A 115,976-nucleotide genomic window follows, 5' to 3' on the forward strand; every position below is an offset into this window, starting at 1 on the left:
ATCTAATCATTTCTAGTAGATATTAGTAACTAGTAATTTTATATTTTATTAATATAATATAAATAAATATATATAAATTTATATATATATATAAATAGAAATGGAATAAATAATACCCGATACATATATAGTAATTTATAACTAAAACTCCCCAGGTTGGATTTTTTTAATCTTAACTAGTAATTATCAGATCTTTTAATAAAATTTAATTAAAATTTTATATAATATAAGACCTCGCCAGGTGGTAAACCTGGCGACCTGGGGACCTATACACCCGAATTCTACTACATAGACCCTGGTGCTCCTTGTTAGCTGCCTAGGGCATCTATGAAAGCCCAGTACTCCGTACCTTTTACCCATACTACGCTACCACAGTGGTCAGTCACATAGTGCTGCCCTGAATTCACCTCGGAACCTGTCCGTCTGTCTCCAAGGTCACCAGCCACATCTCATATCTATGTTCAATGCTACCTCGATACCATTGCCGGCTTCTCTCTCCACCCAATACACAGCATAAAGTATAACACAAGCGCCTCTCCAACCATTGACCCACAAGCAAGTGTCCAGACAGTCTGACAGCATACTACAAACTCACTTACGATGGTGTGATAACGTACTTGTTGTCTGTCCCATGGACCTCAATGCACATATCCTATCCCAACAGAATATACGTACATCCAAGTGGATCCCCATTCTTCAGCAACCTACCTATTCCGTCCATTATCATCTACAATTATGATCATCACCGACCACTCTAGACTAACGCACAGACACATCTCCCCATGAATAACATAGCTAAATCACCCGATAACAGACGTCGATCTCACCAGTCCAGAGTCTGGACAGCATTTGACCTCTCCACTCTAGCCAACTAGCCAGGTTTCAGGTTTCAGAATCAAACCAGCAATGTTGATGATGATGAGCTAGCCTAACCCCGGGCCGTGCTATAGCTCCTAGTAGGTTTCTTCGGAGAATTACCCCATCTCTATTCTTCCCCGATAGACGTATACATTAGTACCTGCCAATGATCAATAGATATTGGGCTTGAAGCTATCCACAATAACCCAAAGGGGTATTAGCACACCCCGGTAATAGCCATCTCAACTGCCGAAGACAACTATATTTAGTAGTTGTTGCTAGCTAGCTAGCTAGCTACGTACAGCACAGACACAGCAAGCTCTCACTAACTGACTAGTAAGTAGTAAGTAACTAGATAGTAACAGTACCTGCCCAACAGCCCCATACTCTACCTCCGAAGTACCTAACTAACGACAGGAACAGCATCCCATCCGTATCACTATCAACATGATCCACAACAGTTACTATACTAGCACCCGGGCTAGCACCCGCTGATCCGGCCGGAAGCAAAAGTACCACCACCACTATCTTACTCACTACGTATACGTACATAGTACCCACCCTCTACCACCCACTACATATACAGACACTCACTTGCTGTCACTGTGGCATACACTACATACCCACTAAGTATAGATACCAGTCTCCACTATGTACCCTACTACCCAGACTTCGAGTCGAGGCCAGAGCCGGTGGAGTACCCGCAGTGGGGGCCATGATCCACAGGGTACAGTGACAGAGGAACCACGTAGCGTAGTGGGTTGGATTTAAACGGTGCGATACCTAGTAACTAACTAGCTAACTAAATGGGTAATAATTACCAGCCTCCTGGCTTAGTACATATGTTGTGGAAACAAGGTCTTTTGTTTGTGTTGTGGTGGGAGTTTCATGTGCAGTGCTATTTTCAAGATTCAGAAGAGTAGTGGTAGTATGCATCTGGGGCAAGGATTAGTGCAGAGTCTACTAGTAGGTCGAGCCAATAGGGTATATTGACTGGCATGACTCACTCACTCATTCACTCGCAATGTATGTTCATGTACGGTGTACCGGGGTATAAGAAATGCACGATGAGAAATAAACTTTGCGCGGGTGGATGTTAGAGGCTGGCTGGCTGGCTGCTAAGGGGAGGGGGAACAGGGATAGAGCCGCAGTGCCGAGGGAGGGTATAGTAAGTGGATAGTATAAGGAGAGGATAGTACGGAGTAACTTCTGTGGCTAACTGGCTACTGGCTAGGCACTAGGCAGACAAATGAGGCTGTCTATGCACATGCAGAGTAACGGGAGTTAAGAGTTGGTTGGCTACGTTGCAGAAGAGTGAGACTTGCAGAAAGACCACTTGGCAATAGTCAAATAAATTCCAGATTAAAATACAGCATCACTTATTGGACGCGTAAGCACGAATCATTGCAAAGACAAAGGAAATAGTGGGTGTAACTCGTTCGAGCCCCCGATGAAAAAGACCAAATGAGGGGAAGGGGATGATCCGGGTGGATCATCGGTCGGAGGACGGACTGCATGCAGGTGAGCTGCAGCCATCGGATGGTGGGTGTGCCCGTTGACCACTTGGAGTAGGAGTGAGTCAGAGCTGCAGTGTGCAGATTGAAGCCTGGTTGCTCAACAGTGAAGGAAATTCCTCCTTTGCTTTCGTTTCTTTTTTTTTTTTTGGTGGGTGATTTTTGTGTTTTCGCCTGTTTTTGTTCCTTTCGTTCGTTTCCTCTTCTTCACCCCAAACAGGATAGGATAGAATCAGACAGCAGGTCGGTAACAGAACAGTAAGCAAGGAATCCAGTTCCTCCAACAAGGATGTAGCCAATCTCTAGGCGGGGTATAAATATCCCCGAGGACCCATAGATAAGCTGGCTACTATCGGACATGGGTCTGGCTCGTGCCAGTGTCGCAGGCTGGTCTAGCCTTTGCTGCGACGGGGCCGGGTCGGTGATAATAATGGTGACTTGTCTGCACCGCAGAAATATCCACAATTGCGCATGCGTGAAACCTTAATGAATGCATCAGAAGCTCTGCTCATGTCCCTCAGCGGTAGTAGTCGCTCGGCCGGTAGATGCGCGAGGACCGGTTGACACGCGCAATGCGGTCAGCGGCGTCGGCCTCATACAGAGACCCACGGCTGGGAGAGCTCCGCGGAGAGGTGTAGACAATGACCCGGTGACGCCTCAGAGAGCGTGGCTCTCGCTCAATGATTGCAGTGCAGGCCACATCCTCCTGAGTGGCAGTCCGGCGGACAGGGGCTGGTTCATGGCTGATTATCGGCCGCTCGCGAGCGGTGACTTCCTCCTTGGTGTTCACACGCAGACCATTTTCGATTGCTAGGAGCAGCTGGCGAACAGCGACGCACTTCAGGGGCACCCTGACCAGGGTGGATCGGTTGCGCTCAAGGTCAACAACGGAGTAGATCTTTCCGTTCTTGCTGCGGAGGTATTCGGTCACGTCGCGGGCATACTGGGCACCACGCTTGCAGAGCGAGCGCTTCTCTTCGTACGCGGTCATCGGGTCTGCGCATCGAGTGCAGTGGTCGGCGTGGCCTTCGTAGGCAGAGATCACGTAGCTCTCATCGTCCTCGGGGTCGCGCACGAGCACGACGGGCTCGGAGGGCTGCTCGATGGGAGCAGGCATGGTTGCTGAACGACGGAGGGGCGTTCGAGTACAATAACGAGGTCTTTCAATTCGAAGAGTCTCCTGAATGGAGTAGTAGAAGGGGGGCCAGAAACGGAGAGACTTGGAGGGCGACAGCGTGACTGGCGGATGGATCACGAGGACTATAGCAGGGTAGTTTGAACTCGTTTAAGCTCGATGAAGTTGTGGATAGTAGAGATGTAGAAGTCTCTTCAAGTGGTGGATTATATATATGGATGGTTGAGAGAAGTGTGTAGTGAATAAGTGAATGAGAGGAGGTTAATTGGGGGGGTGGAGAGGGAAGTTATATAGTTGAGGAGGATGGAAGGCATCCATGATTGGCATACAGTGAATGTTAGCAGAGAGACAGTGGTCCCGGGAGCAGCCATGACGAATGGGTCACAGGCGGAGAGACTAAAAAAGTTTAGCAACATGGAAATATATTCTGAATTTCTTTTTTCGGAATTTAGCAAACAGTAAGAAACTGTGGTGGAGGGAATGGCAGCCTGCGGGTGACTGCTAAGGCTCAACGGGAGCCTGCCTCAGGACGACTTGGGACTAGTACGGGAGTACTAGTGTGTAGTGGTACTTAGTAGTAAGTAGTGGCACTAGACATGGGGAGTGTGGCTGGTGCAAAGCAGGCAGTGCTGATCCTCTTAACTTGTAGTTTGTTGTTGGTCCGGCGGCTGTTGCAACCCGTTCGCTCCTCACCCGCTTTCATGATTGGCCCTAACTTGGTCCCAAGCAACCCCCTCCTGTCAGACTAACCAGTCCCTGTGACTCCATTCGGGGACAGGATGGTCATGGCGAGTGGACACACTAGACACAATACAGTTAGCAATGACCAACTCAACCAGTCCAGGAGGGGAGTACTATACCTGTTTTAGGGTCGGGGAAGGGTCGAGTCATCGGGTTAAAGTTCGACGATGAAGTGCTCTTCAAGATGTGGCCAGCCCCAACTGTGGCTTGACTCCTCGTGTCTAGAAACTAAGCCGCACGCCAGTAGAAGCCACCTTTCCCTCCTCTCTGCTCTCTCAACACGAACTCCCCTAGTTCATGACACCATAATCCGCCCGTCTTTCAGGGACCGTCAGCATCCCCATCTCACCTCCGCCCATTGTTGGTCAGTATCCATCGTTGCGGTAGTCCGTTTCACGCGTTAACTCTCCCATGTCCATGCCAATGCTCATTAGCCATGCAGCCGCTCTCTCCTTTGACCCGCATTATCTGAGACGAGAGATGGTTCGGTTCCATTCTGTTGGTACCCTACAATATTGGCTTTCTCTCGATCGCTTCTATTCTATTTTTGCCTCGATCGCGACCGGCTAAGAATAGGTGTTTCGAACCTGTTTCCCCAGCGATCCAATACGAGCAGCCCCATGATCGCCAACTTCGTGATAAGGAGATGTCTGAGCCCCAGACTACCCCTTACGCTAGCAGCCATGAAATCATTGAGACCATGTGTCTCGATACCCTGCTGCGCCTCAGCCACAGGATGACTGGCCGAGAGCGTTCCTTTCTGCCACTCCGGCGCTACAGCCACAGTTCAACCCACGAGGTATCTGCGTGAGATCATGCATCCTGCAAGTGCTGATGGTTCTATGCCTTCCATCACTGATCGACCGTCCGATCGGTTCTATCTTTTCGTTTCGCTTGACGCGCGCGAGAGAAAATCGTCACCTCGTGTCCTATCGCGGTGACGCCAGTTTTTCGGAGGCTCGTTCTCGTTTCGGCTCTCCGTTCTTGCTGTACTACTGTCCACCAAGTCCCTCGCTTTCTGAGGCTACAGCAACCGTACCAGTCCCTTGGGACTGCCTTGTGAACGTCCGACCGATAATGGCGCAACGGGCATGACGAGCATGCGCATGGTGTCCACCCTGCGGCTTTTTTGCATCCCAGACCACGGTCCCTCAGCCTACTACGCTCCAGCGCGTCTATTCACTGGGTATGATTGTCAGTTGGGAAGGCCCGGGATAGCCAATGCTTACGGCGGATATATACAACGAGTGTTGGTGAAGCCCGGGATAGCTTGTCTCATGATGGGCGTAACCACCATGCTCAATATGGAAGTCTGCCTTACGATTGCCACTCATTAGGCGCCAACCTTTCCCATACCTTCTATTGACAACAGCGCAAAGAGGCTCAAACACACCATCTGATAGTAATCGTAGCACGAATTGTAGCTGTTGTCGCCCTCTTATACCGTGTACAGAATGTTTCCTTCACCGAACTAGCCCGGCTAGCTCAATCGGTAGAGCGTGAGACTCTTAATCTCAAGGCTGCGGGTTCGAGCCCCGCGTTGGGCTTCTCTTTTTGCATTTTGAAGATTCGCATGTGGTGGGCGATGCCACTGGAAAATTTTTGGTTCGGAAGCTTCGGTGGCTCCACTTGATCCACTTACCCAATCATCGTAGCTTCTCAGCCTTACACTGCAAACGGGAGTCGACTCGGAAATAGGTTATTGGGTATCCTTGCACTTTGACATGTGTGCGACTATATTACGTTTTTTCCATCATCGGTATTGATATCAAGTGGCTGGAATTGACGCTGTGTGGCGTAGCAGTCCCTTTCCTCCCCATAAGGCTGCATACCTAGTCCAGCGGCTGAATGCATACCCACATCACCCACAGCTAATCGACAAGCTTCTCAAGGATACACAGCCCCAACAATGACGACATCAGCCAGTGTCACAATGAATTGTCATAACAATGTCTCTGAAGGAATGACCATTTCTGGAGGTTGGACATACGTCACGCATTTCGGTGATCAAGCTGTATCCCGACTCAGTTACCTGCCAGCTCCGACTTACCAAATTGCGCAAGAGCTTGGGACCTATGCGTGTAACAAACCAGGACCAATGTCCCCGAATATCTAGAAGTCTCGACCATCCCGTGGTTATACAAGCTCACCCAGCGGCAAGGCTTGTAGTCTCAACGGGGACAATGCTACAGCCGTAATGACCATCCGCGAGTGTCCAAGCTTGGAAAGTCCAGAGATCGAGCTGCCGTGCAAGAGCAACACAGACACAGAATTCCTCACACTCGAGCACGCAGAGGCGAGTTACACCGATCGTATCAGAGGTGCACACATCCCAGCCCCAGACTCAGCATCAGTACCCGCTCCAACGTTGACCATCCCAGGGTGGAGGCTCAGACCTGTACCACGACCCAAGGCAGGCCACCGTCTATATCCTGGTCATTCAGACCGTCCCACCTAGCCAGCTACATTCATTGCTGGTCTGTGTCCCGGCTATGCCTTGTGAGTTGGTATCGAGGCATGCATCACAACTTATCCATAGCGCCATCCGAATTCCTTGTTACTATCCGGGTTAGGAGACGGCTGGTGAGAGACCAACATCTACATAGATCCTTGCAGTCAGCCTGATGTTACCCGTACTGCCGGGTGCAGCCTTTTACCGAGACGAGTATGTTGAACAAGTGTTTGCAATCGGTAGCCTGGATGAATGAGGCATATACGGGCTGCCAGCTCAGATATCCCGATCGTGTCCTTGAGCGCTCTTCAACAAAGCAGAGAATGATCCACCTTGGGACGCTGAGTTACATGCAAGTGGACTGCGTCGATACCCGTTTATCCACATCCCGTACCGCTTCCCGGCAGTTTCTCGAAGTCGTACTGCTCTATTGACTGGCATTTACCACGGCATCCCGGCGCCCAGAAAAACTGCCATTATAGCACAGGCATTTGATTAACTCACAACCGTCAGGGAGATATAACCAGGTGAATTGAGAGTACACATCCTCTGTCCAACCAACGTTACGATGAACGGACATATTATCCGCTCATACTCAGCATCCATACCAGTATAATGAATCAGAGACGAGCGAGAAGGGTAGCCTGTCGCCGGTGGATTCAGCTATCCAGCGAGAATTAAAGAGCCTCTTCTCGGAAAATCCGATGCCAAACGAGGGAAAGCGGGACGACCCATTGTGCACGGACGTGGCCCCTTTCCAGGGATGTTGCCGTGTTTCTCTGTTCGCGTGCCTCCATTCCAACTCGGATCATAATTGGCTTCATGATCGTTCAAAGTGGGGCCTGTTTAGCCCACTGAGTCGGCGAGTTGTAAGCTTAGATAACTGTGTCGTTGCAGAAAACATTACTGCTCAACAAAGATCGGTCATTGCTCAATGGCAGGACCCAAAATTATACAAAGTGCAAATACAAAAATGTTCGCAGTATAACAGCAGATGACTCTTCAATACCTCGAGTTACACACACACCAGAGGATAAAATCACACGTTCTGCTTACCTGCCCTGCCGCTCCTCCGCAGTGTGCTGTCCATCAGACTCATACTATATCTACTCCAATTTCCAACCCTCCACCTTCAGCATAACCCAGCAGTCGTCTAGTTAAACTACCATGAATCATGCCGACCGGAGTTATTTATACACGTGCAATTGACAGCAACTCCCCCGTTATCAGATAAAGCCAAACTCTGCAAATTGGCGAAACAACACACACTCCATCCCGCACTGTGGAGCCTGATCGGCACAGAAACATCCAAGCCCCGTGCCCGTTCGTATCTCTACCCAAAATCAGATGATCCCAATCAAACTAGAGCAAGCTAAGGGCCCCCCAGGAATCAGGATCACTTTTTGCAAACCCGAGGAGCTGAATAAGCGAGATGCGTCTGACAAGCAGGTCCGCGCGCATTCGACAAAATAATCAGCCTCGTCCCCTTACTTCCTCGAAGTTCTTCTCTCATCCTTTCCGCCCCGAGAATGCGCCTTGCCTCGGCCCTTTACCGTCCCCTACGCAGATCCAGTGCCAGTGCCAGTGCCAGTGCCATTCATTAAACCTACTACCACCATGTCTACCTCGGAAATCCAAGGCTACGCCATTCGCCGCAATAACTCCTGTCTCAGCGACGAAGTCGGATGCGGACGAACATGGGAAACCTGGCACGCTTGCTGCCCATCCGGGTCTAAATGTCCCGGAAAAGAGTACTCGATTCAAAACAATGTCTGCTGTCCGACTTGGACGGACTGCACTTCCGAGATCAAACCTGCCACCTGCGCCAATAGCTCCTGGAATATGTACGACTACGATGGATATTTCTGCTGCACTGAGGACGAGAGTGGCTTCAGACTCAAGGGGACAGACTGGGTGGGCTGCTTGAGCCCCGACTCGCCGGGCAATGCCAGTTACAGCGCCTTGCAGTTGATCGCAACAAGTGAGTTTATTTACCCTACAAGACAGATAGATAGATACCTTTAGATCCATTCCTAACATACGGAACCACTCCTCCTAGCCTCCTCATCCGTAACATCAGCCCCCACATCCACATCCGCCTCAACCACCACAGCATCAGCAGCAACAACCACAGCAGCAACATCCTCCGGATCAGGTTCAGGCACCAACACGGGCGCAATAGCCGGAGGCGTCGTTGGCGGTGTCGCCGGCGTCGCAGCAATAGCCGGCCTTCTTTTCTACTTCCTGCGACGGCGCAATAAGCAACGACCAGAGTCACAGACACAGATGCATCTCCAACCACAGGACCCTAGTCCTCAATACTCGGCATACGCCTACAGTCAGACCCAGCAACCATATTCCGCCCCAGCGAGCGAATTAGATGGCCAGTCTGCGCCTGTGGAATTACCGTCGAATAATGGTCCGAAAGCTGAGTTGGCGGGGTATCGGTGATGAATGAGCATTTCTAGGGATGGGAATTTTGCATATAGCGGACCTCGTAGAGGTACTGCTTAGTACTTTCTGTTAAATAATCTTTTTTATGTGTCGGGATAGGGTACCGCGGGTCGGCTACGAGGATGAAACTATGCAGATAATTTCATACATTGTTAATCTGCACATATTATGGACTATTGAAGATGAAATTCTTCTTGGTTATATGCATCTTCGAATTGAAGAGTTGGTCCGTCTCAGTTGGACCTTTTGTGAAGATGATATGTTTGAGTTAACATGTCTGTCTGTCTTTATTTCTGGACTGGACATTAAGGAGAAAATAACCACCAGATAAATCTTTATATTTCATCACTCTCTATATATCTATACCCTTCAATGTTAAATCGAGACTAAGTCAACAAGATACTACTAACCAACTGAGGAATATATAATATAATCCCATGTCACCCTTTCAACCTCCACAAGAACAAACATTTCATAATCTAGGAGAATGCTACTTTCGATCAACTAACCTCAGTCATCCATCCATATATATTCATTCATCAACACCCCCTAATAACATTATTTACTTAGTACATAAAAAAGACAGAGCAGAGTTATGAACATCCACACCTTCCCCCTCCCCTCCACGTCCCCATTCCATCCCATCCCACCCCATCCAACAACTTCTTCCCTCGGAAAAAAAAAGACATCCTAAGTAACAGGACACCAATCATAATTCCCATTAGAATTATTCCCCCACCAAGAGGGAAAATCATGCGCGACACCCGCAGCCCCAAACACCGCAAAAGACAAAATAAACACAATCGTCAAACTAGCGCCATCAAACGCACCCGTAATCAAATACGAGTAATCCTTAAAGATCCTCGGATGATAGTTCCTCAGATAGTACTGCACGAAGAGGCCTGAGAGGACCCAGCTGAAGAGTACGCATGTTTGCGATTGGTTGTAGGGGATGTAGCCTGCGTATTGGATGAATTGCGGCATGTTGACTTCCGAGACGTCGAAGTTGCGGATTTTGGGGACGAACTGTATACATTTTCAAATGGATGGGTTAGTTGGGGTGGCTGGTAAGATGGGGGTATTGGGGGAATGGACATACGTAGTAGAAGAGACGATGGGCGACGACAGCTGCGGCGCCGATGGCTAGACCGATGGGAACCATGGCGTAGGGAGTGCCGGAGCGGTAGAGGTAGGAGGCAAGAGCCCAGGAGGCGGCGTTGGTGTTGTAGGATTGCATGGTGGCGCCGCTCCAGGAGGAGTTGCCGTTGCCGTTGGAGAGGAGGGCTTTGTTGCCGGTCACGATGGAGATCATGATGGCGTAGTTGATGAAACCGCCCAGGATGGTGCCGTAGATTTGGGTGAGGAACATGACTCGTGGGGGGATTTTTACTATTGCAATGGGTTAGACTTTGTGCTAGGGATATGGGGGTTTGTGAGATGACTGCTTACGATATTCGCCCATCTTCAGGTCGTTGGATAGGTTCACTGCGTTGGAGATGACGTTGTGGGACCACGCTGCAAAGTACATGTTTCCGACGGGGCGCCCGGGGAGCATCAGTCCTGCTAACATCTTTGAGAGGTTGTTGGTCGCGATTCCGTTGCCGTAGCGAGAGTAGAGGATGGTACTCTGCCTTTGTTAGTGGGAGTGGGAGTGTTGGTTATGGGGTACTCACGAAAGGCGAGATGATGATGCCGACAATCAATGAGACAATGTAGGCCCAGGCGGGAAGGGTAATGTTCTCCTTGAGAACCACCACCAGTCCGAGAACAAAGCTGATGACAAGCACCGCAACGTACCACCACCACGGGGTTTCCGTGTAATGCTTGGCCATGTGCTCGTGGTGACGATCGTCATAGCGACCTTGTTTGGCGCTCTGGTAGGCCCGCTTGATATCGCCGCCCCAGAAGATGATACAGTGCATGATGAGGGCTCCGATCTAGAAGAGGTTAGCTGATTAGCTTGCACATATTCCTGGCGTACTTACAGCAGCGTTAGCCATGAACATAGCATATGCAAATGTTCCAGTTAGTCTGGGTATACCGTATGTAGCCAAGGCAGATTTGTCGAGCACGCCGTCAGGGAAGACGCTGGAGACTGGATACGAAGTACCATTCGCCATGAGAAGCTCCGTGGACATGAATGGAAGGGATCGGGCGTTCCAGCCGTTTCCGTAGTAAATGGCTACCATGATGATGAAGCAGAAGGCGATGCCAATGTCCTGGTGAAGCTGGAGCTTGAGAGGAAGAGAGGTTTGGAAGGAGGTGATCTGCGACAAGTCAGCCTTGAGAATTGTCGATAGACTAATGATCCGTACATATTGCCAGTCGAAGCTGAGAGAGAATAAACCCAGTCCTTCATTCGTAGTGGATCCACCGAAAACATTGGTGAGTACAGCGCCCTTTTTGCCGGTTGCTTTCTGGGAAGCTAGACACTAGAGCTATGTTAGTAACCCCCTACACACCAAAGGTGGAATGAACAACGTACCGGAATAGAAACGGAGTTAAGCCACGGGAATATGTATGCAGGAATAATCTCATACAACGACATGCCAGTAAAGGCATACCAGAAGTACCGGAGCGGCTTGGAGTTCTTGACTTGTTGCCAATGCAACCCTTGAAGGGTCTTGACAGTAGGAAGAGTACTCCAGTAGACCGCCTCAACATGCCAGACGGCAATAGGTCGCATAATGCCACAAAGACCATAACCGAACAGACCGATCGAAATGGTGCTGAAGATGACAGTGACGGCACTAAAGGGCATATTGTAGAAGAGGTTCTGCGCCGCAAACACCTGCGAGGATGCAGCGGCATTGGAAGCAGATGTGGCTGTGATAGCGCAAATAGCGTGCTCCTTCAGAGTCCACGGTCCAGGATTCACAAACTTTATCCACCTAATATGCCATGGAAGCTTTCCCTGACCACCCTTCTCCCTCCAACGAGCTTCAAACTTATCACCCCGGGGGAGGAACCTGGCCCAGGCATTGCCGACAAAGTAAGCGATCAGGACGATGAAAGTTCCTTGAATGGTGACGGCAGTAGGTTTAAACTGTGGACAGGTGTCAGCAGGGTGTCAACACATCTGCACGACAGGCTAAGGTGTCTTGTGCTACCATGTAGATTTGGTTCATGACCGCCTGGAAGCACGCCAGACCGGAGGCGAGAATGATACTCCGAAATGTCAATGCACTGTCGAAGTCATCCCTGAGTGGCAGCAGGTGAGCGGCAGCGTCTGCACCAGTGATGATAATGGCGTCTTCGCTCTCGCGATCCTCTTCGCCGCTCAGCTCATCACCGGTGATCTTGTGGTCTTCTTTGCCAGCGAGCACCGTGACAGCGGACTTCTCATCGACAGCATCTGGGTGGGGGATTGAGACGCCGTCACCCTCTCGGGCTGCACCGGTCGTGATTGCAGACATGTTGGCAGGGGGCTCACTTTTCCAGAGGCACGAGGAGGAGAGATCATTGCCACAAGGTGGTCCCTAGGGGTCTTTTTATAGTCTTACCCCGATAAGGGTGAATTGCCATTGGAGCCATACCACGAGTGAATTAATGATACCACAAACCACGGCGATTAGCCATCTTGCTGAAAAGGGACTGGGAGGCGGCCCTGCGACAGGGCTAGGGGAATCTGGTGAGAGGGTCGTTGGATGCACAACGCTCCGGCCTCTGCGCCGGTGGATTCGCTTCTTCTCGAACGCCTCCGAACCCTCCAATTGACGTTCGTTCCCCTCACCTAGCGAAGGACCGAGTTTAGATAACCGACCTGCTAGTCCACCCTCCTTCGGGTCACCATTGGTGCAGGAATGAACCGAAAGCATGTAATTCTACCGGGAAATCACCTGGCTCTCCGGGTTACATCCGAATGAACTGTAGCGCGTGTTGTAAAATCTTTGAAGGGCTGCTGGAGATGCCATCGCGTGTGCTGCTGACGCCATTCCGTAGCGGCAATTTCGCCCCAAGCAATATGTGGCACTTTTGATTTTCGAGGGGTGCAGGGGTATCCAGTACCTGGTACATCAATTACTCCCCTGATTTCCCTCACTCTAGTAGATTCATACATATATTGAGGGGGCCCGGTAGAACATTTGATAAGGCTTAGGGCGTGACAGGCGCATCCAGATACGCAGAGGGGATGATAGGCGGCCTCCCGTTCAGAGGAAGTTCGATGCTGGGCGCGATAAGAGAAAACAGAGAGCCAAGGGGGTCCGTTCAGGCGTCGGAACTCCTACGGAGCTCCTGCAGCACACCTCAGCTCGCCATCCATGCATTCAACGAAGTGGCACACCCCCGCGCTAGTGGCGACACCAGTGCGACCCAGGTCCCTGCTCTTCTCTCTCGCGGAGGATTGGTGCAATCCTTTGTCCTGTTCAATGAAATGGACGAAGGCACTCGAGCCAGGATTCATCGTGTGCTGGCCAATTTCAATCCCTGAAATAATCTGAAATTGGTCAGGTGTGCTGTATCAGACCACCAGTGACCCATTTGTCCATCAGGATAGGGTCTTGCGCCATTCAATAGTCCCCTCTCGAGGAGAATATCCATCCAGTGAGAAGCGATCCATTGAGCATCACACAGGGTTACTTCCGACCGAAACCTGGCCGTTCCGATGGAGACCCTAATTGCTGTGTCCCACGTGGTCGCTACTTCCTACAATGCTGCTTTTGTCAAAGATTTTCACTCCCCACCTTGGCTGTCCTCCTGCTGTCTGCCTGGCTGCTTCGGCTAATCCGACTTTGAGATAGAGCAAGCCAATCATGTTTCCCATACATAGAAATAGGCATAAGATGCCAAGCCAGATGGCACTGAGGGACGATCCTATCGATAGCCAATGCCTGCGGCAATCTGCCTGCCGATAAACACTTCCCCAACCGTTATCGCCAATACGAACAGAGTTCCAACCCGCACTTCTTGGCTGGATAAGAACCGATACCCTAAGCACCCCAGACAGCGGCGACTTATTTGCCAAGGTTTGTTATCGGTCCAATAAAAGTTATCACATGAAATAATAACATAACCTAAACCTATGCTTTCTCCCAGGCTCGGTATAGCTGCCGGAAATTGCATTCCCGTCCCAGCAATGCATGCGGCACGTCGCATTCAAGCATCTCCCCATCCTTGAGGAACACTACCCGATCGAACCGATCGATGTAAGCGAAGCGATGAACGACAGCAATAACGGTTTGATGGCGAAAATTCTGCTCGATGATTTCTTGCATAAGGGCTTCTGTCTCTCGGTCGACGCTACTAGTGGCCTCGTCGAGGATGAGAATGGGCCGCGGGACCACAAGCGCCCGGGCGAGCGCAAGCAATTGCCTTTCGCCCAGTGACCAGGTTGAGATGCTGGACATTTCCATATCTAGCCCCCCGTCGGTACTGATTCGATTCCAAAGACCCACCTTCTGGAGCCCAGAAGTGATGCGTTCATCCGTGGCCATTCCGAACGGATCCAGATTGAAGCGAACGGTGCCGGAGAGCAGAAACGGGTCTTGCGGGATAACGTTGATAGCAGAGTGAATAGCTTGTCTCTCGAGCTCCGATATGTCGCAGCCGCCGATCGATATTTTTCCGGATTGGATCTCGCTCATACGAAGAAGCGACATTATTATAGATGACTTCCCACTACCTGATGCTCCGCAGATGGCTACCTTTTCACCATGGCGAATGGTGAGCGACAGATTCTTCAGGACCGGCGGGCTGGCTTGGCTATGGGTATGGATTATTAGCTTTGTGTGGAGAGCAGGGAGACACCGGCGATTGGGCTGAAGGCAGATGTTGCGTGGCTAAAGAAATGGAAAGCTTACCTGTATCCTGCTGTTACATTCTCGAATGCGATTGTAAACTGAGAGTGACCCGATACTCCCAGAACTACGCTCCCCATGAGGTCATGGTTTGCCTCGCGAGGAGTGTCTTGCACAAATTGTTGAACTCGCGAAACTGCCCCGATGGTCGTTTCAAGACTAGTCCATGACCGGAGAGTGCTCGAGATGGTGCTGTTGAAGGTTAAGATCAAGCTAAGGGCAACACCGACCGCAGCACCGTTATATTGGTCGGCCAAAGAGGTTGTCATCGCAACAATAATCACTGCCAAAGCCGCAACAATCAGGCCCATAACAAGGGTCAGCCATTGCTGTATGCAGTACAGCATATAAAAAGGTCTTTGTGATTTATCGAGGAGCATGTGCATTTTCTCCTGGAACCAGGGATTCATGCCGTAAGCACGGAGAGTGGTGACCCCATGAACTGCTTCCGTGAAATGCGTATAAAGGGGCGCCTTGGCTTCCAGATCCAGTAGTCGCACCTGTCGAGAAGTGCGAAGGTAGTATCTCTGGAGGATGACGAGACTGACCAGAAGCGCTGGGACTGCAACTGCTAGATATTTGCTGACAATGCAAAGAATGACCAGTTTGACCACGCAGCTTGCCAGTCCTACGTTGGTTGGCGTTAGCTTCTGAAGCTCAGCCCTTCCCAAACCCGCTTTTCGATAGTTTGATAGAAGGCAAATGTGCAAAAGTGAGGGAAAGAGTATTACCCGTCAAGAACATAGATGCCACTAACGGTAGCATCATGTCAATCAATTCCATATCTTGACTGAATCTGTTTGTCAAAGCCCCTATTTCTGTGTCCTGGAAGAACCTGAACGGTGCACTATCACGGTTGATCAGCGGAAGCATGTAGAAATATGAGAAGAAACCTCAGGCGTACCTGAGCGTCGCAGAGAGAAGGTCTGTATGGAGATTCAACGCAGTATTGTTGATTAAATTTATAACTAAAAGCCTGTGAAGGTCATGGGCACAAGTTATTTACTCAGTAGTCGGCCGAATTCTAGTGAATAATAGAATTATACATACCACAATCCACCCACATTACCTACGAGTTGTATCACGAAGAGTACAGCATACACTCCTAAATACATACCCGCGTCTTTGTTGGGACTCCTTTCGTTGGCCTCCACCCACCACTGGATCCATAGAGCTAAGGAAGACCGGGAATCAGTTGGGGAGATAGAAAAATAGAACCATAGATAATTTTGGACGTACTTGTGAAGTCTCCACTGACTGCTTCCACAACAATGAAAGCCAGACAGGTCGCAAACGGAATGAAACCAGCACGCCTAAAATAGTATTTGTACACAGACCAAGTTCCTTCGCGTCGCAGAGGGCTCGGAGAGTCTGGAGCTGAAGGCTTCGCAGCGGTATTGCTCAGCTCATCACCATCTTGCGTCGCGGATGCCGTGTGGTCTGCAGTTCCGACGGTGCTCACTGGGGATTCGGTGCTTGCGGGCTTGCTGAGCTGCATCACATCGTCGAACGACCCAGTCTGCACAATTCTACATTCTTCAAGAACGACAATTTCGTCCGCATATTGAAATAAATGTTCTATCCAACAATCAACATATAACAATTTTTGCGTTCGAAAAGGCCAGCCCCGCAACATACCTGTATGAGTGGCCAGAAGGACTGTCATCCCAGGTCTGCGAAAGTATCCATTCGGACCAAAAAGACGCGTAGAAATAGTTCTGATGTTGTTCGAGTCAAGACCACTGAAGACATCATCTAGGATGACCAGCCTTCTCCTCGAGTAGATAGCACGGCACAATGCAACCCGCTGCTTTTGGCCGCCACTAAGTGAAAGGCCATCGGTTCCTGCAAGATAAAGATCACCACCCGGCATATCTGATAGGTCTTCTTTGAGGCCGCAAGCCCATATGGCAAACTCATACCATTTTGGATCAAACGGCGACCCGAATGTAATGTTCTGGCGCACTGTATCATTTATGATGAAGGGGACTTGGGAACAATACGCCATTTGATGATCTGCAACCCGCACATCCCCAGATTTGATCACTGTTTCACCCAATAGACTACAGAGCAAGGTGGACTTTCCGGAGCCTACTGGTCCAATAAGCAAGGTAACCCCCGATCCGACACTATGTCGTGAAGCTTATTTTCGCCAGCCTTTGCCCACCCAACATTAGCTCGCTCGAAAGAGACAGGCGTAGCACTGTACTCTGATTTTGGTTGAAATGATCGCAGCTCCACGTCCCAATCATTATCTGTGAGTGAGAGCACAGGGGATGATGCTGTATGCGTGACAAGCCCAGTGGGCTCTTTTTCGCAGTATTCTTCAATGCGAAGATAACACGACATGGCTTGACGCACAGAAGGCACAGCCTGGACAAAGGTGATGAGTGGACTGGTAACGAGGGAGATCAACGAAAGAGACGTAAAGGCCTGACTGGAAAGTAATGTCTTATCGTGCTTTGCCACCGCGATGATGGTGTAGGCAGCGAAGGTTGCGAAAGGAGCGAATTCAGTGGGCACGTTAACTGTGGAAGATCAGTTTCAGTAACATTAGTCGGAGACCCTCTTTCCGCACATATAACAATTTCCCAGATGAGCAGCTTCCGGAACCGCTCAGAGATTTTGAGCTCAATTTTTCGTAGCTCGGACGTGGTGCTCAATAGGACCCGAGAAAGTCCGAGCATCTTGATGGACTTGATGTCGCGTAGCATGCTGGACGTCGCTGTCACTCGGGTCTGGACGCGCTCAATCCATTCCTTTTGAGCCTGTCCTGATCGGGCACTGTCAGATCTCTTAAACTCGTAGTAAACACACAAAAACAACACATACTACGACGTAGAAAGATCATCATCGTAGTTTAATATAACTAAATATAATAAAAGCAAAATATAATTATATAAAAACAGATATAAATAAGTATCACAGCTGACTGGCCAGCTGCCTGTAAGTTACTATTCTATTTATTCTTCATCTAGACTCTGCTTCTAATGTATATATTCATTGTAAGATACATGGCCTTTCCTGTTAACTTAAACAGAATATATATAAATCTTTCTATCTAGTATTTTTTAATATTTATTTCCATAGCCCTGAGGCCTACATATTCCGGGCTTAAATTAAAATTAAATTTAAAATTAAATTTAATCTAACGTAACTCCCGGCCGCGCCGGCCACCCGCCTGCACTGGTCATCCACTTACAACATACCTATCTACTACACACCCAACGCAAGTAAGAATAAAGCTATTCAAATAATATTATTATTAGCAAGGTATATATATTATTACTTATTACAGAGGTTTAAACACTGATTTCTTCTGTAATTAATTATATAGTATTTACTGCAGCAGGAAGATGCCTGAGTAGGTAGTTAAGATACTATTTTTTTTTATCTAGATTTTCTTTAATTATTATAATTTAATTCTTACTTTCTGGATCAAGATATCTTTTTTAAAGATTATCTATTATTTTAATTACTTCTTCTTTTAAAGTTATTTTTTATATACAGTATGTAGATCCTGGTTTTTCTTTATTAAAATTACTGTATTATCTATTAATAACTTATAGCCTTTGATTAGAGTGGTTATACCTGACTGTTATACCTTAACCTAACCTTAACCGTAACCTGACAGTTAGGTTAAGATATAAGAATCTTTTTAATTGTACAGTTAAGGGTAGGTTATAATTAAGAGATTACTTTAATTAATTTTAACTACCGGTTAGAAAGATCAGGTATATTCAGAAGATTAATAATTATAAATTAATTAGTAATTTATACAGAGTCTTTACAAGAATAATATACTAGTAGTAATATATTTTTAATTATTATATTATTAAAATAAATATTAGATTAATTATTAATTAATAATAATCTAATTTTCTAATTAATAGCCAGCAGTCTAGTTACTCCCGTATTAAATTTTTACAGATAATATTAGAAATCTGAATATATTTAAATTAAATTACTAAAAAAAAATATATTAATTATTATTTAAATTATTTTTTATATTGTTCTGGTCGGTGGTTATAATAATAAAAAAATTATATAATTTAAGTATTTATTTATATCTAGATACATATAATATTATTAAATTAAGAAAAAATTAGATCTTTTCTTTTTAATAATATTTTATTTTTAGAATTATTATTAAGATTATTTATATTCTTATTTTTACTAATATAAAAGATTATTATTAATTTATTATCTTCTTGATTCTTGGCTGTAAATATAATAAAATTTAAAGAAAAATTATTAAGAATATTCTAATATTTCTTAGTAATAGTAAAATAATTAGTATATATCTAGAATATAAAAGTTTTAATAATTTTAGAATACAGGCAGCTCTGGTAATAGTAATAAATATTTTAAAAATTATTAAAAAAATATTTAATATTAATATTATTAATTATAATAATTAGAAAGTCTCTAGCCATACAGTAAAAAATAAAAAACTAATTATAATAAGATTTTTAATAGATAAAGATATTAGAATATCCAGTAATTTCTAGATAATTATTAATATATATATAATTTTTAATATAGTTAATTTATTATTCCAGTCTTTAATAATTTATATATCTTTAATATTAAGATAAATCTTGAGCTCTTTAAATATTGCTATAAAAAATAAAAATTTCTAATATTTTAAAATATTATAAAAGATTTTATCCAGACTTGAAAGTATATTAAAGACTAAAAATAATATATTAATAGTAAAATTCTATTAATAATAAAAATAAAAGATTTTTTTAAAGATAATTTAATATTTAAAATATTAATTAATATTATTATCTAGCCAGATACTCTTCCTGAATTTTTTAAATTTTAATATAAAATCTAGAATTATTATAATTATATAAATATAGTCTTCAGCCTGGTAGATTTAATAATAGTATTTATAAAATTTTTAATATATATTCTTTAAGCTCTAGAGGATTTTTTTTTAAAATATTTATTTCTATATCAGCTAATTAATAGACTAGTTAAGATAATTAAAAAGATTATTATAAATATTATAAATTTTATAAATTATAGACCTGCTGTTCTCTGATAGACAGAAAATAAAAAAAAAAATATAAAAGTTTAAATAGATATTTTAACTGCTTTTATTTTATTAAAGTAAAATAAAAATAATTAATATTATTATAATTCTAATACTAGATAAAGCTCTTAATAGTTAAATATAATTTAATTATATAATAAATTATAAGATAGATTAAATTTTATTAAATTTTATAGTTAAGAAAAAGATAGTATACTGAAATAAATTTTAATTATTAAATAAGCTGAAACTTCTCCTGGTATTAAGAATTTATATTTATAAAATATATAATTTTCTGAATTTATAATCAAGAATTAAAAGAATAGATAAGAGAAAATAAATAAATTATAAAAATTATCTACAAAAGTCTTTTATAAATAACTTTTAAAATATTTTATATAAGATTTTTATAGATAATTCTTAGAGAATCTTATAGAAGTCTTTTATAAAGGACTTTTATTATATATTTTTTTAATTATTTAGAAGATATCAGAAAAGATCTTTAATTTTTTATTATTAATTTTTTATATATATTTAACCGCTTTATTTACAGTCTTAATTTAGAGTTTTTAAAGAAAGATATTAATAAAAAACTAAATAATATAAGCTAGACAGGAAATATAATACTAACTTTAAATAATCTTTATAAGATTAGAATTTATTATAATATTATAAAAATAAATATTCTGGTTAAATTAAGTCTGGAGTTCTAATATAATAATATTAAATATAATAATATTAAATATAATAATATTAAATATAATATTATTATTATTAATATTATTAGTAGTCACCTTTAACAGCTAGTAAATAAGATAATATTTTTATAAAATCTTTAAGATAATCTCAGCCAGGTTCTTACCAGTATGAGATCTAGATATTAATTAGAAATTTAATAAAATCTTATAGTAGTTTATATTCTCTGTTAGAAAGTATTTAATTAAAATAAAAAATATTTTTTAATCTAGATTAATTTAATAATTAATTATAATTAATATATACCTGCTGTCTGGAAACTTTAATAATAATTAAATATATATCTTTTTTAACAGCTTTAAAAAATATTTTTTAATCTGTATCTAATAAAAAAAAATAGATATTTAAAAGAATACCAGAATAGTAAGATTAATTATTTATTTAAATTAAATATATTTAATAATATAAAATAGCAGGTAACAGATAATAAAAAAGTATAATACTTAATTAAAAAAATTTCTTTTATTATAGACAGTTAGAATCTAGAGATAATATAGTAGATATTAATAATAATAATCTACTAAAAAGTCCAGGAATTTTATATAAAGATAAGATTCTAGAATTAGTATTTATAAAAATATTATTAATATTTATATATTTATAATAATTCTTTATCCAGTATTTATTTAATAATATACTTAGAGATATACTAGAATATTTATTTTTTATAATTCTTATAAAAATAGTAGCTCATAAAACTAGTTCTAAAATTATTAATTATTAGATACTGTAGAATATATAAATATATAATATAAAAAATATAAAAAGTTTTATTAAAAAATAATATATTTTCTTAAAAGTAAGTTTATATTATTATTATTTTTTTTTAATTAAAATAAAAAAATAGTTTCTGGCCTTATATACAAGCCTGGTTAAAAGTAGTTATTTACTACTAGTTATAAAAAATAAGGATTTTTTCCGGGTAGACTGGATATAGAATAATTTTCTAATATCTTATAATATATTTAATATTAAGATTTAAAAAAGAAAAAATAATATAAACTGAAAAATTACTTTTTATCTAAATATTATTATAATTTATAAAGATCTGTAAGATAAAGAAAAAGAATTTAATAATATTTTTTAAAAATAGATTTAGTAATTATAACTAATTTATAATAGATTGTCTATTTATATAAATAATTATAAAAAATAAAAAATAAAGAAAATTTAATTAATATAGTATTATTTTACTCCTAAATATATATTAGTATAAATATAATAAATTATATTTATATATATTAAAGATATTTAATAATAATAAGTTTTTATTAGAAGCACTTTTTAATTTTATTTATAAAAGAGGTTTTATAGTATCTAATAATTATTATATAAAATATCTCTGATATAGTAAATAATTAGATTTTATTAAGTAATATAAATAAGAGTTCTATAAAGATATTTTATAATTATAATAATAATATTATTAGTAGAGTGGGTATACCTGACTGTTATACCTGATCATTAACCTGACTGTTAACCAGCGGTTAGATTAAAATATAAAAATCTCTTTAACTATCCAGTTAAGATTAGATTACAGTTAAGAAATTACTTTAGCAGTTATTAATCTTCCTTAACCACAGGTCAGAAAGGTCAGGTATAACAGATAAATTAATAATTATAAATTAATTTATAATTTTTATATATTTCTTACAATACTATTACACCAAGAATAAGATTATATAAAATACTGTATTTATGAGATATTATAAGTAATATATTATTTATTAATTATATTTAATATTATTGGCTAGTAAAAATAATAAAATAAATTTTATATTAGACTTTTACAGAAAGTCCCAGCTTCCAAGAAAAAAAATATTATTATATTTATACCAGCTTTAGAATATTAGTAATATAATTATAATTATTATTTATTTTATTCTTTATATTATCTAGAGCAGTAGTCATGATAGTAAAAATATTATATAATTTAAATATCTATCTATATCTGAATACGTGTGATATTAATTAACTTAAATAAAAATAGATTTTCTAATAATTTATTTTTTATATTATTATTAAGATTATCTATATTCTTATTATTATTAATATATAGTATTATTATTAGCTTATTATTATTATTTTTATTAATTATAAATATCAGATCTGAAGTATAATTATCCAGAATACTCTAATATTCTTAACTTATAATAAAATAATTAATATATATCTAAAGTATAAATATCTTAATAATCTCTGGAAATAGACAGTTCCGGTAATAATAATAGATATCTTAAAAATTATTAAATAAATACTTAATACTAATATTATTAGTTATAACTATTAAAAAGTCTTTAATTATATAGTAAAAAATAAAAAACTAATTATAACATAATTTTTAATAAAAAAAATATCAGAATATCTTATTATTCCTGAAAGAATTTAATATATTATATTTATATTATATAGCTTATTTTAAGATCTAGAATATTATTTCTTATATATTTTTAATATTAAGATAGATTTTAAGTTCCTCGAAAATCTTTATATAAAATAAAAATTTCTGGTATTTTAAAATATTATAAAAAGTCTTGTCCAGGCCTGAGAATATATTAAAAATAATAAATAATATATTAATAATAAAATTCTGCTGGCAGTAAAAATTAAAAATATATTTAAAAATAATTTAATAATATTAATACTAGTTAATATTATCTTTTAACCAGATACTTATCTTAAATTTTTTAAGCTTTGATATAGGATTAAGAATAATTATAATTATATAAAAATAATTTTCAGATCTGTAAATATAATTATAATATTTTTAAAATTTTTTATATATTTTTTATAAATCCTGAAGAATCTTCAGTTTCCAGAATATCTATTTCTATATTAATTAATTAATAGATTAGTCAAGATAATTAAATAAATTATTATAAATATTATAAATCTTATAAATTATAAGCCCTCTATTCTCTGACAGATATAAAATAAAAAAATAAAATAAATATAGAAGTTTAAGAAAATATTCTAACTATTTCTATTCTATTAAGATAAGATATAAATAATTAATATTATTATTCTTCCAGTATTAAATAAAGCACTTAATTTTCTAATATAATTTAAAAATATAATAAATTATTAGATAAATTAAGTTTCATCAGGTCTTACAGTCAAGAAGAAAAGAATATATTAATTAAATCTTTAATTATTAAATAATCTTAAATTTTCACCAGTATTAAAGACTAGTATTTATAAATTATATTATTTTTTAAATTTATAACCAAAGATTAGAATTTATAATATAATTTTAAATTAATTAATCAGATCTCCAGGTATTTTTTATAAAATTTTAATATATAATATAATACAGAGAATTTCTATATAAGATTTTTATAAAAAATATCTAAAATTTCTTATTTAATTATTTTAAGATATTCTAATATATACCTTTTTAATTATCTGTAAAATTCTAGAAATAGCTTTAAATTACTTATTACTATTCTTTTAAATATAATTAATATTTTTATTAACAGTCTTAATACAGAATTTCTAAAGTAAAATATTAATAAAAAGCTGAATAATATAAGCAAAATATAAAATATAATACTAATTCTAGATAATTTTTATAAGATTAGAATTTATTAGAAGCTTATTAAAGCAGGAATTATTATTAAATTAATTCCAGAGATTAGAGATAATAATATAGAATATAATATTATTATTAACTGTATTATCAGTAGTTATTTTTAATAATTAATAAATTAATTAATATTTTTATAAAACTTCTATAACTAGTACAGCTAGATTCTTACCAGTATAAATCTTTAATATTAATTAAAATTCTAGCAGAATTTTATGATAATCCAGATCTTCTATTAAAAAATATCTAATTAAAATAAAAAAATCTTTTTAATTAAAATTAATCTAGTAGTTAACTGTAATAGATATTCAGTCTGTATCTAAAAATTTTAATAATAATTATATATATATTTTTATTAATAATTTTAAGAAATACTCTTTAATACTCTTCTAATTAAATATATAAGACTTTCAGAAGAGTGCTGAAGCAGTAAGATTAATTATTTATTAAAATTAAATATATTTAATAATATAAAATAATAAACAGTAGATAATAATAAATTATAAAATTTAATTAAGAAAATCTTAATTATTATAAATTATAAATTTCTAAAATCTTGATTAAAAATCAGCTTTTAAAATAATTAATAATAAGAAAATATTTAATATAAATATATTTGTACTAACCCTTCAGCCAGTATCTATTTAATTATTTATTTAAAAATAATTAATCTTAGATTTTTACAGTTTTTATAAATATAATAATTTATAAAACTAGTCCCGGAGTAGTTAACTCCTGGATATTATAATATATATAAATATAAGATATAATAAATATAAAAAATTTTATTTAAAAATAATATATTTTTTTTAAAGCTGTTCCACACTACTGCCTTTTTTTTATTTTAAAATTAAAATAATAATTTTCTAGCCTGTAAGTAAGCCTAATTAAAAGATATATTCTATTATTAATTATAAAAAATAAAGATTTTTTTCTAAAGGACTGAATATAAGATAATTTTATAATACTTTTTAATATTCTTAAAATTAAAATTAAAAAAAGATATAGCATGGAATAAAGTATTAATTATAATAAATAAATAATTAATTATTAAAAAAGTCTAAAATACAGAAGAAAAAAATTTAATAAAATCTTTTATAAAAAATAAATTTAATTAATTTATTATACTAAATATATTTATACAGATAGTATAGAAGAAAAGCAGGAAAAAGAAAAATTCTATATAAATTATATAATATATACTAATAAATATTAATTTATTATATAATATTTTATAATAATATATTATAACTATAATTCAGTTAACTATATTAGATTATTAATTATATAATATATTATATATTAACTTGCTTTTTTCTCTTATTTTAATCTTATATATATTTTATTTATTAAATCTTATTTATTATTTTTTTATTTTAATTTTATATATGCTTTACTCAGTAAATCTTATTTATTATTTTCTTACTTTAATTTTATATATATCTTATTTAATAGATCTTATTTATTATTCTCTTACTTTAATCTTATATATATCTCTTTTAATAAATTTTATTCATTACTCTCTATTTTCTAGAGTTTAATTATATTTTTCTTTTATTTTTATATAAATCTTTTTTTCTCTTTCTTTCCTTCCTCCTTTTTAATCTATTATTAATTTTTTATTTATTATTTCTTATACTCTTCTCTTATTCTTTATTTTCTTATTTTATTTATTATTTTTTATTATTTATATCTTATATTTTTTCTTAAATATTTAATTTTTTATTTATTATTTTTTCTCTGTCAGGCTTATTTTTAATATTTTAAATTATATTTTTAAAATATTTTATATTCACAGAACAGCCGAAATAGAGAACATTTTCTAGAATAATAGAATATCTAATTTTGTAAGATATTTATAGAAAATCTTTAATTAATAAATAACAGATTTAGATTTAGATAATATATTTAAAAATAAATTAAAAAAGCTAAATCTTAGAAAAGAAAAATTTAGTTTATAGTATATTCTGTTTCTAACTAATCTTAAAAAATAAAAAATCTAATTAGTCTTTAAGCTAGTTAAATTATTTTAAATTAAATTTTAGAATAATTATCTGTCTTATATTAATAGTTATAAAGATAATAAAAAAAAAATTAGATTTAGTTAAATCTAAGAATTATTATAGCTTAAAAAAAAAGATTAGTATAAATATTTCTAATCTATCAGCTGTAATAAAAATAAATAAAATATTAAAGATTATCTAGTCTGCTTTCTTTATTAAATAAAAAATAAGAATTTATTATCTAATTAAGATATTTTTTATAGAAGAAATATTTCTGATTTAAATATAGATTATATAATTTAGGCCTTAAAAGAAGTATTAATTAAAATATATATATTTAATTAAATTAATAAATTAATGGAAGGCACAGCTATCTTTAAAATTTAAAAAAATAAGAAATAGTTTTAATTAATATTTTTTAGAAAAGATTAATATAAGAATCCTCTTAGCAGTTAATTCTAGTAAATATAAAAATAATACTTATAAAGATAAGTACTGGACTAGTAAATATTTTAAAAAAAAGATTATCTAAAAAAAAGCTGAGAAAGAAATAGATAAAATTATTTAATAAATATTTAATAAAAATCTTAATAAGTTAGCTGTATTTCTTAATAATAATAATATTATAAATTTATAAGATATAACAGAAAATAGCTCTAATTATAACCAGACTAATAAATAGATTAAAATTTTTTTTTAATTTAATAATATATTTATACCAGAGTAAATAATAATACTTAGCTACAAGTCTGTAATCTATAATTCTATTAAAATATACTAAAAAATAATATATATTAATATAACTCTTTATCTAGTAATTTATAAAAATAAAAAGACTAAGAAATTCTTTAAAAATAATAAAGTAGTTAATACTGAGCTAGAAAATAAAATAATATAATTAAAGAAAAATATTAATAATTTTATTTTTAATAATAATATCTACAAGATCTTCAAAGACTTTGAGATTCTAGTAATTATAATTTTTATTAAGAAAATTCTTCTAGAAGTAATACTAAAAAATATTAATTATTTATATAAATAATAGAAATAGCTAGATAATAAAGATTTCTAAATAAATTATAGTCTAAAGAAACTTATTTAAATTAATATTAATAATATAACTAATTCCTGGGTATTAAACATAGTCTATAAATATATTCTGAAATTCTAGTAGAAACTAGTTATTTAAAAGCTCTAGTATATCTAGAGTAGCTAAATAATAAAAAATATAATTTTTATAAATTTTATAGAATTCAGAAAAATAATTAAGATTATTAATTTTATTTTAATAGTAAATAAATCTTACAGAAAATCCTGGTATTAAATAAATACAGCTAATATTTAATAAATTATCTAAGAGAAAAAAAAAAACTATAAGATAAAAAGAAAATCTCTAATAAATTAATATTAATTATTATATTTTTATATTTAATAAAATAATAATTATTTAAGCTCCATAATTTATCCAATAAATTAGATATATATATTTATTATAGTAATAATTAATTATAAAAAAATAACTTTTTTTATATCTATAATTATCTTACTAAGAATTATCTAATATTTATTAAAATTAATAATTAATACTCTGTGGTCCTGATAATATATAATATTTTAAAAAAAAAATATAGATTTTTAATTATATCTGACTAGTTTAAATTAAAGTATTTATAAAAATTTAAATTAATTAATCTTATGCCAGCCAACTTTCCCTATAAGTTTAATAAATATTTTAATTTAATTATTTATAATAAGACTTACTACTTAAGAAATAGTATATTAGGTATCTCTTTAATTATAAGATAATTTAAGAATAATTTTAATTTATTAATTACTATTACTTTTTTTTTTAATACTTATAACTCAGATTTTAATAATTATTTTTATTTATTATTATATAATAAATCTATCCCTGCTTACCTGACTGCTGAATAAATAATATTTAATTAAATATATTTATTATTTTTTAACTTTTTTCAGAAATATATTTTTTTATAAATTATTAATAATATAATTAGTATAACCCGCATGCAGGCTTTTCTGAAAAAATTAATAATATATTATATAATAACTTCAGCTATTTTTATTAATAATAATTATATTATTAGACAGAATATTCCTCCAGTTATTAAAAAGATTTTTAAAGTCTTATTTTCTAAGAAAAAACTAGAGATCTATAAAACTTATTAAAAAAAAAATAAAAAAATATTAATTTTAGATTACACAGATCCCTTAATACCTAAATTTTAATAAATTATATAAAATCTATATAAACTAGTACTGGAAAATTTTTAATTAAGATTTATTATATTATAAACTCTAGTAACTGTGAAGAATATAATAAAAAATATTAATATTATAAAAAAAAAAAGTTTAATTTTAATTTTTTTAATAAAGCTTAAGGAGCAAGAAATAATAATTAAAAATAATAAAATATAATAATTTTATTAATAATTTATAAAATTATTTAAAAATAATTTTAAATAAAATATAATAAGACTAGCCGGCATATTTAAAAAATTATTTAAAATATAGTTTATAATTAAAATTTTATATAACTAGATTCTTATATAGAAGAAAAAGATATTAATCTGGATTTTTTTTCTTAGAAAAAAGATTTATATATATATAATATTGAAATCCGCGGGATTCAACTATATAATATTATATAATAATTTAGATAATAAGAAATATTATAAATTAGTAATCAGCTTTAATAAAAAACATGATTTTAATATAATACTTATAATATTATATATAATAAATTCTACTGGATTAAATCTACAGAAATATTATAAAAATATTTATTTTTTCTTAATAGCTCTTACTTAAACTATAGTTAAGTAAATAATCAGCTAGATGAATAAAATAAGATAAATACAGATAATATAAGTTTTTAATTATTAAGTATTTAATTTTTTTTAAATTATATTAAATAACTAAGTAATCCAGAAGACTTTTCTAGAAATAATAATAAATATATTATCTTTACTATTCTTTTTACTAGAATTAGAAAAGAATTTTATCAAGACTAATTATTAAATTATTAAAAATAAATAATTACTATATTTTAAAAATATTAATAAAAAGCAGGAAAATAATATTAATAATCTAGAAAAAATCTTAGATATAATTATAACTTTATTAAAGAATATAAAATATAATCTAGAAAAAAAATATTAGTATAAAAATAAAAAATTAAAATATTAATAAATTTTATATAAGAAAAATATCTCTACCAGAGTCTTATTAATTAAAGAAATTCTAACTAATATTCTGAATAAAATTACTAGAAATAAGATTATCAAAGATAAGACTCTCTAGAATAAAAAAACAGATAAAAAAACTGCAGGTAAAAATAAAAAAACTGTTAAAAAAAAATATAAAAAATAAATATTAAGCTTTCCTAATAGCAATATATATTTAATTAAAAATAAATAAACTAGTATTTTATTATAAAGCTAGCTGTATAAATCTTTTATAAAAAATCTTTATTTTCTGTATATTAATATATGTTATTCTATTAAGATATTATAAGATATTTTTAATCTAGAAAAAGTAGAATATGAATAAGATAGTTTTTATATAAATAAAGAATATATATTAAAAAAATATATATTATTTCAGTATCTTGAATAATATATTAGATATAGATATTATTTTATAGATTAATTATTTAAAATTAGTAATAAAAATAAGTAGTAAATAATTATTTTATTTATTTTTTTATTTTCAGTACAGAACAGAAATTTATTACTTATAATATTAATATTATAAATAGTAATATTATCCTTAGAAATCAGCTAGTAAATATAAATACTTTTATTTAAATTCTAAATCTAAATAATATTAATATAATCTCTACTAATAAGCTCGCCCTGGTTAGAATAAATTATAATATTATTAATTAAAATTTTATATATATAATTATATTATAAACTATCTATATAAATATTCCAGACTTTAATTATATTATTTTCTAAACTAGTAACTATCCACTTTCCTTTACAGTAAAATATAATATTAATAATATTATTTATATAACTGTCAAAGATTATAACTAGATTAAAATTAATAGATTTAATATTATACAGCTTAATATTATTATAGCTAGCAGCTGCTAAATACTATTTATCAGAAATAATATATAAGTAATTAACTTAAGAATCAGGATATTATATAATATATAAATAAATTTTTAATAAGACTTTCCAGAAACTCAGCCAAATTAATAATAATAACTTAAAAAATATAAGTAATATAATATTAACTAATTTTTTTAAATTATATTAAAAATTATATTTCATAGTCAGAGCTGCCGGCGGCCAGAATAATATAAATCTAATATTTTAATTTATAAAAAAAAAATATTATTTAATAAGATAGATATTCAGAGTAAATTTAATCTATAATATTTACTTTAAAAACTCTTAACACTTATTAAGAGTATATTTTAATTATTATAAATCAGAAAATTATATAAAACTTATAATAAGTTAAATAAATCATTTATATAATATAAAAGATATTATATAAAATATATATTATCAGAACAGGATTATATATATATATATAATATAAATATTTTATATAGTAAGCAGAATTTAGATTAGAAAAATTAATTTTAACTGATACCAAAAATTATCTTAGATTTATTAAATTAATAATATATAGAAACAGTCCTCCTGCCTTTATTATATAAATTTAATAAATTATAAATATTAATTTTAATATACTTATAAACAAAGATATAGAAAGACAAGTTAAATAGAGATTAACTTGAGTATACTTTAATTGTATTAATATTTAAATAAATATAATAGACAGGTCTTAGTGCCAAGACTAGTTAAAATAATTAATTATTCTAATTTTAGCTGTACTGCAGTCAGATATAAGGATTCTCTTAACCTGACCATTAACCTGACGGTCAGGTATAAGAATTGCTGATAACCTGACCTGACCTGGCCATTGCCCACTCTAATTATTAGTAGAGTCTGTAAAAATTTTTTATAAATCTTAGTAGAATACTATCTAAATCTTTTAAATTATATTTATAATTAACAAGAAATACAGATTTTTAAATAAATTAAATAAATAGAGTAGCACGGAATATTATAATTAAATAATATAGATAATTTATAGTATTTAAACTTATTATAAATACTTAAAAGCTTTTTTAAGTTTATAAAAAAAGTAATAAATCTATTTATTAATATATAGAGTAATTTTCAGAAAGATTTACTAGTCTGGAAAAGTAGTTTAAAAGATATTAATAATTTATTAATAATATATAATTAAAATAGAGCTGTAAATATATATATTTATTATTATTTTATATTATAAAAATAATTTTTTTTTATAAATTTAATTATTACCACCACCCGAGATAATATTAGATTAAATAGATAAGAATAAAATAAAATATATTATTTTTTTTTCTGATAATTTTTAAAATTAAGAAAATTAGTCTTATATTAGTTATTAGCAAAGATATAAATAATCAGAATAAATAATTATTAATCTAAGTATATTTTATCTGTATTAAGATCTAAAAGAGTATAATAGATAGATTTTAATACTAAAAATAGTTAAGATAATTAATTATTCTATTTTTAGTTGTTCCGCGGTTAGATATAAGAAAATCTTATATCTAACTGTTAACCTAACAGCAGGTATAAATTTTTCCATTAACCTACCCTACCCTGGCCGTTAACCACTCTACCTTTGATAACTTAATTTATAAATATTTTTGTAGGTGAAGATGGACCTCTAGTATATTTATTAAAGATTTTTATAAGTATAGATTTATGCTTTTGTGTTAGGGGTTGCCCCTTGGTTCCAAGAGTACATCGCCTGTTGGACAAGAAGGAATAGCTGCCATTCAGAATAAGATCTTAGAAATCCTGAGATTTTATATATTATATTTAATCAGTAGATAGTAATAAGACTAGTTAACTAAATTCTCTAATAAAGACTTATTTTATAATATTATCTTTTTTTTCTAGTAAGATAATAATATAGAGACTGGTATACTTATAGACTAAAATATTTTAAATTTAAATTTTTAATTAATCTATTCTACTGCAGTCTTATATTTTATTTTAATTTTTAATCTTTTTATTTATATTCCTGTCTTTAATACTTAATTTCTAGATTTTATATTATTTTTATTTTTTTTACTTTTAGATATTTGATATTTTCTGGATACCTGATATTTATAAATCTTCTTTTTTTATATTCTGATTTTAGTTGCTTATTTAATATAATTTTTTTTATTATTTTAAATAAGAATTTTCTCTCTAATACAGACTGTGACGGGCTAAGAAGCCAGAAGGACTACATAAGGTACAGTAGTTGGTAGAAAAGTTGAATTTATTAGAGAAAGAACTATCTAATCTATAAATAGATTAATTCTTCTTATAGATAACTCTTCTAAAAGTTTTTTTTTATAACTCTGATAAACTTTTTTATTATTTTAGAGATTTTTATTTTTTTTATAAGTATTTTTAGATTAAGATCTAGAATTAGATAAATTAGATTATAAATATTTTAATTTTAAATAACTGACAGAGCTTAATTTTTTTTAATTATTATTTTTTTTACTATGACACAGCTAGGCTGATATAAATTTTTCTAGATAAAATAAATAAATAAAATTATATTAATATTTATAAATCTTAATATTATAAAGCTCAGTTACTAGCTCCTATATAAATTTAATATATCTCTTCTATTTAACTAAAAATATTTTTTTATAACTATATTTTCCTTAAAATATATTTTTCTTATTTATAATTTTTTTAATAATATATTTCTTAGTATTATCTCCTGTAATAATAATATCTAATTATTAATTAATTATTTTCTAAATAGATAAAGGGTCTGTAATAATAGATTAAAATAAATTAATATAAAATATTAAATAAATTCCAGATAATATATTTAATTTATATATATATATTCTAATTTATTCTAATACTGTGAACTTTGTATTCTACTAATCTAATTTTTTATTAAATTAATTAATTATAATATTTTTTAGATTTAACCAGATTTTATTATTTTCTTTATAGCAGAAAATAGGATTTTATTATTAATTAATATATTATTTCTATATTTTTTATATTATTATTATTATTAAACTAGTAATATCTCAGATCTCTTAAAATTTATTAAGAATAACTTCAGCCTGCTCTTAGGAATTTCTAGTTTAATAATATTTTAAAAAATTTATTTTAATATTTAAATTTAAAAATTTTATATAAAAATTATATTATAAAAAAAAAAGATTTATTTTTATTAATACAGAGTCCTAGTTATTTAAAATTAATTATATTAGAAATAGTAATTCTTACTAGTTAATTTATTATTAATTTATAAAATATTATAAAAAAATCTTAATAATTATAATTTAGTATTTTATTACTTTATTTATTTTAGAATAATAAATAATAAAAAATATTATTTAATACTCAGGGCCTTATACAGAATTATTTATAATTTATTTATAAATTAAAAGTTACAGTCTGAAACCATTAATTAAAGTATTTTATAATAATTATAAAATACTTAAATAAATATATTTATAAAATCTTTTATGTTTATATTCAGAATAATTTTAATAATAATATTTTTAATTAACTAATCAGTGATAATTATAATATTTTTATAATTTTAAGACTTTGGAAAGTCTACCAGAAAGTTAATAATAATATTTTATTAAAATTAATTAAAAATTAGTAGTAATTTTAAAAGATTTTATTTATAATTTTTTTAAATATAATTAATTTTACAGCTGTTATAGTTATAGTAAAATTAATAAATATTTTTATTTATATTTAATTAATAATAATAATAAATAATTATTTTATAAGTCTAGTTTTGTCTAGAATATCCAGTAATTATATTATTATAAATTTCTTAAATAATCTGAGTTTATAAGAACTCTAAATTAAAAATTTAGATTTATTTTTAGAAAAATAAATATTAGTTTATATCTAACTAGCATTTTATAATAAAGATTTTTAATTTTAATTATTTAAAGAATTTAGATCTATTTTCAGTTATTATTTTATAATATTTTTTTAGATTTTTATTAATTTATTTTATTTATTTTTATAAGTTATTTAGTATTAGTTCCTCAAGCTCTAGACTAGCAGGAATTTTTTTATTAAAGATTTTATTAATAAATATTATATAAACAAGCTTTTCTTTAAATATAAAATAAAATAACTAAATTTTTTAATTTATAATATACTTATCTTTCTCCTTAGGCATGTTCTGGAATCTTTAAAATAAAATATTTAATTAAATATTTATTATTCTTGAACAATAATTAATCATGAAATTAAAATAATTTAAAAATTAGATTTAATATATTTATTACTCTGTGAGCCGCTGTTAGATTATAAAATATTTTAAATTTTAATAATTATTAAAAATTTTAAAATAAAAAAATATAATAAATTCTAGCTTCTATTCCTGCAGGACTTAAATAATTATTAATAATTTTTTATTATAAATCTAGTAATTATACTCTGCGGATAGATTTTTCTTTAAAAAATATATTATTAAATAAAAAATTTTTAAATTATTTTATTAAAATAATATTTTTTCTATATACTATCCAGAGAAGTTAATTTTTATTAATATTTTTTATTTAAAATCTTAATACACGAGGACAGAAATAATAATAAAAATCTTTTTAAAAATTTTAAATATTTTTTAGATTTTTAGTGTCCAGTTAAACTTAATATTTTTTTTAATAAATTATATTAAAAGTTTTAAGTAAATCCTCCAGTCCTTAAAAAATTATTAATAAAAATTAATAAATTCTAAGAAAATCTTAATATTATGAATAATCTTTAGTATTTTCTAATTTTATATAATTTAGATCTTAATAAAATCTATATGAATCTTTTTTTTTATTTTAATAATAAATTTTAAATATTTTATAATAATTATCTTAAATTTATATTTATTAATATCTACTTAGAGACTTATATTCTATAAGTATTCTAGTATTTACTATATCTGGATATAATATATAATTAAATTTTTATCTATAAAAATAAAAATATTATTAATATAAATAAAATAAAATTTATTAAGAAATTCTTGTAAGATCCAGTTAATATATTATTAAAATATATTTAAATAATTAATAAGTCTAAATAAGATTATTAATTATTTAAATAATCTAAAATAAATATAAAATATAGTTTTTTATTTATTTTTTTTTTTAATTTAAATATAATAAAAGACCTGGATAACATCTAGTTTAATATAATAATAAATTTTTAAAATATATTAAAAAATTTCTTGAATAAGTAGTAAGAGATACTAGTTTTTTATTATTATTTAATTAAATATCTAATAATTTATATAGAAATATAAATTATTACTAGATTTTAAGATAAACAGTACGGGTATAATTATTAGAAAATTACTAATTTTTATAAATTTTTTTTTTAGAAGATTAATTAGAATCTTTTATAATACTAAGAGTTTTAATTAGTTTATTTTGTGGAAGCCGATCAAATAGTCAAATTTGGTGCTATCTAACGAGAATTTCTAGTATGAGGAAAGAAAGAAAGAAGCTCAGAGAGAATATATAATTATATAAAGATAAGCAAGTTATATAAGACAGATAAATAAAATAAATAAAATAAAAGTCATATAATTTTAAGATATTATTTATTATTATATTATTTCTTTATTTAGATCTAGCTGTTCTCAGCTAGAGATAAATTATTTTCTTTATAATTTAATATAAATTTATTAGTTTTTACAGCTACTAACTATTACAGAAGGTACTTGGGAAATCTGAAATAAATAAAATATTTTATATAATAATTTTAAAAATAAAAAAGAGTATTCTTGAAATTTCTTACTAGATATTAGATATAATTAATTATATTAGATATTAATTATTTAATTTTATACTGAAGATAACTGTATTATAAATAACTAATTAAAATATTTTTAATTTTTTATTTTATTTAATTATTAACTTTAATGGGTACAGCAGTGTCTTAAATCTATTTTAATAATAAGTTAAATATATTATATAAGTAGAGCTTCTCGGGGTAGAAAACAGGGTATATATATATATTTTTAAGAAAATAAATCTTATAAATATTACTAATTTTATTAATAATAGATACAGGATTATACTAGTTTTCTAATAATTTTTATAAGGGCTGGCTCTATCTCCAGTTATAAGTATTAATAAAAATTTTATTATTAATATTAAAATTAACAGGATAATAAGACTAGTTAGTTTATTATATTTACTAGCTCTATATTTTCTAGATTTTATTTTATATAAAAATCCAGATCTGTTTTATATAGTAAGTAAATTTATAGGCTTGGTCTCAGATAATAACATAAAATAATAGATCTGTTAAATAATATTCAGGATTTATATTTTTTTTTAATTATAAATAAAAATAATCTGGTAGATTTATAAGACAGAATTATAATAATAAAGTTAATAAATAGCAGTAGTTCTGACCAGTTATTCTAGAAATAATTAATAAATAAAATAAATTACTAGACTATATATTAATTAATAATTTTTGTTTATCCATTAATCTGTGGATAATATATTATTAAAAACTTTAATTTAATTTGTAGAATTTAATATAATTTATTCTAAAAATTAATTATAAATTAATCTTCTTAATTAAAAATAATAATATTAAAAGATTTTATCCAGATATAAATTTAATTAATAAATAAATAAATTATATTTTATGCAGAGATCTACTTTGTATAAAAAATAAATATTATATATTTATTAAAATAATTTATTATTATAAAAATAATATTAAATCTATAATAATCTTTCAGAAAGAAGTAGAAATCTATAAATATATATTATTATAGCTGATCAGAGATTAAAAAAAATTAAAATAATCTAAATAATAAATCTTAATATATATATTTTTTTTTTATAAATTAAATAATTATTTATATAATATCAGATATCTCTGTTCCAAGTACTCTAGAAGTATTATTATTTAATTAATATTATTATTTTTATTTATCTAAAATAAGCTAATAATAACTATCAGTAAATTTTATTCAGTAATTAAACTTATAAATTATTTTTATCAAGAATTATTAATTTATTTTAATATAAAAATAACTTATTTTATAAAAAATAATTAGTTTCTTACTAGCAGGCTTACTTCTAGAGATCTTTTAAAAAGAAATAAATATAATTTACTTTTAAAATATAATTTATAATATAGAGATTTTATTTTATAGAAATTACTAGTACTAGATTAAAAATTATACTAGATTCTAGAAACTCAGACTTTAATAATACTTAATAATAGTAATTACTAGCTATCTCTAAGTTAGTTTTTTTCTATATAAAATAATTAATTAGTATATTATTCTTTTTTAATCAGTATTTAATAATAAAATAATATTAAAATAATATTTCTGCTCAGTAGGTCTGCCAGATATTAAATTTTTTAATAATTATAAAATATTTTAGAATTTAATAATTTATAAAAATTATAAATTTCTTTAATTACTGCAGACCCTCCAGTTCTATTTTTTATTTTATAAGAATATATATAATAACTAGTATTTTCTTATTATAAATATTATAATTATACTCAGGTAGAGATATAGTTTTTAAATAATAAATTATAAAATATTATATATTTTTAATCTATTAATAAAAGACTTTTATAATTATTTTATCAGCTATATTAATTTTAATATATATAAATTTAAATAGATTATAATAAATTAATATAGAAGTTAATATTAAAGCCTGCTTCAGGGCCTAGAAAATTATCTTATAAAATTAATTTTAAATAAATAAAGTATTTTTCTAGATAAGTTAATTTATAAGCTTAATAATCTAATTATAATTTCTTATAAAATATTAATAAAAATTATAAAATTTAAGAAATAATTAAATTTTTTTAATAATAATCAGATATTATTATTTTATAATTATAGTAATTTTTACAGGATTAATCTAAATATTAATAATAGTAATAATAAATCCTAGAAATCTAGTTTTTATTATATAAAACTTATATTTATAGATTACTGCTTGAAGTTTAATTATTTAAAAGTATTTAAAAATCTAATAAATATAAAACTTATACTCTATCTTATTTTTATTAAAAATTAATATATTATTTATATATATTATAATAAACTTATCCAGGAAGTCTATAAGAATTTTATTAATAAAATACTAGAAGACTGCTGGTCTATTTATAAATTTAAATAATAATATTTAATATTTAAAGATTTTATAATAGATTTAGAAAATAATTAAGTCTTCAGATTTAGAATTTATATAAATATAGTAAAAGTCTTAATAAATATTAAATTTTATAAATATTTTTATATTCTAGAAACAGTCTATTATCTTATTAATTAAAAAAATAAGATAAGGATTCTTGTAGATCAGAATATTAAATTTCTAATAATTAATATATAAATATAGTTTTTCTCTAGACTTCTTTATTATTAGAATAAAAAAGATAAATAGAATTATACTAGATATAATAAATTTTTTTTTCAGATTTTTAATAATATAATTATAGACAGCTTTAAGTTTTTCTAGAATTATTTTATAAAGAAGAATTATTTCTAATAAATTATTTTCTTTTAATTAAATATAATAATTATAGGGTCAGGAAACAGGCAAAATATTTAATTTTTTTTTAAAAAAGATATTTATTAAATTATAATAATATTTAAAAAGAATCTGCTTTATCTTTTTTTTTTAATTAATTTAAATATTTTATTATTAAAATTTATTTTTTTTATAATAGCCTTCTTGATTATACTCAGGAATATAATAAATATTTTTAATTTAAAATTTTAAAAATATTTATAGAAAATAGCAGTTCTGATAAAAGTTATTTTAATTTTTTTAAAAATATTTTTTTTTTAGAGGCTCCGGGGGGTCTTAAAAATTTAATATTAAAAATTTTAATTTACTAGATTCTAGTATATCTTAGCTAAGATTTTCTATAAAATACTTTAATAAATATAAGATATTTTAGACTTTACTTCAGGGGAGAATATTTATAATAAAATATTAATTATTTTTTAGAAATTACAGTCTTGTCAGGTAGTATCTTATTAATAATTTTAATTAATTAAATATTATAATAAAATATTCTAGAAGATTTATTATAATAGTCTAGTCTTGATTTTATTCTATAAAAAAAATAATTAGATTATATTAATTTATTTTATTAATAATCTAATAAAATCTCTTATTTTATAAATTATATTTATTCTAGAATAATATTATAGCAGTCTAATTCAAGTATCAGAAATAATATATTATAGAACTAGTATTTATTGACTGTAAGTATAAGTTAGATAATATAAATTAAAAATATTATAATTTTATTATTAAAATTTATAATAATATAATTAATCTCAAGAAAAATAATATTAATTTAGAATTAATAAATTATCTGAATAGTAAAGACAGTATTTATATAAATATAAATATTAATTTTAATATTAATAAAAGTATATATAGATACTACTAGTCTATTATTTAATATTAAAATTTTAATAATAAAGTTTTTATTCTCTTAGTCTAGCAGATCTTGTAAATTTAATAAATTAATATTAATATTTATTTTATTTAGAAAAAAGATTTCTTCTAGATATTATTTTTTATTAAATTATTATTTTTTATTATTTTTAATAGTTTGACTTAACCTGTTTTCTTTTTTAAATAATTCTAGACTAAATATTTTTATTTTTAATAGATAAAGTAATATTTTTTAATTATTATATAAGTATATTTCTCCGGCTCTATATTAGTAATATAATTAATATTATAAAAAATTTTAGCCGGGGCAGAGAAAGTTATAATTATAATAATAATAATAATTAATATAAATAACTGGTAACTCAGGGCACTTATCTTATTATAATATTTTATTATATTATTAATTAAGTCTGATAATCAGGTATATTCTTTAATATATTATTTAAATATTATATTATTATTATTAAAATAAAATATTATTAGCTTCTGTAGCTTAAACAGAAGATATTAATAAAAATTTTTTTTTTAATAAATTTTAGTAATATCTGTCTCTATAATAAAATAATAAAATATAAATATAAAATTATAAAATTTATTATTAATTATTATTTTAAATTTTTAATACTATCAGCGCGCGTTATAAGACTTATTTAAATTAATATAAATAATTTTTAAATATTTAAGCATGTCGGTCGTATCTGTATAAAAATTTAAAATATTAGAATAAAATTAAGAAACTAGATATTTTCTAATATTATTTTTATAATAATTAATTATATAAGCTTATCAGATAACAGCTGTGCTTAGATAATTTATATTAATTTTCAGTTTTTATTATATTATAAAAAGCTAGTTTTTAAAGCTAATAATCTTATTATTATTAAATAGAAATAAATCAGGAATCTTTATTAATTTTTTAAATTTAAAAATCTCAGCCGCTCAGCTGCTCTGGTTATTAAATTAAAAAAACTAGATAATATATAAATTATATTTATATATTACTTTATTATAATTATTATTAAGCTTATTCTATTAATAAATAATTTTATATATTTTTATTTCTACTTCTTTTATAATATAGAGAATTATATTAAAGATTTTATCAGGATTCTTTATATACAGTTTATAGAACTAATTATAAATAATATTTTTTCTGTTATCAGACTCTTCTTTTAACAGGATTATTAAATATTATTAAGAATTTATAATACTTAATACTGATTTAATATAGCTTTCTTTAACTATTATAAATATTCTTATTAATTATTCTAATTCAGATTTTAATTAGATTATTTTATTTTAGCTGTGTTTAGTATTATTAAATATATATAAGAAATAATACTAGCTGCTAAGCTAGATAGCTAGTAATATATAATATTAATTTAAAGAATAAAAAATAAAATAATGCTAGAAATTATATAGAAGCTGATTAAATAATTAAATTTAATATTATCTAATAAGAATTTCTAGTATAAGGAAAGAAAGAAAGAAGCTCAGGAAGAATATATAATTATATAAAGATAAGTAAACTATGTAAGGCAGGCAAATAAAATAAATAAAACAAAAGTCATGTAATCCTGAGATATCACTCACCATCACATATTTAATAAAGAAAGCTCTAAGAGATCTTTTTTTTTTTTAATATTTTTAATTATTTTTATAGCATGGTTTATTCCCAGGTAATAAAATAATAGAATATTCATTATTATTTTATTAAAAATATTTAAATATTTATAATAAAAATTTAATAACTTATTTTCTATTTTTACAGGATTTTTTAACTAGTTAAATTTATAAAAAACTTTATTAATATCTGCTAGACTTATTATAAACAGCTTTATTAAATCTTTTTTTTTAATTTTTTTAAGTATATTATATATTGACAGAAATTATAAATAATACTAAGAAGTAATTTTATTTTTATTTATATTATATTTCTATTCCTGTACTCTGAATATAAAATATAAAATTCTTAATTTAAAATATTATATTCTAATACTTTATCTACAGAAATTCTAATATAATATTATATTTATATATATATAATAAAATATAAAAATATATATATTTCTACAGACTTTTATTTATATTTAATAATATTTTTATTAATTTAATTACACAGACTTCCTCCTTTTTAAATTCTTTAATATTTCAGGATTTAATAAAGATATACTCTAGTTTATTTTTATTTATAAAATTCTAGTTAATTATTTTATAAGATATACAGCTAGTATTAATCAAGATATTTATAAAATAAATTCTATTAACTAATCTTAATATAAAGAAGATATAGTAGCCTTTAAATTTTTAAATTTTTTATAATTATAATTAATTAATATATATTCTTCCAGGTGATAATCCAGGGAAATTATATTTTTTTTAAAATTAGAAGCTATTAAATAACCAGACTTTTTAATATTTAATTAGCTTTACTGGCTGAATTATTTTTAAATAAAATTTAATAAACTTTGTTCTTTAAGTCTTAAAGATACTGTAATAATAAATAAAGATATTTAATAATATAATATTTTAAGAATTTATAATATAAGCAGAATCCTGTCTCACAGTATTTAATTAATATTTTTTTAATATTTATTAAACTTATTAAGCAGATCCTGTACTTACTATTATAAATTCTTAATTTATAATATTATTTATAATTACTTTTTTAAAAATACTATTTATCTAGATATTTAAATATTCTAATTATTTTTCTGAAAATTAATTTATCTTTATAAATTTATTAATTATTTATTTAATTTATTAGTAAAAGTCTTCAAAATCTAATTTCTATTTAATACTTATTATTTATTAATAAATATTATTATTTAGAGCTTAATATAGAAGATTCTTTTTATTTAAATTTTTTTAATTATATTTTCTAGCCTTAATTAACAGGCTGTTAATTTTTATTAAAAAATTATTAATTATTTAATTTTTTTACTTAAGAATAGACAGCTTACTAATAATTTTTTTTTATTAAATTAAATTTTTATAAATTAATTTAAAATAATTAATTAAAACTATAATTAAAAAAAATAAAGTTTTATAATTAATCTTTATTTATAAATTAATCTTTATTTTAACTTTTTTATTTAAAAATATAAATATATACCAGGTCTGTTCAGCTAATATATTAATAAATTATTAATTAATCTTGATTTTTATTTATATATTATTAAGCTAATTCAGGAATTTATTTTTATTTTTTTTATTAAAGCTTATAAATATTAATAACTTTAGTTTCTTTATATTAACTAGATCTTAGACTGATACTAATATTAATATTAATATTAATATAAATAAGAATATTATAATAAATACTTAAGAAAATAGAAATCAGATATTAATAAATTACTTAATTTATTTAAGACTAGTTTTAATCTTATTATCTATTATCATATTCTATTAGAAGATAATATATTATATTTTTATATTTTAGATTATTAGTTTTTTAATATATTTAGTTAACTAGTTAATAATATTAGTTTAAATAGTATTTTTATAATAATTAGAGATATTTATTAATTTATTATAATTATTATATATTACTAGTCTATTATCTGATAGATATTTTAAAAGAAAATAAATTTAAAACTGTAATAGGCTAAGAAGCTAAAAAGATTATATAAAATATAATAATTAATAAAGAAATTAAATTTATTAAAAAAAAAATTATTTAATCTACAGACAGATTAGTTTTTCTTATAGATAATTTTTCTAGAAATTTTTCTTTATAACTCTAATAAACTTCTTTATTATTCTAGAAATTTCTATTTTTCTTATAGATGTCTCCAGGTCAAGGTCTAGAACCAGATAGGTTAGAACATAGATATTCCAATTCCAGATGGCTGACAGGGCCTAGCCCTTTTCACAGACTTACCTGATTAGTTTATTAATTAGATAATTAATTTAAATTTTTATGAAAGAAAATTCTTTTTTTTTTCTTTTTTTCTTTTTATTTATAAATAAAGATAGTCTATATCCTCAGCTGGATATTAGACTGGTCTAGATCAAAGATAAATATATATAAAAATATAAACTTATTATTTCTTATATCTAATAAGAATAAAAAGATTTACTTTTTTTATTTTTAATTTTATATTATTATTTTTTTTATTTTAATCTTATCTTACTTCTTATTCTAGCTATATTACTTATAGAACTATTTTACTTAGTTCTAATAAATAAAAGATATATTTTTAATATTTCTCTCAGAGCTGTAATCTCACTTTATTTTAAATCTAATAATAAAAAATAGATTTTTATTATTTTTTTTTATTTTTTTTATTTTTTCTCCAGATTATATTCACTCTTCCCTGTGTTTTTCTTTTATATAGAATATATAAAAGTAATTTTTCTTTTTTTTTTCTTCTTTTTTTTTTATATCTCTTTCTTTCTCTCCTCCTCCCTCTCCTGCCTCTGGCTTAGTTCTGTTGGCTCCTGTTCTTACTCTGGTCCTGCTTTGCCTGCTCCTGTTTGTCTTTCAGGGTATTAATGGCTGGCTGGATGGCTTTTCTTTTTTTTTTATTATTTTAATTTAATAAGACCTTCTCTGACCCTGATGGGGATATACTGGATTTAATTATAATTTCTTCTGGAAGTTCTCCCATATATAAATAATAGTAGTATCTTAGAGGGCTTTAACTAGTTTTTAAGTACTTTATATATAGTTTATTTATTTAACTTAATAGTAAAGTCTTTAATCTTATTTTTTTAGTTACCAGACCTTCTCTAAAATAATTTTTATTAAATATTCTTTTTTCTTATTAATATAGATAGCTGGAGGCTGCTAATTATTTCTCTATTAAAATAATAATTAATTTATAATTACTAAATATAGTAAGTTTATATAAAATATATTATAAATTTTAATAAATATATTTAAGTAGATAGAATAGGTGCCTAGTATCTTAATAATTTAATATTTAATATTTTTTTAATCTAGTTTCTTACTTAATTAATTAATATTAATATTCTTTAGATTTAGTTAGATTATATCTTCAGCCTGGTATATTAAAGCGGGTAATTATAATTAATTTACTTATTATTTTATTTTCTGCTGAGTATATATTAATAATATTTTAATCTAGTTATTAATTTTTTTAATAATATAAATAATATATTTTTTTACTTATATTAAATTTCAGGGGGTCTTATTATATAAAATAAAATAATTTTTAATAAAATTAAAAAAGAATAGCTTATATCCATAATTTAAAAAAAATAGAGATATATTAATAAATATTAGAGTTTAAATATTAATAATTAATTTAATAAATAGAAGAAGCTGGCTTCAGTTACTTTAATTATATTAAATATAAATTTAAAAATAAATTTTTATAATATTATTTACTTATTCAGTGGCTCTGTTTATTTAAAAATAATATATTATAAATAATTATCTTTTAATATCTATTAATAAATATAATTATTTCTAGATTTTATTTATGAATTATATTTTATAATCTAAGATAATTATTTATAATAAATTATATTAATATATATAATTATCTAAAATTATTTAAATTAAATTTTTAATTATTATTTCTTTTATAGCTACTAATATTATTTTTTTTATAAGTTAATCTATGATAATTAGAATATTTATATAATTATTATTTTTTAATAATCTAATAATAAAGTTTATGCTAATATCTTATTATAAATATTTAGAAATTAAAAGAAATTTTAATAATTTATATTTTTTTTTATATTAAATTTTTATTTTTCTGCAGGTATCACAGTTCTGTATAAATATTTATATATTTTATATTATATTAAATTAGAAATATTTCTGATTTATTATCAGATATATTTATTTTTAATCTAGATATTCAGTTACCAGTAAATTATAAGTTTTTTATATTAGTTTTATCTGTAAAGATTTATAATTAAAAATTTATTTTTATTTTTTAAAGATTAGATTTTCTTATAAGTTAATTATATATTCTAAGATTAAAACTTTTAGTTTTAGACTAGATAGAAATCTCTGGATATTTTTTTAAATTATTTATTTAATTTTTTAATATTAATTATTCTATTTTTTAATCTTTTTTTATAATAATATTATATTAATAGATATAAGAATTATCTCTAAGAATCTAGTCTGAATAATTCTACAGTATTTCTCTAGCTAGAAAAATTAGAAAATTTATATAATAATTTATTTATTTTAATAATTAAATATATTTTAATTCTTTTAGAAGAGTATATCAGCTCAGTTATTTTCTATATTTTTTTAATAAATAAAAAAGAAGTTAAACTTATTAAGAAAAAGACTTTATTAGATATATTTTTTTAATAATTTTCTTAGAGTATAGAAATACTCCAGGTTTTTATAATTTATAATTATTTTAAATTTAAAAATAAAATATAATTTAATATTCTAAATTTTTATATATCTGATAACAGTTAACAGTTTTTTATTATAAATCTTATAATTATATTCTATAAATATTAATTATTTTAAAAAATAAATATATAAATATAATTTCTTTTTTTTATTATATTAGAATAAGTATTCTCTCAGATTATAATTTAAAAAATTAATTTTAAGAATAGTTTATCTGTCAGAATTAAAAGAAGTAAATACTAGTTTTATATAAAATATTTTTTTAAATATAAAAAGCTTTCCTGATATTCCTGAATCTATTAAAATTATATATTTTTTTTAATAAGATTATAAAGAGACTTAAGTAATCCTAAGAAATTTAATATAAATTAATAATAGAAATTAATAAATCTAATAAATTTATATATTTCTTTAACTATCATGGGTGGCTCTTATTCTTAAATTATATAAATTTTTTTTAAATTTATATTTATTTTCTGTCCAGCTTTAATAATAAATCTAAAATATTTTATTTTTTTCTGTTTAAATTTATATTTATTAATATCTAAATATAATTTAGTATTCTGCAGCTTAATTAAGACTTTTTAAATTTATTTTTAATATTATTATAAGATTTTAGTTAAGAAAATAAATATATTATCTAGATAAATAAAATAGAATTTATCTAAGTATTCTTATAAAATTTAATTAATATATTTTTAAAAAGTGCTGGAAGTATTTATAAGTTTAAATAAAATAATTAATTATTTATAAAATCTATATTAGATATAAAAAGCTGTCATTTATTCTTATTCTTTAATAATATATATTTTATAAAATATTATAAAAATATTAAGTTTAGTAAACTACTGTACTTTCTTAATCTAGTTTAATATTTTATAAATTAAAAATAATAAATATTAGTTCTTTTTTATAATAATATTTAATTTATAATAATTAATACAGAAACAGAGGTCTTTTTCTGATTTCTGAATAAAAAATATAAAAGTTATAATTAATAAATTACTTATCTAGATAAATTTCTTATTTAATAATTTTATAAATTCTTTTCTAAATATAATAAATTTTTTTTAAAATATATTATATAAGAGCTTTTATAGAGACTAAAATATTTTTTTATTTTTTTTTAATTTAATAAAGTAGTTAATACCAGATCTATAATATAAAGATAAGATTTTTATATTTTTTAATTTAAATAAATTTAAAAATTACTAATATTATTCTAGCAGCTTGTTCTTTAGATTTAATTTAGATTTAATATATAAAACTTTTTTTATATTCTTCAGAAATATAATAAATATCTTTATTCTTAATTTTAGTATTTTTTTTTCTTAATTTATACTTAGAAGACAGCAGCTAAAATCTAAATAAAAATATAATTAAATTAAGATATTTATATTATTTTAATCTGGATCTAGATTATCTAAAAATAAATTTAATTTTAATTTAATTTAATTCTTTTATCATAGCACTCTAGTTAAGAGAAATTTAAGATAATATTATATTTTAAATTATAATTAAATATATATATATATAATCCTAATTCAGTATATATTCTAATATTTAAATATATTTAAATAATATAATTAATAATTTTCCTCCCTCTAATTCCAGATACTGGAATTAAAATAATAAAAATTAGATTTAGCTTATTCTTCTTTATATATTTTAAATTAATAATATTATAGATAAGATATCCAGTATTAATTATAATATAAATATTAACTATTTAATTGATAATAGTCACCAAAAGTAGTAGTTTAAAATTTATATATTTTTTTTTAAAAATTTTTTATTAAAAATAATTCTTTTTACTTAAAGATCTCTATCTGTAATTTTATATAAAAACTATTTTTTTTTCTAATTTTTATCTTATTTATTATCTATAATCTCTTTTATTAAATATTTCTCATGCTCTGTAGCGGCTGCTTAAATTAAAGATTAAAATATAAATTTTTAATAATAATTTTAAATTAAATATTTATTCTTTTTATACTAGAGACAGAGACCTGTTTTTTTTTTATTATAATTTTTTAATTAAAATTTACTTAATAAAATAAAAGTTATACTGGTTCAGGCTCTTAAATTAAATTATATATTTTTATTTTTTATTATTTATTATTAAGATAGTATATTTTTAATTTATAATATTTCTTATATTATTTATTAAAGTTATATAGAAATTATAAGCCTGTATATATAGCTAATAATTCTAATATTTTTTTTAAATATTATTTATTTTATATTATAACTATATTATTAAAATTAATTATAATATTTTTTATAAAAGAGACTCTTCTCCAGATTAATAATAATTTATAATAATATATAACTAATTAAATTTTTTAATATTATAATTTTAAAAATATTTTTTTATATTACACTACCTGCCTGGGTCAGGATAATATTAAAATTTTTTAAAAAATTTTTAAAATTTTTATTATTTTATTAAAGAGAGTATAGCTTCTTTAAAACTCTTATTTTTTAATTTTTATTTTTATAGACTTTATCTAGTTTTTTTATTATTTTTTTATAAGTAGCTATGCTGCTTATACTTTAATATTATAATAAAATTTTTTTTTCTATATTTTTCTTCAGTTACTTAAATATATAAGTTATCTGGAATATATTATCTAGATATATAATTAAATTTATAAAAAATTTAAATTATAAATATATTTTAAATTTAAGATAATTTTTCTTATCCTATCTATTAAAGAGTTTAATTTCTGGATATATAAGTCTTAGTTATAAAGTTATATATTAAAAAAAAATAATAATATTATAAAAAATATTATTTACAGCTTAAATATTAATAATATTTTATAATTTTATAATATATTAGTTCAGCTATTTATATTTATTTTATTAAGCTTGTTAGTAGTAATTTTACTAATTTATTATTTATTATTTAATTTTCTCTAGCTTATTAATAAGATCAGTAAGAAATTATAACTATATTATATTATTTATTATTCTTTTATTTTATTTTATTTTATTTTATTATATTTTATTAGTTATATAGTTAGATTCTATACTGTAGATTTATTTAAAAAGCTATTTTTAATATTAGAGATTACTCCTTGGTTCTAAGAATATATTATCTATTAGATAAAAAGAAATAGCTGCTGTTCAAAACAGGATCTTAGAAATCTTGAGATTTTATATATTATATTTAATCAGCAGGCGGTAATAAGGCTGGTTAGCCAAGTCCTCTAATAAGGGCTTGTCCTGTAACATTTTGAAATTATTATAAATTATAAAAGATCTGGAATACCGAACTAGTTATCTGACTGATTAAAGTAGTTGGTATTTATAATTAAATTTCTAGCTTTTTAAGAACTTGGTCAGGATCTAGAAAAATAAGACTAGTAGTTTTAAAATTACTAATTATATTATACTTGCTTAGAGTATTAGATTATATCTAAAAATAATATTTAAGAAAATTCAGTTTATTAATATAATTAAATCTAAGATATATCTTATTTTTAACTAGACAGCCATACATGTGTTTAAAAGAATTAAAATAACTGATATTAAGAGATTAAAGCAGGTAAGATAAATACGGAAGTATATAAATAGATATAATATTATTTTATATATAAAGATTATTAAATTTAAAAGTTAGATAATGTTACAGGACAAGCCTCTACTAGAGGACTCAGCTAACCAGCCTCATTGCTGCCTGCTGACTAAACATAATACACAAAATATCAGGAGCTCCGAGGCCCTGTTCTGAACAGCAGCTATTCCTTCTTGTCCAACAGGCGACGTACTCTTGGAACCAAGGGGCGACCCCTAACAGATAATTTTTATAATTATTTAAAATAAATAATTAAGATTAACTAGCAGAGTGTGCAATCAATAAAATAAAATATTTTTTAAATTATTATAAATTAATAAGATTAGTAATTTAATTATTATTACTAATTTTAATTTTTTAATCTGTAGATAGATTAGTATTTTAGAATTATATTTACAGATATATCTTATTTTTAAAAATTAAAGTTAGAAATAAAACTGATCCAGAGATTTAAATATATTTAATTAAGATTATTCATTCCTGATTTCCTGGTTATATAAATAATAGCTTATTTTTAATCTTATATCTGGTAATAATTTGTAGAGTTCTAATAATATCTATTATAAATTTTATTTTATTAAAATTATAGATATTATCTGGTTAGATTCCGTGTTGAAAAATTATTATTTAAATAAGATTAAATTATTCTTATATTATCTTAGAATTCTTGTACTTAGTCTGTTAATAATTATAATATTTTATAAATTTTTATTTTAATTAATTATATTATTTAATAAAGCAAGAGACTTAATTTTAACTAATATTTTAGGAATTAGAACTATCTCTTTTAGAAAATAGAATATTAATTATATCTTATACTTGAGAAGATCAGGGAAATACTTTATATTAATTTAATAATAAGATTTATTATATAAGATATTCTTCTTTATTAGAAGTCAATTTCTGAGTATTATTAGAAGTTTCTTGAATAAATAGAATACTATATAATTAATCTTATAAAGTAGAATATAGGATAGTAAAGAAGTATATAGTACTATAAATACTGTTAATTTAATATTTCTTTAGAATTTTAATAATAAGCAGAATCTTGCTCTCCTGCTTTACTGTATTTTTTAATATTTTAGATTATATTAGTAGCATGGTTGGTGGTTGAATAGCTTTAAATAAAGGAGAGGAGAGAGGGGGGAGGGTGTTTGTATGTAGGTTCAAATGTGTTGGGTGTGTAGTAGGTGGGTGGCCGGTGCGGGCGGGTGGCCGGCGCGGCCGGGAGTTACGTTAACTGAACTGCCTGAGTAAGCTTATTTATAATATAAATATAGTAATATTGTGAGAGCCGATCAAATATGTCTTATTTAGTGTATCTAGACTAGAATATCGAACATGAGATTGAGGAGGAAAAGAAGGAAGTATAGAAAAATATATATAAATAACGAAGATAAGTAAATAAAGTAAAATAAATAAAGTAAATAGAATTATATTATATAATCCAGTTATATATCTTTGAATACTGCTTATTATTATATTACTCTTTTTATTAGAACTGGCTGTTCTCAGCCAGCAGAATATTATCATTCTTATAATCTAATATAAACTTATCAGTCTCAGCTGCGGTGAGCCACTGCAGCAGTTTTTTAAAAGAATCAGAACAAGTGGGATTCTTTATATAATAATTTTACAATTAAAAAAAAGTATTCTTAAAATTCCCAGTAAAATATTATATCATAGAAATTAGAATATTGCTGAGAACTATGTAGGTATCCTGGGCAGGAATCATGGGTTTGGTCATGGTGGGTAAATATTGGAGTTAAGAATCAGAGGTTCGTGGTCGAGGGATAGGAGACGTGATTGTTGTTGATTACACTAAATTTAGGTGCATCTTGCACTGCTTTTACTTTAGTCAAAGTGAGATGCTTTTGTTGCCAAGCATTTTCTTCGGAGGAGTGGAGGTCCTTCGCCAGGAGATGTTCTTATCCAGGTAGCGTCGGAGGAAGAAACCTCCGCCTGCTTGCCAACTCAACTGAAACCGCGCAAACGGCCACAGAGTCCTTGGTTCAAGCTAAGCGGTGTTTCATAAAGCATTATCCAAGATGGGAATTATTTCCTGACCTCCGATTGGGATATGGAATTCCTTTCATCACAACGTCGTGCCTGGCCATGAGTGATTCCGCCCCTAACGAGCCCCCTTGATTTTTTTTATTGACCAGGGTTACATATTTGTGGGAGATCTGTAGAATGAACACGAGCCGACCTGACCCCCGGGCTAGAAGCTCGTGGTATTGGTATGGACAGACATCTCCTCATCATTGCTCACAGCGCCACCAAATCTCGCGCCCTGCTTATAGATAACGTTTAAGAGGAGCCAAACTTTGAATTGGCGTTGCGAACGTACGATGCCCGACGAAGTAAGTCACGATGGGGAACATGCATAGTGACGAACACTTGTACTCGAAGCGGATAGTCTCTTGAAAAAGATTTTAATGAAAAGGAGTTGGTTTGATGCCTATCTTTGGCTGCTGGAGGTGCCAATGCACAACTCCAGACTCTGGCCCCCTTATCAGTAAATGTAGAGACTGGTTCAACCGTTGAGTGACCTGGTGATACACTTGATCTGCAATGAGTGTAATGCAAGCCAGTATCTATCTCCAAATCATCCACGTGGCTCAAGAATGGGCGTATCAATGTTATATTGTGTGGGAATCTCGTCAGCTGCCTCTGGATATAGCTGATAGGTCCCAGTGTGTGCGGCTAGTTAAGCACACTTCCTAGAGGGGCAGCAGATTGCATGGGATTGCGATAGGGAGTCCAAGCATCCACAGTGTCAGATGCGGCTTCGTATGGGGGGCTAAACCGGGAGAAAAGCTTTCAAATATCACAGGGAGAAGTCTTAGGTGGGAAACAGACGACGTGCTGAAACATTAACAGACGGTGAATAAAAGGGTCTCTCTTGGCCAACATCGTAGGCGACGCGACGGCAGAGAAATTGACTCGCATCGGCGCTGCGACTGATGCAGGGAACCATGTCGTAGCAACAGCAACTATGTGCGGCGAATTCGATCCTCAATCCGTTAATAATCATTGGTACGAGCTCATTCCAGCCATTTTTGGGTGTACTTTGTTTTCGCGCAGTGGTGGTGTCGGTGTAGATGGGGGATCGGACGCGATGAAGATCTCCGGGCGCACAATGTGCAATGCAACGTGCAATAAAAAATGTGGGGTCTCAGGAAGAAAGCCCTCGTGAGGTCGCCCACGAGGCATCTACGAAGGATTGGCTACAGACGTTGTGATTGGCCAGTGGGTGCTGGGAATAGCTCCGAGTCCATTTTCTATATTACGGTATTTGACCATACGGCCGATTACGTGATAGATTACATAGATTCCTGTATATAGCAAAACTCGCAGCCGGATGGCCTCCCTGTCACAGGCGCTCGGCCGGAGATCCCCAAGGGACCTGCATCCCAGTAAGGCTTCAATCAATCAGTCGATCGATCGATTGATCGATCTCCGGGTGCGGGTCTCCACAGTCTACGCGTGTCAAAAACCCTGCGAACCATCATCCGATCGGTTATTGCCGATTGAACAAACCAGCCAATCAAAGACATAGTCGGGCTATCTTCATCCCTCAGCCCCTGATTCACCGCACGCAAACTCAGTACTAGCTAGCAGGACCGGAGGCTCAGTCCCCCGGAATGTGGAGCCTGACGAACATGTTCAATTTCATTGCCGATATATGAAGACAATGTCATCTAAATCTAGGGAAGATCCTCAGTGATCTTGATTAGAAGGCACGCGCTCTGTTGACACTAACCCTTAAACGTCATGCCCCCTACACCGCGAGGCTTTCGCTGGCCATTTCGACTCCCCCGCTTCGGCGCATCCTCGGTCGCAACATCAGCTTCACCCCAAGGAGCGTAGAACCTCTGCACTCGGCAATTTGGGTTTGAGCCAATTGGCCCCGAGACCGAACCTTTGTTTCGTAGTGGACACTTCACTGCACCTCGGCGGCGTATACGTCAATTGCTGGAGTCCTCTGCTCTATTTTCGTAATCTGTCAGCCTAGTTGGGATACATATCTTCATATTACGTGCTAGAGCTCCACGTGACAATGCGACCCAATCGGTGAGATGAGATCACTCGTTTAGCTACTAGCCTCCGGGCCCTATTCTGGCCTGAGCGAAGGCCGGTGTGCAAGCAGCTATCTTCCGATAACGTCTTAATCAAAGACTTTCTAGCCTGGACCAAGTCTCATAGCGGAGTCTCTTGCCCGATGCAAGTTGTGATATTTAACCTACAGCCTGGTTTTAGCCCTTAACTTGAGCGAAAGCTAACCACCTGGAGCAAAGGTCAGCTTTAGAGGTTCAATGGCTATGGTGCCCTTTGCATTGCCAGAAAATCTTGACTAGTGGGCTTGGGCTAGATAGCCAACCTCTCTCAAGTAAGGTTGCGCTCTGCCAATCCTCTAACTTACTGCTTCATCCACTATTCGCCGGAGACTTGTTCATGGTCCATGTACGTCCCATCATAGTGCTTCGCCTCCCGATCCTGCAATGAAACTACTTACATGCCACCTGTTCAACATGAGCAACAGAGCAGTTCTACTAGCAAACAGGTAAGGTTAAATTATTTGCTTTACAAAAAGCCCACCGGGCCTCTTTGACTAATGATCATCGCCTGGGAGTTCTATAGGAGAAACCGTATACAGTTTGATAAAAGGCCTTAACCCAGAAGCACATAAAATTCCTCTTAACTACAGGCTATCGATCTCCTTGTCTAATGTACGGGCTAGGAGCTCCTGCAGGCGCTCCGTATTTCCCTGTTGCTCGAGGCCATAACTCTCGGGATCCATTTCCAGGAATCCCATGATGGGTTCTCCGTCCTCAGCGACCGGGTTTGCATGCGTGGGAAGAGCTAGGCGTTCTAAGCTCTCGTTCAGTTGGTCCGCGTTGACCATGATGCCGCGCCGGTTCAAGGTCATGGAGTACTCGATCAGCTCTGCCCGGGCGACCTCCCACTCTTTCTTGACTCCAGTTAGCTTATACCATGAAATCGGGGCTGACACAACTGAGTTCGGACAAACCTTGTCCAGGAGGAAGGACAACTGCTCCGACCTCCTCTTTGAGCCCCCACCATACCCGTGCGTCAAAGTGCTGATCATAACCTTTTTCAACTCTCGGTAACAGAACATGGCGGAAAATAGCTCAGTCTCATCACTCAGCTGGTTGCGGATGGCCTGTGTTGTCAGATACCTCACTGAACGAAATTTGGCATTCTCCGCCATCTGAACTTTCACGTTCAGTGGCCCGAAGGAAGTAAACGCTTGTAGTTTCTTCATCTAGTTGCTGTTAGTGAGAGTTATGGAACAAATGTGAAGGTTTCTTGCCAAATAGTCAAGGTCATTATAGGCGGAGAGCTCGCCCCTGAGGCAGGGGCCCGCATAGCCCACGACCAACATCACAACTCCGGCCCAATTCTTTTGCTCAAAGCGTGCCAAGTACGTATACATGGCCTCGAGATCGGCGCCCTCTACACTTACCTGCTTTTTATCGGTTGGTAGTTTTAACTAACAGTATCATAAATAGTTATTAGTTCTCTCTCTCTCCGGACACAAAGCAGATTGACATACCTGCTGTTTCACCACGGTAACGTCCCTCCACAGAGGTTCAGTCTCGATGTACGTCCAAAGTTGCTCCATGAATTTACCGATATGGTCTGGGAGAGAAGTGATAGTAAACTTTGGTTGGATATTAGTCGATCCCTCGTCAACATGCCTCCATGGCCGTGGGTTAATCTCTGCTCTAAAGGCAGACTTTCCTAGTTCCTCTACCCAATCCCAATTTTTCAGGGCGTTGGATGAAGATCTGGGGTACGAGAAACTCTGATCCGTCCAATAGATCACATGTTGAAGTACTTTCTTCATAGGCTGCGCTATTAGTCGGTTCGTTCGAACAAAGTCACTCCTACATTTGTTAGCAGGCATTGGGAAGGTTTTAGCTGGAGCCCGCGTACCATCTGGGGCAGGTTAGGCCGGGGTTTTGTTGCATGTTGATGAAAACTTTATGATACTCGACATCGGAAAGTTTAGTCAAGAACCCGGGACGTCTGGTGTTCACTTGAGTTGAACCTGTAGTGAACGTGTCGCCTGCGAGGCGGGGCAGTGTCCACTGGTTGAACCATTTCTGGTTTAACGATAATAGGCCAGTCAGACTGCCATCCTCGTGGTCTGCCTTGGTCGGAAAGAATAGTCTCCTCAAGAAATCCGCTCTTGGACCCTTTTCCATCGCTGCCAGAACAGTTTCCCAGTCCGCAGATGTCACCTTTTTACCCTCGAAAATCCGATCGCCGAATGTCAGAACGAAATCGATTTCTCGCGCCCACAACTATACGAGAAAAACTATTAGTATCAGGCTAACTTGGAAAGACCATCCGTGACTTACTTTTTCCAGCTTCGTGCTGGCGATATCCTCCGCAGTTGTGAAATTAAAGTATTTCTCCCCATAAGGTGTCATAACGTAGCTGCGCCACAAATCTCTCCAAAAGGGTGCCGTAGTAATCGCAAGAACTCGGGGCCCTTGTGATCTGTTTAATCCATACGTACTTTGTAACCAAGGCCCGAAGTTTCCTGCTTTCAGCAATTGTTGCCGTTCGCTCTCCGTCTTTGCGGCTAGATCGTCCAATATGGATATAAGAACATAGCCATCGGAATCGCTCTTGTTCGGATCGTCACGGTTTCCCTTCAAGGTGGCCAAAAGATCGCTTTGCATCTTTTCTTGCTCGTAGATGTCGAACGCCCAATAATAAGCCTGGTTAGATGTTAGTCTTCTGACTCAAGTTTAGTTTCGTTATGCTTACCTGAGGAGAAGGATGGAGAAGAGGGCTGCCATCAGGCGTGAGTCCACCTTCGGTCGCAGCTTTCTCCTGCTCAGCCAAAAGTGTCGATAGTGCGGATCGCCTATGTTGCCCCGCAATCAGTGCAGGAAGTGGTAGACCTTCTGGCCACGTATCCAAGTGAACAAAATCATGTAACTGCCCGCCGTCAGCGTTGGTCGCTTGGCTTCGCGCCATATCAACAGTCTCTGGATCAGAATTTGGACCAGCATAGGCCGCGAGGAAGGTTTTGTAGTCATCTTGCTTCATGCAAGCTTTCATACGAGTTTCTCGAAAGAACCGACGGACGCCCAGCTTGAAGCTGGCAATTAGTTCGCCGACATGTCTCATGTCAAGTTCCCTGTTCGTGTACGTCTCAGTATCAAGGAACCTTACGTCAAAGGCTATAGTGCCCAGGTAGGCATCATGGACCGCTTTCTGATTAGCGTCATCTTTCAGCTCGGTGATTGTGGCAGCCTCATCTAACTCGAGTGTGTTGCGCCGACGCTTCGCCATCGTCTTTAACAGTAGATGTGCTTTTGGAGGAGCAAAAGAAGTAGTTTAGATGCTGGTACTACAGTATTGAAGAAAACGTAGGATGAGAAGCTGAGGTCAGGCTAGGTTGACAAGGTGAGAGAAAGAAAAATTGAAAGGTAGGATGAGGAGGTGAGGTCAAGCGACGCGGATTAGGTGAGAGAAAGTCTCAAGAACGCAAAACAACAGAGACCGAGATGGTGTTACTCCCAAGTAGTGAATTGCTTTCATTTGGTATGTGCTTTCCAGGGACTGTGTGGGACGCGTTGCGATATACCCGGCATGTGATAAAAAAAATGAAATACCGTTAGGGAGATAGCAAGCCTCCTACATTGCAAATCTTCATCTACGAACTACGGCCAAGACCCTGGGGACTGCAGATTCTGTTTCGATAAACCTAGCTAGAGTTAAGCCATCGGCATCATATAACAAGTTCACTAAAAAGCTCAGTAGCCATGATCGACATTCCACGAGCTGAGTGCATCTGCCATAGCCTTTTGGAAATATGACTTCTTAACCTCTCTCAAGTGAAATTTGCTAACCCGTTCTGAAATTGGTGTAGTGATTTCAACTGAATTATCGAGACACAGATCGTTATCATCATCCTCATCATCGTCTCCATCGGCTGGCTGCCAGCCTGCACCAGCGCACATTGCAGCCAGCCGATGGAGTGTCCACTGGAGGGCAAAGAGACCTTCATCAGGAAGCTGTAGTTTTTGGGGATCTGATGTTGTGATAATAATGGTATCCCCCGAGCAGATGACAGTATCTGAATCGTTATTGTAGAGTTTCAGATTAGGAGTGGCTACATCAACATGGTGCGCTCTTCCTCCCTTCTGGCTTGTTTCAGGCATCATTATTGGTGATATAGTAGAATTTCCTTCACTGTCATTGATCAGGAGCAAGGAATTGCCGGTAGCGGGAAGTCCCTTGCCACATAGCCAGTAAAAATGCAATTCCATGGACTTATGGTCTTCTGATACCCGGAATGGCATCAAACCAAACAGCGCTCTGTCCCAATATGTATGACAATTGGGACTCAGAGCTACTAGATTTCCTACTGACATGAGGATACTCTCCTTGCCTTCGAGCCATCTCTGGATTGTCTCTTGCGACCAAAACATCCTCAGCAAGGCTTTAAATTCGAGGAACTTGAGCTTCTTGGTAGGTGTAGTAGTGTCACAAACCGAAGCCGGTATTATATGGGCGGCTTGCAAGGGATCTGTCGCCTTGGAGATGATACAAACTCGATCCCGATCAAGGCACTGCACCTGAGTTAGAGTCAGAGCAAAGGGGATCACAGGGAAACAAGTACTAACAGCCTCACTCAAGTCTTTCCTGTTGATCACCTTCTTAATCTTACTTGATATACTGGGAGAGCTAGGAGGCTCCATCGCTTCATATTTGCGCTTCTTTGCGACGGGCTGGGTTGGGGAACTTTCTGTAGGCGTCGTAAATGGCGCTATACGAGATGCCGTAGGACTGTTTGCTAAGGAGCTTTCCATACTCCGTACTGGGGTGACTGCTCCTGTCCCTGGTTGTGACGCTGCGAACTTTCCTCCTATTCCAGACCCAGGTAGATCTATAATCCTAGGTGAGCCCATTTGCTCGTAAGCAAAGATACTATACATACACATTGTAAGAATTCTTGCGAAGCTCCCCCCGTTGTGTCGCAACAACGTAGACATCACATCACGATCAAATTCTCGGGAATACCATTGGAGTTCCGATATATCTGCGAGCCACATCCCAAACCAAATCGGTGTACTGATCTGTAGGGTTCCTTGGGGGATGTTCTCGGCTAGCTCGTATGATCTTATAGATTCTAGAATTCCCGTTAATAATTTCAGACGTTCAGGATCGTTGAAGCCCATGGAAGGCCCTGAAAATGAAGACATCTTTGGAAAATCTTCTGGAGAGATGATAGATAAATGCTCGAGATGAATAAGTGTTCGACGTGGAGATTAGTGGTTGGATGGGACTCAATATGCACAACTCTTGTGTCAATGATGTAGAGCAACAAAGTAGTTAGAACTGAAGGGAGTGTGGGAATGGTTCCTGACACGTGACCATGCCATTCCGGGATGTCAGATGATCCGCCGCTGCGCCCACGTATTCTGTACCGCAAAATCCACAAATTACCTTGCTTATCTGGCCGAATATAACCTGAGCGAGATTGGCCGGCGTGGATTCAGCCTGGATTTATGGACTGAGGTGAAAGGCCTTTAGATATACTCAACGTCCCTATGATTATGACATCTTCATGTAACTGGTGATAATCCACATCTAGCAAGTAGATCCTCCCCGCTAGTGTCGCTGGACCTTCATTTAGGCCTAGTGAATCTCTACTCAAAGTACTGTCTTCCGTCCGCTAGGATGTTCTAGCGAGGCCCGTCTTCTGATGTTTTGTTCATCTGCAGCCTAGCTTGAGTGAGAGAGTCTCCGAAGCCGCATGGCTCGCAAACATCATAATTGATGTGAGCCGAGGATTAACCTTGGAAGATGAAATTTGAGACTTTCACTTTACCTAATCATCACCTAAGCCTTCGCCACCTGTGCCTACACGCACCAAGCAACCATCATCCTGAGATCTAAAATGATCATATACATACATTAGAATCCATGACTGCCATTTCTATGGATACCTGATGTATTGTCTATATGTCGGCGCCCATTCATGGGGCATGGAATTTGAGTAGTTACTCACAACCTAAGTTTTGTAATCTTGTTACAATCCTTCCATTTGAAAGTCGGTTGAAGTTTCATGCACGATGTAGTCTGCGCACAGCAGCCAAATCTTTTCACCCGAAAGCCCAAATTGGAATCACTGTCCGGGGTGAAAGTTCAGCCCACGCCGATGCTAATCTCGCATAGCTTATATCGTCACGCGAGCTAGTTCCTTGGGGAAGGTCACCTCAAGGTCATATCTAAGCGCGGCCTAATCTTAACTCAACGCCATCTGACCTTGAACTGCCTAATAGACCTCACAGAATGCGGCACCGAATGAGCTGATTGTGAAACAAGACTCGACTTAGTCCATGCTGGGATATTTTCAGTGTACGCTGAGCTGCAACCTCATGGTGAATTTTTTTTTTCTCTTGAGATATGACATGCCTAAGGCTTTATCTAAAAATCTGTGTGAAGGCGGCGCATTGAATACAAAGCAATTATTTTCGGGATACCGTAACTGGGAGTTCCGTCGCCCACCGTTGAAGTGTATTATGTGTAATCATCTCGTAATGGCGAACATTCATCCAGTGGTCAACCAAAGCCAGGCATGACTCGAACTATTACTTCGTCCAGGTGACAGGTTACTGCTAAATATTGACAGATAAGCAGACCGTTGTCGGGCACAACGTCGAAGGATGTTTCTTCACACTTCTGTTACTCTCTATAAGGATGTCAACTAGCCTAGTATAGAAGCCACTGGTAGTCATGCTCCAACGGGCTTTGAGCGAATCTGGGCTGGGACAGCATCTTCCAAAGTGTCATTTAAAAAGAATACACAAGGTCCTGCATGACGTCAATCGCACAACCTTGTCACCGAGAGGCGAGAAAGCAGTGAAAAGTCTAAAAAACTTGACAATAACGATGGAAAAATACAAGGTACATAGCCGTAGGTCTCAGGCTGGAGTACAAGACCAAAACTACGTACAAGTTAATCTTGTATGATCAGCTCACACAATTGGGGGTTAACTAGAGGAGCAACGTCTATGTTTTCGGGAAGCACAGCATCTATACACGATATACCCCTGGGGGTAGTTGACAAATTAATGTCGGATTGTCTTGCGGAAATAAATTGTGGTACGTTGGAAACCGGCCGTTCGAGCGGCTTACTTCCAGTAGGAATGGCTACAGCTGCGCCCCGATGAGAACCGCCTTGTAGTCTGCTACGCCTAGTAAACAGGTATATCAACGGATATATGAGCCCTGAGTATGAGAAACCTGCGAGGTCAATAGAGCGTATTTCAGAGAGCCAGAGCAGCTGCTAGCGACACATTAGAGCTTAAAGTGCTGACACGGACACGTCCCACGGAAGCCTAGTTATAACTGACCCTGCAGCATTACATCTTCTCTTTGGGAATACGTCAAATACAAATAAGCAGCCCTCGTACATATTATTGAAGCCACTAGATAGCCTTGGTTTTACTCCGCTTAGGAAGGAACATGCTTTTCGCCGGAAGGTTATGTACCAAAGTCATGGCAGTGAAGGTGACGGAAAGCCCAACATTCAAAATACACAACCTGAACCAACTAGTCGTATTCGACTGCATCAAAGCCCTCGCTACATATGAGCCAATAATAGCCATTTGTACCTAGCAGCTGAATATCGAAGAACGATGGGGGGCTCCGGTCTAACATGACCGAGTAGCTAAATTGAAACAGCTTCGAAATCATGGAAGATCTTTAAAGACAGGCTCTGAACCAATGCCTTAACTCCTCCAGACACCTTTTCAGGTAAAGCAAAAACATATCCACGATCCATCGTTACATTGCCTTCGTCTGTTTCATAAAGCTCCAGTTTCAGTGCACCTGGTCTATACAACTCGAACACAATATGGCATAGAGCCATCCATGCAAGACTTTTTTATCAGGAGAGTCACATCAGCAAAACTTCGCTTTTTAGAAGTACATATAGACGGCCAGGGTACGGGATGAAAACTTACTGCTTCCCAAGGGCAATCCCTCGATCCTCTACCAACTGGAACCATATATTCAGTTATTCGCGGGTCGTGGTTCTCTTCAGTGTGGAACCAACGCTCGGGCTTGAATTTTTCTGGCTCGGGAAGCACTTCTGGATCCATGTGCATCCAGTAAGAAGACATCCCGACTGGGATCTATATCATTGTGAGCAGGTCCACCGTAAACTGAGGATCAGCGTAGTCTGTGCTTCGGGTACTAACCCCCTTTAGAATAGTCCATCCTTCTACAACAAAGTCATTTTCGGGAAAGACACGAGTCACCTATTTCATAATACCTGCAACAAGTCTGGAGACTGGATCAGCCATCCGGTGATATGACAACAACCACTCCCTGTGGCCTACTATACGTACCGTAAGCTTTATTTAACACAAGCATACAGATATGGAAGCTTTTCAAGCTCTGTACACATTACGTCAGGCGCTTGATCCTGGCTCAGAAAATTGCTGATCTCGCTCTGCAGGGCTTGCCGTTTCCTGTCATCTAGCGCAAGGTTCACAATAATCGTCTGCAGACAATTGGTAATAGAGTATATCCCGCCTTCCTGGATAAGCTAAATTTAGCGACATTCGAGTCAGCTTGACACTCAATACCTAAAAGCGCAGATGGGAAGACTGCAAAGCTGTCCACCCATATCATATATATCATTTCTAAATTGCCGCTTGATCGCCTCTGCCCGGTCAGATTTGTCGAAATCCGCAGTTTGGGCTGGACGCAGCACACCCTCGAAGCTCTGCTGGTATTGAGATTTCTTTTCATGCTTCTGTTAGCCGGATATAAAACAGCATTGTTGGAAAGGCTTCGATTATGATGCGTACCCCGTATTCATTCTTTGTCGATGCTTGTTTCTGAAGAAATCGTAAGATCCGCATTAATGAACTCCTGGCAGTATATAATAAGAGATGCGTCCCCGACATTTGAATAGAGGAATTGGGCTACATACCTTGCTGGCTTTGGGACCATACCCAGTAAGGGAACAGTAATTACACCCTGAAATTTGGCTTTGAACCTGAAGAGATAGGGAAATGTCAGCCAAGCACACTGCATCCAGAGATGGCCCTCGATAACTGACCAGGCAGCGTTGAACTCTAGATGTGAGAGATATTAAGTAGGTTCTTCGCACACTGTTGCTGAGACAAGGTCTGTTTGCCTTGACACTTAGTACCAGCTTTCATAATTATTAATTTCCAGAAGGCTGACCTACCCATAATCAGTAATAGTAGAGTGTAACTTAGATTAACCGGCTCCCAAGTATCCTTGAACTCGCCTAATCGTGAGGTGAAGCTCTTGATACACTTGACGACTTGCAGTTCGGCGGCGATCGTAGACGCTCTCGAAAAATATTTATCTATGGGCGCTCGTACTACCAAGCGGTGGACTTTATGTGTTTTAAGAAGCTCTATAAAATCTGTAGATAACAAGCAATGCGAATTAGATCATGTCCGTCTGTGCAGTAGGATCAGAACAAAGAGGAAAGACGACGGTAGTACTCGTAGGTCATCAAAGAAGAAGAAAAGGAAAAGCAAAGCAAAAGTATGCGAGGAAGAACAGACCTTCATAAGGAGTTCCTCGGTAAGACCCTGGGTACAAATCATTCTTCCGAGCTCCGCCCATGACAAACAAGTGTTTATGATACGACGGGTCCAAGATGTGAAGTTCGTCGGGAGATACTTGGATAATAGGGCCTATACATATCCATTATAAATAAGCATTTCATAAGGTTACTGCTTCCACTTGGGCTCTGGAGAGGTTCGAGCATGGACTTGGAAGCATACCGTAGCATTGGTGCATCTCGTGAATCTTCCGATAGAACTGGCCCGGCTTAACCCAGTCATGGTAGAACTCATACAAATATGTAGCCTTGGCCAGAGGCGAACCCGGGAATCGACTTAGCGGACTCAGCCAGAGACGATACGTTACAAGCATGGTGAAGTAGTATAGTAGACCACCAAGCTCGTCGTAAGGTAGACGGCAATGTCAACCCACGTAAGGTCGCTTAGAAGGATCATGATGCTTGCTGAAAGCAAGAAAAGTAATCGGTATAGCAGACTTCGGTCGTTTACCTCGTAAGACAAAAGTAATGAAGATTAGCCGATTCAATAATACTATCCTAATGCAACATATATGAGCACTCGAGCATTATAGATGTGCTTCTGCAGCTTATATACCATTGACGCCCTCTACAATCTGCCAACTGTGCTTTAGAAGCAGAGGTTTAAGGTTATGATGATGCAAGCCGGTGAACTTCTGCGATTTTATAACTCTATACTATCTAGTATATTTCAATCATGACGCTGTCATAGACGTCATAGAGATAGCATTTGGTATGGTAAACCTTCACTGTTGCATAGAGTTCTCAATGTAACACAAGCATTATATTATTAAGGTTTGTGGCTTACACCCAGTACCATAGATATTGATTGGAACTATTATGGCACAACTCGCTTATACTCCATCCTTAGTAGAACCGCTCTGCAAAGGTGAATGCCCTATAGCCAATACATTGTGCCAGAGTCGTAGCAGACGGTGTAATCTCAGGAAACGGTTACGCCTATTGTTTGCTTAAGTGCATGAATAGTGGAGTGAAGATTTCTAAATTATTCGAAGTATAAATATACAATAGATTGACTACCTCCTATGCTTTTCAGCATATTTGTTTTCGATCGTATCCATACCATAGCATCTAAAGCAAAAATGGCACCAGATACTCATTACCATGACAAACATGATGCTGCCTTCACAGAACAGCTGCATGGTACCTCAGGCAAAGCCGAAGGAATCTTAGCCATGCGGAAAGACTTTCGAACTCATCAGGTGGTGCTACGAGTACTTCAGGTACTTCGCAAAAAGCACCTGCAAGTGACAGGTGCGGATGGTTTTCGAGCCGATTGGATAGTTTGAATGGAAAAGTGGGACTTTATATGACCTCATTCACCGCCCGCGATAGGATCTGGCAATTCCCCCACCCATCAAGTGGGTCGCGGCGGATGAACCTGAAGATCATTAGTCCTTATCTCTCCATGGGCCTATCCTTGATACGTCTTCTGGACAGCAGGTGGTCCGGGCAGCGTCTTTTCGAATAATGCAATGACAGCCACTTTCAGTCAACTCCTGGGCATAAACCCTCTCTGATTCTGGCACTACAACTGGGTAGTTCATCCTTTGCCTATTTTGTATTGCTCAAGCCCAGTCACCAGAAGAACTGCAAAATGGGGATATTTACTCGTGTTGACCAGCCACCTGAGGACGATGAGAATAAGTCCTATACGAACGAGACAGCTGAAGAGGAGGGACTATTGAGCGCGCCTCGACCAAGTACACGATTGCTCTCGAGAAGCTCTTGGCTTAAGGAGCACTCGATTAAAATCCACCTCTCCCTACTTTTCTTGAATGCCCTTATGCTCATCGCTTACACTTTTCCGTGGTCTAAGCCGACATACATCGCATATCCGGACATCGCAACCAGTCAGTACATCCCTCTATAACTCAGTTAGAATATTATCCAGCTCATAACCCATCAAGGTCCCTTGAAAAGTGCCGTAGAATATGAACCGCGGCGCTTAGAAACCCTGGCCATATACCGACATGACGGGTCACTGAACCCAACAAAACCAATGCCTATAACGGGCCGCCGCGACCGGAGCTAGAAGAAGCCTGGGATAAACTCATGAATAGTAGGTGGTATAATCAATTCTACACTTAACTTCCAAGAAAGCAACCACTGAGATATAAAGTAATAGATACCAATATCCGAGTCACTCAAGATCAATAAGGAGAGGATTTCGCCGCTCAGGACAGCATAGTTGAGCTGAGTGACGGCAGCGGATATTATGTGACTGTATCCGCGTATCATGGGCTTCACTGTGTCCAAAGGCTCCATCATTACATCTATGCCGACCACTATTACCCGGGACTTAGTGAGTTTGAGGCTTTCATGTTGCGACGACATACGGGTAAGTGGTGACAGAGAGTGCCTACTGAAGCCCACGATGAAAACACAATTTTGACTGGAAATTCAGAGCATTGCCTGGACTGGCTAAGACAGTACGTCTAGTGTCACCCAGACCTCTCACCCATTCCAAGTCATTGGATGACAGAGTAAGTTTATTCAGATCCCGATGGCACTTGAAACAAGTTAAAGCTAATGCACGATCCCCAGTGGCCCCTGTCCTGTTGCGCCAGACGACGGCCACTGTCAATGTGTTGTCTGGGAGAACATCGAGAAATGGATGGCTGAACATTCTTTTGATCCCCATGAGCCCGGAATACTGGTTCACCCAATATTCGGTATGTCGGATACATAATCAAACATTACTGGGTGCTAATACTAGATCAACAGGTAATCCATACACCGAGAATGGGACAAGTCATAACCTTGGAGTGGTAGAGCTGGGGAGTGGGGGTTTACTACACAAAGGGGGGCAGCACACCAAGAGGGGTGGCGAAGGCAACTAGTAGAGGGTGCACTAGGGTTGGAGCTACCTTAGCTTTAATTTTACGAGAGAATTAGCTCCGATAGTCCAGCGGTAAACTTTCTCAAATATCACCTCATTCTTCGACCACGTAATCCGGAGCTGGTAATAAAATCTGCATTTGATATTAGGGTACTTTTGGCAAGTTATGGGATTGGATAATCGCTGGTATCGGTTTGGGCCGGTCGATGCACTGATGGGTAAGTGTGAACGGCTTCCGCGCCATACAGATAAGGCGACAAGTGCTGCACAGCAAAGAAGCCAAAGCCATCGATGGAATTGTGAATCGGTTTTTGTCTCCCATTATCGTCTCACTCGTCTCCACATCCAGCACTACGAAGTCACAATACACTATAGTTGGCGTAGGTGCTGAGACTTTACCGGTATTTTACATTACGACGGATGTTTTCTATCAAGATGTTAGCTATCAAAGTCATGCATGTCCCCCTGGCTCGCATTATCGGATTCACACTATGAGCTCACACTTGCTGCCTACTCACAGACATGGGCTATTGAGCCACCCCTCTTGTCCCATCTACCCAGTTTCTCTTTCTTTCTCTCGACGCCTCTGAATTGCATATTTCTGCTGCGCTCAAACGAGTCGATCCGTCACAACCCCCTGTCCTCTCCCCTCCTCCATCGTATACCATTTCTACACCACGCACTGGTTTAGAATTAAGATCCACAAGATTCAGTAGAAAAAACATCATGGAATCACCTAGCACCCCCTTCCTGCCCAAAGAAGAGGAAGCTAAATCTTCAACAGAAGAAGGCTATACCTATCAAGAGCACACACTTAATTCCAAACCAACGCCCTGGCATCGACAACCCATATGTCTCACCACATTCCATGTGTTATTATACCTGCTTGCGACATGGGGATCTCTTTCACTCATCTCCTTTATCATACTTCCATTTCCATCGCCCCAAGCAACTATTCCCGACGTTTATCGCCCTGAGACCCTGCCTCCCGACCTACCCATCTGCGATTGCGGGTCTACAATCAAGGAGGCCGTTCATCGCAACTGTACATACGACTCCCTCGCCACAGCCTGGCTCCCACCCCACTGCCGTGACGCCGAGTTAACTGCCCGCTTCGATCGTTCCGGGCCCGGGCCCAATGGCGAATGGAGCTGCTACCTCGATGAATACGGCACTGTGCCCATCACCAACGATGAGATCGCACAATTGGCGGAAACAGGAGGCTCCTTCTGGTCAACACGGGAATGGCACATCGCGCATTGCGTCTTCTATTGGCAGAAGTATCGTCGGATGGGGAAGACCGGGGTGGTTATGGAGGAGAGGTTCGGGAGTTTGAGTCATGTGGAGCATTGCTCCAGACTTATCATGAGTCCGGTGCCGGCTTATTTCTTCTTTCTTTCGGTTCCCGTGGTGTTGAATTCGAGTGTTGAGGTTCAGCAGATGCCGTCGAGATTGTCTAGGCCTGCAAACAGCCATGTCATCTGCAATTCATACATCAAGGAGCTAGTCTACGTCTGTCGACATGAAATGGACGTAGGAAACATATCTATCCTATGATCCGTCAAGGGAGAGACACATCTTGCCGCCCAATGCAACGGCATCCATCCATCTTTATCGACCAACCCCAGATATGTGTCCTGGTAATCAGGATGCTGTTTGTGGCCCTCCAGGACCTCCTCCACCAGCTCCACGACCCCACTAATCACGGCGTAGTGCAATGCCGTGCGACCCATCGAGTCTCGAGCCACGAGGGCATTCTCACTGGGGCTTAATGCGTAGTAGTGCTCTAGCCCCCGATAACATACGAGATGAGCAGGAGTCCTCCCAACCGAGTCCTTGCAGTCGGCATCAGCTCCTTCCGCCAAGAGAAGCTTTATGACCTCCGGCGCGCTACTCAAACACGCCTTGTGCAAGGGCGATTGCAAGTTCCCGCCCCAATCGTTGACACGAGCCCCATTATGAATCAAATACCGAATAACCTCCAGGGTCTCCTCCAATCTGGAGCCATCGACTTTACGGCCGCAGGCCGCCTGCAACGGGGTCTCGCCACCCCCCGGGGCCGCAAAATTGACATCCGCCCCAGCCTTTGCCAGGATGCGCACCATATTCGGGCTCCCGTACCGACATGCAATATGGAGAACTGTGCCTTCTTCCACGACTTTATCCAGTTGTCCCTTCACAACTGACGCCAAATATTCGGTGACGGGCTCATTGTTGGCCCGTACGGCGACCCAGATCGCGCACTCCCCTTTCTTGTTGGCGTCTTCTGGATTGGCGCCGTAACGGATTAGATGCTTGACAGTGGCCACTTCCGTTTTCTGGTTGATAAAGTGCAGGACACCAATCCTCGAACTGCAGTTCCGGTCTACATTCGGTTGGTACTCCAGGATCAATGGTACGGCGGCTTCACAGTTATGCTTTACGGCCCATTCGAGTGGGGTACAGGATTGCCCGCACTCGCGGTTGATATCCACGCCGGCCTTCAACAGCAGGGCGACGATTTCGGTGTAGCCGTGGTAGATTGCTGTTGAAAACAGTTCCTCTCGTCCTCCTAGATACAGGTCCGGCTTAGGAGTGTTGGCCAGGAGGGCTCGGACCACCTCAACATGATTACCTTTGCACGCGAAGTACAGAGGATATCCACCTGAACAATGTATGTCCACGTCAGCCCCTCGTGCGAGAAGGAGTTGGGTGATTTCCAGGTGCCCAAGCCGTGTAGCAACGTGGAGAGGTGCCTCGTCATAAGCATGCTTCTTCAGGTTGACATCGGCTTCAGATTCCAGCAAGCAGCGGACGATTTCAATGTGGCCCAATTCCGTAGCAATAGATAGGGGCGTCACGCGGGTATGCAGGTCCAACTGGTCAACATCAGCTTTGAATTCGAGTAGGAGCTTCACCATCTCTAAGTTGCCCTTGTCCGTCGCGTGGTGGAGGGGTGAGGTATCCCATGTTTCACCGTCCAATTCGGGGCTTGGATTTGCCCCAGCCTCAAGCGCGAGTCTAGCAATTTCAAGCTGGTTGTATCGTACGGCATATCCGAGTGCCTTTGTGGCGTCAGATACTGGGAACCTCTCACGATCTGCCAGGATTATCTGCACGCACTCCTTGTGCCCTTCACGGACGGCAGCGAAGAGTGTTTTGGTTCCTTTTCTGCAGAGGCGGCAGAGCTCTCTCTTCAACTCGGACATGTTCATGTTGGCTAAGGTGGTCATCTGGCCAGGGGATCTCTTAGTGCGCAGGGGTATGTGCATGAAAGAGAATACTTGAAAGAAAAGCAAGTAATTCGTTATGCTAGCCACAACTGAGCAACACAAAGGTAATGTCTCCTTGATATAGGCAATGCTGACACCAACGGGAGAACTTCCGGTGCTGCATAGGTATGACGAAGACGACTCTGAGCACCGAAACTGAAATACTGGAATCTTCCACACAGATCCTTGTCCGACGAAATTCTGAGGTCATATAGGCCACCGTACAGCACAAATCTAAGATGATGAATATTCGACCACTGCATCTTGCGTAAACGTGATTTGAGCTACGTACTCTGAAGACAGAAGAAGTTGTGGGCTGGATGAATCTTCCACAAGTCCTGCTCATGAAGACGTGATAAGGGAAGTTGTGTGGAGTAGTTTATCTCCCTTACGATAAGCCCTGGGAAGGGAGAGAATCTTCAATGTTGGAACGATTCTGATTTTCCCAAACCCTCAAGTCCCCAAGCAGAATCCGGGTCAACTGTCGGCATTCGAGCATCATTTGAAAGAAAGTATCACATGTAACGATTTCAAATAGAGGTGATTTACCTCTTCCAATGCGATGAGGTATTCAAAATGTGTATCAGCTCAGAGATCGGGATCTTATTTCCGATAAATGCACATTGACCCCTGGTGAATGCATAAATCACAGAAGTGATTGAGCTCCCAGGGACAGGTATATAAATCTGGTGTCTGGCCTCGACCTTGACTGCAAGCTGGGCGTGTGTACGTTAGCCAAGCCTTCCATCAAGATTCCATTCCCAATTCTGAGTATTTCATTCGGCAAACCCTGAGTGGGTCCGTGATGGAATGGTTCAAAATGCTAGCGGTCAGCATTTAGCGCCACCGGGACTCAAAACGTCCTGTGGGGCCGGAGTTATGAAAGTTAATGTGCTAAAGTCCGATTTAAACCTCAACCTTGTAGCCACCGGCTGGAACTTCAGCAACTAAGATTCTGTTAGCGGTCAGCATTCAACGTGCACTCATCTTTCCGCGATCTACTGTCCTCGATCATCAAGTCATCATTTGATCATCCAATATGAGGGCCCGCGATGCTTCCCCGCAGTCAGCAAACCCACATGTCATCTATGTCGCTGAGAAACTCCCCGATGATGACTGGCACGGTGTATCGGATGTGAAAGAACGTAGGAGGCGCCAGAACCGGTTGAATCAGAGAGTACGCCGTAAGTCATTGTGGAGATACCAATTTCATGATTGGACCTGAGGACACTCGCTGATGTTCGACCAGGCTATAAGGCAAGACTCGCGCAAGCTCGTTCTATCCCTTCGAACGGACACTACCATCCAGTCACAGCGCTTCAAACGCCCTTGAATATAGAATCAACTGGCGAGCTCCAAAGTACACAACCTCATCCGCAACAAGATGTAGAACCCGAACTCACAACCCTCACCCGCTTCTATGGAGGCCATAATAGCAGCGAAGATAGCAAAGCAACAACAACCACCCGAAACACACCATCCATCCAAACCAAAATCGATGCACTATGTGCCAAGATGCCTAGCACAGACAAAGTGAACATTTTACTACAACAATTAGCCAAGTTCCACTCCAGTTACCAGTTGAACTGTCCGCAAGCAGACCATCTCCTCTCCCTCACGAGGATGAATGTCCATCGCGCCTTCGTCGCAAATATGGCTACTCTCGGCATTACATGGGAGTGGATGAAAGACGACTCGATATCTCCCTTCTCACTCGGGAGGCCTGGACATGACTTTCCTGCTATTCTTCCAGATAGTCTACGGCCCACGGAGCTTCAGCGTCTAAGTCCCCACCACACTTGGATTGATTTGTTTCCGTGTCCCATCATGAGAAATAATCTGATTCGGGTAGGTGATGACTGGGATGATGAGGAGTTGTGTACGGATATCATGGGGTTCTGGGATGGGACTTCCACTGGACCCTATGGGTTGATTATCTGGGGAGAGCCTTCTGACCCTAGAAGCTGGGAAATTACGGAAGGATTCTTGAAGAAATGGGGTTGGTTGGTACATGGATGTGTGGATTTGATGTGGTCGACGAATCATTGGCGAGCGAAGAGAGGAGAGAGGCCGTTGTTTTCGATGACCAAGGTGTATCGTCAACTGGGTCAGACTTAGTTGCGGAATTAGTCTAGGAGACAGTGAATGAGGAACAATGGATGAAAGAAAATGCATTTATTCATTCTTTTATTACCGTTCATGGCACCTGGTAGGCAGCGTACATGTATAGCTGTTCGTTAAGGTCCTGACTGCCACAAACTTATTCTAGGGTAATCATTATATATTGTAGAGAAGGACCTATCTCTATACAAAATGTAGACTCAATGAAAACAAAACTAGACGCATTACTTACTAGCTAGAACTTCAAAGACACCATACCGTAACTTCATCCAGCTATCACTCACTTAGCACTCGTCCTGACCAAATCTCCGAACCGAGACCCCGGCTGCGCCGCCAATTCCGCAGGGTTCCCAATCTCCACGATCTCCCCCGTATCCATCACAACCACCCGATCAAAATCCATGATCATGTCCAGCCTATGGCTCACAGCAATGATGGTATAATGTCTGAATTCCGTCTGGATGATATCCTGCATCACTCGCTCCGTCTCATGATCCACACTCGAGCTGACCTCATCCAGCAGCAGTATCCCATTGTCTGAGCCTTTCTTTGCCCGGACACGACGTCTCAGAAGTGCACGGCCAAGCGACAGAAGTTGGCGCTGGCCGGCACTGAATGTGCCTGCGCTCATGCCAGCATTCAAGCCTCCACGATCTTGAACAAAATTCCACAGCCCCACAGTGGTAAGGATGGATTTGCATTCTTCAGGTGTGGAAACGGAGGAGGGGTCTAGGTTTGCTTGTACAGTGGAACGGTCTGGTAGGAATACGGCTTCCTGGGGCACTGCTATGATACGCTGGCGTAGGGTAGGTCGGTTGATTCGGTGGAGCGGGATGTTGTCGATCGTTGCGTTCATGGCCCTTTCTGGGAGGGGGTCGAGAAGTTTGAGTAGGAGGGCAATAAGGCTGGACTTGCCGCTGCCGGTACGTCCGCAGATGGCAACTTTAGAGCCGGCGTTGATGGAAAGTTGAATGTTGCGAAGGGCGAGAGTGGACGTATCGTTGGATCCATTCTCAGCAGCGGGGTTACTCCTGATGAGCATTAGCTTTGCATGGTGGCGTTTGCATGGCAAGATAGCTCCTTTACCCGTAACTTGCGGATACGCCTTTCAGCTCGACTATGCCACTCTGGGGCCACTGTTCAGAAGGGATTATGTCCTCGCTGTCTGTATCCTCTGGCTTTACGGTTTCTTTGAAAGCCTTGAGTCTCGCGATCGCTCCAATGGACGTCTCTAATTTTGTGTAAAAGATGACAATACCGGAAATGTTATCGCCGAAGCTCATTAGAGAGACCAAAGAAGCTCCAGCGAAGGCGGAGTTTGAATGAAGCCGGACGGCCAATATCGTCAGCACCATTGCTATCACCATTACTACAAGGTTGAGAACAAGGTTCAACCACTCTTGGATCATAAGCAGAAGATAAGCAGGTTGCTGACTGCTATTGACTAAGCGAGCATTCTTCTCAACTTCGTTTGTAAGGAAGCCTGTACAGTCTTTAGTTAGCACGGCACTATATCATTAGAGGAATCAATTGTTGAAGCAGGCATGAGGCTGATACTATGTTGGCTATATTGCTGGGCATATATCCCATAGCTTACTCACCGAAGGCTCTGATAGTCGTGATGCCCTTGAGAGTATCAAGGAAATGCGTGCTATACGTTCCTGTCAGAACAATGAAGAACTCCCATGGTTGACAGATACTGGTACGAAATAATTAAACTCACTATAAGGGACTCTTAGCCTCAAGATCCAGGAGCCTCAGCTGTCTAGATGTCCGAAGATAAAACTTCTGAACCACATAGAGCAGGGCAGCAAGGAAAGGGTAACTGATGGCCAAGTACAAAGATGAAGTGAGCATGACACCTGCTTGTCCGATCGCTTCGAAAACCTGTGAGACCCGTGTCAGAATAAATGGAGACTTTCTCGCGGGGATTTCACAGTGTCCTGTCAGAAGGTAGACTGTAGACTTACACAAACGATGGTGTTGAGTGTGGCCTCGGGTAGCTCTGTGTCTATCAAATTCAGATCCTGCGAGAACAGATTTGTCACGATTCCGGTATCCGTATTGGTAAAAAATTGAAGTGGCGCCTGGATCAATGTTCGCAAGGCTTCCTGATGTAGACCAGCCCCAGCTCGTTTCACTGCAATAATTAGGAGCGCAAGCGCCGTGACAAGCAGGGATATCATGCAGCATATTTGGAACGTAGCATAGATGCTAGCGTAGTATGCGGAAGAATGCGCCGGCCGGTTTGAGCTAATATCATCGGACCAGTAGGTGAGCCCTGCATCACGAGAATGAGTCAGAAGCCCAATCCATATGGCGTTCTGTAACCATATGTATTGCACTTACAAACTGTTGCAAAGTTTATGAAGAACCCCCACAGAGCGGCGAAGATCACACTGCATGCGGCTACAAACAACCCCATCCTCTTAAAGTAATGCCTGTATACAGCTTTATCGCCTACCTGCCGCGATTGCTGCATATTGAATCCCAAAGACGAAGTGATAGATATCGTTCTATTTAGAATGTCGTTCTTAGAGCTCCGTACTGTCCTTTTCGATGGCACTTTCTCATCTGTCACATCGCTTTTGCGAGTTTCCGTTAATCCTAGACGCTGAACATATCCTTGCCTTGTTGCCAGCGTGGCATAACTACCTTGCTCAACGACAGAGCCGTTGTCAAGTGCTATTATATGATCCGCTGCAGGGAGATGTCTGATACTGTGGGTGCATAAGAGAATTGTCGAGCGTCGTCGTCGGAGCAGGCCATCCGGCCCAAATACTTTTCTGAATACTTCCTCCTCTGTGTCTGCATCCAAACCACTGAAGATATCATCCAATACCAAAAGCTCGGAATGCAGGTATAGAGCTCGTGCAAGAGAAACACGCTGTTTTTGGCCTCCGGATAGAGCGATCCCGTCAGATCCAATGTTAGTTTCGTCACCCTGAGGAAGCGTGGCAATATCGTGTTTCAGAGCTGTCGCGTCGATGACTTCTTCGTACCTCGTTTCATTGAAAGGAGAAAAGCCGACGATATTCTCCTTTATGGTCCCATTTGAGAGGAACGCAGTTTGATCGCAAAACCCAACATGAGTAGCCATAGTGCTTATGACCACATTGCCCTTGCTGAAAGGGATTTCTCCAAGCAGTGCTTTGCAAAGCGTAGATTTACCAGAGCCAACAGGTCCCACGACGATAGTGAGCGAGGCTGTAGGCAATTGGGTACTCACATCTCGCAAGACAAACTTGTCTGCCTCCCAACCAAACCAACCGTTCTTGATTTCCACATGGTGGAGACCATCTAAACCCCCATCGGATACGCTCTTATCATTTCCTCTCGCTTTCTCCGTCTCACTCGTTATGTTAGCGAAGACTTGGCGAAAATCATGATGAGTTTCACACTCCAGAAAGGCCTGTATGCGGCCCAAACAGGCTATTGCTGAGACAAGACCAGGAATAGATTGGAAAACTTGCGAAAATGGGCTGGTCAAGAGAGTAAGAAAGGACAGGCTCGTAAACACCCTGGTCGCATCGAGAGTTCGTGTCGTGAAGGCAAAGGTCAGTGGTGGACTCATCAGTTGTGGAATATAGGCAAGGAGGGCCGCAGTGATGGCTAGCTGGCGGAAGCGGGCACCCGCCGCTAATTCTTCGACGCGAAGCCTCTGCACGAAGTCACCAATGGCCGCAGATAGACCGGATATTTTCAAGTTCTTCATGCTGGAAATGACTGTAGCAGTGAGACCCACGCGTTTCTGAACTCCTGCCATCCAGGCTCTTTGCGAGTCTCCAGTAAAGTTGGTCAAAATAGCCAAACCAGAGAAGCAAACAATAACAACACCCATAGGTGCGACGAACACGACACCAAGTCTTGTATACAACATCCACCCAGCCAGACCAGCTTGGATGATGCTTGCCCAAATCTCGTGCAACGATCTCAAGCCCATCTTGATCCGCTCCATATCTGTACTCATCAGTGTTAAAACAGCATTGTCATCACCAGCTCCGATACGCGCTGTTGTTGCTTTCTTGTAGATCTCTGTGACAAGCATGGACGTCGCCATAGTACGCATCCGGTGATGGAAATACCTACACCAATGTATGAGTAGTCCATTTTAGTGTCAGCATGCTTTCCGGGTCATCATACCATGTGAATGCCCACGAAATGGCCAGCCCCGAATAAATCAACAGGCTAGCACCGATGAATCCATATCCAGTGTTCGCATTGAGTCGGGGTTGGGACAAATAGTTCGACAGCCTTTCAAGAAAAAGTGGTTGACAAAAGGTGAAAGCGAGATAAGCGAGGCGTGGAATAACGGGCAAAAGCAGGGGGGCTTTCAATGTCCGCACCAGTACTTTCACAAGGCCAAACTTATCGCCCTTGAGCTTTGAATAGTCCATGTTTCTAGAAAACTCCTCATTGAGCGACGTAGCATCAAAGGAGCTATCCAGGGGATAGAGATCCTCGGTCGCCAGGACTTTCCTATACCCCCTCAAGAACATTCTATTCAGCCAGAAAAAGACGCCAAGCGAGAAGATACCGCTTGTTTCTTCTGGACTGTGCTTCTTTTCGTCCCAATCTATCCATCGGGACTTTTCTTGAGCTTCCAGTAGTAGAATGCATACCTTGAGGGCTAGGGCAGCACTGAATATACTACTATAGCTGGTCTCGATTCTGTTGTCTGATGACAGGAACAAAGTCCTTGCTTGAGCCGCGTCCAGGAGGAAAGTAAGAAACAAGTAGCTGTTCAGTAGTGTCGAAGGCCTCGGACTTCTGCTATGATCCAAGACACTAAGCATTATCATGAACAGGGCCGATACAAGGTTGAGGATTGAAGAAGCGATGAACATTGTGGTCACCTGGAATGACCCAACCGCGACCAGGACGAGCAGGGACAGTTCAAGACCCACATAGGTCGTAATGGCACCCTGCGATAGTCAATCTCATGATAATCTTTGTTTCTACCTGTAGGGTATCGGGGAGGACCTACCAATTTTATTAGCTGGAATAAGGGAGCATTCACAACTACAGGCTTTCGAAATTGACATAACGTCCGCCATAGTGACGTGACAATGAATAATGCCGACGGTATGATGGAGAAGAATAGCTGCTCAAATTGTAGGTTGAAGTCGAAGCTATTTCGATTTAGCTGGAGTAAGTTTTCTTTTCCGGTGGTGAAAGGCATTTTGCGCAAAAAGAAAGCCCCTGCCCAGAGTGGTCTTTGCTAGGGGCTATAGGCACACAGCGTGTCAGTTCTGCGCTGTCAGGGTGCTAGCAACGTGTTTAGCTAAAAGAGTAGAATATGAGACTTAGGCTCAAAGCTACGGGTGATGCCCAAAGACACGAGGAAATGCCCAGATGAAGGCCTTCCTTCTTGCAATATGGTCCATGTTATATGGTTAGAGTTTAGACAGCAAGATAACGATTTGCGGCTCTGTGATCGAGGGCGTCCGAGTCAAGCACTAACGTCAGACACCTTCCGGGATAAGCTACCAGGCAGCCAGCCCCTTGTAACTTCTTGGTTGAACCCTAGCATGTTTATGGCGCTTTGTCTGACGTATTCACCGACAGGACGCCATGTTGTGACATGTTGGCGGCATCTTCCGCCATGCATTAGGCAGACATACTATACAATGATAAGGTCGAATGCTAAGGGTTGATAAGCAATCTAGGCCATGGCCTATTAATTTACATGGGTGGGGTCATAGATGCATTGTGCCAATACCACCAAAGAAACCTTATCAGGCATCGTCCACTTGCATTGTCCTCATCGTGTCAACCACTAAAAATGGCCAAGTGCATACAGACGGCTAACAGCACTCTGATTGGCCTCCACATATTAACTGCGCCCGATTAGCTAAGACAACACTGCGACTTCCTTGCTCAATTTCTTGCAATCGCCATGAGCCAAAAAATAAAGTCAGGAACATCTGGTCGGATTTAGCATCCTCCTACTGCAGCAGCTACAGGATAGGTTTCTTTTCGTCTGCTTGGTACTAGCCTTGGTCTCACCTGTTTATTATCTAGATATGATGCTCTACTGAATAATAAGGCCATCCAGTCAGCTCCAACAGTGCAGTACCCCTTTGTTGGAAAAGGTAATTGCTATACGAAAATGTGAATACCCTCATAGGACATGCAACAAAGAAAGGAAGAGACTCCCTTCGAAAACATAAATACATGCAGTTGACCATGGACAGTTGACCTCATCAACCTCGTTAACATGAATCTTTCTACAACCATGGATACACCTTGAGCTACGAATACAACATGTACCTCTTCGAAGTGACACAAGAAAAACATCAACAAGAAAAGCACCCACCATGGTTAACAGGCAAGACGTCTGGGCATACTTCTCCAACCCACCGGAAGACCAACGGCAGTATGTCGACAGGACTCTCTACAGAGCTATGCAGGGAATTCAAAACAATAATGTGTACTTGAAAGGTTCTGACTTCTATGGTGCATTACAATAAGCATCCGAAAAAACACGAATAACCTCCCCGAATTTGTACAGGAGCAACTCGTGTACAATAAAGAACGCACTCTCGACTATCTCATGTACCTAACCCTCTCAGGGTGGGTCGGGATTCTAGATTCCTCGTGTTAAAGGGAGTTATCTGGACTGAGAGCCCGAACCAGAGACACATACTGATGTTGGAGATGAGCTTTCTCCCAGTGAGCCCTTGACAGTCACTGATCACGCTTCTTGGACAACGGCGATAGAGCAGATGCAGCGGGTTTTAGGACTTGGTTGTCGCCATCCGACCGCTAAATACCGCGCCACGAGTGAATTTTACATCAGACGCGCTTAGGCATTTTGAGGAAATGATGGCAGGTTGATTGGACACAGTTATAATAGTCATACTGCAGTTAAATGGATTAGCAGAGTGACAAAGTAGGGTATTTCTATATTGTTATGTTCTGCTCAAAAATACTGCCAGGGTACAGGCACGTGAATGATAATGACCTTGAATGACAATCATCTTCCGATGCAAGATATCCTCCGTCCAGTCGTCTTTGTACGAGATGCCCGATTATATAAAATTAGGCTGTATTCTAGTCACTGAACAAGATGATGACAGCAGCGGTCTTTGGGTTAGATTAATTGGCCAACCAGGTTCGCTACTATTGACAATGATATGATATATTCATGTCGATCAAACCCCGGGAAATCAACGGAAAGGCCGGCATTACGGTGCAGGCTTCCATGGTTCTTGTATTCCCGATAGCCGAGCCCCTAAACTGGGGGGAGATAAGCATGAAGACAGAACCGCTGGGGGCGGGGTTCGATTGGAAACGGAGAACCAGCAGTGGCGCATTTAGCCGACGGGGTCCGAGAGCATCATCCTCCTACTATGTTAGTTGTATTCATCCGTCCCACTCCAATCACTCTGGCCACTTTACAATGACAATGGCTCACTAGGCCCCTCCTGACATGCTATCTTCGGCAATTGTGTCTATCTGATTATGGGGCCAAATTGCCTTTTGAGACAAAGCAACATCCCAACCCCGCCTGCACCCGGCCAATTCCTCGGTGAATGCTCGGAAGGGCTAGCAGTCTTCCATAAGAGGCGTCTGAAGGTTACCCAGAACTTCTATCCACAGACAATCCATCAATTCAATTAAAGCAAACTTCTATTCAACATGCAGCTTCGACACGCGGGTGAGTGTACTAATTGAGTCTCCCAATTCGTGCAATTACAGTCAATGAAGCTAATGATTGACGTCACAGCCTCCGAAACGGCCTTGAAGGACATACTCGAGGAAGCCCGTCCTGACTTGACGCCATTCGAGGACATCTATCGTGATATCCACAGCAATCCCGAATTGTCATTCTGTGAAGAACGCACTTCTGCCATTGCGGCCCAGCATTTGAAAGAACTCGGCTACGAGGTACATACACACATTGGCGGCTACGGCGTCGCAGGCGTTTTGAAAAATGGTGCTGGTCCGACAATCCTACTTCGAGCCGACATGGATGCACTCCCCGTACAGGAGAAGACAGGACTTCCTTACGCCAGCACGAAAGTCGCCAAAAACAAGGACGGAGTCGAGGTCCCCGTAATGCACGCCTGCGGTCATGATACCCACGTCGTCAGCCTGATGGCTAGTGCTTCTCTCCTACAATCCGCCAGAACGCATTGGACGGGGACTCTGATTTGCCTATTTCAGCCAGCAGAGGAGCTCCTATCAGGATCCAGGGCTATGATAGATGACGGTCTCTATGACAAAATACCCGCTCCGGATGTGGTTTTGGCAGCGCATGTGATGCCACTCAAGGCCGGCACAGTGAGCGTCCGTTCTGGTCGATTACTAACCGCTGCGGATTCATTCAATGTGCGCATCTTTGGAAAGGGAGGTCATGGTTCGGCGCCCGAGGCATGCATTGACCCCGTTGTTACCGGAGCGGCCATCATCTTGAAGCTGCAGACCATAGTAGGGCGCGAGGTGCCTCCGGGACAACTGGCGGTGGTCACCTGTGGCTACATCCAAGCTGGCATAGCGGCCAATGTCATCCCGGATACCCTAGATTTCAAGCTTGATGTGAGGACATGCGACGACTCGATTCGCGAACGCGTAATACGTGCGATCAAGCGCATCATCCGCGCCGAATGCGAGGCGGCCGGCTGCGAGAAGGAACCGCAAATCGACCATGTCATGTCGACCCCGGCCACTATCAACGACCACGCTACCGTGCGAGCCTTATGCAATACATTCGGCTCTTACTTTGGAAAGCGACTCATCGAGTCTGACCCGGCAGGTGCCAGCGAGGATTTCTCCTTACTCGCTAGAGCTGTGAACGCGCCGTACGTGATGTGGACCTATGGCGGGATCGATCCAGAGACATGGGATAATGCAGTCAAGAACGACGCGATAAAAGATCTCCCGAGTAATCACTCGCCATTCTTCGCCCCAGTGATCCAGCCCACCCTCCAAACCGCCGTGGATGCCATGTCTCTCGGCGCGCTGACATTTTTGAAGCGAAATTGAATCTGTCACATAGCACCCACCCTTCCTAGATGAAATCAAACACGACGCCATGAACTGAATGCCAAACAACCCACACCATCCATCCCCACACTATCCCCACCCCCCTCACGACCTCTCCACCACACGGACCACAACCTTCCCCCTTGCCCTTCCCCCGCGGAGTTTCTCAAACGCCTTCGGCGCATCCTCAAACCCAAACACACTATCCAACACCACCTTCACCTTCCCCTCGCCAATCAACTCCCCCACCTTGGTCAAATCCTTCTTGTTGCTCTTCCAGAAAATCGGCACATACTTCATCCTCCCCCCACCCAAAAACCCGGGCCGAATAAACCTCACCGCAAACGTAGGCATCCAATTCGCCCCAACCTGGGTAAACACACCCCCAGGGACCATGAACTTGTCACTCTCGCGATACAACTCCCACGGCTCCCCCACATGATCCACCACCAACCTAAACACCCTCCCCTTCGCCTTCACCACCTCTACCACATTCTCCACCGTATAATCAATCACCTCATCAGCCCCCAACCCCTTCACAAACTCCACATTCTTCCCCGAACACACAGCCGTCACCTCACACCCCAGCGCCTTCGCGATCTGCACCCCGTAGATCCCACACCCGCCCGACGCTCCCACAATCAACACCTTATCCCCTGCCCCCGGTGTCACATACGGCGCGATGGCCTGCCACGCCGTCTGCCCCGCTACTCCCACCGTCGCAGCGTGGTCAACCTCCACTCCCTCCGGGACTATCTGTACGTGCTCGGCTTCAGCGACAACGTATTCAGCCAGCGGACCGAATTGCGTTGGGAGGGGCAGCGTGCCGTAGACGAGTTTGCCCGGGGTGAGGGTGGAGGGGACGTTCGGGCCCGTGGAGACGATTTCGCCGGCGAAGTCGAGGCAGGGGCTGGCGGGTTTTCGGATCAGAAGGGTTGATATTACGGGCATGGCGGGGACTTTGTAGTCGGCAGGGTTTAGGGCGCAGGTGTGGACGCGGATGAGGAGTTGGGTGTTTTTGGGCGCTGGTGGGGTCGGGGCGCTGGGTGTGAGGGTGAGGTTTTGTTCCAGGGTTGGGTGCGTGGTGCTGTAGAGCCAGGCTTGCATTGTTTGGGGGTGGGTAGATGGGGATGCCATTTTGGGTGGTTGTTGATGATGATGGTGGTGGTGGTTGTTTGTTGTTGCTGTGGAGTGGTAATGGAGATGGAGATGGAGATGAAGCTGAAGCTGTCATGTTGCGTTGCATCGGCCGGATTGGGATTAGTGCGGTTGGATGGATGACTGGTTGCGAGCGATAAGATAAGACGTCCTTGACTAGCTTCACTCGATTATCCATTTCTATGCCCAACGGATCTGGTGTTTCTGTAGAGTGAAGTGATACTAGTCAAACTTATGTCATATTGTAACATCTTTTACAGGTCCAAAATTACCTTGTTTTGACAGGTTACCGTGAAAGGACAAGGAGTAACCGATATTCCTCCTGACCGTGTCACCGTAAGCCCACAGTTCTGGCACCATCATCTCATGATGCTCTAGACACAAAAGAAACTCTCTGTCTTCTCTCTCCAACCTCCACAGACCCAAATCATGAGCTTCACAATACATAAAGCATAAGCAATCCTCCTCCCGGTTCTCATACCAGAAATCCAAACCTCAGCCAAGCCAACCCAAACCACCCCCATCTCACCGCGCGTCCACACCTCACCCCCAGCAAATACGAGCACAGCCCAACGACGCAGGTACCCAAACCCAAAAGCAAGTCATGATATTCAGGGGCCTGTGGGCCCCCACATACACGGCTGATAAACCGCTACCCGTCAATCATGGCCATTTGGCCCCAGATTTCGGATCCTTCAGAAACGTCTAGACCCCATTGTGTCGCGTGGACGTGCAACCAACAACTTTCTTTTTTAACCTTGTTTGGGTTGTTGATGTTTGGTCTGTGCGATGGTGATACGAGGGGGGTGGGTGGTTTGGCCCCTGGGTTTCTGTCGGATGGGGTGGGTGAGGGGTGGTGTGATTTTTTGGTTTAGGGTGTGTGGTTTTTTTGATTGTTTTGGGAGATTATTGGGCTGTAGGCTACTAGTTTGTTATTTACAGCTACTGGTTACTTATGATGTGCGGATGTGTTTCATTTCTAGTAGAGTATTATCAAACGCTGGCAGATGTATTCTCTGAAGTGCTGCAGGTATGCCATTGATATTAAATAAGGCTCAGATCAAGCATGCATGTTTCGCCAATTAATGCCGCAGTTAGGGCAGTCGAAAAGCTCGTAGCCGTCGTTCTTGCTGTTAGGGACCCGCTCGAACTGCAATTCCACTTTGACCTCTTCAAATGCCTGGCCAATTGACCGTTCATTGTCTCCAATCGATCGGTCCATTATCTCGCGTTCACACGGCTTTGCTACCTGGAAGGTGACCTTTTCCAGATTTGGCAAACTTCCTCGCGCAATCCAATTGTAGAGTATAATCAAGGTACGCCAATCCGGAAGACTCCTCGGGGTGTATAGGAACAGCACTAAGCGCTTGAGACTGGGAGGAAGCTGACATTTTAGTTCAGAACTTTCCCACAGACATATCTTGCTGTTATTCTTCGGGTCGTATTCTCCGGTGCCTCTCAATGCATCAGATTCAACGGTGAGTTCTTCCAGGCACTCGAGGGCAGTGAAGTCTACCGGGGGATTATTAACAATCCCTGGATAGAAGTCAATGTCAAGACTCAGAAGTGAATCCGCTTGATTCTTGATCATGTCGACGTATATTTGCCGGTTCGGCATAAGATTTGTGGGCCTGTAACACCAAGGCGCCCCTTTATACGTCAAATGTTTCAAGGCACGCGGCAGCGACAACAACTCGCCCATCGCGGAGGGTGACACATCGCAGCCAAACATGTTTAGCCTTTCAAGTGGTGTCGATCGTGGTGCAGGTACATGATTCTTCAGGCTCTCAAGTTCGCCCCCGACTACGGTCAGGTCTTGGAGGTGCGGATGGATCAGCACGGCGCCCCTCAGACTAAAGTCCCAAGCTGGCTCATTGGGCGCAATGTCATCCATGATCATCACACCTGAGGAACGTTAGCATATGAGGTAAGAGGATAATAAAGGGTTTGGCAGACATTTTGTAAGCGAAGGAAGGATCTGCGAGCCCGGCACAGCAGATTGCGCGAAGAGAGTGTCCCATTTCTCGGCTTCGGCAATGACTCTCTCATATCCCCCAATAATTTCGTCGTCTTCTTCTCGGTCTGCGTCGAACTCGAGCCCCTTGACGATAAGCGTTCGCAGATTCACGAGACGCCCGATCGTCGGAGCAAGGGTTTCCGCATACAATGGATAGTACTCCTCTTCATCTTCGACATCGACGTAGTGATAGTGAATTAGAAGCTCTCTAACATACTCGGCACGGGAAGGTACACAGTCCAGCGCGTAGGTGAACTTTTCTCCGTCGTGGTTACGCAAGTACACCGACTGGTACAAGACGCGCTCGACGGGCGGTCGGAGACGTTGGCAGACCCGCGCGAGGCTGGCGAGAGAGCCACGCGAGGTCTGCGCCAAGATGGCTTCCAGAAGCTCTTGTGGTAAGTCAAAGATGTGCATGTGGATCAATTGATTCAGGTTGTCTTCGGGGTCTTGGAGAGATGAAGTTCGGTGGGAAGCCGACAAGGAAGGGGTAATTATTAAGAAGCGGGTTAGGCTGGGGGCGGTGGCTGATCCTACCAATTCGTGCCCTAACCTTTCCTGTTCGGATCCTTGCTGAGCCTCGCGGTTTGGCCCCAACATTGAAACATCATAGCCCCCAAACGTTCGGCATTGAAAGGGTCTTGAGCCATATACCGACAGATGAGGAAGAACGTGATGCCGCCAGCGTAGGATAAATACCTGCTTGGTCCCTTTCTGTAATTGCTGTCACCATCACACAACCAACTCTTATACAGTCATTTGAATTCTTTTTCACCATGGCTGGTTCAAAAGCTGTCGCTCTTTTATTCCTGTTGGTTAATCTAACCACAGCCTCTGTTATCCCACGTGGAGAGGCCTCGTCGTCGGCGGTTGCTGCCAGTGCGAGCGCGAGCGCTGAGGCTTCCTGCTGGCGATACACACTCCCTACCACTCTCACGGAGGACGATATCGAGCAGAATGAGGATGACACCACCTCATCGACCAGGCGGCGCGGTCTGAATTACTTTGATCGCCGAGATCATACCAAGACTGAAAAGCTCGGCACCTGCGACTTGGGGCAGACGATCTACAAGCCCAAATACTTTCGTTCAAAGAATATTCAAACTAGCCAAAACAAAGTTAGCGGTTATAGCTTCCTCGGGTACTTCATTCCCAAGCTAGACACCTGCGACGCCGCCGTCACGTTCACGACCATCGCCAATGCAGCTGACGTTTCGAAAACAACGGCTGGGTACTGGGATGATGTTGAGGCAAGTGCCCAACAAAAGTACCTCGATCTGGGAGCCCAGATCAACAAGAACAACCAGGAGATGCCACACATTAATGTGGATCATGTTTGTGAGTGGTCACTTTTTTAGAGTCTATGCATTCTCTAACTATTTCTAGACGAGCTCCAAATCCTTGATGCCTTCTTGACGGCTATGATTGACGAGTACAAGTTCTGCGACAGTTTCAAAGAATGGTTCCTTACGATCGACTCAACCTTCAAGAACAAGCAAGGAGTGAATAAGCCCCGGCTCCAGAAGCTCTACAGTTATGTAAGTATCTCTTCCCGGATTAATCACCACCATAATGTGATGCCGGTTGCTAATCAGTATGGTAGTTGCCTGGTGAGACGTATCCGGACCTGGTGGCCATGGACAGTCGTTTGAATTCGTACAAGGCACCTGTGAGTTTAATATGCACTACCCCGTTATCAGTCCACTCTACCCATTAACTAATAGCTGACCATCGGCTCAGATGTTCGGAAGTGAAGAGTTGAGCGGTATGGCTTCGGTCGACGGCACCGGAGACGCCCGCCAGGGCAGCGCGCTGAGCATTATGAACACTCTGGCAGTGGTTGTATCAATGCTCCGCGACAACAGCGTCGCCACCTACTTCAAGAACGCCAACACCCGCATGTATAAAGCTTTCCTTGGGATTGATGACCTCATGAGCCAACAGAAATCCTGCAACCAAGACCTCGACCTCCCGCAACCCAAGAACGGCTGGGCCAGTGCATATGAAAGCTGGATGGATAAGTTTCTGAGCACCCAGGCGGCGGCTGTCTCGACCCGCATCTCATCGGTTTCCGCACGAGTCACTAGCACCGAGGCTGCGGGGGCCAAGAACGTCTATGGCAAGGCGCTGGATGCGTTCAATGAGAAGTACCCTACTGCATCATGGAAATGGGACAACGGCAAGCTGCTGGACTGGAGTGCAACGGACGGCACTGCCTTTGCCAAGCGCGATGCCTCGTCAGCGGCTGTCTGCACGCCTACTGCTACGCCGTCCTCCTCGGCAGTCAAGTCCCACTCTGCTTCTAGCAAGGCCACGCCGAGCCAGACTGGAACTGCAAACACGGCCTCGGAGACAGGTAAGCCCTTCTTATCAAATAGGAAGAAATCTATCGCTCGATGCTGATATGTTCTAGCTTCGCACACGGTCAAGTCCACCGTGACATCGTCCTCGCAGAAGGCGACGATCACGCCTGCGACAAGCACTTCCACCAAAGCCGAGACCACAACCAAGAGCAAGCATGGCTCTGGATCTTCCGAGGCAGCACAGACTACCAAGTCTACCAGCAGCAAGCCGAAGGATACCGAGACCGCAACGACCAAGTCTAGCTCATCTTCGGCCAAGGATACCGCGACTATCACTAGCACCAAGACCACGTCGACGGCTACTCCTGACTCGAAGGATACGAGCACCAAGGATACCTCGACTAAGGACACTTCAACTAAGGATACCACAACCACGACTTCGACTTCCACAAAGACCAAGGAAACCACCACCTCCACCAAGACTTCCACCACGACCAAGAGTACGAAGACGGCTACTAAGACTACTACCAAGTCTTCGAAGGAGACTAAGGATTCTTCCTCTTCTTCCTCGTCTTGCAAGAAGAAGAAGTGCAAGAAGGGGTGAGTAGATTCTATCCAAACAGAAAAAAAAATTTCGGCTAATCAGCGGTATAGCAAATGCACCTGCGTGTCCTAAATAAGGAGAAGTACTACCTAGGGGTAGGAGATGCTGTGGGATGCTGATGGGGAGACATTCATGTATTTTAATCTTTAGAAGCTGGGATAATCTGTTTATTATCAAGGCCTTGTCTGTTTATATTATCCGTGAAGCTATACATCGGTAGAATTTGTAAGGTAGGATTATTTTTGAAGATCAAATGGTCTGCATAATAAGGGAGACGCTACATACCTCATTGAGGAAGCCTGGCTTTGAAGCCAGCACAGCCCCTACCGCCTGAAAATTGTGTACATTTTGGCCTGAAACCAATATGTACTACCTAAGGAAGAATCTTAATGCCTCGGGCACCAGGTACCTCAGATAGGATTTAATGATTCGTTTCTAGTCCAGGAGCTTTGATTTTATACGGGTAGTAATGCGACTATGTGATAAATCTACAAACATTCACTAAAGTAGAATTTAGCGCAATGTCCCCTCAGCGGCTCCCGGCCCAATGTACTAATCCTCCTCAGGCACACCAATCAGTCAATAGTTTCTCGGCTGGTTACTTTGACTTCAGTCCACAAACAAAGTTGCAACTTTCTAATGGTGTGCGCGCTGTTTGTAGGATATCATGAAGCAAAGCTAGTTCCGGTCTCAGATGCTTACAGCCCAGAGTGAAAGTTGGTGGAAGGTAATTGAAAGATTGGAAAGATTCATAAGACTTATGTTATGATTATACGAGCAAAATGTTTTCATTCCCCAAGCTGTGCTTTCAATAATATGGATCTCTCATCAGTCTCACCTCATGATTTGTACCCCAAATTTGCGGACAACCAATCCAGAAAGCCACAACGGAGAGCTCAAGGCTAGGAGGATAAGAATAAAAAGCGCATCCATGCTATCACTGGCTCCTGAAGATTCGCCAAGAATCTTCCTGCGTTGAACTTTTTGGTCTCGCTCTTCATCTTCCATCATACGCAGGATCCGATTGATCTGGTTTATTCTCGCCTGCCGCCGTTGACGGTATAGTTGCTCCAAGGCTTGAAGCTTTCGAGCTTTAGCCTCCATTAATCGGGCTTGCTCTTCCTGCATCCTTGCAAGTTTACGTCGCAAGGACGCCTCGAAAACGTTCCAATGGGCCGCTCGGCTTTCTTCTGTCGCCTTTTTCTTCTGTTTCTTCTTTTTCTGTTTCTTTCCTTTCTCTTTCTTTCCTTTCTCTTTCTTTTCTATCTCTTTCTTTTCTTTGTGTTTCTTCTTTTTCGGCATATTTGACGGCCCTGCTTCTGACCAAAGGATTCTCTGGCGCTGGTATAGTGGTGACTCACTGCCCAAAGCGATGGCTTCAGTATGACGGTTTGAAATTCCACTGAACTCAGTGTCGTCGGGATACCACGTAACCTGACATTAGTCAGAGCGTAAAACTAACCAGTTCATTGGATTCAATAGTAAGTATGATTTCCAATCAAATATACCTGTTGAATGTTATATCTCGATGCAACTTGACTGATAGCAGACTGAAACTCCCGCTCAAGCTCCTCCTTTGTTTTTCCCAAGGCCAACAATTTCTCATGATTCAACAAAAGATGGTGAGCCATCACGTTCCGAATTTGCTTTGACCTCAAGAGTAGGCTTCTGAAATGTCTTAAGGTCCGTTCGTCTAATACACACCGAAGCCTGCTGTTGGGCTGGAAGCAAGCACATTCAAGGGTATCGACAATTGCCGGGAGGTCCGCTGCCTGGTGACAGTAATATCCTCTTTCTTCGAGGCCATCCGGGCCAATTATTTCGAGGAGGATATAGCCCAGAAATTCCAACTCTTTGGTCCATTGAAGGACCTGTTTGTGAGATTCGAGGTATACATCAGGTTGCTGTTGCATGTTTAATATGTGGTGAGCTTGAGGGTTTCATTTTTGGTGAGAGGTTTCAATGCATTTAATTCATGAAGCGAGAGCAGTTGATGCAAATGCACTTAGTGTCGTCATGTTGAGATCATAAAGTAAGGTTCAACCGGATGGATGCGGATGTTTTGGCTGGGCTAAAGGAACACGAGGGTATCACCAGAAAAGATACGAGCAGAGGGGAAGGTGTTGCCGTAAGCTCATAGTGGCCATGCATTCTTCTCGAGGAAATCGGTGATAAGGTACAGAAAACAGTGGGGCATCAGGTCCTTCGAATACGACCTGCTGAGTCATTGAACCATGGCCCATTCCAGTTCCTCCAACGATAACCTTACTATATAACGATACCAGAACTCCAGTCAATTGACATCATATAGTATATTGAATAGTTTGAGACAGCCCGCTTTATGATGTGGTGCATCAAGTGTAGGCAATCCCAGGTTATACCAACATCCGTCTTCGATTCTGCCACATTGTCAATTCTTTCTTAGCACTTTAAAGCTGGATTTCGTGTTCCTGAAGACCTCCTTTTAGTTCATTTATCTTTCATTGAAGCTCATCCATCTTCTTCTTCAGAGACTGGGCACCTAGGTCCCTGTCCTGAGTCGTCTAGCCAACTTGTGTGATAAATCAACCACGAAATCACCGCCCTCTGCCATAACCCGATCCAAGCTCTCGGTTGGCAATCTAGTATAATGCAATGCAACGTACTGGGATAACAAATTTCGAGCAGGATTATGTTGCAAATTCGCACCCGGGGTCGAATCGTAGACAACACGGATAGCATCTGCGAGAGACGGAAACACAGCCTCTTCTTCTACATCCACGACAATAAGAACTTTTGTCAGACGTTGTAGTGCAAAAACCTCAAGCTCGCGGATACAATAACGATGTGCGAAACAATATACTTTCGCATGGACCAAAATTTCAGTGCCAAGCCTATCGTTAGGAGGATCCCGAAATCCTCGGTAGGTGCAAGCGTCCGCAGCAGTAAGGTAAGTATCTGCCGGTAGGCCAACCTCGAGACACTGACTCAATGGCGTTAGTGGCCGGCTAGGTGGTTTTGGACTACCAGGTGCGGACTCAGATATAACGAACTCTGTGTCAGTTAGATGGAACGGCTCAATCCTGGTACAATAAAACACCGATTTCAACTTTAGCGGGAGGCGCCCTACCTTTGCCGTCATTGTCGTCTTTGCAATCATCATCAGGCCAATAATTCAACTCAGGGACGTAGTAGTCCTGCGTATAAAGGTAGCTTAAGACGCATTCGACTGTCTGCTCATCAAAGTCGGACCAGTCGATTGGACTTTCATCTCCGTGCTGCCTCCACGGCCCTTCGATTCGCGCACTTAGTGCTGAGTTTTTGCACCATGACAAGGCCTCAGGGTGGACAAAATAGGAGCTCTTTGCACTCCCTACAATCACCTGGATCGGTCGTTCTCGGAAAATCCTTCGGCTATATTAGTAAAGGTTTATCATGACGAGGAGAGGTGTTTACCTTGCATATTGAGAGGTTTTAGGTCGTGGCTCCATTTTCGACCAAAAAGGAAACGTGGGTTCAGTTGACAGAATATAGAGGTTTTACATGAGTTTAGAGCCTGGTTTAGCCTGTCCTTCGATAGCATGAGGTGGCTTTATAGCACAGACGTTACCCCGCTTCAAAAGAAGCAAGGCTGCATACTTCTGTGCTTGCCGCCGACGAGGGTGAGGAGGGGTAAAACAGTTGGCAAGCCTAATTCTTATTTGAGGGCTTGTGTCATCTCTTTCGCAGCCTCATCTTTATGCCCAATTTTGTCGACCTCTTGATGTGGCCTAGGTTTATCCAAATAATTTGTATATTGCTTAGCATAGCCCCTACAAGAGAATTACCGCACGTACCTAACTAATAATGAATTTAAACCAGCCGAAGTTATTGGATTTCACTGTAAGACTTTCTTGGAGACAAGGCTACTAAGCTGCAAGACTGATACTTGACCAGGAATAATCTAACTGTATAATTTAATATATTAATATTATAAAATTAATTTATTCTTAGTTTTTCAGCCTTACAGCTGGAGCTGCGAGGCTTTAGCGCTCCCTGGTACTAGATGTGGGTTGACTGTTGTGTATATATTGTTCTTAGTATCTTCTGGCATTCAATAACCTCTTGTCAAAGTATTGGGAATGTTTCAACTCACTGCTACTCACCCTTTTCGCAGTCAAAATGCAAGATATCACCAAACCTAGTCGAGCTCTGCTTCGATCAACATACAATGATGAAGAAATTCCCAGCAATTCAGCATATTATCTCGCCGTCAACGGAGATTTGGCTCAGCGGTACCTCCGAATTATTGATATGTCATGGATGCATGCACGCCTTCCGAGGAACTCACGAGGGCAATCTTTACTTCCGCTTGCCGATACTGGACGCAATCAAGCTCCCCCACCTATAGCAAGCATCTCGGTGCCTAATACTTCCCAAACGTCGGGGCGTAGAATTCGGCGCGTTCGAAGGTATGATCCATACTCGAGAAACACAATCAAGCATGAAAGTCAGTGGTTGAGAATGCCCAAGGCAAGATAGCTCGGACACTCTGTTCGAGCAAAGTGCAACGGACCGCCCACCTGGTCCCCATAAAATCCGGAGAAAGGAATTGGGAGATTTCTTCAAGCTGATGTTCGAGAAAGACTTCCTCGTGATATTTATCTGTTGGGGCAGAAAAGAGCGCTGCCAGATTGTTCCGGTGGTGATCACTGACCCAACTGATGAGGTTACCGCGTGGCAAGCAGTTTCCCGGGAGTTTTACGCACAGAGAGGCGTTTGGGCGAAATATTTGCCATGGTTTTGTGTAAATAAGGTGGAAATTGTTGATGTATGTGGCTCCTAAACATCAAAATTGGGGCAATTATTCTGATTGCAATACCAAAGATTTCTATTGCAGGGCAGAAGCTGGCCAATGATCATCGATCGACAGGCATTGAATATGTTGGTATATATAACAGTGAAGATTCGGTTGCCAAAAGGAAGCATTTGGAGCAAGTCATCGCGGATTACAAGCCTCAGGATTGGCCTTGTCCATATAAAGCTTCCACTGGGGCCGTGTACTGTCATGATGACTGTGTAACGAGCTATGCGGATTATGCAGAATGCCCTGAGAGGACTAAATTCAGAGCGGAACGTGAGCTCTCGTTACTCAGTCTCCGGCCTATACTTACCCAGTGCTTCTTTCAAGCTAAGATTGCTGCACACAATCACCTCCTTAGCAGGGAGAGATTAATACATGGTCACCAGTATGGGTCTCCTTCGTTCGTCAATATCTATGAACGGGAAGTACTGATCCTCAATCAATAGAGATATCCAGAGAAAACTCAACGTTTGGCATTGTCCGGAGTTGGGTGAGATTCAATTTCGCGGCTTGATGATCGGCGACAATTGGGAAGGCAATTTGCGGCATATGGTGCTACTTATGAGAGTAATACTAATCTTGCTAAGCGTAGCCATTGCAAGGTTAGTTTTCGATGACTGGGCTATAGCATGGACCGTTGGTGCCTTCTTTGTAGCGTTGTTAAGCTTGTTGCAAAAGGGGAAGAGTTGATAGCTACTATGCAGTGGGAATTAACCACCGGTTACATTATATGATGATAAGATTATAAGCTTGAGTTGGTCTGTCTCCAGGGCTGTAACATATTCGGTTCTGGGAACATATCACTCTGTCAAAATAATGTAGTACTACTCAGGACTCTTTCATAGTAGCTTCATGGGGGCTGGTTGCTCTACTAGTACTATGCTAGTATAATATATATTTCTACTCAGCGCCACTGCCAGCGGGCTGTGTAGGGGAGAGAATGGCAAGACTGAGGCTGAGAGAGCGAGTCCACCGTGCAGTCTTGGCTTGCTGCAGCAACGCGTGGCTCTTTACTGCACATCCGTTGGCAAAAGAAACAAGTCATCGACAGGAAGTTGAGTGGCGGTGATTGATTGAATTGATTGGGGCTGCCAGGGACGGGGGTCCCATGACATCACCGCCGACCGGTCGGGATCTTTTGAAGAGAGTTTGGATAACCCTCTCCACTTCTCTTCTTCTACTTACTTTGACTATCAATGCAATGACGATGCAGTGCCCAATGACATGTGGCAATCGCTTCGTGTTCCTGTCCCTTTCCTCTCCTTTATCTTTCTCTTAATCTCGCTCTCTCTCCTCCCTCTTTCGCTGCATGCACGCTCGTTCCACCTCCCACCCCTTTCTTCCCCCCCTTCATTCTTTTTGACCCGCTCGCGTCCTCCACTTTAAATCTTCATCTTTTATCCTTCTTTACTATTATTGTCCCCTGCAATTCTCTTTCCGTCTCTTATACTTGGCTTTTCGAGCCATGTGTCCTGGTCGACTGCTCCCCCCTTTAGACTAGTACAATGCCACTCAACACCTTTGCCCTGAGTGTGGCCCTCACTCCGGCCGTCCTCCAGACCCTGATCTCGCATGTGGGTCGCCCTGCCGCTGTCACTTCACTGTTCTATCCCCATTTTGTTTGATCTCGGGTCATAGTTCATGGACCTTGACTCTGACATTGACCCTGATCCTCTACTTCCAGTATGTCCATCGCAAATCGCTTCGTCAGAAGCCCAACGTCCACGTCACCTACGATGAAGCCATCCGCATCCTGCGTGAATTCCTTGTCTATGCCTCCAAACATCCCGTCGAGGATCTCCAGGCCTTTACCTGCCAAAAGGTGCCCGCGCCCCATTGGGTGAAACTACAAACCGTGACTGTGTCGGAGGAATACCTCTCGTCAGCGGCCAAGGCCATCAACCAACAGTTGGGTCCCAAGGGCATCGCACGGGTTGGAGGAAGTGAGTGGTGGCAATGGCGTGGACCAGCCGAGGACCTCAAGGGAGAGTGGATCGAGATGAAGGATGATTACAATGAGCGGAAGCAGACCAGTCGTGATCATCCGAGTCAAAAGCGGATCATGCTGTATATCCACGGTGGGGCGTACTTCTTCGCTAGTCTGGATACCCATCGCTATCAGATGCAGCGGCACGCTAGGAAGCTTAAGGGTCGGGTTTTTGCACGGTAAGCTTATCGCCTATCTCTCATTTGTATGCAATGCTAATTTAATGTAGTGAGTTCCGATCTACTGGGATGCCACCCGTGGACCGTAAAAGCTAATTCCAAATTTCCAGCTAAATATCGTCTGGCGCCGCAATTTCCGTTCCCATGCAGTCTACAAGACTCGCTAGCCGCATACCTGTATCTGCTGGAGGATCATGATCCGAAAGAGATCATTTTCGCCGGCGACTCGGCTGGTGGAGGAATGGTGTTCTCGTAAGTAAATTGTAGCGGTGGAAGAGCAACGCTGACTCTGGTAGGATGCTTGTCATTTGTCGCGATCAAGGTCTGCCTTTGCCGGCGGGTGCTATCCTAATTTCCCCTTGGGTGGACCTCACGCATTCGTTCCCGAGCATTGTCGCGGACAACCCGGGCGACTACATTCCTCCCTATGGCTTCAGACATAAACCCTCCGCTGCATGGCCCCCGCCAAACGCGGACGAGCTGCGTGAACTCAAGAAAGGTCTCAAGAAACACTCAGCCAGCCAGAGTGAGGCTCTCAAGGCCATCCCGAATGACAGCGAGGCCGAAGAAACAGCAGCGAAGGGATATTCGAGCCGTAGGAACAGCGCGACGAACGCGGAACGTGCCTTTGACATCGAGCACGAGACTGTCAAGGTGGTACTTGATGGGGAGACAGTGGAGGTCAAGGACCAGATTCACATGTACACTACTAACGAGCTTCTGTCTCATCCTCTCGTCTCCCCTGTCTTCCAGCCATCATTGGGAGGTCTACCTCCGTTGCTGATTCAAAGCGGAGGTGGTGAAATGCTACGAGATGAACAGTTCTACATTGCACATAAGGCCGCCAACCCCACAGCATACCCGCCCAGTGACAAGTTCCTCGACGAGCATGATCCATCACGCGAGATTCTTCACAAATACCCCGGTACCCATGTGCAGCTACAGGTCTGGGACGACCTCTGCCACGTCGCTCCCACTCTCAGCTTTACACGACCCGCGAAGTATATGTACCGGGCGATCGCTCAATTTGGGGCCTGGGCTCTGGCATGTGCGCAGAAAGAGGAGGTGGAAATTGAAGATCAGCAGTCCGGGTCATCCAGCGAATCTGACAAACCAGGAGACGCTGCTAACGGTACCACCAACGACACTGCAGTTGCATCGATTGGACGGGCAGGTGATCCATTACCGGCCTTCAAAGACCGCATGATCCGTCAACGAGTCGACAAACGGGGGAATATCTACCCGCTTGATCCTCCGTCTCAGTGTCCCGTCCTCCAGATTCCCAGCTCCCAAGTCGGTACCTTCAACCCCAAACTTGTTCGTGGATGGCTGGCAGCCAAGGAGGAATGGGACGAGAAGTTTGCCAAAGACAAGCTCCGGGTTCAGCGACAGCGGATCAAGGAATTGGCGTACGGCCTTCAGACATTCAAGGACGAGTTGCCTCCGCCCAGTTCACTTGCTGCGAGACGCAACGCCCCTGGCGTCTTGCCCTCCAAGACCGGACGCAAGAGTTACCCCATGACGATGTGGAGCAGACTGGCGAGCAAGCAAGACGAGAGATCGATCGCAAAAGAACAGCAGAAAGGCTGCGAAGTCAAGCGAAAGAGTGTTGACGCCGGGCGCGCCGGAGCATCAATGGACGAGGCCAACAGGTCCAAAGCCGAGAGTTTACGGCCGTCCTCTCAACCGGCTACTCTTGCCTCGCAGCCTACGAACATCGTCATTGTTCCAACCCAATCAGAAAAAGACAGTGTAACCTCTCACAAGGCGTCAACTGACGGAGTTGATCAGCTGGGAACCTCTCCCCCGCAAGGTACAGCCCTGAGCAAATCCAGCAGCCGACTTATGTTACTCCCCGAATACGAAGGGAAAACGCTCCTCGACGAAAACGCCAGCACAAGGACGCTCTTCCGTGAAGCCGGCGCCATCCCTACCACATCAGATGGCGTATGGTCACGACTTCGCCAACGGCCACTATCTCATGCTGGGTCCGGCACCATCCGCAGCGAATTTACCTCCGAGCTCCCTGAAGATAGCAGCACGATCGGCGATGAGAAGTCCCTTGCGGTGACCACCACGAATGTGGACGAAGCCAGTACCCGCGCTGTACTGCGCGCCGGTGGTGTGGTGGGTCTGGTGAGCGAGGATGGCGACTCAGCTTATCGCTCGTTTGATGCGCTGTCGACCACCGATGCAGGTGATGCTGATTCAGTACCTGGTGGCGTGAATGGTGATACTGGAGGGGTGAATGGCAGTGCTGAGGTTGACAAACACGCGCGTCCGACTATGCCAGATCGCGAGTTCTTCAAGACGGCCGAGGAGTATGTGGCTTACTGAGTTGGCCGCCAGTGGGATTGTGCTGATGGTATATGCCGTTGAATTTTTGCGCCTTGTCTCGCGACATGGCGATGATGCGTTTCTGCATGAATCATGGCGAGTATATGCCACTGTTCTATCTATAGTTCTGATCTACTGTTTTATTGTTTTGGAATACCCCGTTGTCGAATACTACAAAGACATACACCATCTTAAATACCTGCATGACTGTACATACCGCAATCACATAACCATTAACCATAACACATTTTGGGTATAATCATACACACATACTATACATATAATCCTCACCCTCCCCCTCCCCAAAGATACAAACCTACCACTCAATCCCCACCTTCTTCGCCACCTGCTCCGCAACATCCAAAAACGCCCTCCTCCTCACCCCCTCCTTCCCTTCCTTCCCTTCCTCAGCAACCACACTCGGCATCCCCCGATCCGCATCCTCACAAACCCTCGCATCCAGCGGCACATCACCCAAGAACCCAACGCCCAGCCTCCTACACTCCGCCTCCACCCCCCAATCCGCCCCCTCATGCACATGCTTCCCCTGCGAGAAGATCTTCGTCTGCGTCCCACACTCCGGGCACGCAAAGAACGCCATATTCCTCACCATCCCCAGCACTGGCACATCCATGCGCTGGAACATGCCGATACCACGCACCGCGTCCCGTAGCGCAATATCCTGTGGCGTGGTCACAATCACTGCCCCATCGAGAATGATCTCCTGGTTGATGGTGAGTTGCACGTCGCCAGTGCCGGGGGGAAGGTCGAGGAAGAGCACGTCCAACGGACCCCAGGATACGGAGTGCAGGAGTTGATGCATTGCTTTTGTGACCATTAGGCCGCGCCACGAGATGGGGGTTGGGTCCATGGGGGGTCGTTCGGTCGGGTCGGTGGTAGGGGGTGCTTGGGTGCTGGGGAGGAGGTAGCCCATTGACATGGATTTGAGGCCGTAGTTGGTTAGGGGGAGGAGGCAGTTTTCTGTCATTCCAACCGAATTACTCATTAGTTGAGGATTCCCTGAGAATGAGAAGGTGTAGGTGGGATAACGCACTATCGTCTAATCTAGGCTCGCCGGATAGGTTCAACAGAGTAGGAATGGATGGGCCGAAGATGTCCGTGTCGAGGATGCCGGTGCGGATGCCGCGGCGGGCGAAGGCGAGAGCGAGGTTGACTATTGACAGTAATCTCATAAGTATCCAACTGGTTGTTGTGTGACTGGAATGAACAGGGTAGTATGAAAGCATACCTGCTATCGTCGACTTCCCCACCCCACCCTTCGCAGAAGACACAGCAATCACCTTCTTCACATCGCGGATCTTGCGCTTCTCGGGGAGCCCGCGACGACTTCGGAGAGATGGCGGCGTGCCGGAGCGAGGGAGGCCCTGAATACCTTGTTAGTACCAATTTCCCCAATATTCCGAAGGAGAGGAGAATACCAGGGGGTTCTCATGCTGCAAGCTCCGGAATGTGGAGAACAATCTCTTCCCCAACATGGTGAACGAGTGTGATCAATTGGAAGTATGTCACTAGTTGAAGCCCGTCTACTATGATTAGATGATGGAAGCTAATACTGCCAGAATAAACCTCACCGCCGGCAGAACCCACCCCATTCCACCTAACACATTCCCAATATGGTAGGTAATCCCGACACCGCATCCCGAAATCTCGGGCAGAAAAAAAAAGTTGCAGAGGGAAACTAAACTAGTCTGCGGTCTTGAATTTCTTCCGTTTGGGTGATTTACTTTACTTTTTACATTTAATTTTTTCCACACCACGGACGTGAACAGTCGCAGCCGCAGCCATGGCTCCGAAATCTCTGGCGGAACAGATGGCTGAGTTGGAGGATTTGACTCCGAGAGGTAATTTACTAATTCTAATCCTGTTGATGGTGATGTTGATGTTGTTGGGGGGAACTATGTTCTGACTCTGGTGATGTTTTTTCTAGACTACGACCCTGAGGATCTTGATCGCGGAAACCAGGATAGTGATGAGGAGGGTGCTGCTGGTGGTAAGGATGAGAATGCGGGGAGGGAGCATTATCAGGCTGTTGGGTAGGTTGTTCTTAATTTCTCGTTTTGTTTATGGGGCGTGTCTAACTATTGTATCATTGCAGAAAAGCGAAGCTTCGCAAGCAGGACCCCATCACCCTCGGAAAACAGTATGCTGGGTCGAAAGTGAGTCGCGCGGCGTTGGAGGCTGATAGTGATGATGATCCGTTTGCGGCGCGGTCGGGTGATGAGGATGAGGATGAAGATGATGACGAGGAGGACGATGACGAGGATGAAGACGAAGATGAAGATCTGGAACTGGGTAGCGACGAGGATGACGAGGACATCTCCGAGAGCGAGGAGGAGGAGCAGCGCCCGTCCAAGTCCGCAAAGAAGGGAAAGAAGCAGGTCGAGCTCGACGACATGGATACCGACGAGCCGGACGACCTTGAAGGCAGCGAGGGATCTTTCGACGAGGACGAGATGCCCTCCGACGAAGACGAGGAGGACGAAGATGACGACGAAGAAGAGGAAGAATCAGAATCAGAATCAGAATCCGACTCCGACTCCAAATCGCGCAAGCCCACCAACGACCGCGACGAACTCCGGCGCCTGATGGCAACCGACCAAAAGACCATCGCGGCGAGCATCTCCCAAGCCGCCAAAGCCGACGCCGCGAAAGGCAAAGCCGTGAAACAACAACGCGCGACCTTCGACGCCCTCCTCAACACTCGAATCAAGCTCCAAAAGGGTCTCACAGCCATCAACCAGCTCTCCCTCGCCGCCACCTCCCCCGACGCAGACTCCGAAGAAGCCATCACCTCCGCCGAATCCGCCGCTCTGGCACTCTGGTCCACGCTCGAAGACCTGCGCGTTGCGCTCGCCGACGCCCACAACACCAACGGTAGCACAGAGGAACCCAAGAAGCGCAAGCGCGTCGACACCGACACCCCCACCGCGACGCTCTGGACACGCATGACCGATCTCGAATCCGCCGCGACCACCCACCGCCGCACTATCCTCGACAAATGGTCCGCCAAAGTCCGCGGCTCGACCGCCACGACCGCCGCCAACACCCGCGGCAAGCTCATCAACCCATCCGGCTCGGGCGCGCAATCCATCACCGCCGTCCTGGACGCCCAGGTCGCGACCGAGACAGGCGACCATTCCCGCGCCGCTAAGCGCGCCCGTCAAGACACCATCACCACTACCACTGCTGCCGAAGGCGCAGCAGCCACCACCCCCATCTACGACGACACCGTCTTCTACCAATCCCTACTCCGCGATCTCGTCGAGCAGCGCATGGCCTCCTCCGACGCGATCACCAACGGCCTCGATACCCTGCACATACAACTGCCGACGCGCGGCGGAGCAGCTATCCACCCTGTGACGGGGATGCGGAAGGACAAGGTCAAGCGGGATGTGGATACGCGGGCGTCGAAGGGCCGCAAGATGCGGTTCGATGTTCATGAGAAGTTGCAGAATTTCATGGCGCCGGAGGATCGTGGTAGTTGGACGAAGCATGCGCGCGAGGAGTTCTTTGCGTCGTTGTTGGGCAAGACGGCCAGTGGGCTGTTGAGGGAGGAGAGTGGGGATGAAGAGAGTGGTGCGGAGGAGAGTGAGGAGGATAGAGAGGAGGGTGGATTGCGGTTGTTTAGGAGCTAAGTAGATACTGCTTACTTTGGGTGTATAGTATGGTTGCCTTTTTTCTTATATCTAAGAGTTGTTTAGTGGGGGGAAAAGTGTGGAGTGTATATAGCTTGGATTGATTACTATGTATGGTATGTGGGATTGGTACACAACAACACAACACAACACAACAACAAAAGTCACAGTTTGGTTCGACTTCCCCGACATTTGTCTGCCTTCTGTTCTTCTCCCTCTTGGGGATGGTCGTATCGGTCATAATTCATTAATCGTAATGCTTTGCTGCAGCGCAATAGGTAAGGTAGTGAGTATCCACACCCTCGGATATATTCTCATCCACGAACTCCCCTATCGAGCGCGCAGCGCAAAGCGCAAAGTAGTAGGTCGGCACGTATGCATCTCAATCCATCAACAGACAGACCAACACCCAGCACAGAGCGCAACCTTAAAATCAGCAATAAAATAAAAGCCGCAGTGGTTCAGTAGGTATCACCGCTGCGCTCCCCTCTTCGCAGGCGAATACCTCGGCAACCACCCGGCCGCCGACCCAGCAGACAGGGGTCTTTCCCACTCGAAGCTGGTCTGCCTCGGTAAGCCGAGCATTTTCTCCTGTACGGCGCGCTGGAGCTTCATTTTCCTTTCCTCTTCTTCCTGGGGGGAAAGGAAGTGCGGGAAGCCGTCGTAGTCGACGATGACGGCGCCGCTGACATCGTTGTAGCCTGGAAGGGAGGAGACGGGGATGGATCTGGTGGTTGTGTCGATCATGGTTGGATCGCTTTCTTTGTCTTGTGGTGGTGATTGTTGTTGTTGGTCTTGTTGGGAGTAAGTGTAGGTTGGGGGTGGTGAGGGTGGTGTTGATGTTGATTTGTCGGCGAGGTAGTACTCGGCTGGGGGGTTGATGTCTTCCCAGATGAAAGAGGCGGTTTTGTTTTCGGTGGGTGTTTCTGGTTCGGATAGTAGTGGTGAGTGGAGGAGTGGTTTGGATATTTCGGATGCGAATAGGTCTGGTTGTTGTTGTTGTTGTTGTGGTTGTGATGGTGAGTATGGTTGGTGGGAAGTAATAGTAGTAGTAGTGGTAGTATTGTTTGTGGTGGTGTTGAGTAGTAGAGGCTCCGAAAGACTAGTCGGAGTAGTACAAGGCTTATCCATTTTACCGGCAGAAGTGAAAAGGGACCGGAAGGATGAGAAGGGGTGGCAGCCTATTACTGGCCAGGAGGAGGTAGTTTTGTTGTCAGGCATTGATTCGATCAATGGCTAAGTAGTAGATAGATAGAGAGATGTTATTGTTGGCAGCAGCAGCGGCAGCAGCAACAGCAGCAGGAGAGAAGGAATGGCATTAGCACTCTGCAAGATGCGGGGGAAGTGACAGTCCATTGGGCCGGGAGAGCGGGAATAGAGTTTCTTTAGTAGTTTTAGCAGTGGCCAAAAAAGATGGGGAAAAGGGAGAAGAGGAGGAGGGGGTGTGGAAATGGGATGTGCAAATGACCTTCAGGGGTATTGGAGGGAACTAACTAGTCGCATTTTGCATCCAACAAGTGAATATGCGGAGCCGTGACTCGGAACCGAGGCGGGCAAATGGATGATCAATGACTTCACGTGCCTCCCCTGGCACCTCTGACTTCTGACTATTGATTTCGCCCCAGCCGATCAGGCGGAACTGGAAGGAGCTAGTGCTGGGGAAGGCGCTCCTGAATGATGAAAACGGAGGGGGATGCGATGCTCTCAATTCCGGCTTCCATGGTTGCATTTCCGCCTGGCTCCACGTCGAATACGCGTTGTTATCCACCCGGATTAGGGCTCTGCTTGGCTTGTTACGGTGGAAATGGACGTTTTCGGGCTCCCGATAATACTCCTCCGATCAACTACCATAAGTCTTCTGGAAATCCTGAAATCTGCCTCGAAGTTTCGGTCCAGGCTTCATGTTGCTTCTACCTGGACCCTATCGGAGCCGGCAATCTCCGTGGCGCGATAGTCTCTGCAGCATGCATGGAAATGGCGCCGCGTGATAGGTGAACCCATATGCAGGGTGTCCGGCGTGCACGATGTACCATTTAGGTTCGCGATTTCAAGATCCGTTGCCATTTGTGTCATGTCTACACCGCTACAATGAAGCCCGATTGTGAGGTGCCCGATAGGATTCAGATCAAGTCTCAAGGTTGGGGCTGGATTCGACTGGTCCGCGAAACTGCATCGACTGGTTGTCGCATGTGTTGGTGCAGTAGAATCATGCCCAATGTGACGTCTACAGCCCAGCAGTCGTGAGCGCCAGTTATATCTACGGCCATTATCTGCCAATCGGCATGCGTCACAGATCCCGGCGGTCATATCGTCTTTTTAAGCTTTTAGCCACTTGATCAGATGGTGCTAATCCACCGGTGCATATGCCCGGACGAATAAGAGCTGATAGAGAAAGCGAGAGTCCAGCACAGAGACACACTGCTAACGTTTCTGCATTGATTACCCTGGCAGGTATCCCAGCGTGGTTAGACTCATCACAGGGGCAATGCGGGCGACTGCTGCCTGGCCGAGATCCACAGTTGATTGGGCTCAGCACAAGGGCAATAGCTGGTGACGTGCTGGGACTGTCGGAGTCGACCTATCCCGAGATAGGTGGCACAGCGCATAGTGCCCAGTTTTGCCGAATGATACACCTGTCACTCTTTGAGTAACAACGCCTGGATCTCGGTATATGTTCGGGTCAGTTCAACTGTCCGTCTCTTCGTCGGCCCATTGCTCTCGTAAGGACTGGATCGATGCCGTCACATCCCATCCCGTTCTCGTCCACATCTCTCCCAGGAGAATTTCTGCAGCCTGCTGGTCCGCCTTTTGCCGAATGACCCAGCCCCCTAGTGCCACAGTTAGTCGACTAGAAGAAAAGTTTGCGCTCAGTCCATGCCACATGACTCGACTGCCATGTCACTTACACGCTACTAGGCTATGCCGTGCGGTGAAAAGCGTATTTTCCGCTTTGGGATTTGACTTGGCCAATCCCAGCACCATGAACAGGTGATAGCGTATCGTTTTCTGATTACAGTCAGGAGAAAGTATCATATTAGAATCACACTAACGTACCTCGGTGTTTCGCGAATTTCTGAAACTCTCGTAAGCAAGTGGAGGACTTGGGCAACAAGCAAAGGCAAGGACTATCTTGGCGATATGGTAGTACTGAGTCCCGACCACTAAGTTGGAGAATTGTTAGTCGCAATCGGGCGGATGTGGGAATACTCACCATGCACCGGTAGCAACATCCACATCTCTGGGAACCGACACGAGACATCCTTTCCACGAGGAAGCTCACGCAGGGGTTGGAAAGATGGCGGCTTTCTGGCATTCCAGTCTTCAACTTCCTGCGCAATGCTCTGTAGCGCAGTGTATTCTGGCGAAGACATTTGACTGAAAGCACACTTGAGGACTTTGGCTAACAGGAAGACCATCCGAGCGGCCCACGCAAAGTCATCATTTCTTAGAAAGATATCGGAATGGTGGAAGCTTTCCAGATTCGTTCGTAGGGGCTTCTGCGAGATCAGCGACACATGAATGTCCTCACGGAGACAGAGCCAGGCTGCCGCTTCACCCAATCCCCCGGAGGATCCAAAAGAGGAGACAGTATTCATGATACGCGTTGCTCCTGTCAGATGGAATTGGTTGTCATCATCTATATCAAGTCAGCGCCGTGAATGCTTCTGTGGCAACACGGCATCACATACACTCCATTTCCTCGTGTTGGCGAAGGATAGCAACAGTAGCAAGAACAACATCAGTCAGATCACCACCAGTTCCAGATAATGTGGGAATCAGCAGCTGTAGACAGTGGTTATGATATTGCAGCGCCTCCGCTTCGTTTCCCTTCCTTTGTCGCTCGACATGACGAGAGGAGAAAGCGAAGATCGCATATCGCAGAACGGGATCCTGCATTGCTCTCACAGGTACCTCTATCTCGAAGTGTCGATGAGGGTCGGTTATATCTGCCTTTGAGGGGTCAGCGGCAGAAACAGGAACTTGAAACACCAATCATCTACTCATACCCACAACGCCATATTTTCAACATAGTTCCGCATCAACTTCGCTTCTCTCTCGTTGAACGAGAGCCACTGTTCCTGCACCAAACCATCAGTCTGCAACTCCCTCCCCGTAACTCTGTCAGAATGCTGAAGAGCATTTCCCATCAACACTTCCAACTCAGATAGACGACCATCATGGCACAGAGTCTGCATCGGAGGGGTATCATCCGTCAAGGGCGACGTATACTGTGCGAGGCTATGGTACTTGACAACTCCGACTGGAGTTATAGGTGCATCATTGACTCCACGAGACTGCTCTGTTGGGTCATTATGCTCTGGCTCTTCCGCCTCATACAATCGTTTGATGATGATCGTTTCGTCAACGAACCTCACTTCAGAAGTTGAGAAGGTCAGCTTGACACCACCAACCGCCAAGAGATAAAGAATCACTAACGTGGACCCATCAAGTATGGCCACAGATCCCTTTCCGGGAAGAGAGTATCATCATCACCGAAGATGTCTAGTCCGTTCCGGAAGCGCACGTTTACTCCTCTGTCGCAGTCTATACCTGCTCGGAGGCAATGGCTGCAAGCTGGGGAGTTGGTGTCGCCTGTAGGATAGACGTGTCAGTTCAAGACGGTAGACCTATTTGTGGGGAGTACGAACACTTCAGATGACGAACTAAACAAGAAAAGAATCAGTCCATATACGAATCTCTTCCATCGCCTTCGGTGTAAGTGAGAGAGCGGAGGGCGGTCTAGGAACTTACTCCGACATCTTTGACTGGAGGGATGGGTTAGCGTAGCAATCTAGGAACGATGATAGGTGGTTGGATAATTACCAGCCAGCGATCAGACGATGTCGTGGTTTGCGTGATGGGGTCATGGGGGTTCAGGTGCCATTGAGAGCGTGAGAAATTGGATGAGGAAACACGGAAAGACTTGCCTTGTAGAGGTGAGCGCGGGCTAGTCTGGAATCGGTCGGGTCATCCCCCGCATCCCATATTAGATCCCCGCATTCGCTAAATGAAGGAATCCGAGCCACGGTCGGGCCTATCCGTCACGTTTTGGAAGGGCCATTCTTGGCATTCAATATAGATATAACAGGTCGATCCAGTACTTAAACGAACTTATTTAGGAATAATGAGTATATCATCTAGAGAAAGAAACCCTATATGCAATGACAAACGCTCATAAAACAATAATAGATGACTACCGACGCCAAAGCCCAAGATGAGACAACAGATGAAGTCTCAATAATATTCCGGCAGATTGCCAAAACTAGGGATGGCATCCCCGCACTTAAAGGCCGGGCTATAGGCCTTCTTCGGCATATAGCCGTTCTTCCACGCCGTCCGATAGCTCCACTGTGCTGCAGACTCCGTTGCCCAGGTCCAGTAGAACCACCCCATGGCGGTTTCAAAAGCCGACATCTGTGCTTCGGCGTAGGTTTGGAGGAACGTTTTGTATCCTTCCGAGTAGACGCCGGGGACAGCGTTCGCTTGCGTGCAGCTGCAGGTCCCCTCACTCGCTGTGGGACAGTATTGAGTCGAGTCGGTAAGAGAGAAGGTACCTTCCCAACGAGTACCGCGGCCGACGTTGTTAACGTATTGAGCACAGTCGGTGTCGGCTTGGGACCATTCACCGCATATGGTTGGGCCCCATCTAGATAAGGTCAGTAACTTGTGATGGTGGGATGGACTGGGGATGGATACGAACCCCGTGCTGGTAATATTGATCTGCTGGATCATCGAGTACCAGCTTTCGCAGATGAGCTCCACTCTTCTGGTGTGATTGAGGACGATCTCGCCCGTGTTGAAGACGGTGTATTGGTGGGTATCAAGCATCATATTGTTCGGTCGAGTTTTGAGCATCTTATCCCATTTCGCTAGGTTGAGGAAGCCGTCATGGGCGGTGATCCAAGCTTTAATACCATTCTTCTGCACCAAGTTGGTGGCTTCTACTGTCCAGTTAAGAACTTTCTCGACAGGCAGGGAAAGCATGAGCGGTTCGTTTACGAGGCCGTAAATCGTCACGACGTTCTTGTATCGGTCCTGTGCGAAGAACTGCGAGAGTTGGTCATGCATCTCGAGAGATCGTTGTCGGTTTAGTTCCCCGTCGGTGCCATTCAACCAGCCGATCGTACCTTGTCGACCGCTGTGGTTCCAGCCGTTTTGACTCCCTGGGATTCCGTGGGGATCGAGGTTGACTCGGAGGCCATATTTGCGGCAGTATTCAATAGCTCTGAGGAGGTAGCGCCATGCGATTTTTGGGACATACGGATCGCCATCGTATGTCTTGATGGCCCAATATGAAAACTGGATCCGAACGTGATCGAGACCGGCATCTCTGATGTCAGCAAAGTCTTGCTCGGTGATAAATGTGGCATAGTGCTTTTCGATGACTGAGGCAGCCGAGTCGCCGAGTTTCTTGGATAGCGTCCACTCGTCGATTATTCCTTCGCTTGAAGTGTAGGTATCGAAAAGCGAAGGGACAATGAAGGGCTCGATCGACAACCAGCCTCCAAGGTTGACACCGCGGATAGGTTGCGACCCGTACGGAAACTTCTCGTCCAGAGGTGGCACGTTTTCGTTCGCTTGGGCTGAGTCGTTCCACGTCGAGTTCAGACCCATAATAGACAAACCACCAACGGTGGCATTTGTAAAGGTCACATTGAAATCAGTGGTATCGTACCATGTAAATGGATCGAGGTACGTCCCTCTAGCATAGGCCTGTTATGGTCAGTATCTCTCCAAGCATGGGAAAGTAGAGCAAACATACCGGAATGCTATCACGACTAATCCCTTTCAGATTAGAATTTGAAGTATTGTCGCCTCCATTCGTTCCATGAAGCCTTCTTGCCTCGATGATTCCCACTGGGATCGCTATAGCTGCCATGACTATTAATATTGCAAAGAAGATGAAGGTTTTGTGATATCGCTTCCAGAACGACGGCCTCGTAGAGGCAGAAGAACCTTTCGTGCTACCATCCCAGTCACCCTCTTTCTGGAGCAACGCCTCTGTAGGCGGCCCACCTCCACCACGATGTCGCATCTCGATACCGGGGCCTCCCTGTTCCAATTGCGCCCCAGACACTACCCTACCCTGCGTCTGTCCCGTCGGCGCTACCGCAGGAAACGGCCGAAGCATCATTGGCTCCTCACTCAGAACCGGAAGTTTCCTTTGCCTACCACCCTCCAAATTCTTTTGTGACATTGAGTCCGCACGCTCACTGCCCAGATGGCTCAAGCAATCCTCATCGCCATCCTGTGACCCAAGCAGCTTTGCCAGGGCATCCCCACTGACCAATCCCGCCGATGCACCTCCGTTCTTATGTTTGAAGAACGCCGCAAGCCTCTCTTTCCTCCTCTGCCGTCGCGTCTCTCGATCCAATCGCTTCTTTCCCTTTCCCTTACCCAGAGACCCGGATGGCAATGGAGGTCCATCATCACCAAGCGCCCCGCTCATTTGGTACTGATACTCTTTCGCTTGAGTAACATCCTCTTCCTTGGGAATGGCAGTCTCAAACCCCTCTCTCCATGCATCACCTTCGACCTGAGCGCGTAACGGAACCCAAGGCTCCCCAAACTTATCATCGTATTCACGGTCGTGGTCATCCTCATGGACATTGTCATCATCATCATCATCATCATCATCGTCATCGTGATATTCATCATGGGTCTCGTAACTATAGACATTTCGTGGTGCACGGGCGTAGTCTTCCTCAGCGGAGTCAAACAACGAATCGTTGTTATTATAATGTTCCCTCTGGTACACCGAGGGAGAGTAAACGGGATCGGCATCGTCCAGCTCGCTGCTGGGACTCAACCGGTCCCGACTGCGGGAGTGGCTCGGCATGCAGTGCAGCCGGGAACTTTATCGGAACGAATAAGAGGCGTAAAGGAATAAAGGAATGTGGGCGTCAGATAAAGTAAATTAATCAAATCCAATCGGCAGATCCGGGTGTGCCGGGGCGAGAACACAGTGTGGAATGTTGGGTTGCCCCGCCGGTCACAGTCTAGAACTGCCACCGTCCCACGCTGACGGAGTGCCCCTGAAGGAGAACAGTGGACGGAATGTACGGGAAATCGGGTGAGATGGGATACGATCTCCGGAGTATGGCTAATTAATTAGCTGAGCAGTCTCGGGGTAACCAAGACGGGATCGCCAGGAACCGGGAGCAATTGAATGAATGAAGAGAGAAAAAGGACATGTCAGCTCAAGGCGGCGGCGCGTCTGGCGATAAACAGAAATTCGCCCGATTTGAAACCCTTTTTGTATTGGATTTGCTGTTTTGGGTCTAGTGCGGAGTCGGTCGTTTTTGGGGTGTGGCTGGATTGGGACTAGTGCGGGCTATTCAGGGACTGGACCCTGGGGAGTTATCACCTGACTGGCTACGTTAATAGACCTTCTTTACACCAGGGGTGTTCTAGAAACAATATTATTCCCTTTTTATATATCTTGCTGCACATGTTTTGTTGTTACAATCCCTCTTTTCACCCAAGCACTTAGTACTTGGTATAACGCAGGTACGGCTTCAGCTCGCGCACCTCGCCAAACTTCTTCTTGGCATCCTCAGTCGACACCGAAGGAGGAACAATCACATCCTCGCCCACCTGCCAGTCAATGGGAGTGGCAATGCCCTTGCGGTCAGCAGTCTGCAGGGAGTCGATGACACGCAGGACCTCGGCCGAATTGCGGCCAGTGGAGGCAGGGTACGACATGGTGAGACGGATCTTCTTCTCGGGGTCGATGATGAAGACGGAGCGGATGGTGAACGGGATGCCCTTCTCAGCAATGTTGTCCAAGTCGCGCTGATCGACCATGTCATAAAGGAAGGCGACCTTGCGGTCGGCATCGGCGATGATAGGGAACTGAACGTTGGTGTTGGCAACCTCGTTGATGTCATCAATCCACTGGTCGTGGGAGCTGAGGTCATTGGCGCTCTAGATGTTCATTGACTGTTAGCGGCAGACCAGAAATTCTAATACCAGACCACTCACCAGACCGATCATCTTGACGCCTCTCTTCTCAAACTCATCCTTCATCTTGGCGAAAGCACCCAGCTCGGTGGTGCAGACGGGGGTGAAGTCGGCCGGGTGGGAGAAGAGAATGGCCCAGCTGTTGCCGATGAACTCGTGGAAGTCAATTTCGCCATGGGTGGTAAGGGCCTTGAAGTTGGGGGCTACGCTGATCAGTATGCATCCAAGTGGTGCAAGGTAGTTGAATAGGTAGACCTACCGGTCGATCCAAGACGCAGACGAGGCTGTTCCTGGGGAATGGTTGTGAGGAACCGGCGAGTGAGGGGCTGAACGCGGGGCTGCACGCGAGGAAGCTGCGTGAAAGACACCCGGGGAAGGGGGGTGGCTCTGGGCAGAGCGGTCAAGGCGCGGAAGCCAACACGGGGGAGAATTGATGCCATTGTGCTTGATCTGGAGCAATTGAGATGGGATGAAGAGAAAAGAAGCGTTCCGAGAGCTTCCACTGCTCCAACAAGCTGTTTGCGTGATTGCATCAGTGGGGGAACACTAACCGGATTCGGCTGCTCGCACGTGCTGATTCCTGAGGCAGACAAATATATGCCTGAGGATGCCAAGCGCTTAAAGATTTAGCCCTCTCTATCCTGTATGCTCACAGATCCACTCATCCTCTAGCAGCTCTTTAGCAGAGCTACGCTTGTTTAGATCTCATTGTAACGTCTTTCGCACCAAGCTTAAGGAACAGATCTTATCCATACCGTCAAAAGATGTTTCCCAATCCTCGAGTGGTATCCGACCTCCTAGCAGAAATTGGGCTAAAAAGTCACATATGAAAGTCATATAGTGAGCGACTGTCATAGTACGCAGCTAACATGGACATTAGCTTAGCATCATCCGAAAAGATTTCAAAAGAAGTAGATCCGCTCGGATTTGGGTGAACAGCCAAGTCAGAACGCGTGGACAGGAATTATTTAGATGGGCTTGTTTCCGAATGGTGTTTTGACTCCGAAGCCGAGAGCCGAGACCCAGATATATAACAACAATGAAGCAGTCAAGCAGTCCAGATACCACACTGAGCAGCCTCAATCTCTTTCTTGTATTCGAGAATTGATAGTCGGAACAAACCATCATTATCATGGAAAAGCTTGAATCGCCCAAAGCGGCCAACGCGCAGATCAATGGGCAGAATACGGCCTATACTACGCCGCCAAATGGTAGTCTCCAAGCATGGCTGCAAGTGACAGGCTCGTTCTTCCTCTTCTTCAACTCATGGTACTATTTTCATGCTACCACGCTATACTTCAAAGCACTCTTCTAATGACCACCTTCGCGAATAATAGGGGAATGGTCAACACATACGGTGCCTTCCAAGCCTACTATGAACTCGGCCTGCTTAAGGACCAGTCCAGCTCAGACATCTCCTGGATTGGTGCAATCCAAGCTTTTCTCCTCCTCGTATGAGGAGTCATTACCGGTCCCCTATACGACTCGGGATACTTTTACATTCTCATCCTCATCGGCTCCGCCCTCATCGTAGTCGGATTCATGACACTCAGCGCCTGCACCTCATACTGGCAAGTCCTCCTCGCTCAAGCGTTCTGTATCGGACTCGGGAACGGATGTCTCTACATCCCGTCTGTGGCCATAATTCCACAATACTTCTCCTCGCGGCGTCCAATTGCCACAGCCCTCGCCGCGTCGGGAAGCAGCCTAGGAGGCGTCCTCTATCCCATCATCTTCCGTGAACTCCAGCCTCGCATCGGCTTCGGTTGGGCTACACGAACCATCGGGTTTGTAGCTCTCGCAACGACTGCCTTTTCCCTGTCTGTTATGCGCGTGCGCCAAACCCCCAAGACCAGACGCGTCTTGACCGAATTCTCTGCCTTCAAACAGATTCCATACACCTTATTCTGTGCGGCCATGTTCTTCGGTTACATTGGCTTCTTCAACCCTATCTTCTACATCGAAGCTTACGCCATCCAAAAGCATGCTGTAGGCGAGCCCCTCGCTTTCTATCTTGTCTCAATCCTCAATGCTGCATCTGTTCCGGGGAGAATCGTTCCGGGGTTACTAGCCCCGAGACTCGGCCCGTTGAACATACTTCTGGGAAGTGCTATCATCAGCGGCGTGTTGTCGCTGTGCTGGATCGCTATCACGGACACCGGCGGCTTAATTGCATTTGCAGTCCTCTATGGACTTTTCTCCGGGGCTTTTGTTGCACTTCCCGCTGTGGCTTTGACCTCCCTCACTCCGAATCTTGAAACCTTGGGAACGAGAATGGGTATGTGTTCGGTGTTGTGTGGGTTGGGGTCCCTATGTGGTTCACCTGTTGCAGGTGCCATTCTGGATAATACGGGGTCGTATCTGGGTGTGCAACTATATTCAGGGCTTAGTATTGGAGCTACGGGTGTGCTGCTGCTGTTTGCAGGAATGTCGAAAAAGGACTGAGGGACCTCGTTAATGGGAAATATTGTACTCCAGTAATGCTGAATTCTTTGTCCTCTTTGGAAGGAGTATTCTTTTAGTTCACATTCAATCCATTCCAATGAGAGATGTAGAGGTATCAATATTGGTCTTCGCGCAATTTATAGTATACTATATAGCTTGCTAAACATGATTATAAAAACTATACTAGCCAACAACGATTCAATAGATTAGAGCACCAACAATACTGTAGTCATTGACTTCCCTCTCCCTGAAAATACCTGGCCTACCTAAATTATATACTCGGGATTACATACCAGCAATCCATAACACTGACATACAATCTCAAATGCAGAAATTCTATCTGTTGCTCATCGTAATTACCAAGGGCACAGTGGTCGTAATTCGACGTGGAAAGATCGGTTCCCATCCGACTTGATAGTATACTCGAAACTCAAGCTCGTAGCTCCGGCCCACCATACACGAATGAAAGGTGGGCACAAAAGGTCCGTCAGGGGAGAGACTGAACGACACCGGAACAAGGGCCTCATACTTCTTCTCAATCTGTGGATCCGTTTCTGTGAGGCATGGCGTAGCCTCCCATGTTGTATTGGACATGTCTTGGGCGGCGATTTGCAGAGTCTTCGTGTAAACGCTGGATTGGTGACTTAGGGTTTGATAAGAGATATCCGGGCTAGGAGACAGACCAAAAGATGTCGATGCACGTATGGAAATAGTCAAATTGTGTAAGCGAGGGTGAACTCCCGAGGCTGAATAGTACCGAAGTCGAAGGGGAATAGTAGCCTCTGTAGGTCGTTGTTGGTGAAGGTGCATGGCAAGCGGTCCTGCCTGCAGGATCTCACTGACGAGGCGGCCTTCTTTTCGCCGGAAGATGTTACGTACGATTTGGGCTTTCATTGGGGATTCATGCTTTTCCAGAGCCAGTTGAAAAGGCTTATCCGAGTTATTGATTGCAGGAGTGAAGGCCGGGGGTGGCCTCTCTGACGAAGGTGTGGGAATGATGTAGATCTCTCTAAAAGTGCTGAGCACCGGTTCCTGGTCTTGCTGACAAGCTTGGAGAGTTGCCTTGATGCAGTAGCGAATTTGTACCGCATTCGGTGTCAGAATATCGGTTTTGTTGTTTCTTGTGGCACATGGAGGTTTCCCCCCAAGAGAAGGAGGCAGCGCTGTATGCGCATATTGCACGAGTGGATCGGACACGACATGGCTGCATGATTCAGTGGGCAGAGCTGATGGGATGACAAATGTAAATGGAAAAGTCCCAGGAGAATCGACTCGCGTCTTCTGGCTGAGACGCAGAAAAGTCTGGGTGCTCTGAAGTTTGACTCCTACTTCATGCTGCATGGATACTGTGGTTGTTCCTGTATTAAGCAAAAGAATTAGCAGTGTCTCTCTAATAGCCGATGTAAGGACTTTACCTTCAAGCATGATCGCCAGATCGGAGTAGTGGTTATTTTTCTCTATATGAATACTGATCTCGCCTGAGATCATATCCCCATTGGAGAACACGCATAATGCATCATCTGAATTGCCATGTATATGTACCTGGAGTTTGGATCTTGCCATTGTCGTGAATAGATCGTTGGGGATATTGGAATGGCATGTCGGTGTCGAGTCGAATACATGGATATATGCTGTTTGGCCGTAAGGTACGGATATCGGAATCGGCTTTCGGCTGTACGAAATGATTAATAGGAACCCAGAGACGAATGAAGCACCACCCAATGACCAGCTTGATTACCAGGATCTTGAGGCCTTACGGAGAGGCTTATCGGAGCAGAGCCAATCGGGAATGATTATGGTCATCCCGAACGCCGAGTGGCTTTCCGGCACTAACGACTAGCATTATCTACTCCGCACACCGAAGCTGTGGAAGTTCTTTGATTTGTCTCGGTGCTATCTGGTAACCTTCGGTGCTATGCCTTCTCTGCGGCGGCGCAACGGTCGCAGGGCTGCCTGTGAGGCCTGTCGCAGACGGAAACTAGCTTGTGACCACAATCAGCCGACATGTCAACGATGCCAGAAGCATTCAATCGAATGCATCTACCTGTCACAGTCAAATAGCACGAGAAGCACGACCTCGGGAGAAACTCCGCAGTTACTTGTAGGATCAGGTGTTTCCTATCCTGAGGTGCATGCAACATCCGCAGAGAACCACGGGGTTGAGGACCGGAGCACGCCCCTTATCGAAAGCTCGAACGAATACCTGGGACCAACGAGCTTCACCTCGGTATTTGTGGAACATGGAGATTGCTTCGAGTTGGAGGATGCCAACAAATCTTCAGGAATACGACGAGACTTGGCTCCAGATCCCCAAGTTGACACACCACTTGTGCAGCTCGGCGCTCGTATTCTGAGCCATGTACCGGAGGAGCGCAACTGCTCCATGCTCTTCTCAAGCCACATCAATCCAAATGATGGCTGGGTCCGGCTGGCAGGGCATCATTCATCAGAAAGAATGTGGAATGCTTTCCGGCCGGCACTACGACGACGATCGGAAGAAGATATGCTGGGAACTGCTGCGATTCTCACCCGAAATAGCAAAACACCGCTACAAAATAAAGAGGATCCGCAGGCTTGGCTGGCCTCCTTTACAGGGGCACAGATGCGATGGGAAACTCTTGGCGTTTTGTATACCTACTGGGCTTGCGGAGCAATCTCCTCGTCGTCGGAGAGTCAAGCGGTTGCCGATTATTGTCAGGCACATTCATCTGTTACCAACGCCAAACAATTGATGGCGCACTTCAAACGCTGTGCATCGTTATGCATTGATCTGTGCAAACAGCTTGGCTCCATCAACCTTCTTTTTGTGTATCTGTTGTACAAGCATAATATTCTGGAGGGCATTCTGAGCGGGGACAAGAGTACGTGACATTACAGACTAAAGATGCCTCTGGTCTAACCAAAGTAAGGTTTCTCCCACTGGACACAGCATGGCGAGCTAGTCGCCGTGACCACTTCTCTCGGACTTCATCGCGAGCTTGCAACAGAGGCAGAAACTGTGAGTCTCCCATACGAACTGAAAAGGAGGCTCTATGCCGCTGTTTTCAACATTGACAAGGTCATTTCGACTTTCACTGGGCGACCCCCTCTCTTGAGTCAGGCATATTCATCTACCAGACTGCCACTAGATCTGAGTGACGATGGCCTATTATATAGCGATCTTCCGTCTGCCGCTGCGCAGTTAGACTCCTGCGGATGGAACAAAAACAACCAGATCTACTCTACAACAATCTTACGATCGCGCACGAGTTTTGCCCGTATCCGACATGAGGTCTTGGAGGTTTTAGAAAGTTCAATGGATAAACTGGCTGATGGATCCGTCAATAGAGCCATGTGCGTTATTCCAAGCCACGCACATACCTTCTAACATTGGTATTAGAGACTTGAAGCAACGTACCCATGATACATACATGCAACTTCCATCGGTGATTCAATTTTCGAAGTCTGAGCTCGGCAACACTAATGTTCCCGGATATGTCCTCTATGCACAGATCCTCACGCGCTTGGAATTTCTCATGAACCTATTTCTCTTAGAACGGCTGTTGAAGCGACACAATATCGTCACCGGGCAAGACCTTGTCGAAGTGAGTCATGAAATGCTGCACTTGACCTTAATCTTCTGGAGGAAAAAAGACCGATTTGTTGGTCTGTACGCTGACTTTGAGTGGCTGGTACGTAATTGGGTTCCCTGTATCCATGATACAACTCGAAACATTTATCTCATTTATTTTTGTGTCTATCACAACTACAAGACCATGTCGTACGCAATTCCAGCAAGCGGCATCCTCTGTCTGGAGCTCCTGCGACAAGCCACCCACCCGCAAAGCTATCAAATACGCCTTCCACGGTCACCAATAATTCAGAACCTTAGCCTTCTGGTGGTATGCCTGGACTGGATCGAGACTGAGGCTTCCTGCAAGAGCATGGTATGTTCCATACGGAGGATCCTGAGTCGGTCTCTAGACCGGATATTGGATCCCGATCCCCCTGGAGCTGAGCAGTTGCAGTCAGTGGCACCGTTCCTGGATGATGAGCTCCCGCAACATCCGCATTTAGAGCTGCTGAACACGTTTGACTGGGTTGATTGGGATGGAAGTATTGGTGACTAAGCTTAGGAAGAAGGAGGAAGGTTATTCAGACCCAAGCGGATCACAGTCCTAATGTGAAGAGCCGTATAACAAGTCCATTTGTCAGGCAAACGATATGATAAGCGCCAGTTTATAGTCGATGTCCCAACTAAACTCGTAAATTTCAAAACCGAGCGGATGGATTGGGCCAGATCTGAAAGTCTAGGTCAGAGGCTGTATGACGACCGCGAGGTAAGATCTTCATCTTATCGCACGACTTTGATTTGTACGAATGAGTCGGATTAAGAACGTTGTATGCTCATGTCTCCTTCAATTTACCCTTCGTTAGTCATAGCTCTAATATCCAAACACTACTATTGGACCCGATGTATCTGCCGTCGGTAGCTGTCATTACCTGGAAGGGTACCCTAAGATCTTCCTAGCTAATCGATTGTTAGTGCTTGTCATTCCTATCAGGAATTCTTTCCAGTTCTGGAAAATCGATAAGTATGACTCAGATTTGAGCTACTCCATTCAACCATCCATCTCGAAGATCTGCTACGGAGGCTCTTTCAAGCCCTAAAACTTCTTACCACGGTGACATTATTGATGACTATACTGAGGTACTCCGCAACTGAAGACACCGCTACTACGGTTTACTCTTCATCAATCATTCTTGTTTCTTTCGTTGTGCTGATTTCCTCACCGCAAATATTTCCAGCATTA

At 39.7% G+C, this 115,976-nt stretch overlaps 32 protein-coding genes and 1 non-coding gene across 33 annotated transcripts; 13 read left to right on the forward strand and 20 right to left on the reverse strand.

Annotated features, from left to right (window-relative positions):
- Nucleotides 1–172: 172 nt before the first annotated feature.
- On the reverse strand, nucleotides 173–1,575 carry BO79DRAFT_216253 (uncharacterized protein; the record flags this gene model as incomplete). The annotated part of the gene is made up of 10 exons (XM_025683306.1): nucleotides 173–192; nucleotides 350–366; nucleotides 600–624; nucleotides 676–704; nucleotides 828–871; nucleotides 1,085–1,117; nucleotides 1,161–1,191; nucleotides 1,271–1,394; nucleotides 1,453–1,473; nucleotides 1,521–1,575. The coding sequence occupies 10 exons, from the start codon at nucleotides 1,573–1,575 to the stop codon at nucleotides 173–175; spliced, it is 399 nt and encodes a 132-aa protein (XP_025540905.1).
- A 1,011-nt stretch (nucleotides 1,576–2,586) lies between these two features.
- On the reverse strand, nucleotides 2,587–3,601 carry BO79DRAFT_6483 (uncharacterized protein). The gene has a single exon (XM_025689549.1). The coding sequence runs from the start codon at nucleotides 3,487–3,489 to the stop codon at nucleotides 2,890–2,892; it is 600 nt and encodes a 199-aa protein (XP_025540906.1). The 5' UTR covers nucleotides 3,490–3,601; the 3' UTR covers nucleotides 2,587–2,889.
- A 2,121-nt stretch (nucleotides 3,602–5,722) lies between these two features.
- On the forward strand, nucleotides 5,723–5,795 carry BO79DRAFT_t91. The gene has a single exon. It is a non-coding gene; the product is annotated as a tRNA-Lys (tRNA).
- Nucleotides 5,796–6,181: 386 nt separating this feature from the next.
- BO79DRAFT_253488 (uncharacterized protein) lies at nucleotides 6,182–6,706 on the forward strand (the record flags this gene model as incomplete). Its single annotated transcript, XM_025685996.1, has 2 exons — nucleotides 6,182–6,348; nucleotides 6,418–6,706. 2 exons carry the CDS (start codon nucleotides 6,182–6,184, stop codon nucleotides 6,704–6,706), a joined length of 456 nt encoding a protein of 151 aa, XP_025540907.1.
- A 1,611-nt stretch (nucleotides 6,707–8,317) lies between these two features.
- BO79DRAFT_216255 (uncharacterized protein) lies at nucleotides 8,318–9,151 on the forward strand (the record flags this gene model as incomplete). Its single annotated transcript, XM_025683307.1, has 2 exons — nucleotides 8,318–8,681; nucleotides 8,760–9,151. 2 exons carry the CDS (start codon nucleotides 8,318–8,320, stop codon nucleotides 9,149–9,151), a joined length of 756 nt encoding a protein of 251 aa, XP_025540908.1.
- Nucleotides 9,152–9,844: 693 nt separating this feature from the next.
- Nucleotides 9,845–12,570, reverse strand: BO79DRAFT_192417 (OPT family oligopeptide transporter; the record flags this gene model as incomplete). Its single annotated transcript, XM_025680894.1, has 8 exons — nucleotides 9,845–10,180; nucleotides 10,254–10,543; nucleotides 10,604–10,781; nucleotides 10,828–11,091; nucleotides 11,140–11,421; nucleotides 11,470–11,586; nucleotides 11,640–12,200; nucleotides 12,265–12,570. 8 exons carry the CDS (start codon nucleotides 12,568–12,570, stop codon nucleotides 9,845–9,847), a joined length of 2,334 nt encoding a protein of 777 aa, XP_025540909.1.
- A 1,605-nt stretch (nucleotides 12,571–14,175) lies between these two features.
- On the reverse strand, nucleotides 14,176–17,806 carry BO79DRAFT_262541 (P-loop containing nucleoside triphosphate hydrolase protein; the record flags this gene model as incomplete). Its single annotated transcript, XM_025686598.1, has 10 exons — nucleotides 14,176–14,857; nucleotides 14,956–15,580; nucleotides 15,684–15,799; nucleotides 15,857–15,878; nucleotides 16,070–16,126; nucleotides 16,192–16,530; nucleotides 16,591–17,015; nucleotides 17,048–17,480; nucleotides 17,531–17,725; nucleotides 17,785–17,806. 10 exons carry the CDS (start codon nucleotides 17,804–17,806, stop codon nucleotides 14,176–14,178), a joined length of 2,916 nt encoding a protein of 971 aa, XP_025540910.1.
- A 36,736-nt stretch (nucleotides 17,807–54,542) lies between these two features.
- BO79DRAFT_262547 (uncharacterized protein) lies at nucleotides 54,543–56,301 on the reverse strand (the record flags this gene model as incomplete). Its single annotated transcript, XM_025686599.1, has 7 exons — nucleotides 54,543–54,812; nucleotides 54,873–55,025; nucleotides 55,080–55,111; nucleotides 55,157–55,355; nucleotides 55,419–55,752; nucleotides 55,802–56,172; nucleotides 56,230–56,301. 7 exons carry the CDS (start codon nucleotides 56,299–56,301, stop codon nucleotides 54,543–54,545), a joined length of 1,431 nt encoding a protein of 476 aa, XP_025540911.1.
- A 1,338-nt stretch (nucleotides 56,302–57,639) lies between these two features.
- On the reverse strand, nucleotides 57,640–59,183 carry BO79DRAFT_286572 (HNH endonuclease signature motif containing protein; the record flags this gene model as incomplete). The annotated part of the gene is made up of 3 exons (XM_025688483.1): nucleotides 58,827–59,183; nucleotides 58,513–58,775; nucleotides 57,640–58,464 (listed from the first exon to the last, which is right to left on the reverse strand). Exons 1-3 carry the CDS (start codon nucleotides 59,089–59,091, stop codon nucleotides 57,640–57,642), a joined length of 1,353 nt encoding a protein of 450 aa, XP_025540912.1. The 5' UTR covers nucleotides 59,092–59,183.
- Nucleotides 59,184–61,798: 2,615 nt separating this feature from the next.
- BO79DRAFT_216259 (cytochrome P450) lies at nucleotides 61,799–63,820 on the reverse strand (the record flags this gene model as incomplete). Its single annotated transcript, XM_025683308.1, has 10 exons — nucleotides 61,799–61,807; nucleotides 61,861–62,031; nucleotides 62,098–62,157; nucleotides 62,248–62,253; nucleotides 62,310–62,402; nucleotides 62,713–62,776; nucleotides 62,838–62,982; nucleotides 63,099–63,293; nucleotides 63,448–63,579; nucleotides 63,670–63,820. 10 exons carry the CDS (start codon nucleotides 63,818–63,820, stop codon nucleotides 61,799–61,801), a joined length of 1,026 nt encoding a protein of 341 aa, XP_025540913.1.
- Nucleotides 63,821–65,745: 1,925 nt separating this feature from the next.
- BO79DRAFT_216260 (uncharacterized protein) lies at nucleotides 65,746–66,349 on the forward strand (the record flags this gene model as incomplete). Its single annotated transcript, XM_025683309.1, has 4 exons — nucleotides 65,746–65,811; nucleotides 65,949–65,992; nucleotides 66,054–66,181; nucleotides 66,234–66,349. The coding sequence occupies 4 exons, from the start codon at nucleotides 65,746–65,748 to the stop codon at nucleotides 66,347–66,349; spliced, it is 354 nt and encodes a 117-aa protein (XP_025540914.1).
- Nucleotides 66,350–67,068: 719 nt separating this feature from the next.
- On the forward strand, nucleotides 67,069–67,905 carry BO79DRAFT_144678 (uncharacterized protein; the record flags this gene model as incomplete). Its single annotated transcript, XM_025678391.1, has 1 exon — nucleotides 67,069–67,905. A coding segment is annotated over one exon (837 nt), but the record flags the coding sequence as incomplete, so codon positions are not given.
- Nucleotides 67,906–67,979: 74 nt separating this feature from the next.
- Nucleotides 67,980–68,948, reverse strand: BO79DRAFT_113632 (ankyrin repeat domain-containing protein; the record flags this gene model as incomplete). Its single annotated transcript, XM_025677923.1, has 1 exon — nucleotides 67,980–68,948. A coding segment is annotated over one exon (969 nt), but the record flags the coding sequence as incomplete, so codon positions are not given.
- Nucleotides 68,949–69,011: 63 nt separating this feature from the next.
- On the reverse strand, nucleotides 69,012–69,281 carry BO79DRAFT_110960 (ankyrin repeat domain-containing protein; the record flags this gene model as incomplete). Its single annotated transcript, XM_025677916.1, has 1 exon — nucleotides 69,012–69,281. A coding segment is annotated over one exon (270 nt), but the record flags the coding sequence as incomplete, so codon positions are not given.
- A 1,259-nt stretch (nucleotides 69,282–70,540) lies between these two features.
- On the forward strand, nucleotides 70,541–71,765 carry BO79DRAFT_262553 (DUF3425 domain-containing protein). The gene is made up of 2 exons (XM_025686600.1): nucleotides 70,541–70,783; nucleotides 70,849–71,765. The coding sequence occupies exons 1-2, from the start codon at nucleotides 70,639–70,641 to the stop codon at nucleotides 71,715–71,717; spliced, it is 1,014 nt and encodes a 337-aa protein (XP_025540918.1). The 5' UTR covers nucleotides 70,541–70,638; the 3' UTR covers nucleotides 71,718–71,765.
- Nucleotides 71,766–71,896: 131 nt separating this feature from the next.
- On the reverse strand, nucleotides 71,897–76,902 carry BO79DRAFT_170673 (ABC multidrug transporter; the record flags this gene model as incomplete). Its single annotated transcript, XM_025679537.1, has 8 exons — nucleotides 71,897–72,751; nucleotides 72,807–73,203; nucleotides 73,322–73,371; nucleotides 73,444–73,607; nucleotides 73,691–74,001; nucleotides 74,070–75,805; nucleotides 75,864–76,645; nucleotides 76,708–76,902. 8 exons carry the CDS (start codon nucleotides 76,900–76,902, stop codon nucleotides 72,001–72,003), a joined length of 4,386 nt encoding a protein of 1,461 aa, XP_025540919.1. The 3' UTR covers nucleotides 71,897–72,000.
- A 2,462-nt stretch (nucleotides 76,903–79,364) lies between these two features.
- BO79DRAFT_286574 (putative zinc metallopeptidase) lies at nucleotides 79,365–80,785 on the forward strand (the record flags this gene model as incomplete). Its single annotated transcript, XM_025688484.1, has 2 exons — nucleotides 79,365–79,383; nucleotides 79,453–80,785. The coding sequence occupies 2 exons, from the start codon at nucleotides 79,365–79,367 to the stop codon at nucleotides 80,709–80,711; spliced, it is 1,278 nt and encodes a 425-aa protein (XP_025540920.1). The 3' UTR covers nucleotides 80,712–80,785.
- On the reverse strand, nucleotides 80,765–82,049 carry BO79DRAFT_6547 (NAD(P)-dependent alcohol dehydrogenase). The gene has a single exon (XM_025689554.1). It carries the CDS (start codon nucleotides 81,846–81,848, stop codon nucleotides 80,817–80,819), a length of 1,032 nt encoding a protein of 343 aa, XP_025540921.1. The 5' UTR covers nucleotides 81,849–82,049; the 3' UTR covers nucleotides 80,765–80,816.
- An 880-nt stretch (nucleotides 82,050–82,929) lies between these two features.
- On the reverse strand, nucleotides 82,930–84,303 carry BO79DRAFT_244506 (uncharacterized protein; the record flags this gene model as incomplete). The annotated part of the gene is made up of 2 exons (XM_025685379.1): nucleotides 82,930–83,774; nucleotides 83,826–84,303. The coding sequence occupies 2 exons, from the start codon at nucleotides 84,301–84,303 to the stop codon at nucleotides 82,930–82,932; spliced, it is 1,323 nt and encodes a 440-aa protein (XP_025540922.1).
- A 359-nt stretch (nucleotides 84,304–84,662) lies between these two features.
- BO79DRAFT_227038 (uncharacterized protein) lies at nucleotides 84,663–86,865 on the forward strand (the record flags this gene model as incomplete). The annotated part of the gene is made up of 6 exons (XM_025683841.1): nucleotides 84,663–85,224; nucleotides 85,273–85,424; nucleotides 85,490–85,555; nucleotides 85,627–86,242; nucleotides 86,300–86,720; nucleotides 86,844–86,865. The coding sequence occupies 6 exons, from the start codon at nucleotides 84,663–84,665 to the stop codon at nucleotides 86,863–86,865; spliced, it is 1,839 nt and encodes a 612-aa protein (XP_025540923.1).
- Nucleotides 86,866–87,627: 762 nt separating this feature from the next.
- BO79DRAFT_262578 (uncharacterized protein) lies at nucleotides 87,628–88,880 on the reverse strand (the record flags this gene model as incomplete). Its single annotated transcript, XM_025686601.1, has 2 exons — nucleotides 88,302–88,880; nucleotides 87,628–88,227 (listed from the first exon to the last, which is right to left on the reverse strand). The coding sequence occupies exons 1-2, from the start codon at nucleotides 88,704–88,706 to the stop codon at nucleotides 87,628–87,630; spliced, it is 1,005 nt and encodes a 334-aa protein (XP_025540924.1). The 5' UTR covers nucleotides 88,707–88,880.
- A 371-nt stretch (nucleotides 88,881–89,251) lies between these two features.
- BO79DRAFT_262582 (uncharacterized protein) lies at nucleotides 89,252–90,263 on the reverse strand (the record flags this gene model as incomplete). Its single annotated transcript, XM_025686602.1, has 3 exons — nucleotides 89,252–89,826; nucleotides 89,903–90,180; nucleotides 90,229–90,263. The coding sequence occupies 3 exons, from the start codon at nucleotides 90,261–90,263 to the stop codon at nucleotides 89,315–89,317; spliced, it is 825 nt and encodes a 274-aa protein (XP_025540925.1). The 3' UTR covers nucleotides 89,252–89,314.
- Nucleotides 90,264–90,933: 670 nt separating this feature from the next.
- BO79DRAFT_227041 (uncharacterized protein) lies at nucleotides 90,934–92,547 on the forward strand (the record flags this gene model as incomplete). Its single annotated transcript, XM_025683842.1, has 5 exons — nucleotides 90,934–91,223; nucleotides 91,285–91,582; nucleotides 91,639–91,993; nucleotides 92,111–92,217; nucleotides 92,524–92,547. 5 exons carry the CDS (start codon nucleotides 90,934–90,936, stop codon nucleotides 92,545–92,547), a joined length of 1,074 nt encoding a protein of 357 aa, XP_025540926.1.
- Nucleotides 92,548–93,120: 573 nt separating this feature from the next.
- BO79DRAFT_227042 (lipase/esterase family protein) lies at nucleotides 93,121–96,118 on the forward strand (the record flags this gene model as incomplete). Its single annotated transcript, XM_025683843.1, has 4 exons — nucleotides 93,121–93,189; nucleotides 93,300–93,781; nucleotides 93,932–94,033; nucleotides 94,078–96,118. 4 exons carry the CDS (start codon nucleotides 93,121–93,123, stop codon nucleotides 96,116–96,118), a joined length of 2,694 nt encoding a protein of 897 aa, XP_025540927.1.
- A 316-nt stretch (nucleotides 96,119–96,434) lies between these two features.
- On the reverse strand, nucleotides 96,435–97,626 carry BO79DRAFT_244508 (Mrp/NBP35 family ATP-binding protein; the record flags this gene model as incomplete). Its single annotated transcript, XM_025685380.1, has 4 exons — nucleotides 97,558–97,626; nucleotides 97,368–97,503; nucleotides 97,173–97,292; nucleotides 96,435–97,099 (listed from the first exon to the last, which is right to left on the reverse strand). Exons 1-4 carry the CDS (start codon nucleotides 97,612–97,614, stop codon nucleotides 96,435–96,437), a joined length of 978 nt encoding a protein of 325 aa, XP_025540928.1. The 5' UTR covers nucleotides 97,615–97,626.
- A 211-nt stretch (nucleotides 97,627–97,837) lies between these two features.
- On the forward strand, nucleotides 97,838–99,774 carry BO79DRAFT_192438 (AATF family protein; the record flags this gene model as incomplete). Its single annotated transcript, XM_025680895.1, has 3 exons — nucleotides 97,838–97,980; nucleotides 98,067–98,172; nucleotides 98,235–99,774. The coding sequence occupies exons 1-3, from the start codon at nucleotides 97,923–97,925 to the stop codon at nucleotides 99,772–99,774; spliced, it is 1,704 nt and encodes a 567-aa protein (XP_025540929.1). The 5' UTR covers nucleotides 97,838–97,922.
- Nucleotides 99,775–99,856: 82 nt separating this feature from the next.
- On the reverse strand, nucleotides 99,857–101,157 carry BO79DRAFT_208409 (uncharacterized protein). Its single transcript, XM_025682389.1, has one exon. It carries the CDS (start codon nucleotides 100,993–100,995, stop codon nucleotides 100,246–100,248), a length of 750 nt encoding a protein of 249 aa, XP_025540930.1. The 5' UTR covers nucleotides 100,996–101,157; the 3' UTR covers nucleotides 99,857–100,245.
- Nucleotides 101,158–102,195: 1,038 nt separating this feature from the next.
- Nucleotides 102,196–104,363, reverse strand: BO79DRAFT_192442 (uncharacterized protein). Its single transcript, XM_025680896.1, has 7 exons — nucleotides 104,212–104,363; nucleotides 103,782–104,149; nucleotides 103,464–103,725; nucleotides 102,986–103,411; nucleotides 102,829–102,935; nucleotides 102,681–102,780; nucleotides 102,196–102,602 (listed from the first exon to the last, which is right to left on the reverse strand). The coding sequence occupies exons 1-7, from the start codon at nucleotides 104,219–104,221 to the stop codon at nucleotides 102,460–102,462; spliced, it is 1,416 nt and encodes a 471-aa protein (XP_025540931.1). The 5' UTR covers nucleotides 104,222–104,363; the 3' UTR covers nucleotides 102,196–102,459.
- Nucleotides 104,364–104,948: 585 nt separating this feature from the next.
- Nucleotides 104,949–107,614, reverse strand: exg2 (putative exo-beta-1,3-glucanase; the record flags this gene model as incomplete). The annotated part of the gene is made up of 3 exons (XM_025680897.1): nucleotides 104,949–105,421; nucleotides 105,476–106,488; nucleotides 106,538–107,614. The coding sequence occupies 3 exons, from the start codon at nucleotides 107,612–107,614 to the stop codon at nucleotides 105,010–105,012; spliced, it is 2,502 nt and encodes an 833-aa protein (XP_025540932.1). The 3' UTR covers nucleotides 104,949–105,009.
- A 590-nt stretch (nucleotides 107,615–108,204) lies between these two features.
- BO79DRAFT_170700 (peroxiredoxin) lies at nucleotides 108,205–109,196 on the reverse strand. Its single transcript, XM_025679538.1, has 3 exons — nucleotides 108,998–109,196; nucleotides 108,760–108,941; nucleotides 108,205–108,702 (listed from the first exon to the last, which is right to left on the reverse strand). The coding sequence occupies exons 1-3, from the start codon at nucleotides 109,176–109,178 to the stop codon at nucleotides 108,265–108,267; spliced, it is 801 nt and encodes a 266-aa protein (XP_025540933.1). The 5' UTR covers nucleotides 109,179–109,196; the 3' UTR covers nucleotides 108,205–108,264.
- A 674-nt stretch (nucleotides 109,197–109,870) lies between these two features.
- Nucleotides 109,871–111,183, forward strand: BO79DRAFT_227049 (putative MFS monocarboxylate transporter; the record flags this gene model as incomplete). Its single annotated transcript, XM_025683844.1, has 3 exons — nucleotides 109,871–110,007; nucleotides 110,076–110,164; nucleotides 110,198–111,183. 3 exons carry the CDS (start codon nucleotides 109,871–109,873, stop codon nucleotides 111,181–111,183), a joined length of 1,212 nt encoding a protein of 403 aa, XP_025540934.1.
- A 336-nt stretch (nucleotides 111,184–111,519) lies between these two features.
- Nucleotides 111,520–112,746, reverse strand: BO79DRAFT_262598 (uncharacterized protein; the record flags this gene model as incomplete). Its single annotated transcript, XM_025686603.1, has 2 exons — nucleotides 111,520–112,541; nucleotides 112,599–112,746. The coding sequence occupies 2 exons, from the start codon at nucleotides 112,744–112,746 to the stop codon at nucleotides 111,520–111,522; spliced, it is 1,170 nt and encodes a 389-aa protein (XP_025540935.1).
- A 352-nt stretch (nucleotides 112,747–113,098) lies between these two features.
- On the forward strand, nucleotides 113,099–115,308 carry BO79DRAFT_236806 (uncharacterized protein; the record flags this gene model as incomplete). Its single annotated transcript, XM_025684622.1, has 4 exons — nucleotides 113,099–114,044; nucleotides 114,093–114,516; nucleotides 114,563–114,854; nucleotides 114,936–115,308. 4 exons carry the CDS (start codon nucleotides 113,099–113,101, stop codon nucleotides 115,290–115,292), a joined length of 2,019 nt encoding a protein of 672 aa, XP_025540936.1. The 3' UTR covers nucleotides 115,293–115,308.
- Nucleotides 115,309–115,976: the final 668 nt, after the last annotated feature.

The sequence above is a fragment of the Aspergillus costaricaensis genome (assembly GCF_003184835.1).
Source record: "Aspergillus costaricaensis CBS 115574 unplaced genomic scaffold BO79scaffold_11, whole genome shotgun sequence".
NCBI lineage: Eukaryota > Fungi > Ascomycota > Eurotiomycetes > Eurotiales > Aspergillaceae > Aspergillus > Aspergillus costaricensis.

Coding starts and splice junctions, on each gene's coding strand:
- BO79DRAFT_6483 (XM_025689549.1), bottom strand. CDS start 3,489: ATGCCTGCTCCCATCGAGCAGCCCTCCGAGCCCGTCGTGCTCGTGCGC.
- BO79DRAFT_262553 (XM_025686600.1), top strand. CDS start 70,639: ATGAGGGCCCGCGATGCTTCCCCGCAGTCAGCAAACCCACATGTCATC. Junction 70,784..70,848: donor GTTGAATCAGAGAGTACGCC/GTAAGTCATTGT, acceptor ATGTTCGACCAG/GCTATAAGGCAAGACTCGCG.
- BO79DRAFT_6547 (XM_025689554.1), bottom strand. CDS start 81,848: ATGGCATCCCCATCTACCCACCCCCAAACAATGCAAGCCTGGCTCTAC.
- BO79DRAFT_208409 (XM_025682389.1), bottom strand. CDS start 100,995: ATGCCTGACAACAAAACTACCTCCTCCTGGCCAGTAATAGGCTGCCAC.
- BO79DRAFT_192442 (XM_025680896.1), bottom strand. Junction 103,726..103,781: donor TTGAAAATATGGCGTTGTGG/GTATGAGTAGAT, acceptor GACCCCTCAAAG/GCAGATATAACCGACCCTCA. Junction 102,781..102,828: donor GAAATTCGCGAAACACCGAG/GTACGTTAGTGT, acceptor GACTGTAATCAG/AAAACGATACGCTATCACCT.
- BO79DRAFT_170700 (XM_025679538.1), bottom strand. CDS start 109,178: ATGGCATCAATTCTCCCCCGTGTTGGCTTCCGCGCCTTGACCGCTCTG. Junction 108,942..108,997: donor TCTGCGTCTTGGATCGACCG/GTAGGTCTACCT, acceptor TGATCAGCGTAG/CCCCCAACTTCAAGGCCCTT. Junction 108,703..108,759: donor GCGTCAAGATGATCGGTCTG/GTGAGTGGTCTG, acceptor ATGAACATCTAG/AGCGCCAATGACCTCAGCTC.